We start from the raw sequence: 133,408 nt of genomic DNA on the forward strand, positions 1-133,408 counted from the left end.
CATCCATTCATTTATTCATTGATGCATGCATGCATTCATCCATCCATCCTTCCATCCATTAATTAATTAATTCATTCATTCATGCATTCATTCATTCATTCGTTTGTTCGTTCATTCGTTCGTTCGTTTGTTCATTCATCAATTCATCCATTCATTTGCACCCCCACCGCTTTCAAAAAGCCATGTCTTAATAACTTGTTTGTTTTGTTTTGTTTGTTTTCGTTTCGGATTTTTTTTGTATTGCTCATTTTGTGTACTTGTTTATCGCCAGTTGTAATGTCTAGTCATCCGTTAGTTAACAGCGTAATTCGACCGTAGATCAAAGCTATCATTGATCTCTCTTGAATCGGATGTTTTTTGTTCACGTGCCACAGGCGGCGCAAAAAAATAGACTTTTATTAAGTGGTTATTTTAGTAAACTTATATTTTCACGGAAGCGCGATGCTTTCATGTTAGGTTAGGGAACGGGGTTGTAGCTCAACAGCTGGAGGTGCGGGGGATCGGGGGGGGGGGGGGGGCGATCTCATCGTTCGATCCACTCCGCTATCACCCGTTCCAACCCGGTCACGACCAATTGTACTAGTTTATAAATAAATCGTGATCGTGGGACGAGTATCCTTCCCGTGGAGAGCGGTGTAGCGTTACCGTTTTGCAATAAAGTGCCGAATTGCAATAGCATTTAAAACTTTTGTTTATTATTTCCGATTCAAACCTATTCTAAAATTATCTCTCTAGAGGTAGCTCAGTGGTACAGCAATCGCTCGATGCGCGGTCGGTGTGGGATCGATCCCCATCGGTAGATCCATTGGGCTTTTTCTCGTTCCAGCCAGTGCACCACGACTGGTAAACAAAAGGCCGTGGTATGTATTAACCTGTCTGTAGGATGGTGCATATAAAAGATTCCTTGCTGCTAAGTGGCGACAGCGGGTTTCCTCTCTCAATATATGTGTGGTCCTTAACCATACGTCTGACGCCATATACATGTAACCGTCAATAAAATGTGTTGAGTGCGTCGTTAAATAAAACATTTCTTTCTTTCTGCGCCTGTATTGAACGTTGCGGACCGGCCTCGGCGTAGTCGTCGTTAAGCCAACGGACATAAGGCTGGTAGGTACCGGGTTCGTAGCCCGGGACCGGATCCCACCCAGAGCGAGTTTTAACGACTCAATGGGTAGGTGTAAGGCAGACAGCCCGGATAGCTGAGGTGTGTTCTCAGGACAGCGTGCTTGAACCTTAATTGGATGTAAGCACGAAAATAAGTTTAAGAAAGAAAAAAAGAGAACGTTGTGGTATGGAAAATTGATCACAACGTATTCCGATTTCTACCTTAGAATACCAACCGTTAAAGTACAAGCAATTAAATTTAATAAATACCCATTTTATCTTCTTCTTGTAACAAAAAAACTTTTGACCTGTGGAATAATGAGTTTTATTCAACATCTGCCGATCATCTTACCAATTAAGGAATGTTTGGGAGAAACACAATCTTTCCCCTTCTTAACTTGCTACGACTGATTTAGCATTACATTCATATTGACGTTTGAATAGAACAATACATTTAGTAGGGGTTTCTTTCTGGGTTTTCTTTTCTTTTTCTTTGTCACAGATTCTGTAGTCCTGTCATAGTGCTGCATAAATATCCCTTGAACTCTATCTTGTACACAGATACGATTTTGTATAATCCTACGACATTATCGTTGTGATTGGACTGTTCGTGCAGTGCACTGATCATATAATAATCTAGATGAAGTGGGTAACTTAGGTTGGGGGTGAGGTGGGGGTAGGGTGGGGGTGATCGTGGAGTGTGTGTGTGGGGGGGGGGGGTGGGGGGGGGGGGTGCGACGAGTTGCAACGCTCTCACTAATTTAATTACAAATTTGTCTCAGACTACGCATTCTTGTTTTTGGGGTGTATTTTTATCCGAAATATGTATGTTAATTAGCTTCATCTTCTGTATCAGTATATCCAGTTTGCTTATTCATACGACCGGCTGGGCCCTGCAACTCACAAACCCCGCGCTATCTACAGCCGACGACAGCCGCTAACAGTAAGAACTTTCAGACAGAACCAGACAACAGACAACATGGATGATACTCCGTTAAAGGGACTATGTTAAGTTTGATGCCTAATAAAACTTTGCTGACGCCATATAACCGTAAATAAAATGTGTTGAGTGTGTCGTTAAATAAAATATTTCTTTCTTTAATAAAAACTTTGAGAGGGCAAGACGTAGCCCTGTGGTAAATCACTCGCCTGATGCGCGGTCGTTCTGGGATCGATCCTCGTCGGTGGGCCCATTAGGTTATTTATCGTTTCAGCCAGTGCACCACGACTTGTATATCAAAGGTCGTTGTGTGCACTAACCTGTCTATGGGATGATGCATATTGTAAAAGATCCCTTGCTACTAATGGGGAAATATGGCGAATTTCCTCTCTAAGACTTTATGCGCGGTCAGTCTAGGATCGATCTCGGTCAGTCTAGGATCGATCTCGGTCAGTGTACCCATTGGGATATATTTTGTTCCAGCCAATGCACCACGACTTGGATATCAAAGGATGTGGTATGTACCATCCTGTCTGTGGGTTGATGCATATAAACGATCCCTTGGTACTAATTGGGAAATGTGGCGAGTTTCCTCTCTAAGACTCTGTGTAGGGAATTACCAAATGTTTGACATCCTATAGCCGATGCTTACTAAATCAATGTGTGCTGTAATGGTGTTAAAAAAAATAAACTTAAACACCTAACTTAATAACATTTTGTAACGACTACAGTTACATACTAAATACAGAAAGAAAGAAAGAAATGTTTTATTTAACGACGCACTCAACACATTTTATTTACGGTTATATGGCGTCAGACATATGGTTAAGGACCACACAGATTTTTGAGAGGAAAACCGCTGTCGCCATTACATGGGCTACTCTTCCGATTGGCAGCAAGGGATCTTTTATTTGCGCTTCCCACAGGCAGGATAGCACAAACCACGGCCTTTGTTGAACCAGTTATGGATCACTGGTCGGTGCAAGTGGTTTACACCTACCCATTAAGCCTTGCGGAGCACTCACTCAGGGTTTGGAGTCGGTATCTGGATTAAAAATCCCATGCCTCGACTGGGATCCGAACCCAGTACCTACCAGCCTGTAGACCGATGGCCTGCCACGACGCCACCGAGGCCGGTCTACTAAATACAGATTCTTGTTGAGAATATCAATGTTTCGATATCAAATGTGTTTCTTATTGTCTTACAGTTTGTAACTAGCCCAAACTGGATTTCGACTCTCAATAATTCCGTACATACGTACGTTCCGTATGTATATATATATATATATATATATATATGAAAGAAAATAACGTTTGACATAGTACAAATAATATAGTTTGACATAATACAGACACTAGGACGCGCAGAAACACATTTACAAGGGATTATTCTGAGTTTTCAACCTAGCAAGACTTCCGTTTGCCCCCATCCGAAATAAACACACATCCTACTTTTTCTTGATTCTTTTTAAAATATAAACACTATACGGATAAATACACTGGAATTACCTTTGACTGAATTATTTTAAATTTCGTTTGGCAGTTGGAAGAAATCATAAATTCGTACGAACGAAATTATTTTAGACAAAATTCAATATTGAAATTATATATTGAGAATCTTTTTTTATGATGTCCAGGAATGCATTGGTTATAAAGATATTCATATTCTAAATTTAAGAAAATTAAAGTAAACTGTTTTTGTCTTAATATTGTAAAACTATTTTCTTTGTCAAAAACCTTTTAAAGGCGCAGATCCTAGTCTTAACCCGTAAAAAAATGGACACTATGTTGAGTTAATTTATAAATATGTAACTTATTTCGTTAATGTTACATATTGAATAGAATGAAAGGAGAGTCTGTGACGTTACAATGGAATATATACTGAAAAATAGACTATAACTCGAATCAATAAACCGCTATTGCTCAGACGCACGTGCGTTTTCTACGGAAATGGATAATCTAAAAAATAAAATAAAAGTAATGATTGATTTCAGTGATCATAAACGGCTCTAATACTAGTAGTTAAACAAATATGCTATAGTGTTTAAAAACTAGGTTCTGTCTCTTTAAAATGGCTAACTCAGGACAGCTCCTTTAATATACAGACACTGCTGTTTTATGCAGGGCCAAAAATTTTGAAGCTATCTAAACGCTACGATATCGTAAAACCATCTTAAGCTATGTAATGGCATGCGTCATAGCTTACGACATTTTTACGATTTTGTAGCGCTAAGATATATTCGAAAAATCCGTAGCCGGATCAATATTATTTAATATGTAATTATATTCGTTAAAGGGCAGGACGTAGCCCAGTCGTAAAGCGTTCGCTTGATGAGCGGTCGGTCTGGGATCGATCCCCGTCGGTGAACCCATTGGGCTATTTCTCGCTCTAGCCAGTGCGCCACGACTGGTATATCAAAGGCCGTGGTATGTGCTATCATGTCTATGGGATAGTGCATATAAAAGATCCCTTGCTGCTAATCGAAAAGAGTAGTCCATGAAGTGGCGACAGCGGGTTTCCTCTCTCAATATCTGTGTGATCCTTAACCATATATCCGACGCCATATAACCGTAAATAAAGATGTGTTGAGTGCGTCGTTAAATAAAACATTTCCTACCTTCCTTTATATTCGTTAAAGTGTCTCTGATAGTCAGCAACATCGTAAACATGGGGGCAAACTCGGGACTGTCCCTTTAACTATCAGCGGTATATATCATGCTTTATGGTAGGGTTATGCACCACTTGGGGGTTCGTCTGGCGCCAACGCGGTCCTTTCAAATTGCGGAATCGCTATCGCTGGAATCGGATTTATGATATTTCTGCACTGGTCAGTAATTGTTACAGATTTGCCGGCAGACGTTTGGCCTATGAATATAAATCTGGAATCCCCTTAAATCTACTCTTATCTGACCGAGGCTTTCTTGTTAGCACAAAATCTGCCAGATTGTGGTCCAATTCTATCCTGAAGCAGTTTCATGTTGCACTCATTACTCAAAAACAGAACAAGAAAAGAAAGGGGAGAAATATGTTTGTTTGGAATAACCAATGATATGAACTGTACATATCGAATCAAAGTTTTGTTTTGTTTGACGACAGTACTAGAGCACATGAATTTATTAACCATCGACTATTGGATGTTAAATGTTAAAGTTTGTTTTGTTTGACGACACCACTAGAGCACATCGATTTTATTAACCATCGGCTATTGGATGTCAAACATTTAGTAATTTTGACATATATAGTCTTAGAGAGGAAACCCACTATTGTTTTTCCTGTAGTAGCAAGGGATCTTTTATATGCACCATCCCACAAACAGGATGGTACATACCACAGACTTTGATATACCAGTCGTGGTACACTGGCTGGAACTAGAAACAGCCCAGTGGATCCACCGACGGGGGTAAATCTAAGACCATCTATTGGATATAATATATTTGGTAATTTGTGACATATATGTCGTCTTAGAGAAGAAACTCGCTACATGTTTCCATTAGTAGCAAGGAATATTTTATATGCACCATCTTTCAGACAGGATAGCATATACCACAGATAATAGATCACTAATATAGGAGAACTTAGTTGAAGTTTGTTTTGTTTAACGACACCGCTAGAGCATATTGATTTATTTTAATCATCGGTTATTAGATGTCAAACATTTGGTACTTCTGGCATATAAAGTGTGTTTGTTTTGTTTAATGATACAGATAGAGCACATGGATTCATTTTAATTATTGGCTAATGGATGTCAAATATAATTCTGGGATATACATTTTCGATTGACAAGACAACATTACGATTTTATCGGTTACTATGCAATAGGCTATTCTCGTGCGATGCCCTTGTATCGTGTAGCGCCGCCTTTAGAATGGTCTCTTTAGGGCATTTAAGTACTATGTTTTGAGAGTTACATACTTGGACATGAAACATGGAAGCAATTTAATATGCCTTACCAGTTATAATTATGTTGTTTCTTTTTTCTTTTCGTTTTTTTTTTTTTGGGGGGGGGGGGGCAATCAGAAATAGTAAATTAATGGTTTAAACGACGAGTCATTAAACCTATCAAATTATAAACATGAAAGATGTCTCAGCCATTAACACAGCCGTACAGAAATAAATTTAAATTGAAAAGAAAATCATCTAAATATAATGGGTGAAAATAATTTTGTCTGGAAAAAAATGCCTATTAACTTTAATTTAACAGGGTATTGTTTTCCATGCAATCTTTGATTTTATCAACAATACTTAAGATGTACTAAGTGTACTACAAATGTTTTTTTTTTTAAAAGGAAAAAAAATTGGAGTGCTGAAAGTTAATAGCATTGATGTTGAATAGCATACTTTTATGCAAAATATCGCCAGTTCGGAAAACGTATCTCATCTTTCTATAATTTCTTTTCTTTTTAAGATTTTATTGATCTTAAGAAAGTTTTTTTCCCTCTTCTCTTACTCTCTAGTACTCTTTTTCCTAGTCTCATGTTCCCTTCAGTTATGTAAGGCTTTTGCTTGGCTAATATCCCGTTTTACAGTATCATGTTAAAGGGACACACCCTAGTTACGGCTATTTGTTAACAATTACGGCGTTGTTTTTCGCTATTAAACCCCATTTTTCACAAATAAAATTGCACCTTACTTACATTTTATTATTTAGAATACACATTTCCATTCACCTGAAGTGCTTTTTGGTAATTCTGATGTTTGTAAAACCACGAAATGCATTTTTTTGCATTTTTTCAAAAGACGTGCTGTCGAGAAAAAACCGTTAAGCAAGCGAGGTCCAATCTATTTTTAGAGGGAATCTTCCTGTGTAAACGTCACAGATGTTGGTATACCACGTGACCGTTATTATTTTGGTTCGGTTTGTTTTCTCGTGCACGGTTCGCGCAATCAACATCCGATTTGTTGTTGTTCATTTGTGAGATTTTTCTTCACAGTTTGTGAACATTTTCAGTAACAATAAAGTTCAGACAAGTAAGTGTCTCAATACAAAACGTTACAAACCCTTAAAACCAATAATTTTGCTAAGTCTTACGATATCTGGAGAGGGGATACAACCAGGACAGAACAGTTGGAACATGTCCAGGAGTGGTGAAAAGAACGCACCCCAAGTCTGTGCGCACTCTGTGAAATTTGTCGTGACGTAGGCATTGTTGTGCTTCGAGCGACATCTACCGGTGACATCAGAATACTAACTTTCAAAATTATTTCAAGCAATTGGGACATGGGGATTCCCATGGTATTTATCGATATAAAACCTGCTTTTTCACTCCATTTGATAAAAACGTGATCTAAGTGTGTTACAGGTTTGTAGATTAACCAAATTATAATTTATTTTCGCTGGATGGAACTAGGGTGTGCGGCTTTAAGCCTATCTGTTTCATCTTAATATTGAATACTATGCATGTGTGCATATGTCTCGCGCCCTTTGTGTTCCCTTTCGTCTATCTTTGGCTTCATCCCTGTTACTCCACACGTCCGTGTCTGTCTATGTGTCTCTCTCTGTGCGTCTCTCTGTGTGTCTCTGTCTCTGTGTCTCTGTCTCTCTCTCTGTGTGTGTCTCTCTCTCTCTCTCTCTCTCTCTCTCTCTCTCTCTCTCTCTCTCTCTCTCTCTCTCTCTCTCTCTCTCTCTCTAATCTATCTATTTATCTCCCTCCCCGTTTATATCCCAATCGCCTTTCTCTCTCCCCCTCCCCCATTTCTTTCTCCTCTTCTTTTTGGAACTAAAATACTAGGTTACTACAATTTCTCCCACGACCTGGCATAGCCAGAGGGGGCCATGGGTGTCATGTACCCTACTCCCCAACCTCACCTGTTTTTCCTCCCACCGAACAAAACAGAAAAGAACTTTATTACGCTCAAGCCGTTTCACAACGGCATTTGATGAACATACAATAACAAATATTTTACAGCCACGTTGTATGTTTCCCTATAACATGACTCATAGATTGTGTGGTTGCCCCCTCCCAATGTCAGTGTCCCCCATTGGACCCCCAATATAAAATCCTACCGGCCCTTTCCCCCACCACCCAGGTAGGACGTCAAGCCACTGGTCTACAAGTAGGACGAAACCAAATAATTTCCAGCTGGGTCAAAGTTCGAGGTGCACCGAACGTTTAATAGAGAAGTTAACACTACAAGTCCTGTGATTGGTTATAAATGTGAGTGTGTTGGTTGTAAAAGAACAATAGTTTCATCTGGGCTAAAAATGTAAGCATTTTATTTCATCTAATACCACTGTGTCAAGTATTCTTGTGCTTGGAACATGTATGGGGTACCTGTAAAAAAAAGTACTCCATTTTTGTGCGAAACTAAGGGTGTTGTAAAAACATCTGGTTATACCGAAAATAAGCCATGAAAGGTACCATTTTGTTCAGTTAATACCTTGAGGTAGAGGTTGCAGTACTGATATTTATGGGTCATAGTTTGGTTGATATATTGCATATAGTGTTTTAAAGCACAAACGTTAACATGGTCGCCTATTGGATTTTATTTGGTATAGTACAACCTACAGGAACCCCTTATTTAGGAATGACTAATTATTTAATACAAATGAAGTACATTCCAGCTGATTATAACGTGCCTTCTAGATCCTCCACAGACCCTATTTCCGTCAGTAAACTCTGGGAGGTAGCAATTTGTGCGACGAAAGACGACTAGAAAGCGGTCGTTAGTTACCAAACTGCGGCATGTTAGCGCGGAGTCGGTTTAAATGTCAAATTTCTATCCACTTCGTTTTGCATTAGCGGTACGCTTGAAGCAATGAAGTTATCAAATATCCTATATACGTGGGCTTATCGTGAAAAAATACACCCCATAATGACATTTACTAAAAAAAGGACACAATTTTTACAATATATGACCGTCAACGTGGAATTATTAATTTATAGACGCTTATTTAAAGTAACATGGCTGGGCCACTCCTGAATATATACTCTTCAAAAAAAGTAGAGGAACTCTAATAAGAATTTACAATTGCCAAAAGTGTAAGGTATATTAGCTGTGGGGAATGGTTATATGATAATAGTGAATTAATTGAGCAAACATTACAACAGGTAGTTCAGTATTACAGTAGGTTTTATGGCCACCAAAGATCAGGAAGGACGATTGGGGTCAGAAGAGAAATTTGAAAGTTGACGTTTTTTTTAATCAGTAAATCGCAAATTCAAACAATAAAAATGACAAAACAAAAACAAAAAACAATAACAACTGTATGATCAACAGAATGAAAAAGATTGACAGAAATAATAATGTTCCACAGTGATTAATCGACCTTCCTGGAAATTGTCCAAATCGAGAATGACACCCCACGCACGTGTACCGGGCAACTGCGTGATGCACGTGCAAACTATGGAATGTGTTGATATACAGACCTGAACGTTCTTTACTAGGATGTCTGTGGTCAAAACGTATGTTCGGTCTAATAATTGATATTAACATTAATATATCAGGTTCCCCTACTTTTTTTTGAAGAGTATATATACTCGCGAAACAAAGGTGCTGTTGACAAAATAAAACGAACCAATTGCAAAGTTTGTAAATGGTTTAAATCTGTGACTCGAGTGTGGACACGCCATTACATAACTTTGTAAAACGTCTCATAAAGTGTACGAAGTAATAGTTAGAGGACGAGTAACAATACTTTATCGGCGTATAAAGGTAGTGTCGCACGAGACAAAGGCGAGGCATTAGCCGAGCGTTTTCTCGTGCGACACTACCTTTATACGCCGATAAAGTATTGTTACTCGTCCTCTAACTGTCATAGAGCAGAGCCAAAATCTTGACTGCACGTGCAGCAATACCGCTTATAAAATGAATGTCTGAAGTACTTTATCGGGATATAAATGTACTTCACGTGACCAAATATGAAGCTCCCATTGGACTAGAAATTCAGGTGTGCTCTAATGGCCAATAAATACTTTCTGGAAAGTGATTTTTTTTCCCCATCATTATCGTAAACATGTACCTTGTGCTGCGGAACATTGTTTCCAAGAAAAATATACACCGAGAACAATCTGATTAAAATTAACTCTACTGGTTTCACCAGTAGATCTAACAGCATTGCATGGACTCCCATGTCCAGGTGACATTTCATCTATAAATAACAATTTAAATATCGACCAATTAAACTTCGCCTTTTATAACGTTATTCGGGAGCATACAAATTCTAAAAATATCGGTCGAGACTATTTATGCAATAGGCGAACTTGCTGGTCTACTTCAACATTGAAAAAACAGTGGGTAAAGTGCAGTAATAAACTCCGGATTGTATACTAGTATAAACAGATTTTATGGCTATATCATCACGTTTTTTTATCGTCTTGAAACGAAATGACGTTTTCTACTGGGATGTATGCGGCCATTGAAACTGATTGAACGCTGGAACGCTTCTCGTTTCGACAGCCTGCACCACCAGGTTGGATTCTTTTTTAGCAAGATACCTTGCCTCCACGTCATTTCTCCGTCTGACTGTCGACTTGTTTTTTTTTTCGTGACTCGTATGACGGCCATTCTGCAGAACGCCACGGTTGTTCGCGTTTAGTCTCTACATGTCCGAGCCTGTCCTAGCAGCACTGGAAGATTGACCGCCCCACTCTAAGAAGAAATAGGAAGCGGGGTCGGCCCTAACTACTCTTTTTCTAGACTTTACCTTGCTTTATAGTGATACCATCTCGTATCCTCCGGAGTCGGGCCCGTCCGCACCACTATATCAACCCATGACGACTGGACTATACCCTAGTCTGATACTCTCTCTCGTTCAGACGGATCCGGCTTCTCAAGATCTGTATTTCAGCACAGCACTACACCTTCAACGTCTATCGACTGTCAATCTAGGGGTTTTCTTGACAGGATGCAACCCATCTCGTTCCTTTAAGCTGTGCACCCAAACGGCCTTAACGAGGCCACTCGCGTGGACATATCGATCGAACTTTAAACTTTTAGATCTGCGTTCAAAATTTTATGTCGAAATTACAATTTTTTTAAATATTATTAAACAGTCTCTCATCTTTCTCTTATTTAATTTTTAATTTTGGACTGTCCTAAAATGCTCCAAATTATATAAATATTCGGCCGAGAAGTCAATTCTTTTTTAATTTTTTGGCTTGTAACCTTTTTCTTTTTTTAATTTATTCTGTTAACATTTTTACTAATTGCTATTTTCAAAATTCTGCCCATTTTCACCCCCCTCCATCCCAAGTCAGGCCACCGATCTTATCGGAGGTCGGACTCGGGATGGGCGTGTTCGAAACCCTAGTGGTATATGGGCACGTTAAACTAGTTATCATCATAATCATCATCGATACTATTTATGCAATAAAAGTGCAGTAATAAACTCTGGATTGTATACTAGTATAAACAGATTTTATGACTATACCATCACGGGTTTTTATGTTGAAATTAGTTTCCGGCATACTTCGTAATTCATCCGAATCATTTCGTATACCCTCGGCATAATCCCGAATGTTTTCAAATTCTTTTCAAATCACTGGCATGATTTTGCAAGTAAGGTTTTGATTGGTTGAATGAAAGGTCAATTGGACATGAGCTCCAACTGGCTGCTGTTAGATCCACATGTAATAGTAGAACTAATTGTAATTAGATTGCACTGAGCGTTTTCATCAATGTCAAAAATGAGTAACTGAATTGCTAAATATAATGGTTGACCGAGACCCAAATGTAATGACCATTTTAGCTGATTTTAAAGCTGCAGCTTCGACCACATTTAAAATAAGGATTTAGAATGACTCATCCAAATTATATATTGGGCGGGACGTGAATGAATAAATGAAACCCCATCACGAAAAATACATCGGCTGTTGGGTGTCAAACTGTGGTAATGCCAACAAATAAAGTGATGATCAACATCAATATAAAAATTCTAGATTTAAATAAAAACAGTGTAAAGAACTGTGCAAAAATAAAAATATCACAAATAGATACTGACTTTTAATCAAAAGGTGCCCCAAAAGGGGAATTGTGCTGTATTGGTAATCCTCAAAGAGAATGTTACACTCCTGCACCACGGTGAGGTTACTGCACGCACAGGGGGGTGCGGGACGCAGCCCAGTGGTAAAGCGTTCGCTTAATGCGCGATCAGTCTGGAATCGATCCCCGTCGGTGGGCCTATTGGGTTATTTCTCGTTCAAGCCAGTGCACCACGACTGATATATCAAACGCAGTGGTATGTGCTATCCTGTCTGTGAGATGGTGCATAATCGAAAAGAGTAGCCCATGAAGTGGCGACAGCGGGTTTCCTCTCTCAGTGGTCTTTAACCATGTGTCCGACGCCATATAACCGTAAATAGAATGTTTTGAGTGCGTCGTTAAATAAAACATTTCTTTCCTTCCTTCCATCCAATAGTCGATTAATTAACATCACACACGTTAACTTTAGTAACCGTTGTTATTGGATGGGAAAGCGATAGTGCAGTCTTACAATTACACTTTTATTGAGCATTATTCTGTCTCTCTCTCTCTCACACACACACACACACACACACACACACACACACACACACACACACACACACACACACACACACCTCCCACCAACCTCCAACAAATAAATAATAATAAATAAATAAACCCAAAACAACCCCCCAAAAAACAACCCCAAAAAAAACAACCCAAAAAACCCCCACCCACAACACAAAACCCCCACAAAAAACCACACGCACGTACGCACTCATGCACGTACACACAAACACAGACACACACACAGACACACACACATAGACACACATACACACACACATAGACACACACACAGACAGACACACACACAGACACACACACAGACAGGCAGACAGACGGATATATACACACACAAACACAGACACACACAGACACACACACAGACACACATACACACAGACAGACACACCCACATAGACACACACACACACACATAGACACACACACAGACAGACACACACACAGACACACAGACTCACACACAGACAGACAGACAGACAGACGGATATATACACACACAAACACAGACACACACAGACACACACACAGACACACAGACACACAGACAGACACACACACATACACACACACACACACACACACTTAAAAGAAAAAAAGAGAAGAAAAGTAAAAAAAAACCCAAATAAAATAAATATAGATCAAAATGAAAGAAAGACCAAGACATTATTAATGAGTCGATGAGAGATTACAGGAAACGGTCATTAACCTTAAAACACAAATCCAATCTACCCAGCAAAAGTACTAAATTTCCCTTTCGTTATCAGATTTTCATTCAATATCTGTGTTAATCGTTTCCACTACTTATAGACGTGTTATAATGTTTTGGGTTTTTTAAAGTAACTTACCACACTTTATTGAGAAATCAAACTGGATGCGTTTTAGATAACGAATGATATATATGGCTCCTGACCTTTTACTTAACACAAGTGTCAAATAATGGATTCATCACAGATTAAGACAGTGCAACGATACATCTACGTTGTGTACAAAAACAGATTTATTGAAAATGTCATCTATATATTCAGCCATCGATATATAACATAACTTGAAAGCAGACTTAAGTTGTTAAGATATTGTGTCTTGAAAGAAAAATCAGCGGTTTATAATGTCAAGTCATTCTAGTGGTTCTGATAATGGAGTTATTTTATGTAATTATATAAAACTGTAAATTATGACCAGTCCTTTTGTTAGTAAATGTATGTATTATTATTATATAGATATGTATAATTATATGTATGTGTGTGTGTGTGTGTGTGTGTGTATGTGTGTATGTATGTATGTATGTATGTATGTATGCAAGTATGTATGTATGTATTTATGTATGTATGTGTGTAAGTGTGTGTATTTGTGTGTATGTGCATGTGTGTATGTGTGTGTGTGTGTGTGTGTGTGTGTGTGTTGTGTATGTGTACCTGCGTACATGTATGTGTGTATATGTATGTACATGTGCGTGTGTATGTATATGTATAATATGTATGTATAATATGTATGTATGTATGTATGTACGTACGTGTGTATGTGCGTATATGAATATATGTGTATATATGTATGTATGTATGTATAATTTCACACGCACGTACATACACGCATGCACACGCACATACACACACACATATACACGCACGTATACACGCACACACCCACACACACACACACACACACACACATATATATGAAACAAATGTATAATATATAAAAACTCATTGCTGCTGCTACAAAATGGGGGTTGGGTGGAAAAATCCCCCCCCCCCCCCCCCCCCCCCCTTCCGCGTCCTACGCCAATGTTTGTTACCAAGCAATCACCACGATGTGACCCGACCCTCGTAAAATGTGGTTGAACATCGCTGACGAAGATACCGAGTCTCGGTCATCGATATTTTGTCGTTGTTTAACCGTTTACAAACGTAACCCCACACAAAGGCCAGAATTTCGACCATTAGTTAGCGTCGAGCTACAGGTAAATTGCTCTCAATTTAAACCCGTCTCAAATAGTAACACCGAGAATCTTGTTATAGATGAGGGGGCTAAATTTAGACTAATACTACTATCCGTTTTAGCTCTGGCTTTGCCACAGATAGGCGCAAGTACAATACGTTCGCGTGCGTTCGTTGTGTTAGGCCGACAACGCCGAGCCGGCAATGCTCGGTAATTCGCGATAGATCTGTCAGCGCACGAAGCCAAATTTGAACTTAATCTGTTAACTGAAGTAATTTGTCGTACCGCGCGAGGTTTGATAAGGACCGATCACAACATGATGGCAAATTGGAGAACGGAATTGTACAAGCTATTTGGGTATAGATATTTTTCAAACAGGGAGAGAAAAAAAAAGCGAGAAAAAAGAAAGAAAAAACCCCCCCCCATAAAACCTCTGGAATCTGAAGAAACAAATTGACGTATTATGAAGCTTTTTCTTCTTCTTTTCTTTAAAAAAAAAAAAAGGAAAAAAAAGTCTGTATTATTCCCATCTTATCTAGTTCCCAAAAGAAAGAAAGAAAAAAATGTTTTATTTAACGACGCACTGAACATATTTTATTTACGGTTATATGGCGTCAGACATATGGTTAAGGACCACACAGATATTGAAGGACGAAACCCGCTGTCGTCACTTCATGGGCTACTCTTTTCAACTGGCAGCAAGGGATCTTTTATATGCACCATCCCATAGACAGGATACCACGGTCTTTGATGTACCAGTCGTGGTGCACTGGCTGGAGCGAGAAATAGCCTAATGGGCCCACTGACGGGGATCGATCCTAAACCGACCGTGCATCAAGCGAGCGCTGTACCACTGGGCTACGCCTCGCCCCCAAAAGTAGAAAAACAACAATTTGCTAATTGTTTTCCTGTCAGAAGACAAGGTTCCCACATTATAGTTTTGCACGCCAAGAAGAAACTTATGTTGTTATCACAATATATACAAAATATGCACGTCTGTTCTGGGACATTTAGTATGACTTAATTTCGAAATATTACTCCCACCCCCATCACCCGCCTTCGCACCGCACCCCGAAGATGTTCGCGGCCCTCGGTTCCAAGGCATGATGGTCTGAGGAGACGCCGGGTGCAGAATAACCAATGTAAAATATTTCAGAATATATCTTCAAGCAACTGCAGTTTAAAAAGTAGATCTGACATGCCCCCCCCCCCCCCCCACCCCCGCCCCCAACCCTATCCTGAGTTAATCCCGGCTTTCTATTTCAGTATCGGGGCCGTACGTAGCCCAGTGGTAAAGCGCAAGCCTGATGTGCCGTTAGTTTAGAATCGATCCCCGTCGATCGGTCCATTGGGCTATTTCTCATTTCACCCAGTGCACCACGACTGGTATATTAAAGGCCGTGGTATATACTACCCTGTCTGTGGGATGGTGTTTATAAAAGATTATGTTTATAACTAATGGGAAAAAAAATGTAGCGGATTTCCTCTCTAAGACTATAGACGATGATTAATAAATAAATGTTCTCTAGTGGTGTCGTTAAACAAAACAAACTTAAACTTTCTATTTCTTGATCAGCCATTATTTCTGTTCATGCCACTCGTCTTCAAAATTCTGTCCGCCGGGCCTGCAATGGATTTATTAGCAGTTCCGAGTTTGTCACCGACAGTTTTTAGTTACATACACAATAGAAATAATTTCATTTCTCCGCTATTTGAAAGACGCGAAAACGGCGTGGGAGACACGAATTAAATTAAGACCACCCTACTTTGCATTTCAATCCCATCCTTCTCCCAACACCGACAATTTAATCTGACCAACTTGAATGGGATGCATAGAATATGTTCCTATGACTGATTGCATTTATAAAATTGCGCCTCTTGGAGTGAGGTCAATGAATCTAGCGACCCAGCGCTCCAGTGTCGGAATTCTTGACATGTTTCAGATTCTTGCTAAAACGTCGCCTCCGGTGACAGAGGTCCTAGGATCGATACTCGTTGTTAGCCACGTAGCAGGGGCAGTTCGAAAGGTTGAAAGTTTATTGGGAAGGTCTTAATAATTGCATTTTGTGATCAACGTAAACTAGGTATTGTGCGTGACAGGTTACTGGTCTTTGGGTTTTTTTGGTCTGTTTTAAAGAAATAATAACTAGATGATGCCAGTGAAAGCAAGTAAAAGGAATATTTGAGTAACGACACCTCATTAGCATATTTTTAACTAGGATTATTCTATTTGTAACTTATGGTTGGTTTTGAAACTTGGAAGAGAGAGAGAGAGAGAGAGAGAGAGAGAGAGAGAGAGAGAGAGAGAGAGAGAGAGAGAGAGAGAGAGAGAGAGAGAGAGAGAGAGAGAGAGAGAGAGAGAGAGAGAGAGAGAGAGAGAGAGAGAGAGAGAGAGCGAGAGAGAGAGAGAGAGAGCAGAGAGGGAGAGAGAGAGAGAGAGAGAGAGGGAGAGAGAGAGAGAGAGAGAGAGAGAGAGAGAGAGAGAGAGAGAGAGAGAGAGAACGAGACGTAAACATAAATAGTCTTATCTCTTCCCAGTAACCTCCCTGCACCCCCACCCCACCATTCCACGCGTCCTTCTCGGCCCTCGATCGCTACTCTCTACGATTTCTATATTACTACTGGAATTGACACTTGCAACAGAAAAATCAATACCCCACGACTGGTATAATTAAAGGCCGTGGTATGTTATGTCTGTGGAAAAGTGCGTGTAAAAGATACATTGCTATGGAAAAATATAGCGGGTTTTCTTCGGAACACTGTGTAAGAATTGTCAAATGTCTGGCAATTAATAACCGATGCTTAATTAATCAATGTGGTCTTACTGGTGTCATTGAAGAAAATAAACTTTAACTTGTTTTTTTTTTATCTAATTGGTGAAAATGTTTATATTCCTTCTGCTTGATAAGCTCATTCCGTATGAGTAGTTTTAACAAAATAGAAAACAAAAACCTCAAAACCTTGTCCACCAGATCAATTTTCTAGAGAGTAGTACAACAACTAGCGGGGGAGGAAAGCGGGAAAGATAAATGGAAACATAAGTGGTAGCCGACCTCCAGATCATTCTCCAAGTACAGTCCTTCAACATCAAAAGCAAATGTTGCCCATCAAAAAATATCATACATATAACGCCGAACCAGATCTGGCTTGTTAGACGTTTGTCGTGCTGGTGACGGATAAACTATATTTATCCTAGTAACAGAACAACCGTCTGAAGTATACATGGTCGTCAGTACCAAGCTGGGGCAAGTTCAGCCAGCCGTTTGTTAGACTGGCTTTTACGTTAAGCATTAAGTTGATCGATTGTTTGTTTTGATTAACGACATCACTAGATCACATTGATTTATTAATCATCGGCTATTGGATGTCAACCATTTGGTAATTTTGACGTATAGTCTTAGAAAGGAAACCCGCTATAATTTTTCATTAGTAGCAAGGGATCTTTTATATGCACCATCCCACAGACAGGATAGCACATACCACGGCCTTTGATATACCAGTCGAGATGCACTGGCTGGAACGAGAAATAACCCGATGGGCCCACAGACGCGGATCGATCACACACCGACCGCGAATCAAGCGAGCGCTTTGCCACTGGGTTACGTCCCGCCCCAACCCTCTTAAATAGATCGAATACGTCTATCGTTATGTATATATATTATGTTTTCAATATATATGATACGCGTTAAACCGAATGATCCCCAAGGGCACCGGTCAAAATAGTTCTCACCCGTTTAGCTGAAAACGACAGTTGAACTTGTGCTTGGTTTGAGTTCAGCCAGCCCTTTGTCGCTAACGTTTGATGGACTGGGTTTTTTTTCACGTTACGCGTTAAACCGAAATACCAATGTGGGTACCAGTCGTAACAGTTTGTTAACGTTTAGCGTATTTCGTTTCAACTTATTTTCGTGCTTATATCCAATTAAGGTTCAAGCACGCTTTCCTGGGCACACACCTAAGCTATCTGGGCTGTCTGTCCAGGACAGTGGGTTAGTTGTTAGTTGGTTAGTGAGAGATAAGAGGTGTAGTGGCATTACACCTATCCATTGAGCCTTTAAGAACTCGCTCTAGGTTGGTGCCAGTACCGGGCTGCGAACCCTGTACCTACCAGCCTGTAGTCCGATGGCTTAACCACTGCGCCATCGAGGCCGGTCGTTTAGTACAAAATGTAGGCAATTCCTTTAATCTCACATTCACCGGCCCTTAACATTCATTTTGTTTTTCTCTCACATAGTAACTCTATAAACCACGATACTGTGACTTGCCATATTTGCCTTATTTGTTTTTCCATTTCATTCATTTCAACTTATTTCCGTGCTTATATCTAATTAAGGTTCAAGGACGCTGTCCTGGACACACAACTCAGCTAGCTGGGCTGTCTGTCTAGGACAGTGGGTTAGTTGTTAGTGGTTAGTGGTCTGTTCTTCCGAAATAATTGCCGATTGAGAAAATAACCTGACTATTAATTGGCGCCCCACAAAAGGTGATGGACAGTTCCCCACACACCCGAAGGCATCTCGCAATGCTGTTGATATATAGCGACTGTGAGTAATCCATATTATTATCTATAGCCTCTGCCCCCCCCCCCCCCCCCCCATATCCAACCCACCTCAGCCCCATTCCTCTATCAATGGCCCTTGTCATGGGAGGTTACATTACCTACATTTATCAACAGGCGACTGACTAATGCAATTTTAATGACCATCTTTTCAGCCGGGTTCTTCAGGGAACTATTAATCTTTGCTCAGTGTCCATGCACGGGCTATTAGCCTAGTAATTACAGTCCACGTCCCTCTTGGTCATTCAGCAAGATGTCTCTTCTGGCAAACTGCCAAAATCCAGACATTATTGAAACGGTTACGGCAAAGCCTTACTCCCAGAGTAACGTCCCTTTAGTCAGAGGTCAAGGCTGGTTGGAAGCACGCCTGCAATTCCCGAACAGTCGCGTAGTTTAGCGGGGGCGGACTTGTGGGGGAAAGACAACAGCTGAAGCATTTCACCATTCACGATACTGTAACTTCGTTATAACGAAACAGCCAATTTAGCTTATTATATGGCAATCTACTTTTCTCACAGCATATTTTTTTCCCGTCACGCGTTTGTGTGAAGTGTATCAGTTGTTAGTTGTAGCCTTTAATTTCGAAATATGATATTGAGACCATTTGTTTTTTTGCTTTGAATACTAGAATAATAATAATAAAAAATAATGAAAGGAAAGAAATGAAAGAAATGTTTTATTTAACGACGCACTCAACACGTTTTAATTACGGTTACCTTGTTGCCTGTCTGCGTCTACCTTGTTGCCTGTCTGCGTCTACCTTGTTGCCTGTCTGCGTCTACCTCGCTGTCTGTCTGCGTCTACCGTGTTGCCTGGCTGCGTCTACCTCGGTGCCTGTCTGCGTCTACCGTGTTGCCTGTCTGCGTCTACCTCGGTGCCTGTCTGCGTCTACCTTGTTGCCTGTCTGTGTCTACCTTGTAGCCTGTCTGCGTCTACCGTGTTGCCTGTCTGCGTCTACCTTGCTGTCTGTCTACGTCTACCTTGTTATCGTTGCATATGTTTGTACGACCAGCTGTCCGTCTTTCACTCTCACTTCTTTCGTATTTTCATGTCAGCATTTTTCCCCCAGTTGTCATCACCCGGAACAGGTCAGGTCAGGTCAGAGAGTTTTACGTGCACATTCATAACAAGCTGTTGTAGCGCACGCCTGCCATGGGTAGGAATCCCGAACTGCGATCACAGCTGAAGTCTGCAAAGAGAAATAATAATAATAATAATGCCAATTAAAATAAAACGGCCTGATCGCACGACTCCACTACCTAACTTGGAGAAGCTTTGATGGCCCCTCCTCGGCGTTTGAAGTGGAGTTATGTGGGCAGCACAAGAGACCGTTAATCAGATTGTTCATTAAGCCTGTATTAAGACTAATTGCAAATGGTTCTTTGAAAGATGGAAAAATAACCCCCATTAGGCGCGCGCCAGTACTAGATGAAGCCCATGCAAAATCAATGCATGTTAAAAAAAAGACTAATAAGTTGTTTTATTAAAAAAAAAATATATATAAATGTTTCCTCTCTGTTTGAAAAAGACGAAGGGAAAAAGAAGATTTTACAGAACAATTATTTTGTTTACAAGACAATGTCATGTCACAATTTTGTTTATCAGTATATATACATTATTGCATTTATTGTACATGTATATTGCACCTAAATATTTCGCTCATGTGAAGTAGTTTTCAGCGATCATGCACCTTTCTAACAAAACTTGCTCCGGAGAGGGGGGGGGGCGAGAGAGAGAGAGAGAGAGAGGAGAGAGAGAGAGAGAGAGAGAGAGAGAGAGAGAGAGAGAGAGAGAGAGATTCAGAGAGAGACAGAGAGAGAGAGACAGAGAGAGACAGACAGAGAGAGACAGAGAGAGAGAGACAGAGAGAGACAGGAGATAGAGAGAGAGAGAGAGAGAGAGAGAGAGAGAGAGAGAGAGAGAGAGAGAGAGAGAGAGAGAGAGAGACAGACAGAGACAGAGGCAGAGACAGAGACAGAGAGACAGAAACTTAGCTCTTCCCAGTAACCTCCCTGATACACAAACACACCCTGGAATTGAGTCCTGAAAGTAATGAAATATTTGGTAATACGACTTTTGGTTTTATATAATATATTTTTATTTCCAGAGCCCAAAAGCCGCCAAACGGTGAAAAGGTTCGACCGCGCGTTCTCCACATTCACCCGCTTCCTGTCCCGCCAGAGTCCACGACACAGAGGCGACCAGGCGTTTGTGGAAAAAATGTTCAGACTGTTTGACATGGATGGTAATGTTTGTCTTAGTTTATAGAGAAAAGGAATGTTTGTTTAACGACACCTCAGCGCCTCTTAAACTACGGCCCTTTGTTATCTTGCATATGCATATTTCTAATGCTTGTTGTTGGCCGCGTATTGTATATATTAATGCTTTCATGCCTATAATACTAGTAGGTTGTAAAAGCTTACTCAGTAAAGAACAAATTTCGATATTTGGTCAACAGAGAAAGAGGAAACCCGCTGCCACCAGATAAGATACTCCTGACAATAAAGCATCAAGAGATGGTTTATATGCACTTTCCCATGACAGTACATACCATGGCGTTTGATGTACCAGTCGTGAGGCACTAGATGGGGCGGGGGGAAAAACATGAGTCCATTGATGGCGATCGATCCTACTACCCATCGCACGTCAGGCGAGCGCTCAATCACTGGGCTATATAGACAAAAGAAAAGTTTGTTAGAGTTCGTTTTGTTTAACGACACAACTAGAGCACATTTTTATATGCATCATCCCACCGACAGGGTGGTACATACAACGGCCTTTGATATGCCAATCGTGGTGCACTGGCTGGGACGAGAAACAGCCCAATGGGCCTACCGACGGGGATCGATCCCAGACCGACCGCGCATCGAGCGAGTCTTTTACCACTGTGCTAGGTCCCGCCCCTTAATCTTAGAGAGGAAACCCGGTACGTTTCCATCAGCAACAAAGATCTTTTATATGCATTTTTCCCCACAGACAGGACGAAACAGACCACGACTTTTGATGTCAAGCATTTGCTAATTTTGACATATAGTCTTAGAGAGGAAACCCGCTACATTGTTGTCCATTAGTAGCAAGGGATCATTTATATGCACCATCCCATAGACAGGATAGCACATACCACGACCTTTTGATATACCATTCGTGGTGCACTTGCTGGAAGGAGAAATAGCCCAATGGGCCCACCGACGGGGATCGATCCTAGACCGATATCGCGTCAAGCGAGTGCTTTACGACTGGCTACGTCCCGCCCCTACATAGACAAAAGCACCTGACGATGAGTCATAACTTTCAGGGAAGGATTTAGCTCAGTCGATTGAGTCTTCGCTTGAGGTGCTTATATTGCAGGATCGAACCACCTCGATGTATCCATCCAACTGATTGGGGGTTTCGCGTTCCAACCAGTGTACCACAGCTGGTCAAAGGCCGTGGTATGTGCTTTCCTGTCTGTGGGAAGGATTTAGCTCAGTCGATTGAGTCTTCGCTTGAGGTGCTTATATTGCAGGATCGAACCACCTCGATGTATCCATCCAACTGATTGGGGGTTTTCGCGTTCCAACCAGTGTACCACAGCTGGTCAAAGGCCGTGGTATGTGCTTTCCTGTCTGTGGGAAAGTGCCTATACAAGATCCCTTGCATAGTGAGAAAATGTAGCGGGTTTCCTCTGACTACGAGTGAGAATGGCCAAATGTTCGATATCCAATAGCCGATGGTTAATTAATCAATGTGTTCTAGTAGTGTCGTTAAACAAAACCAAATTTAACTTTTTACACATTTTAAATTTTTTATATTGTTTTGTTGCATCACAGGTCAGTAGATTAACGCAGATTGGTGTACATTTTCTGGGGGTAAAAAGATCTTCCTTTAAAAGCAAAATACCTCAACATTTATAATAACTAGGACTATGTTTCTTCTTTTATATTGTTTTTTCTTTGCTTTAAATAATGACAGATGACCGGTCTCGGTGGCGCAGTGGTTAAACCATCGGACTACAGACTGGTAGGTACAGGGTTCGTAGCCCGGTACCGGCTCCAACCCAGAGCGAGTTCTTAATGGCTCAGTGAGTAGGTGTAAGGCCACTACACCATCTTCTCTCTCAATAACCACTAACCAACTGTCATGGACAGACAGCACAGACAGCTGAGGTGTGTGCCCAGGACAGCGTGATTGAACCTTAATTGGATATAAACACGAAAATAAGTTGAAATGAAATGAAATTATAGATGACGTGTTTAGGGTATAATCAAGTAGGTCTACCAATTATTCCTTTGTGTTTACGATTTATTATTTTGTTTGTTTTTTCAGCGGATGACGTCATAGAACGAGATGAATTTCAAGCTATTTTGGGACTTTTAGGAATTATAAGTCACACGTTTTCTTAATAACTTCCAATTTGAATATCACGCATGCTTCCCGTACACCGAAAGAACGCCTCTGCTGATTGGATGATGGTGGGTCCAATGATTGCAATGAGACGCTTGTTGTGGTGAGATGACGAAATAACCAACGGCAACGCGGCAAGAAAGACAACTCCGCGGAACAGTGGTTGATGTAAAAAATGGCGAACTGTTCATCATCTACGTGACTGGACAGTTGGCTCCTTCAGCTTACACATGTACCTCGTGATATTGAACTATAACTTTACGTCCAAACCGAACTGTTACATCGGGTGTGATAATACTATAACAAAGAATCGTCTTGGATGGGGTTCCAGCCGACATGTTCTACATACAGTCACATACATGCAGTGACGATGGACTTACTTCGTGACATCCCAGGGGCAGGGTTAGAGGAAGGTTGGGAGGTGGGACCAGGCGCTAGCACTCCCTTTTTTTTGGTGCCGAACTGCAACATTATCCGTGTTGTTTTTCGCTTATATTTATAATACCATATTGCAGTTTAGCCCCCACTCCCGCCCACGTCATCACAAAATTATTGACCCGCCCCTAACATCTCCAAATAAATATAATTAAATCTGAATGAGGTTTTCAATAATATGTTGAGATGTTGTGGTGTAACAATAGGATTGGCTAATCGCGTTTACGACAGCATTTGTGTACATGCGTCACTTCTGATTTAGGAGAGGCAATCTATATTTCAAATTGTGTAGGCCTTCTTCCCAAACTGATTACAAATGATCGAGGGTTGTTGTGGGAGTATCTTTCTTGTATTACTTTTATTGTATGTGGGTATTGTTATCCATGGGTCTGTGTATTTCCAACAAAGAATGCTATGAAAATATTCCTTTAAAAGCAGTTCGGCTAATGGCTAATATTAATTGAATAACGACGGCTCTGTTTTACTGGTAACTGTGGTTTTATTCCATAAATGTAGCTATAGTGACAATCAACACAATCTAGTAAAATCACGATACGGTAAACACGGAATAAACAATTCACATAATTCATACACGTTCACGTTCAGTCATTTAGTCAAATAGCTAAAGTATTAGTTGCTTCTCTAAATTGTTTTTAGTAACACACGTAACATTTCCAATCTGTGCAATGCGAAACCACAATGACATAGAATACAGAACCAAAACGAATATGACTGTGGTTTCCACAAACAGGGTCTACATTTATATAGCCTAGATGTATAGAACAAAGTCTTGCTTTTTATTTTTCGTTTTACTGTTTGTTATTAAATTTAAATGTATATTTGTTGGAGAGTCATATTGATTCGAATTGAAAAAAACGGAAAAAAAACAAAGGTCGATATTATTGGGAGTGTCTAGGTTATGGAATGCAAACAGAACACATTTTAAGGTACAACTAAAATTATTGTGAACATACATTTCAATACAGATATTCGCTAGTTATTTTGTATTTAAACTTTATTAATGTTTGAAGCTGAATTTTATATATATTGTTGCTACGTAATATGTATACAGCTTACAATCAGAAAATAAAACTGACAGTATGAACTACCAGAACAGAACAGGACAGTACAGAACAGAACAGAACAGAACAGAACAGAACCAACAAAACAGTACAGAGTAAAACAGAACAGAACAGTACAGTACAGAATAAAACAGAACAGAACGGAACTTTATTACTCTCAAGGTCACCATTCGGTGATATAAGAGGAGAACAAAAATGTACCAAAATTGAGCAAACATGATGACATGACATTAAATATACTCTTCAAAAAAGTAGGGGAACCTGAAATATTAAAACATATGTTTTGACCACAGACATCCTAGTAAAGAACGTTCAGGTCTGTTTATTAACATACCGAAACACATTCCATAGTTTGCACGTGCATCACGCAGTTGTCCCGACACGTGCGTGGGGTGTCATTCTCGATTTTGACAATTTCCAGGAAGGTCCATTGTTCACTGTGGAACATTATTTCTGTCAATCGTTTTCATTATGTTGATCATACAGTTGTTATTGTTTTGTTTTTAGTCATTTTTATTGTTTGAATTTGCGATTTACTGATTAAAATTTCAGTTCTGACCCTATCGTCCTTCAAGGTCTTTGGTGTTCATAAAACCTACTGTAATACTGAACTACCGGTTGTAATGTTTGCCCAATTAATTCACTATTATCATATAACCATTCCCCACAGCTAATATACCTTACAGTTTTGGCAATTGTAAATTCTTATTAGAGTTCCCCTACTTTTTTTGAAGAGTATATAATAAATATATAACAATACCTAATAAAATACATAATGCATTCAAAGGGTTTTCCGGAGGAACACATTTTGTTTATTATATTGATAAATTAGCATAACTTTCTTAGAATGCCCGCATTTTTGCAATTACATAACTGTTCGCGTCTTATACCGTAACGTTTTAAAAGTCGAAAATGAACTCCACAGTCTCCTCCCCCCTCCCAGTAAACAAAACAAAACATAAAAACAAAATAGAGGCTTGGAAATGAATGTAGCATTTAATATAAATAGCAGTAAACAAATTTAATCACACGACGAAACAGAGAACATGTTGATAATGGGTTGCATGAGCTTATATTCCAATGATTTTATTTCCAATTTACCAGTCGACGAATCATAGGGTGCATGAATTCGAAACTCTGCTTTGGTGCAGGGAACATGTTGCTAAACGTTTCGAAGAGGCCATCTTGAAAGCGTCCGTGAACGTGTTACCGTTCTTCAAATCCCACACCACGTCACGAGAACGATTTATAGACCGTTCGCGAACGAACTTTCCAATATACGGTTAGGCGCACTGTCACATGATCTGTCATCTTCATAAATCAAGGCTAATATTCGCTCCTCGTATTCAGCCTTGATACATGTCGTCAAGAAATCGTGCCACAAAATGCTTAAATTTCATTGGATGCGATGAGATCTGATTGCAACGAATCGCAACGCTCCTATTTAGATTCCCTTGTTATTGTATACAAAGATGGCAGCGTCAGCGTCCGTGGAAACGTATCGTGTTTGTCAATATGTTAAAAAAAAGGTTTCGGCGGTTAATTTTTGATATTGCTTTCAAGATTGTCACATGTTACCGATGCTGTGATTGGTCAGCGATGTCATCGTGTAAGGGACATAATCGGTGTTATACATTTTCTTCCAATAGAGGGCGCTAGTAGTGGATATCAGTAATCTTGACTACATGTATCAAGGCTGAATACGAGGAACGAATATTAGCCTTGATTTATGAAGATGATGATCTGTATGACGTCATACTTCAGCCAATAGCAGTAAAGTATGTATCATCTTTTACATCACCAGTCGTGTAAATGGAAATGCGATGTTTTTACGATGTAATTGAAAACTAAAATGTAGACATGATGGATTTCAAGTTGAAATTTGATAATCAAAACTTATCAACACTACTGTGATGACAAAGAAATAATATATTTATTTAACTATAGACTGCGCAACATAATTTATCACGAACACCTCAAAAAACAGAATGATTTTCATTTCTTTTTGTTTTCGTTTTTTGTGTTTGTGCAATTTTACATATCGTTATGACTTGAAATAAATATGTGAATAAGAACAAATATATGTCTTGAGTTGTTTTTCATCATAGTTAAATTATATATGTATACATGGCTGTATCATTTTCATATTAGGTTAATTAAATTTGTTTTACAGTATGCATATGTGTAATTTACAAATTTGGCCTTACACAGATACACACAAAAATAGCTTTCAGGGCTGCAACTAGCTTAAAATGAATGGGGCGGTGGTGAAAAAGAGAGAGAGAAAAAAAAGGGGACACGAAAATGAACTTCTCCAGGTAGTCAAAAAATAAAATGTTCTAACTAAAACGTGCACTGTTTTTGTAATTTGCTTGTAACTGCGGCGACGACGATTTGTTGATTAGGGTGGCGGTGGTGGTGGTGATGATGGTGGTAATGGTGATGGTGGTGGTGGTGGTGGTGGTGGTGGTGGTGGTGGTGGTGATGGTGGTTATGGTTGTGGTGATGGTGGTGGTGATGGTGGTGGTGGTGGCGGTGGTGGTGGTGGTGGTAGTGGTGATGGTGGTGGTAGTGGTGATGGTGGTAGTGGTGATGGTGGCGGTGGTGGTGGTGATGATGGTGGTAATGGTGATGGTGGTGGTGGTGGTGGTGGTGGTGGTGGTGGTGATGGTGGTTATGGTTGTGGTGATGGTGGTGGTGATGGTGGTGGTGGTGGTTATGGTTGTGGTGATGGTGGTGGTGGTGGTGGTGATGGTGGTTATGGTTGTGGTGATGGTGGTGGTGATGGTGGTGGTGGTGGCGGTGGTGGTGGTGGTAGTGGTGATGGTGGTGATGGTGGTAGTGGTGATGGTGGTAGTGGTGATGGTGGCGGTGGTGGTGGTGATGATGGTGGTAATGGTGATGGTGGTGGTGGTGGTGGTGGTGGTGGTGATGGTGGTTATGGTTGTGGTGATGGTGGTGGTGATGGTGGTAGTGGTGGCGGTGGTGGTGGTGGTAGTGGTGATGGTGGTGATGGTGGTAGTGGTGATGGTGGTGGTGGTGATGGTGGTAGTGGTGATGGTGGTAGTGGTGATGGTGGTAGTGGTGATGGTGATGGTGGTGGTAGTGGTGATGGTGGTAGTGGTGATGGTGGTGATGGTGGTAGTGGTGATGGTGGTAGTGGTGGTGGTGGTGGTGGTGATGGTGGTGGTGGTGATGGTGGTGGTGGTGATGGTGGTAGTGGTGATGGTGATGGTGGTGATGGTGATGGTGGTTATGGTTGTGGTGATGGTGGTGGTGATGGTGGTAGTGGTGGCGGTGGTGGTAGTCGTGATGGTGGTAGTGGTGATGGTGGTGGTGGTGGTAGTGGTGATGGTGGTGGTAGTGGTGATGGTGATAGTGGTGATGGTGGTGATGGTGGTAGTGGTGATGGTGGTAGTGGTGATGGTGGTGGTGGTGATGGTGGTAGTAGTGGTGATGGTGGTGGTGGTGGTGATGGTGGTGGTGGTGGTGATGGTGGTGGTAGTGGTGATGGTGGTTATGGTTGTGGTGATGGTGGTGGTGATGGTGGTAGTGGTGGCGGTGGTGGTAGTCGTGATGGTGGTAGTGGTGATGGTGGTGGTGGTGGTAGTGGTGATGGTGGTGGTAGTGGTGATGGTGATAGTGGTGATGGTGGTGATGGTGGTAGTGGTGATGGTGGTAGTGGTGATGGTGGTGGTGGTGATGGTGGTAGTAGTGGTGATGGTGGTGGTGGTGGTGATGGTGGTGGTGGTGGTGATGGTGGTGGTAGTGGTGATGGTGGTTATGGTTGTGGTGATGGTGGTGGTGATGGTGGTAGTGGTGGCGGTGGTGGTAGTCGTGATGGTGGTAGTGGTGATGGTGGTGGTGGTGGTGGTAGTGGTGATGGTGGTGGTAGTGGTGATGGTGATAGTGGTGGTGGTGGTGGTGGTGGTGGTGGTGGTGGTGGTGGTGGTGGTGGTGGTGGTGGTGGTGGTGGTGGTGGTGGTGGTGGTGGTGGTGGTGGTGGTGGTGGTGGTGGTGGTGGTGGTGGTGGTGGTGGTGGTGGTGATGGTGGTGGTGGTGATGGTGGTGGTGGTGGTGATGGTGGTAGTGTTGATGGTGGTAGTGGTGGTGGTAGTGGTGATGGTGGTGGTGGTGATGGTGGTAGTGGTGATGGTGGTGGTGGTGGTGGTGATGGTGGTAGTGGTGGTAGTGGTGATGGTGGTGGTGGTGATGGTGGTAGTGGTGATGGTGGTGGTGGTGGTGGTGATGGTGATGGTGGTGGTGATGTAGTGGTGATAGTGATGGTGATGGTTGTGCTGGTGGTGGTGGTGGCCATGGTGGTGGTGGTGATGGTAATGGTGGTGGTGGTGGTGATGGTGGTAATGTAGTGGTGATAGTGATGGTTGTGGTGGTGGTGGTGGTGATGATGGTGGTGGTGGCGGTGGTCATGGTGGTGATGGTAATGGTGGTGGTGGTGGTGATGGTGGTAGTGGTGGTGGTAATGTAGTGGTCATAGTGATGGTGATGGTTGTGCTGGTGGTGGTGATGATTGTGGTCGTGGTGGTGATGGTGGTTATGGTTGTGGTGATGGTGGTAATGGTGGTGGTGATGGTGATAGTGGTAGTGGTGCTGGTGGTGATGGTTGTGATGCTGGTAGTAGTGATGATGTGGTGGTGATGGTGATGATGGTTGTGGTTGTGATGGTGATGGTTGTGGTGGTGGTGGTGGTGATGGTGATGGTTGTGGTGGTGATGGTGATGGTGATTATAATTGATGACACAGACAAGATAGTACACACTACACACTACACCCACCACGGCCTTTGGTCGTGAACCTGTGGAACTCCAGGCTCAAGTTCTGTTGTTCAACTACATCAAACCCCGGTGTTACATGCAAAATATATAATATGCTTAATTGCATCCAAATGTTTAAAACACGTTCGCTTTTTCCATGCTTCCATCAGAATCCTGTTCAAGCAAGCCTGTCGTGGACACAATCCTACCATCGCCAGTGAGTTCTGTCCAAGTTGGTTGATGTCGCATATTGCATTTAAAGTGAGAGGAGAGTGGCAGGGGAGAAGAAAGAAGCAATCGAAGGCGTCGGGAACGGAGAGTGCTGCCCCCCCCCCCCCCCACCGACTCTTAACATTGCTCCTCTCCTCCCTCCTGTTGGGATACCGGCCTCGGTGGCGTCGTGGTTAGGCCATCGGTCTACAGGCTGGTAGGTACTGGGTTCGGATCCCAGTCGAGGCATGGGATTTTTAATCCAGATACCGACTCCAAACCCTGAGTGAGTGCTCCGCAAGGCTCAATGGGTAGGTGTAAACCACTTGCACCGACCAGTGATCCATAACTGGTTCAACAAAGGCCATGGTTTGTGCTATCCTGCCTGTGGGAAAGAGTACCCCATGTAGTGGCGACAGCGGGTTTCCTCTCAAAATATGTGTTGTCCTTAACCATATGTCTGACGCCATATAACCTTAAATAAAATGTGTTGAGTGCGTCGTTATATAAAACATTTCTTTCTTTCTTTCCTTCCTGTTGGAAGACGAATCAATGTATTAATAACCCTTCCAGTTTCTAGAATCTTCCGACGCCTATGACAACGAAATTTCACAGTGCATAACATAAATGTTTGTTTTGGTTAACGGCACCACTGGAGCACATTGATTTATTAATCATCGGCTGTTGGATGTCAAACATTTACTGTTTCTGACATATAGGCTTAGAGAGGAAACCCACTATTTGTTTTCCTGTAGTAGCAAGGGATCTTTTATATGCACCATCCCACAGACAGGGTGGCACATACCACATACTTTGATATACCAGTCGTGGTGCACTGCCTGGAACGAGAAACAGCGATTTCGACATTTTTCCAATAGTAGCAATTAAGGGATCTTTTACATGCACCATCCCACAGACAGGATAGCATACACCACGGTTTTTGATTATACCAGTCGTGGTGCACTGGCTGGAAAGACAAATAGCCCAATGTGCCCACAGACGGGAATCGACCTCAGACCGATCACGCATCAAGCGAACCGCTTTACGTCTCGCCCTAAATGTGTCAGGTCAGGTCATAGGGCGTAACGTGCACATTCAGTGAAAGCTCAAAGTAAATGTGTAGAACAACAAACCATTATAAGTACACAATTAATTAAATATACTGCTCTGTTTACAACTAATCTTGTTTCTTCTGTGGGAGTTTGTTTTTCAACCACAATCTTTAAAAAAAAACAATAACAAAATCAAAAATCAAACTACATTAAAACAAAAGGCGATATTTTCTTTTACCCTTTGTTCCAGAAATAAATGAAAGGAATTCCTGGCTTTCCAGTCTTTGATTCCAGACGATAAAAGAGCTGCTTTGTCTTCGTTGCTGCTTGATTGCACCTTCAATTTACTGGGTCTTAGCATGTCCATTTGCAGTTATTGGTCGTTTCATTAGATATGGCATCTTTTGTCTGCATGCTCTATTAACGTTTATTGCTTTAGCAATTGCAGTTTCAACATATGATACCAGTTGCAACGCACAGCGCATCTTAAAGGTATATACATACAAATCAACTCGCATAGACGACAATAGTAACTTGTATGGCTAAAACTGCTATATATACGCACGGTTTCAGTCATGGTGATGGTGGTGGTGCTGATGGTGATGATGGTGATGGTGGTGATGATAATGATAATGATGATGATGATGGTGGTGCTGATGGTGACGGTGGTGCTGATGGTGATGGTGGTGATGATAATGATGATGATGGTGCTGATGGTGATGATGGTGGTGGTGGTGGTGGTGATGGTGGTGGTAGTGCTAATGGTGTTATGATGTTGTTGCTGTTGATGATGATGATGGTGGTGGTGGTGATGATAATGATGATGATGATGGTGGTGGTGGTGGTGGTGGTGATGATGATGATGGTGATGATGGTGGTGGTGGTGGTGGTGGTGATGGTGGTGGTGGTAGTGCTAATGGTGTTATTATGTTGTTGCTGTTGATGATGATGATGATGGTGGTGGTGGTGGTGGTGATGACGATAATGATGGTGGTGGTGGTGGTGCTGCTGCTGCTGTTGATGTTGATGATGATGATGGTGTTGTTGATGATGATGATGACAATAATTGTTGTGGTGGTGATGGTGATGGTGTTGATGATGATGGTGGTGATGATGATGATGATTTATGACAATGATGATGGTGGTTGTGATGGTGTTGTTGATGGTGGTTGTGGTGAGGATGATGATAATGGTGATGATTATGATAATGGTGATGATGATGATGGTGGTTGTGATGATGATGATGGTGGTGGTGGTGATGATGATGGTGGTGTTGTTGATGATGGTGGTGGTTGTGATCATGACGATGATGATTATGACGACGACGATGGTGATGATGGTGGTGGTGGTTGTGGTGGTGATGATGATGATGATGATGGTGGTGGTGGTTGTGGTGATGACAATGATTATGACGATGATGATGGTGGTGATGATGATGATGATGAAGGTGATGATGGTGTTGATTTTGATGGTGGTGTTGGTGATGATGATGATGATGACGACGATTTTCCTGTTTATATTTAACTATAACATTATAAGGTTCATGTACTCACAGAAAATAATGGATTGGTGAGACACAGAAAACCGGTCGAAATCGCATGGGCTTTATTTTAAAGGTCAATAGCCAAGCAGTTTTTATATATGCTACCACATACAAAAAAAAGATAGCAGATACTAGGGATAATGTTATATTATAGTTTCTATTTTCTGCTTCCATAAGTTTAAGAATTTTATATATCTCAAGCATTTATGAGCTATCTTTTGCGCTAAGACGTCTTAGACGAACATTTCGATCTAGTCATAAAGTTAATACTTAAGTCGAATTTACATAATATCCTTTACATATATACTGAACGACAAAAGAAACGCAGATACACATCACACGTACCCTGTATATATATATGGAATAACTGGTTACTGTCTTAACATATCGACTTTATCCTGCAGCATTCGCCATTCGTCCTGAGCAGGATAAAGCCGATATCTTAAGACAGTAACCATTTAATTCTTTTATCCTGCAGTCCTACAGGAATATTTTAAAAATCGTTATTTATTCCAGTTTTGTGTATGCAAATCGAGTATTGTCAACCTAGCAAGGCATTTGCCATATGACGTCATACAAGATACATGACGTCATTATTAGTCAGATGCTAGCTACATTCTGTCACATTAAAAAAGCGTTTCAAAACTCATTCATAAATAAATATACAATTTTTTTATTATTATCGCAAAACTAAAAGTTATTTGTATTTACTGTACTTCAACAAATGATTTAAAGAGTATCTTTATTGAAAATCTACTCTGAAATACTCGAGTAGAGTCGGGCTTATGTCACGTGACCTATACTTTCGGTCATTGACCGAAAATATAGAGATTTATCTAGTCATCATATCTTGCCAATGTCTACAGTGATTGCTGGATAAATATATATAATAGTTATTTTAGTGAGTCATTGTGACCTTGACATACACAACCGTTATAAAACTATTTGTTATTCCTGTGGACACTTATACACTGAGACTCGGTTGATATTCCATATTAATAAAACTCGTGACGAATCCTCTCTCTATAAATACACATATATACACACAAATTAATCATGGTGTATACTTTATATTTTATAGAAAATAACAAATAGTCAAATAATTTAACAGCAATCGTTTTCGCTTTGTATATAAAGCTCTTGAGGCATAATAAATGAAATAAATGTTATATGATATGTTAATTAAAACAGAAATGCTCCTTTTAAATATATGTCAGCTTGAAAACAGTCTTTCGCTTCACGGCCTAAAAAGGTCTCCTTTTATTATTATTGTTTTGTACCTGACGTTTCCTTTATTGCTAATTATATATATATACCAATATGCACATTCACGATATTCTGGCATTTCGTAGATTACGCATGAGCTATTTTTATTCCCAGTTCCCAGTGAGTTCGTGGAATTTATCAGTCTAGATCGCTATGTTTGGAACTCAGGCCAGGTAAATCTACGCGAAAACGAATACTGATTCTTAAACCCCGCTTCCTGAATCATGGCTCCGAATAACCGAGGTTAAACACTAAATCAATTTTATTCAATAACGTCGAATCTTAATGACGGTATAAGGAACTCACGAAGACAGCTATTTTTAAAGAACGGACTATATTTAATTCGCCCGTCTACAACGTGGAGGGACACGTATCCAATTAGAAGAGAGCTGAAACCTTTGATTAGATTTTTTTTCTGCCCTTGTAAATCTGATTTAATTTTAAAATTACACATACACGTATGTATAAATGGAAACTCGATCCCATTTTTATTCCACGAGGGAGAAATCACCCACGTCTATAAGGATCCGTTCAAATTTCAGAAGATGTGAAGGCATAAGTAATGATAATATTGTCTTTTGCTTAAAAAGAAATTGAATGAAGAAAGAATTTTTTTTAAAAAGATGTTTGGTTTGTTTAACGACACCACTAGAAAACATTGATTATTAATAATCGGTTATTGGATGTCACACATATGGTAATTTTGACATATAGTCTTAGAGAGGAAACCCGGTACATTTTTCCATTAGTAGAAAGGGATCTTTTATATACATCATCCCACAGACAAGACTGCCATACCACGGCCTTTTATATACCAGTCGTGGTACATTGGCTGGAACGAAAAATGGTCCATTAGGATCGATTCCAGACCGACCGCGCATCAAGCGAGCGTTTTGCCACTGGGCTACGTCCTCTCATAAGCTAACTTAAAAACAGTATAAAGAGATAAATATAAATATCACAAATAAGTAAAATTATCCCTAGAAATTTCAGCACAATTTCAAGATGCAATCAAAAGGAAGGAACGAAAGGAAGGAAATGTTTTATTTAACGACGCACTCAACACATTTTATTTGTTGAGTGCGTCGTTAAATAAAACATTTTCTTCCTTTTCGTCCTTCCTTTCGATTCCATTCCAAGACATTTCTTCTGCCAAATATTTCTTTTCTCGTTTGGACAGATAGCAACAAAGGCATAACACATTCCACATTTTACAAGTATAATTGTACAGCAAAGACGTAAGTGTTAGTAGTTTCAAATTAAACAATGCGATCTTCTCTCAATGACAAAACCGAAATACGTGATTATGGCCGTATTTGTGCACAATACAAAGTCGAAAAGGTATTTGGCAAAATAGTGGTTGATTCAATGAATCTCTGTCTAATGCCTCGTCTATAAGATGACAGCCACTCCTGAGATTTTTTACTGGAGATTTCATCCTTCTTGCATCGCCACAGAGGACTGCCACTCCCAGACTTTCCTCTTCTTTTTTGTGTGGTAAATCACAACTAGCACAGAGGTTCGACTATTACTAAACTGGAGCCACTTTCACAACACATCGTAAGTTTAGGTCTGCGACTAGCAGTTATATCGGGCATATGTGTGCATGTGTTTAGCATCAATTTCAGGGAAAAAATTACATCGTCACTGAAAATGGAGCATTTTAAGGACGAATGGAAATGAAATATGTATACTTCTAACTATAGTTGTACTATTAACAGTAATAAGAATTGTGGTTTAGTGGTAGATTTACGTTCACGTGCAAAACTAGGCTCACGATGTTCCACAAAGCGATCTTAGCACTAAGATCACCTTAAAGGGACATTCCTGAGTTTGCCGCATTATAAAATGTTTCCGATTAATAAAATATTTCTACGATTAAACTTACATATTAAATATATTTTCTTGTTTAGAATATCAGTGTCTGTATATTCAATGTGTTTCTTGTCGTCTTAATATTTGTAAGAAGCCCAAACTGGATTTTATCTTCAAATAATTTCGTACGTACGAAAAAAAAGTATTTTAGGAAATAAAATGAAATTTACGCTAGTACAAATATTAAAACGATGAGAAACACGTTTAATATACAGCCTCTAATATGTTGTGCAGGAAAATATATTTGATATGTAATTACAATCGTTAAAAAGTCTCTGTTAGTCGATAACATTTTAAAAATTGCAGCAAACTCGGGAATGTCCCTTTAAGTGTATATGTTAGCTGTGCAGTTGCGATGATCTTAGGGCTAAAATCGCTTCCTGGAACAGGGCACATTTTTTTTTTTTTTTTTAACATTTCCAAAATGCTTTCATTTTTCTTCTTTAGACACGCCAAACTAATTATTTACCAAAAACATTCTTGTTGGGATGATGAGACGGACTAAACGTATCTTTGTCATCACCCCCCCCCCCCCCCCCAAAAAAAAAAACACACACCCCAAATCAGTTGCCAAATGAATTTTTAAAGTTGGTAAAACAGCTATTACAAATTTGTTTAACGACACCACTAGAGTACATTAATTAATTATCGGCTATTGGATGTCAAACATTTAGTAATTCTGACAGTCATCAGAGAAAACCCGCTCATTTTCGCTAATGCATCAAGGCATCTTTTATATGCACCATCCCAGACAGGAAAAAACATACCAAGGCCTTGGGACCTTTTGTGGTGCACTGGTTGAAACGAAAAAACCCTCAATCAGTTGAATGGATCCATCGAGGTAAAACAGCGATTACATGCATATACAACCATCTGAACAGAATGTTAACGACTTCAATCCGTACGCCATATAACCGTAAATAAAATATGTCGAGTGCGTCGTTAAATAAAACATTTCCTTTCCTTTCAATCCATATGCCATATCCCGTTAATGCATATTAAGTGTATAAAAATCGGATTAAGTTTACTTGTTCTCTCAACGTATCAACTATACTGGTCTTCAATTTTCACAAAAGCATCTGTGCAGAATGAAATTTTACACTTTATATTTAATAACAGAAATCAAACGACTCCAATCGACCGTAATGACACTTGGCGGCACAAGACTGCAATAACGTATTTTGCACTAGAAAGGAAGTTAAATGCACATAAGCAAGAAACAAAAATAAATTTAAAAAACGCCATCTTACTGGTTAAGTGTACATTTATTGCTTGATTAATAAACTGTATATTTATATAACAAATACATACAATATTTCTATAACAACATATACATGTACCATGCGTGTATGGTAAAACAATATTAACATCACCTTGTTAACTTTGCCTCATTGCAAGCAGGCCATTGTGGGATAAATACTTTAATAAAATGAAGAAAAATAAAATAAACAACTTCTCTTATAATAAACCATTCTACACAAACTGTAGATAAAGGTCTTCGTTTTATATGGAAGAAAACGTTCCAGCTTGCTAACTTATTCTTAAACAATGACAACCAAAAACGTCAACAGCTGTTATCATTATTATAAACAGTTCTGATAATAGGGTGTATACATAGTAGTTTTGTCTAGTGATATATTAACCACAAATGGCTAATGCACACATTTTAAAATAGTTTTTAAATTTAGAATTTATTAAACAATTTATCTTTTTTAAATATAAAAATAAAACAGACAATAAAAAGTGATTTAAGTACAGAAATGAAACCTATTAAAATAGTTTTCAAAAAACCTAAAAAATAAAAAATAAATTAAAAAAAAACCTTACAAAAAACCCCAAAACAAATAAATTGCAATGTAAAGATCTTCCAAAACATGCTGTACTAAAGAACTGGCTTGTGACTCGATTTAAAAAAAAAAAAAAAAAAAAAAAAAAAAAAACACAGCCCCACCCACTAACTCTTGTCAAAACTCCCAAACACCTAAAATCCCACAGCAACCAGATGAGCAACCCCCCCCCCCCCACCCCTCATATCTATGACCCCATGAATAATGTTATCTTTCGAAATTCTTTCTTATATTGGTCGGTTGTTCAAACGTTAGAAAGTTTAACCAGTGGTTAGCAGAAATGTTCAAAACCAAGAACAGAATCAATACCAATAATAAACACATAATGCTAAAAACCTAATTTGTATTTGTGCAGAAATAATTAAAAGGAAAATATAAGACTAACCCAGAGTTAATTTAATTATGCTTTGAAAAAAATAGCACAAGCAGGTGTCTAAGCTTTGTGTGTGTGTGTGTGCGTGTGCGTGTGCACGCGCGCGCGCGCGTGTGTGTGTGTGTGTGTGTGTGTGTGTATGTGTGTATACACACCTGTACAAGATAAGAGGCTTTGTGAATCTGAATGACAAACATTATCCGTGATCAAAACTGTATCTGCACAATGCGGAGCACAATGCGTATTTGGCGACAGAGAGCTCGATTCCATGAATCTCTATCTACTACCTCGTCTATCTATAGGACATCCACTCCCGTCCAATCTTTATCTTCTTGTCAACCAAACATGAACTAAAATCTTACAAGCTGAAGTTGACATGGACACACTGGTAATGTGAGAAGCAGTATAAAGAGAGAGGAATGTGCTGAAAGATGAAGCAAGCAACAATATGATTAAAAAAGATTAAGAGTAATTTCCAATTTGTACTGTTTACCACAGGAAACCAGTATTTTCGTTGGTGTCATTGTCTAGTCCCAGTATTAATAACAACTAAGGCCATAATAAAATAAATGCTAAAATTTTCTCACCCAATTTTTGTTTTCCAGGACATACCACACATCGAGGCAAAGATTATTTATTTATGTTTTGCCAATAAAAAATATGGTTGGAACTTTATCCTTGGGGCAAGTGGCTATGAAAATGATGAATTTATTTGATTATGGCCTAAATATTTGTCCTTAATCATATTTACACTGTCATAATCTACAAGGAGATATCTGTAGTGGCGTAAAACAATCCACTTATTAAAAAACAAGAAGAAAAAAAGTACTAGGTAATATTAGGTGTCTAAAATATTTTGTTCACAACAAGTGGAAGTAATGTCAAGGTTCATATATAATGATTAACACACTGAAATGATAACAAAAAAATCTTTAACAGATCAAATTGGTTTTGACTGGGTGCAATTGCTTTATTAATTTATAAAAAAAAATAACAAAAAAATGGGAGGAAAAAAGAAAAGAAAAAAAAAGAGACAATGCATTGAAAAAGTTATATAGCCCTTGACAGACATACCCTTCAATCCCCACACTTTGTAACACATACCATGACCTGCATTTTAACACATTTTTAACACACATTGACCTCCACTTTCCCCAATTTTGAAACATATGCCATGACCCTCACATTTTGTAACACATGTTCCCCACTGCCCCCATTTTGTAACACATACCATGATCATCCAAATTTTATAACCCATTCCATGATACCCTACCTCCCCTCGACATCCCAAACCATTATGTAATTGTTGACACACCCCCCCCTCCCAAAAAAAACCCACAACCTTATGATACAGTCCAATTACACATAATCAATGAACTACCATAGACATTAAAATCTTGAATCTCTGCACTTGCTGGCTACACTGGGATGCACCAAGTTGTAAACGTGAGGAAAATATCTGCTTAGCCTTACTGTACCTCGCCAATTGGTTACTTTGATTATCTACATCACCATAACCACACGATCTAAAGTCACACACACACATACATACATGTAAAACAGGTGATGATAACATGACAGTAACATAAGACAATTCAAATCTCCATATGGTAACGTAAACCACAGCCTTATGTATAAACTAGTGAATCATTCAGTCGGTTTTAGAACAGAATCTCTGAGGTGGTCCCATGTCTATAAAACTTTTAGAGTCTAGGCTCAAGTGTTTAGTAAGTTCTTCAGATATCAAGATCAAAGCAATGCATACAAATTGCAAGTGTGACATCATTAAAGTTAAAAACTTTGTTTTGTTTAACGACACCACTAGATCACACTGATTTGTTAATCATCGGCTATTGGATGCCAAACATCCGATGATTTTGACATTTTAGTCTTAGAGAGGAAACCCGCTACTTTTTTCATTAGTAGCAAGGATCTCTTATATGCACCATCCCACAGACAAGAAATGGAAATGTTTTATTTAACGACGCACTCAACACATTTTATTTACGGTTATATGACGTCAGACATATGGTTAAGGATCACACAGACACTGAGAGAGGAAACCTGCTGTCGCCACTTCATGGGCTACTCTTTTTCAATTAGCAGCAAGGGATCTGTTATATGCACCATCCCACAGGACAGAATTGCACATACCACAGCCTTTGATATACCAGTCGTGGTGCACCAGCTGGAACACGAAATAGCCCATTTGAGGATCAATCCAGACTGACTGCGCATCAGGTGATCGCTTTACCACTGGGCTACGTCCCGCCCAGACATTATTGAAAGATTTGAGCCTAGTCTCCAAAATTTTACATGCATGAGCCATAGAGCTTTTGCCACCGACAAACATTTTTGTGATTCAATCATATTAAACCAATACAAATAAAATACATATACCACAAGTACTTGATTACTATCCAGGGGCTTTTTTTTTTTTTTAAATTCAGATACAATTCATAACCAGGATACTATCTGACATCCAAACTTCCACTTTTTGTTATGTGTTTGTGTAAAGAAAGCAAAAAGAGTAATGCTATAATGAGAATCTTCAAATTTATCAGTTAACAAAGTTGCATTTCAGAATGCAGCTTCTAGTTATATTCATGCCCGTCTGAGAAGTAGGTAGTATTCAAGAACTGGCAACTATTGGAAATCCATCTTCTACTATTCAGGACATTCTTATGCAATAAAAGCAAAAACAGTCAGGTGTATTGGCGTACAATGAAGGGATTCAAATACATCAGTGAACAGACTTCTATTCAAAACTGCGGCTTCAAAAAACAACTCCAGGTTTCTTCTTCTCCCCCCCCCCCCCCCCCTCCCCCACATGAATGTACTATTAAAAACTGAGCTACTGTTTGAGACTGGGTCAGTGATAAAGTATTTACGATAGTCAATCATTTATTACCTGACTGATACCTCCCTGTACTTACAGTCCAGGACCCATATTCACAAAAAGGTGTAAATTTACGTCTACGACTAGCACTTACGTCTGCCGGAGATTTACGTGCAAGAAGCACCTTATTCTCAAAGATGGTCGTAAATGTAAACGTAACTTAGTTGGACGTAAATCTACGATTTAACACTCTCACCGGAGAAATTGAAAAAAACCCATTCAAAACGATGGCTACCGGGTAAATAACAAATGTGCAAAACTCAATTTCGTTTGTTGTCTGCTAACAATAACATCGCGAACGGCGAACCATGACATATTGGTATTGGTGAGGATCCGCGTTTTGGTACGAACTTGAGGACATTTCTTAAAAAGGAAAAGATAACTCGGGAGAAATTGGCAGAGTCGAAAACATCCGTTGATCACCAACAAAAATATGTTAAATCCACGGGCGTTCGCCATCGCAAACTGCTTCAATTATTGGAAATGCTGCCAGTTTCCGTAAATAATAGTAAACAACGGCGATCGTCTTTGATTTATTATATGTATACGACTTACGTGCAGAGTTAGTTTTAACTGGAGGCACTCTTATATTTACGTCCAATTTTACACGTAACTTACATTTACGTTGTTTCGTGAATAGCTCTTCAGTCGTAGATTTACGTTTACTTGTAAAACTAGGCTTACGATGTTTTGTGAATATGGGTCCAGAACTGAACAGAGCAAATCAATCCCAGTGGCTGGAATGATGGAATGGTTATGGAAAATACAAAATTTATTTACCTTATTGTAACAAGAGCAGTCTCAGTGATACACGTATCTTAACTCTGTGTTTGGTATTGGAAGACTATACTTCTACTCTTTATTTCAAAAGTAGAAGATGTTATTCTTTGTTGCTTTTTTATGATCATAGTTTTGTTGAACTTATGGAACAATGTACAATGATTGTTAAATATTACACCACTATTTTGTACAAATGCTAATCAGCCATTGATTAAAGGCATATTGTCACAAACCACTGACCTATTTAATGGCCTAACAAAGTATTACCTGAACAAAAATAATTCAATTTGTCCCTAAATGTACTTTATTCAACCATCTTCATAACCACCATATTCCATTTATTAATGATATTTAGAAAAAATAATTGAATTTTTTTCTAAATATTCAGTGGTCCATAATTCAAAAAGTAAAATTGCAGAGAGTTGGCATGGATTTCACTCCATCATGGTTCAGTTAAGGTGATGCGATAGCTAGATTTGGTTTCCAACAATTAATGTAATTTTTATTTATTATCCATTTTTAGAGAAATAAGGTCCTTAAATCCGTGACAGTATACCTTTAAAATAAGAAATGAGAATAATGAGCGTACAGGATGATCAGTACTTGAACTCAAAACATGTTCACCCAACAGCCAATGAAAATTTCTTCAAATGTCAACCTTCAAGGCAAGCGCCCACTTGTCAACTGATGCTATGTAAATAAAACGTTTATGCAATGATTGAGAATGACTTAGTATACCACCCATCTTGTTCCGCAAATGTGATGGCAAGATTTTAAAAATAATAATAATAAACTAAAAACAGAAGAAAAAAAAAACCTATCAAAAATTAGGTTTTTTTTTTTTTTTACAACACTGGCCAATTAAATCAAAATGACATTATTATCAAATGAGCAAACCGCTCACAAATCAGTTTTGAGAGAATATAATCTTTTATCTGATTAACTTGTACCACTTACATGCATATTACTATTATTTATATTTGTTCATGGTGTGGATATATAAAATACATATTAAGATAACACCTATACAATTTTACTATTTACCTATACCATGATATACTAGTTATTAACCTACTCTAAATTCAGGGTCACAACAAGAGAACACACATTTGACATAACCCAAAGAAAAACTCATTGGGTTGAATTTACGAAGCAGAGTTTTCTTTAAAAAAAAACCTAGGGTGTTTAAGCATTTCACATACATGTAATTACATGCAGTAAGATAAAAACAAGCTTCGTAAATTCGGTCTATTATTTTTACAAGACAAGTCAATTGGTGTCACAGATGAAAATATGTCTAGTGAAACCCTTTTCCAGCCCTCGAATCAGTCCCTGAATGAACCTTGAGCTTTCCTTTCTTTGAGGTCCGTGTCATAGTTCAGACGTCCCTACATGTACGTGTACCTACATCTATAATAATTATATGATATATATACATGCAAAAATAGTACAGTGATTAACATTTTGATTATTTGAGTACATCATTTTACTTGTAAAACAATAATTAGAGTTTAAGTGCAAGTGATTTTTTGCCCAATATAACAGAGCCCTTGCTTATATTTTATAGTCTAGACACAAATCTCTAATGATGTCACATGCATACAATTTGTATGACATTGCCATGAAATTAAAAGTCTAGACTCTAAAAAACCCCAAGAAGAACTGGGCCTGGAGCCAAATGTATTTCATAACTCGCCCAAAAGCTAACAAATTAGCTTATTTAATAAGCTGCAGTTGTTGGTCTTTTTTTTTGCAAAGGCAAGAAACAATTTCAAATAAAATTACCTAATTGTCAACAAAACATCTTGCCCATCTTTCAGAATAACATTTATTCTTTTAGGCCTAGGCATACAAAAATCATCAGCCTCAGAGGTTATTATGGGAAATAACCAGTAAAAGCTCAACGTACACGGTTACTACCCTAGACTATCTTTTGGTGTGTATCACATATGAAGGTTAACAAAAACAAGAGCACCTTGGTGAAAAACAGTCTTCTCGAATGAACAAGAATTAACATCGTTCCAAGTTATTTTAGTGGTTAAAAAAATACTATTTTATTTTAACTAATTATAACTAATTATTTAGGTCTTGTTACTGTAACAGTAACTATTTTGTTTTAAAGACCAATCGTCAAATTCAAATCTGAAAACAATTTGTAAACTGAACTGTTGAAACATACACCTACTAAATGCATTCATGTAGTTCGCTCAGACAAGTTCATTTGTGGTTATAACAATATCATAATTTATGGTCCAGAAAACTAAAGACAAGCTATAAACTTAATCAATATATCAGTATATATATATATCAGTATACATACATCAGAAGCTTTAATTAATGTTTAATTTAAAACAAATGTGAAACGTTTCTTTATAGCAGTACTTTCCAAAATACCAAACATATAAGCAATATTATTTTTTTCCAGTTCTGAACAAAATGTTCTGATATCACTGCAAATCAAGCATAACATTTTACTGCCAGAAAATAAATAATAATAAAACCAGACCCACCTTATATACAAAGACTGATGTGAAACGATGGAAAATTAAGGAAGATCAAAATCTGGGCCCAGATCTTTGAAGCTATCTTCGCACTCCGATATCATAAAACTGTCATACGCATGAACTGTTTTACATCATAGCTTACAACCGTCATGGGCTATGGCATGCATTGTTGTGACGTCATAGTTTATAACAGTTGTAGGCTATGGCATGCATTGTTGCGAGGTCACAGCTTACAACCATCAAAGGCTATGGCATGCATTGTTGTGACGTCATAGCTTACAACCATCGTAGACTTTGGCATGCATTGTTGTTGTGTCACAGCTTACAACTGTTATAGGCTTTGGCATGCATTGTTGTGACGTCACAGCTTATGGAGATTTTATATCGGAGTGCTAAGGTAGCTTGGAAAATCTCTGGCCTGGGCAGTCACACAGGTTGTCATACAGCGAGAGAGGTAGCAATAGTTGATGCGTAACGTAATACTAAAAGTGAAAAGATGAACATGTTTAAATACCTCCATTCTACTGTAAGTTCAAATGGTACAAGCGCTCTTTGTTGTAAGCTTTTACAGGGCATGAACACTTTACAAATTATTCCTTGTGTCCATAGGTCATATATTACACTAGATTAAAAATAATAATATTAACACAAAGGTTACATTTAAAAAATTTTTTTTTTTTAACAATGCCCTTCATTTTTAGATTGAATATTATAATCTTACAAAGGACTTAAAACTATATTAAATATATCCCAATTATAAAGAGAACTTTATGTTACAAGTCCACAGCACTGGATTGTCTTTATTTATCCAGCTAAAGGGTTGGTATACTGAAATTAAAACTAAATGTCTTTTTTTGGTTTATATTTTTTTCAAAAGTTAAAAAAGAGAAATACACTAATGACTTAATACCATGCCTTATGATACAGAAAAACTAAACTTGGACATGACATGTTATAAACTCAAATAAATTAATGAATTAATGACTGTAATATTTTTATTTGGAAAAAAAAAAAGAGGAATTTATTCAAGTGAAATCAGTAGTGTTTTCGTTGTCCGATTCATAAGCTGTTGTCAAAGGGAACTAACTGTTTCATTAAATTTAGGTTTATGCAAAACATTTAAAACATTTAGTTCTTTCATACATCAATAAAAACAAGAAAACAGTTTAGTTTACATTATATGTAACCAAGAGACTTCAATGATGAATCTTAACAATCACTATGATATTACTAGACTTAAGACGACTAACTACACACAATGTTTGATGTGTAGTAGAGCATATAACGTTAATGCAAAAACATTTTGGAAGTCCTCTTTATATAATTTTCTTTTTTTAAGCAACGAATCCTACTACCAATAGACGAATCCATGCAAAATGACGTCCGATGAATGATAAGAGACCCACCCCCATCCAGCACCCCCCTCCACGAGCTATCAAACGATCCAGACACACACTGAGAGAATGCAGATGTTTAAAAACATCTTTACATGAACCTGAATCTCAATATATACAGATGGAATATATACATGAAATGTTTATTGATATACACTACACACAACAATGCACAGTGTTTTGTAAACTACACGGAACGTGATGAACGCGGTGTGTGTGTGATACAGACAATAATAACATTACTAAGTCCTCAGTCTGGAAGATGCGTGCCAACTCTTCTAATAGTAATACGGAGCATGTTGTAAGTATTGCTGGTAGACATATATATTTTTTTTTCTGTTTTAGTAAATCGTGGAATCTTCTACAACCGTTCGACGTAGTTCGCTGGATAAAGACCTTCGACACCGTTTTTTCTGCCTTTGCTCCAACCCATTTCGTCCTCGCCCCTGATTTCAACAAATACATCACCTAAAACAAAGCAAATTATGGGTTTTTTTAAAATAAAAAGTCTGTTTTGTTTAACACCACCACTAGAACACATTGATTGTTTAATCATCAGCTATTGGATGTTAAACATTTGGTAATTTTGACAGTCATAGAGAGGAAACCCGCTACATTTTTCCATTAGTAGCAAGGGATCTTTTATGTGCACCATCCCACAGACAGGCTAGCACATACCACAGCCTTTAATATACCAGTCATCGTGCACCAGCTGGAATAGATATAACCCAATGGGACCACTGATGGGGATCATTCCCAAACCGACCAAGCATCAAGCGAGCGCTTTACCACTGGGCTACATCCTGCCATTTAAAAAAAAGAAAAATGTTTTTGTCAATTTACAACACCCAAACAAACTGTTCCAATTAGAATTTTTATGTGTGAAGTACAATGTGCAATGTGCAGAAAATGTGATAGAAATTTCTCTTGATCTAATCAGTATAACCAGCACCATTTCAAACCTTTGTGGAATAGAAGTGGCTATTTTTTGTTTTTTAAATAAATTTATTTTTGTGCTTATAATCCTATTACGGTTGAAGAGGCAGGATGTAGCCCAGTGGTAAAGCGTTCACTCGATGCGCGGTTGGTTTGGGATCGATCCCCGTCAATTGGGCTATTTCTCGCTTCAGCTAGTGCACCACGACTGGTATATCAAAGGCCGTGTGTTATCCTGTCTGTGGGATGGTGCATATGAAAGATCCCTTGCTGCTAATTGAAAAGAATAGCCCATGAAGTGGCGACAGTGGGTTTCCTCTCTCAATATCTGTGTGGTCATTAACCATATGTCTGACGTCGTATAACCGTAAATAAAATGTGTTGAGTGCGTCGTTAAATAAAACATTTCCTTCCTTCCTATTATGGTTGAAGCAAGCTTTCTTGGACACAGCTCATCTATTTGGGCTTGCTATTCAGGATAGGGGTTTATACATGTACATATCGTTGTTAGTAAGAGGTAAATCAGTTTATTGGTTTTACACACACACACACACACACACACACACACACACACCACCGGTTAGTTCTGGATGAGAACAAAGAAGTTAGCTCTGGATGAGAACAAAGAAGTTTGTTCTGTTTAACAACACCACTAGAGCACTGATTTATTAATCATCGGCTAATGGATGTCAAACATTTGGTAATTTTGACATATAAGTTTTAGAGAGGAAACCCAGTACAATTTTCCATTAGTAGCAATGGATCTTTTACATACACCAATCTACAGACAGGACAGCACATACCACTGCCATTGATATACCAGTCATGGTGCATTGCCTGGACTGAGAAATATCCCAAATGGGCCCACCGACAGAGTGGATCACAAAACGTACTGGAATGACAACCCAGGTTCTTACATGTACTGATGGCTTTATCACTAAACCAAAGAAACGTATAAGCTTATAAGAGGGCTTTTCAAAATTATTCTGAATTATTCCATGACGATGTTCGCACCTGCTTTGAAATTGAGTTCGTCATCTTCGGATTTTTCGTAATCGTAGAGAGCCCGCACTGCGACTCCCTGCTCATTGGAGGGCGGTTCTTCTGGGTCAGAGTGGTCGTCCATGTCTGCGTCGCCGAACGGGTTCGAATTGTTTTCATCAGAGCGAGTCCGCGTGTGGCTGCGAAATACAATTTGTAAAAAACATTCATTAATTTTCATGGGGTTTTTTGTTTTCTGTTTTTGTTTTGTATAGTAATACAAATGGGGGAATAATATAACCTGAAAATACAACACCCTAGATCAGTAGATGTAAAAGAAATAATAATATATATATATATATTTTTTAATAATTCAAATCATTTACACATACAAGGAAAGCTTATAAATAAAATAAATAAAAGTACAACAGACATGTACATATATCATTGTATGTACCACAAAGTACAATGAAGTACACACATAAAATAAGCTATGTAGACAAGTGATTGTTATAAAGGCTCCCATTATATAAATATACAGTACAATTCTGGGTAGAAATTGGCAACTCAAGCACTCTTTAAATACAGGTGGTTGTTGTACAAGGTGCCATTTATATAATATGTTTGGCTGTGCATTCGCATGAGCAGTGCCAATATGATAATTAGTAGTTTTGAAAGCCAATGAAAAATTTGTTTCCAGGGCATTAATAATGACATGTTTATCATGAAAAAAGAGAGATGCTTTTGTATTTAAACTTGCATTATGTTTTATTTGATGGTGTCATTTTTGCTATTTTTACCAGATATTACAGCTTATCAAATAACAGTAACGATAAAGTAATCCGTAAAAAATATTTTGGGCATGCAACAACAGCAAAACGTTGAAGGATCTCCTAAATTGTTTCCAACGAACAACAACTAATAACTGCTAGTAATTAACTACATTTAGAACTACACAAAAACAGCTCAAACCAAACATATGCAGATCAATTACGTTTTTTAGGTAAGTACTGGGTAACAACAATCCAATATATGTAGTATTAAAATTTAACATACATCTTAAAATAAACTTCTAATGCAGATCTTTCCACAAGTTCTAAAAATGAAGGAAGGAAGGAAATGGTTTATCTAACAACGTACTCAACATTTTATTTACGGTTATATGGTGTTGGACATGTGGTTGAGGACCACACAGATAGAGAGAGAGAGAGGAAACCCACTGTCACCACTTCATGGGCTACTCTTTTTGATTAGCAGCAAGGGATCTTTTATATGCACCATCCCACAGACAGGACAGTACATACAATGGCCTTTGTTACACCAGTTGTGGAGCATTGGCTGGAATGGGAAAGTCAAATGGGGCCACCAACGGGGATCGATCCTAAACTGACCACACATCAAGCGAGCACTTTTACCACTGGGCTATGTCTCACCCATTTCTAAAAGGGAGTCTTAATTCCACAAAATTAAAATGACTTGTGACCAATATACATTGTGTATTCCAGTGACTGATCATAAGTGAAAATTGATCACATGGACTTTACTGATCTGAAGATTGATTATAAAAATGTACAACCAATTGTAAGGGAAAATATCACAATGTACTTATAATTGCTATTGTTCCCTCGTTTAGATGATGGAATCAATGTCGCAGAGCTTAGTTTGTTGCAACTTTTAAGGTGTTATCGACTAACCGAGCCTTTTTAACGATTGTAATTACATGTTAAATATATTTTTCTGCAAAAAATATTAATGACTGTATATTAAACGTGTATCTGGTCGTTCCAATATTTTTACAAGGTTAAATTTAATTTAATTTCTTAAAATATAATGTTTTCGTACGTACGAAATTATTTGAAAACAGAATCCAGTTTGGGCTCCTTACAAATATTAAGACGACCAGAAACACATTGAATGTACAGACACTGATATTCTAAACAAAAAATATATTTAATATGTAAGTTTAATCATAGAAATATTTTATTAGTGGGAAACATATTACAATGCAGCAAACTCAGGAATGTCCCTTTAAAAGGCACAAAAAATACCCTTGAAAAATTGATTAGAGCTCTCATCTCCATAACCCATTATTTCTCAGGGATACATGCATTTTTCAAAAAAAAAAAAAAAAATCATTTCATGGGAATTACAAACACCAGGATGACCAAAAACATTTAGGATGTATGGAAATGGATAATTTAAACAATAACCACAGTTACATGTACCAGTGTCAATGAAAATGTATCTCACCCCACAAAAAAACAACAACTAGGGAATGGGAATACAAAAACTTGATCTACTTCATAATTTTGTTTCTTATACGACCTAAAATTAACTTCATGTAACAAGAACACAATTTCTCAGAAAGAAAGAAAGAAATGTTTTATTTAACGATGCACTCAACACATTTTATTTACGGTTATATGGCATCAGACATATGGTTAAGGACCACACAGATTTTGAGAGGAAACCCGCTGTCGCCACTACATGGGCTACTCTTCCGATTAGAAGCAAGGAATCTTTTATATGCACCATCCCATAGACAGGATAGCACGTACTAGCTGGAGTGAGAAATAGCCCAATGGTCCCACTGACAAGGATTGATCCCAAACCAACAGTGCATCAAGCGAGAGCTTTACCACTGGGGTACATCTCGCCCACATTTGAGAAAGTTACTAGCACTTACAGAAGCTTTGTTTTTGCCGTTATTATAGTAACACAGCTGAGTGTTGCCACTAAACAAGACCAAAACATTCACTAGCCAGGACTGACGGTTAGTGGATTGGTCAAACCCCGATAGAAAAGCATTCCAATTTGTTTAAGGTGTCAAAATATTTCCAGAACAGAATTTGTATTTAAAACAGAAAATTGTTGTGAACAGAATAGCATTCTTAAAGTTTAATATGTGGTAGAAAATGTGCCTTAACAAGAGGCTGGCAATGCAGTCTGTAGGACAATCCATCACAGGAAACTTTGCAATATATATTTGAAGAAAGTGACAAGTATGAAGTTATGAAGGGTGAGGTAATTTATCGGAAGATTAACATGTTAATTTCAGAAGAAGAAAATAAATAAACAACATATTACATATACTTGCACTATGTCACTAATCAGAGAGAGAGAGAGAAAGAGAGAGTGTGTGTGTGAGAGAGAGAGAGAGAGAGAGAGAGAGAGGGAGAGAGAGAGAGAGAGGGAGGGAGGGAGGGAGGGAGGGAGGGAGGGAGAGGGAGAGGGAGAAAGAGAGATTAGATGTAATTTACTACCAATTTGTTAACTTCATCGGAAGATTTAATTGTTTAAAATTTAATTACCCCCCACCCTCTAAAAAACCCAAACCTAACCCAACAACAATATATTTCATGTATCTGAGCTTGCAGGTCACCACAAAGATAATGTATAGTACAATGAACACATGCTAATCTTAAGAACTATATTCCAGATATACATGTCCAATGTCCATTACACATACATGTATACATCTTTACATGCAGTAACAAACCCACACAGTTTGTTAATTGTCAAACACCAAAGTACGCAAAAAAGGTTTATTACTAAACTACAAGTAATTATATACTACTTAATGTATGACACTAGGTGCACACTGTCATGAATTTGATGAAAATATGTCACTAATTAAAATGATTATAAAGTGGCTGTTTATATACATTGTATTATCTTAGAAAAAACATTTAATATATATATTTTTTAAAACCCTTGTCTCAGAGTTGTAAAGGAAATTTAAGATGAACGATTGCTCATCTAAAATTAAATACTCGACATTATTAATTGAAATATTTTTTGTCTCAGACTGGAACTACATTTACAGGTACAATGTACATGTACGTACTGAAATGGAATCACTAAAAATTGTATTTAACCATTTAACTCAAATTATAATTATAAATCAATAGTACATCAATGCACTTTTCAGAAAAGTAAATCATTAAAAGGTATATTGCATATATCTGTACCCCCCCCCCCCAACATACACATAACCACCCCCTCAAAAAAACTAAACAAACTCTGACCCAATCAAATAAAATAAAAAAAACATATGCAGATTAAAATGGGATTTAAAAAAAGAACCCCCCCCCCCAACTACAGTTTTCATATAGGTACAACTTACTTCTTAACTTTTAGTGCAAACAATGTTTGTCAAGAAATCTGCCAACATGGCCATACCAGAAGAAAACAATGTCTCAAATCCATATGAGTGATCACAAGCCTAGTGTCAAATCCAAACTTAAGTCTCAAATCCATGCAAGTGATCACAAGTCTAGTCTCAAAACTAGTCTCAGCCTTTTCATCAAAAGAAATAAAATTAAACCAAATACTGGTCTTTTCCCCATCCATATTAACTGTACATCCTAACATCCATGTAAAACCCATTTCACACACAAAACTAACAACCCAAACCAATACTGGTCTTTTCCCCATCCAGATCAACTGTACATCCCTCCTAACATCCATATCAACTGTACATCCTAACATCCATGTAAAACCCATTTCACACACAAAACTAACAACCCAAACCAATACTGGTCTTTTCCCCATCCATATCAACTGTACATCCATCCTAACATCCATGTAAAACCCATTTCACACACAAAACTAACAACCCAAACCAATACTGGTCTTTTCCCCATCCATATCAACTGTACATCCTAACATCCATGTAAAACCCATTTCACACACAAAACTAACAACCCAAACCAATAGTGGTCTTTTCCCCATCCATATCAACTGTACATCCATCCTAACATCCATGTAAAACCCATTTCACACACAAAACTAACAACCCAAACCAATACTGGTCTTTTCCCCATCCATATCAACTGTACATCCATCCTAACATCCATGTAAAACCCATTTCACACACAAAAACTAACAACCCAAACCAATAGTGGTCTTTTCCCCATCCATATCAACTGTACATCCATCCTAACATCCATGTAAAACCCATTTCACACACAAAACTAACAACCCAAACCAATACTGGTCTTTTCCCCATCCATATCAACTGTACATCCATCCTAACATCCATGTAAAACCCATTTCACACACAAAACTAACAACCCAAACCAATAGTGGTCTTTTCCCCATCCATATCAACTGTACATCCATCCTAACATCCATGTAAAACCCATTTCACACACAAAACTAACAACCCAAACCAATAGTGGTCTTTTCCCCATCCATATCAACTGTACATCCATCCTAACATCCATGTAAAACCCATTTCACACACAAAACTAACAACCCAAACCAATACTGGTCTTTTCCCCATCCATATCAACTGTACATCCATCCTAACATCCATGTAAAACCCATTTCACACACAAAACTAACAACCCAAAACCAATACTGGTCTTTTCCCCATCCATATCAACTGTACATCCATCCTAACATCCATGTAAAACCCATTTCACACACAAAACTAACAACCCAAACCAATACTGGTCTTTTCCCCATCCATATCAACTGTACATCCATCCTAACATCCATGTAAAACCCATTTCACACACAAAACTAACAACCCAAACCAATAGTGGTCTTTTCCCCATCCATATCAACTGTACATCCATCCTAACATCCATGTAAAACCCATTTCACACACAAAACTAACAACCCAAACCAATACTGGTCTCTTCCCCATCCATATCAACTGTACATCCATCCTAACATCCATGTAAAACCCATTTCACACACAAAACTAACAACCCAAACCAATACTGGTCTTTTCCCCATCCATATCAACTGTACATCCATCCTAACATCCATGTAAAACCCATTTCACACACAAAACTAACAACCCAAACCAATAGTGGTCTTTTCCCCATCCATATCAACTGTACATCCATCCTAACATCCATGTAAAACCCATTTCACACACAAAACTAACAACCCAAACCAATACTGGTCTTTCCCCCATCCATATCAACTGTACATCCATCCTAACATCCATGTAAAACCCATTTCACACACAAAACTAACAACCCAAACCAATACTGGTCTCTTTTTTGTTTTGTTATCCTCATCAAATGTAACTTTAAAAGATCGAACCCATTTTCACCTACAAAATGTACATGTACATGTACAACCCAAAATAAAGCTTTCTTCATATACAATACTATAAATGTACAAACCAACAAATTATCAACCTGCCTCCACCTACAACAATGTATAGGTATTACTAAACCAAATAACTTCCGGCTGGGTCAAAGTTCGAGGTGCACCAAACTTTTGATAGAGAAGTGAACACCACAAGTCCTGTGACTGGTGATAAATGTGAGTGTGTTGGTTGTAAAAAAAAAATAGTTTCATCTGGGCAAAAAATGTATGCAATTTTATTTCATCTACTAAGTACCACTGTATCAAGTAGCCTTGTGCTTGAAACATGTATGGGGTACCTGTAAAAAAAAAAGTATTCTAATTTTGTGCGTAACTAGGATAGTCATAGATGCTACCTGTTATCTCAGAAATGAGCAGCTTGACCTCCAATTTTTTTCTGATTCACTTTAAGGGTGAGAGGTGGTAGTATTTATATCCGTGGCGTTTATGTCGACTGATAGGCTGCAGGTAGGAGTTTTAGCCACATATGTTACTATTGTCGTCAATGGGATTTGATAGTATACACCCTAAAACCCAACTAACATCAACCTCTTTCCACCAATAATACATACAACAAATGTAGATGTACACACAGACACACGCACACACACACACACAGACACACACAGACACAGACACAGACACACACACACACACACATATATATATATATATATCAAAGGTATGTACTAATATCGATATGAAGGTTAAAAACAGGGGTCTGGAATGAAAGAATACACGAGGGAAGTTTAAATGTAATGTTAGTGGAACATTTGATTTTACATAATCATGAAATTTAAAAATCAGATCTTCTGACCATATGCAGGTAAAAAAAAAAATCACTAATCAAATGCCTATTATTAATCTACTGCTAATAACTTAAATGATGTACAGCATGGCTTTATAACAGGGAAAATGTGAATGATGTAAAACTGATCTCAAAGCAGTTTAAATAAAGAAAATTGACTAATACGAAATGTATCGGTACACCAACCCCTGCCCCCCTCCCCACCCCTAAAAGAATCATAAATTTGTTTAATTTTTTTTTACGATATTTAACAAACAAAAGTTCTAATAATAAATGAAGTTCTAATAATAAATAATAAAATAAAGAAAAAACAAAAAACACAGAACGTCATGTTTACAATATTTAAGAAACAAAAAGGCCCACTTTTCATTAACACGATTTCGTGCGCAAGTTTATCAATACAATGCATTTACATGTACATAGGACCTTTTCTATATATGCGATTCCACGGACGGGCATTCAGTGTGCTGAGAAAGAAAGTTGATCAATAAGTGATTTTTAACGCATGCCGAGCCGATAAATGTTTAGTGCACATATACCATGAAGGTTTTGTGCACGTCTTTTATGAATGCATATTTTTTTCTTCAGTGTGGTAACATCATAATGTGAAGCATTAACTTTCAGCTTAAAGTACACTCCGATAACATAAAATTTTGTATAGTAATCGGCTTGAAAAAACCCTGCAGATATGGAAAAACACAATTTCGTGTGCTGAAACAAACAATTAATATACAGAACTTCACATACACTGTTTATGCTTCCTATTTATTGCACGTTTATTTTGCGCAAGAATATATACCACGAGACCGTGTAGTGGTCAAGTGGTATGTTCTTTCGCAAAATAAATGAGTGCAATAAATAGAAAGCGAAAACAACGTAAGTGAAGTTCTGTATTTATTACATACCTTCTTATATGTTTTACAAAAACTGTTTTTAATTTAACATCATAAAAACACTTTGTTAAATAGATGATAAAAAAACTCCTTTCAGGGATTTATTTAACATTAGGAATCATACTCTGCAGCAGTCTTGTGTAATGTTTCAAATACGATGTGACATATTTTGTAAATCATATATGACATCAGTAAATAACAGGCACTAACTGCAGTGAAAATAAACGGAATTCTCCATTTAAAAGTTCCGGTCTTGATCGCACATTATATGTGCGTGACAAAATAAATTTATCACATGGTTTCAAAATATCTTGATCACTATAGTAAGCTTGAATAGGTATGTAATAAAACATGTTAATGGAAAGTCGGCTTACACTGAATAACTGCTGAATTAATCTGAACTCGGTTTAAATGAAAACATTATGTAGGTGAGTGAAAAGTAATTAGGTGCTGTCCTTGATGTCAGAAGATCTGAAAATGTTAGTGCTAGAAGCCAAAAATTGCTGGAGATCCTCAAAATGCATAACAAGATGCTGCAAAGGAAAGGCAAAAAAATTATAAAATAAAAAATGCTGTTGTTTTGCAGAATGATATACTTTTCTTCACACAAACTGAGGCAAAAATTGCTTGTCACTTTAGGAGTTATTTCTTCTGTTATCTCAGGGGTGTTGCTGCTGTCATCAACATTATCACTGTTTTCGTTTTCGTTGACATTTACTTCTTCATCATTGTCGTCATCATCATCATCATCATCATCCGCAAATGGATTCAATGATGAGTCATAGCTCTCCTGCCTGAACAAATACCTTTACATAAATACCTGGCCAAAATGTTCACAATCAGTAGTTAAAACTGCTTTGTCGGAAAAAAACCAACCCTCTATATAAATACCTAGTTAAAATGTTCATAATCAGTATCCTCTATATAAATACCTAGTCAAAATGATAATAATTAGCATTTACTACGGCTCCATGTCTAAGTAGAAACTGCTATATAAATACCTAGTTAAAATGTTCAAAATCAGTGTGTAACATTGCCCTATGTCTGAACATACAGCTACACACAAATACTACTGTGAAATCACTTTTGTTCGTGATGGTGCAATTCGTGGTAATCAATGCAGTATTCTCGCTGCTCCATTTATTGGGTTTTTCGGCCCCACTTTGCACTGCATTTCATGTTCTGCTGACCCCCATTATTTTGCTGCACCATTAATTATTTTCCCGCATCCTACTATTTTACAGCACACAGCTCTGCTATTTCAAAATGCACACGTTTTAAACACATTTTAATCTGCTTCTTTTTGTTAGTCTAAAGCTGAAACCTTGAGGGTTTTTAAAATTATTATTTATTAACCAATTAGCATATATCATCCACATTAATTTCTTACCAGATCGCACACCATTCTTCTTCATCTTTTACCTATACTCTCTAATATAGGTCATACAGAAATGTATTATTCTCAATTTCAACTCCCAGAAGGGGGGTGCTTTTCCACTCTGGTAGTTTGATGTAATACAAATGCATGTAATAGAATATAGATTATATGAGCTTGTGTGTTGTACTGATTTTACGAAACGAGTGTTAGGATTATTGTATTACCTGTACGGCAGCGAGGGTAATACATGAATCCTGACACGAGTTTTGTAAAATCAGTATGATTCATACACGAGTATAATAATTTCTTTATTATCCACATTATCCAAAATATTATTTTCACGAATAACAAGCTAGGGCTATGTCAAAACGTTTCACGATAACTAATTAATCATTAATTCAGATATTGACAGGGCAGTGACCCCAGCATTCAACCAGTACCCATTATTCGACCAGTGTAATTAATTAATTACCATACTCGTTTAAACTGAATAGTATATAGAAAGTGGTCGAATACTGGGTCATCTGGTCGAATACTGCATACTGTTCATTGTGGCACTCTAATGTACTCTAGTTGGCGTATACTGCATGAACAAAACTTGGGACTATTTCATGAATAAGATTGCCAGTAAGTATGTACGAAGAAAAACAAATATTAGCAAATGCCAATAAAATTAACATGTTATAGTCCTTTCTTTCTTAAGTGATCGAATATTGGGGCCACTGCCCTACTAATAAATAACTATTCTTACACACCCGTTGGTGAGAACAGCACTTGTTATTTTTGATAACACATATAGTGTTAACACACATACATGCAAAAATATTTGCCATACCATCCATTGCAAAATAAAGCATGGTGGAATGGATCACTCTGATCTGAAATTGACTTGTCTTTGACACACAAGTTAACTATATGGTTTCAGTTGGAAAAGGTGCTTAAATTTATTTTAAAACTGTTTTCTGAAGAAATGCAAGAAACAGAATACTATTTATGTCCGTTAGATACCATTTATCTTACAACTCGTTGCTTAAAAACATATCCAACTCGCTTTCGCTTGTTTTTAAACAATTCATAAGATAAACAGTATCTAACGGTCACTCATGTAATATTCTCTATTTATTTGGATACTAAAATTATTACTCTAATAGATGCTGCCTGAACACTGAATTAAATTTGTTGTTGTTTTGTTAAAAGATTCAAGTTACTGGAATCTAATTTGATTTGCCAAATTTTCAGAATCCCAACTAAAAAGACATACATGTGTAATCTGTTTCCATTGCCACAATGATTTAAAATATACTTTGAGAAGTGATATAGCCTGAAGAACAAATCAAATCACCTTGGTTTCTTCTTCACCATAGGTCTAAGGGAAACAACTTTTAAAGTTTTAAAAAAAACGTTTGTATATAACACACTGAGATTTTTAATCATCAGCTATTATATTAAACATTTGATAATTCTGATCCATTTTCTTCAGTGAAAACCTGCTATATCTTTTATATGCACTTTTCCACAAACATTACATCACATGCCATGATGTTTAATATACCAGGGTGGGATGAAAAGTAGCCGATGATTAATTAATCAATGTGCTCTAGTGGTATCATTAAACAAACCACACTAACTATCACTGTGTGCCCATTTCTTTGAACACCCTCTCATACCTCAAAATATTTTCGTCCAAATACGGCTCCGGAAGAAGCATAACGACAAGCAGAATATCAGACAAATATAAAATACAATTTTACTTTGTATCAGATTGTTTTCTTTCCACTACATCACCCAACCCACATCCCCCAGTTAGGCTAAGTATAGCCATGGATTGAGCATAATTAAGAATTGTCTGCCATTCTTTTACCTTCATCAGGGTATGAACAAAAAAAAATTAAACGCAAACTGTGAATCGGCGAACCCATTTACACAAGTTTGCAGGTGATTTTTTTGGTTCATACCGCGATAATTAAAAAACAAAACCACCAGACAATTCTTATAATTAAATCTAAATCATTCCTACTAATAAAAACACTAAAAGTTCATATTTTGTTCTGAATAAAATGTTGTGTTTTTAAACTATAATGCTCAATAAGACAATAAGTACCAATTATAAAGTGACATCGACAGATACGTTCCCTGACCGTATGTCTGCGATGATTATTAAACGAATAATACTTGCATTGCAGCAACTGACGTTAAATTGTAATAAATGTAATAGAAATTTAATTACTGACAAATAAATACACAAGTAGAGACATAAATATTACGCTGTGACAGTGCAGCACAAACCCACTTGCATTGCTACGACTGGAGCAATAGGATGACGTGAAATCGGAATGAATTTAACGGAAATTTAATTACTGACAAGTAGCTACACAACTAGAGATATAAAAAGAATACGTTGACACAGTGTAGCACAAACCCACCTGATAGGCTGAGATATCTGAGCTGGGTTGGTGAACGACTGTCTCTCCGGGGGCTTGCTCTCCCAGCTCTCCTCGCGGTTGTGTTTGATCCCAGTTATTGTAATTCCGTCATTGGCTCCTATGTGAGATTTACCTCTCCGCGAAATTGACTGCAACTCTGGTGAATACTCCTGTTCAGGGAGAGATTAATAGTAAAAGTAATGTGATAGTAGTATGGCACAGCTTTCATTCCATTTATTCCAAAACAAAAGACAAGATTTGATTACTGAATTTTTATTTATTTATTTATTTTTAAAACCCCACCCCCCTTCAAAACCCCACCTACATGAACAAAATGATTATACATGCTAGTTCCTGCCCCAATTAAAACTAACATATCCATCCAAGAATGAAAAATAAAAAAATAACAAGAATTCAGTGAACTTGTAATACCTCAAAAAGTTGTTACGATTTTTGTGTACACATGTAACGATTTGAGTCCACTTCAAATCATTACTTTAGAAATGTTGACGTCAGAATATCCTTTAATGAAGATTCAGAAATCTCAATGAAGTACCAAATTTATTAATAATACAACAAACAAGATTTCTGTGGAATTAAATGTCTCGCCTACAATAAACTTGTTCAGTGCACTGTGATGAACATCCAACGGTGCAACTACAAACCAAGTTTCAGTGACCTAGGACTTTTTACATTTTGTGAGAAACTGATCAAAACACAAAACTTTAAATGTTAAAGTGACAGACCCAAGTTTTTACACACTATGACATATTTTTCACTATTACAGAGATTTCTGAACACTGAAATTAGCCACTACTTAGATTTTATTGTTTAGATTATGCATTTCCACATATCTGAAGTGCTTCTGGTCATCCTGGGTTTGATAATAACACGAAATGTATTTTTGATATTTTTAAAAGCGCACATGCATCTGAGAAGTATTTACCCGTTTCAACATCACAGACTATCACTATATTGTAGCTTCATCCAAATGCGTTACATCTTTGTAGGTTAACCAAACTTAGTTTTAATTTTCTCTGGTTGAAACTAGGGTCTGTGACTTTTAAGATTTACGGCAAACGTTGACGCCATCGACACCACAAGGTATCTATATCTATAGCTGTATCTCGCCTTTTTCCTGTGTGAAGGCGAGACAACAAGAATACGTATTACCTCAAAAACTGGCCAGTTCATTTGCATGTCAACCCCGTGACATTTTGACCAGAACTTGAGGTCTTTATCTGCATCTGTCAGTCCAATTATAGAGTGAAAGTCTGTGTAGACTTTTGCAAATCTATGGAGGAACAAAATATATCAAAATAACATATATCAGATAGTCTTAACAATTTGTTAAAACAAAAGTAACTACCTTATTAGTGCATGGAGTGCGTATGGCTACCTCTCCATGTTGACACAGCTGTTGTAGAAGAAAGGAATATAATGGAGATTTTTTTTAATGACACCTCAGCACATTTTAAAATAAGATTATTTGGTGTCTAACATGATAATTGTAACACTAGGTCTAGAACGAAGGGATCACATGACTATCACAGCCAATCTGTAGTATGGAGGTGATGAATATTTACTTCCTCTAAAAAAATTGCTGGAGTCAGAACTGATTTGACAGTTGGATTATGTAATGTTGAAAAGAGGAGCACCTCTCATAATTTAGATGTAAAAACATGATTGATTCCTGCATCTAAAATGCAAAGCCAAGGTCTAAACAAGATGTTAAATAACATCACAACTTACATTGGCTGAACACCAAGTTCTAAACAAAGATGTTAAATAACATCACAACTTACATTGGCTGAACATTGAGGTCTAAAAAAGATGTCAAATAACGTCACAAGTTACATTGGCTGAACACCGAGTTCTAAACAAAGATGTCAAATAACGTCACAACTTACATTGGCTGAACACCGAGTTCTAAACAAAGATGTTAAATAACATCACAACTTACATTGGCTGAACACCGAGTTCTAAACAAGATGTTAAATAACGTCACAACTTACATTGGCTGAACACCGAGTTCTAAACAAAGATGTTAAATAACGTCACAACTTACTTTGGCTGAACACCGAGTTCTAAACAAGATGTTAAATAACATCACAACTTACATTGGCTGAACACCGAGTTCTAAACAAAGATGTTAAATAACGTCACAACTTACATTGGCTGAACACCGAGTTTTAAACAAGATGTTAAATAACGTCACAACTTACATTGGCTGAACACTGTGTTCTAAACAAAGATGTTAAATAACATCACAACTTACTAGTTCTAAACAAGATGTTAAATAACATCACAACTTACATTGGCTGAACACCGAGTTCTAAACAAGATGTTAAATAACATCACAACTTACATTGGCTGAACACCGAGTTCTAAACAAAAATGTTAAATAACGTCACAACTTACATTGGCTGAACATTGAGGTCTAAACAAAGATGTTAAATAACATCACAACTTACATTGGCTGAACACCGAGTTCTAAACAAGATGTTAAATAATGTCACAACTTACAATGGCTGAACACCGAGTTCTAAACAAGATTTTAAATAACATCACAACTTACTTGGCTGAACACCGAGTTCTAAACAAGATGTTAAATAATGTCACAACTTACAATGGCTGAACACTGAGGTCTAAACAAGATGTTAAATAACATCACAACTTACATTGGCTGAACACCGAGTTCTAAACAAAGATGTTAAATAATGTCACAACTTACTAGTTCTAAACAAGATGTTAAATAACATCACAATTTAAATTGGCTGAACACCGAGTTCTAAACAAAGATGTTAAATAACGTCACAACTTACATTGGCTGAACACCGAGTTCTAAATAAAGATGTTAAATAACGTCACAACTTACTAGTTCTAAACAAGATGTTAAATAACGTCACAACTTACATTGGCTGAACACCGAGTTCTAAACAAGATGTTAAATAATGTCACAACTTACAATGGCTGAACACCGAGGTCTAAACAAGATTTTAAATAACATCACAACTTACTTTGGCTGAACACGAGTTCTAAACAAGATGTTAAATAATGTCACAACTTACAATGGCTGAACACTGAGGTCTAAACAAGATGTTAAATAACATCACAACTTACATTGGCTGAACACCGAGTTCTAAACAAAGATGTTAAATAACGTCACAACTTACTAGTTCTAAACAAGATGTTAAATAACATCACAACTTACATTGGCTGAACACCGAGTTCTAAACAAAGATGTTAAATAACGTCACAACTTACATTGGCTGAACACCGAGTTCTAAACAAAGATGTTAAATAACATCACAACTTACTTTGGTTGAACACTGAGGTGTAAACAAGATATTAAATAACGTCATAACTTACTAGTTCTAAACAAGATGTTAAATAATGTCACAACTTACATTGGCTGAACACTGAGGTCTAAACAGGATGTTAAATAATGTCACAACTTACTTTGGCTGAACACTGAGGTCTAAACAAGAATGTATCTCATATAGAGTCTTTTTCACAAAGTCTATTCTTTTTCTTTCATAATCTTGAGATTTGTCATAAACCTGGAAAAAAAAACAATGAAGAAACCAACATGAATGATGACATGGAAGTGCATATGAAAACAAGAATTTTGAAGAATTAAATTAAATATCTTGTCTGCCATAAACCTATTTGGTGTTGATCATAGTTAAAAATTAAAGCACATAAAAATAAAACAAATTAATTAAATTTATACATTCATTGAGATGAACATTCATAGATGCTGTTTGTTTTGTTTAATGACACCACTAGGGTACATTAATTAATTAATCATCGGCTACTGGATGTCAAACATTTGATAATTCTGACATTTAGTCATCAGAGGAAAACCTGCTACATTTTCCCTAATGCAGCCAGGGATCTTTTATATGCACCACCCCCACAGCCTTCGATATACCAGTCATGGTGCACTGGCTGGAATGAGAAATAGCCCAATGGGCCCACCAACAGGGATCGATCCCCAACCGACTGCGCATAAAGCAAGTGCTTTACCACTGGGCTATGTCCCGCCCGAGATGAAATTATAAATGCAACTACAAACAAATGTCTCAATGATCTAGAATTATAGTTTGTTAATCCTTTCCTTTTTTCAAACTATCGATAGTTGGGAGAACCAATAAAAACTAAAAGATTGATATTCCATACTAATAACATAGTTTTATGGAAATTACTGAGTGTAAAGGCACAGTATATTGGTATACACGTAATATAAGTCTTCGTCAAGAGCGAACTTAAGGAGAACCGAAGATTACTCTCCTTAACCTGCTGCTGACTAATGGAGGCAAGATATTATCTCTTCCGACATCACGCAAGTCAACACATTGTACACTGTATACAGTGCATTCTCCAATTCATATTTACTGATGTTTTGCACACAGCACTCACTGAAAACAATTTATTAACAGGAAACAGAAGACAACTCTGTCTCCTGTATCTTTAAATTTTGTTTTTCACTTGACAACAATGGCAGATTGTCACCGTCATTTACAGGGATCAATAGTTGATTATGACAGCCAATTTGATAATAAATCTGATCATTTTACCAATGAAAATCACCAAAAATTGGAATATAAATCGCAGTTTGTTTTTAAAAACAAATTTGGGTCAGAAAACCAGTTATTGGGAATAATGGACATAAATACTGGAAAGCTGGCTACAAATGCCTGTAAGTAAATGAGACTCTTTCGATTTTTTGCCTAATTTTAAACAACAATATCTGATCTAAAATATAAAAATCCAAAAAAATAATACTTACTGATTCAATTATGAACTTTACTTTATGTATTTATAAAACATTTAAGTGAATATATGTGAGAAAAAATGTATAAACTTGTACCCACTCAACATGGTTTTTGTCAAAAATTAAACCAGTAGTCCAAAGGTTAAATAGTGTGCGGCAAGCAATCACATGAACTTACAAATACAATTTACTTAACATATGTATTGCAAGGTGATCAATTTGCCACTCCCCTAAATATGGTGGGGAGAGTGGGAGGGATAACTCGCCTTTTCTGGTGATGACTAATACTGCACATTCTTTTTTATTACAGGGCTCGAACTTAATAACTTATTACTTACGGCAATTTTTAAATGTTTTTGCCACAAGCAAAATGCTCACAGGCAGCAATTTAGAGCATGCCTACGGCAATTTTTCATTGGTAACTTTTGCAACAAATATAAAAAACAAAAATAGTCCCTTCAACAGTCTGCAATAATTTTTATTCATCGGCAAAAGACTGCCACTGGTGAAGGCCCTGACTGATGGCAATTGATATTGCAACTACGACAACTGCCGTCGGTGCCGTTGTTAAGTTCAAGCCCTGCGTTATGAGCCTCCCGTTTACACCTACTGCTCACCTCCGTCATGTCTTCTATGTACTTGGCATTGTAACTATTGAGGTCATTCAGAGCCGCTTCGTATTTCTCTTTAGTCGAATCCACTTCCGTCTGGAGTTTGCGTAATTTCTCCTGTAGCTTTGTTAACTGTCAAAAAATCAAGTTAACATTGTCAGATCTTTGTCAGAATATTGATAATGTCAACTGTTGCACTAATTTTTAGAAAAGAAAAGCATACAGTGTATGTACATGTGTGCGCTACCCACTTCAAACTTGAAATGAGTTAATACAAGTTTAATCAGTTAACTACGTACAGATAAATAAATGCAAATTTTAGCTTGTAATTCAATATGGAGACTATATTTCTATATGAAGGCTAATATGAGAATTAACTTGTTTTAATGGGTGGCCCCGTATGCTGTAGTGAATTATTTTGCTAAATAGATGACTAACATTGATTATATACATGTACATGTATTTTTACAAAACTGGTCAAGTTGCTAACACCTTCTTGTGACTAGCTTCATCTCTAAAAAATACTATGAACTTTTTAACAATTTTAATTAAAAAAGTCAGAGATCTCAAATAAGAGTGAATTAAACAGAGGTGTTGTCTGCAGTGGGCTTTACATGTTGAAATAAACAGAGGTGAGGTCTGAAATGGGCTTTACATGTTGAAATAAACAGAGGTGAGGTCTGCTGTGGGCTTTACATGTTGAATTAAACAGAGGTGAGGTCTGAGGTGGGTTTTACATGTTGAAATAAACAGAGGTGAGGTCTGCTGTGGGCTTTACATGTTGAATTAAACAGAGGTGAAGTCCGAGGTGAGCTTTACATGTTGAATTAAACAGAGGTGAGGTCTGAGGTGGGCTTTACATGTTGAATTAAACAGAGGTGAGGTCTGAGGTGGGTTTTACATGTTGAAATAAACAGAGGTGAGGTCTGCTGTGGGCTTTACATGTTGAATTAAACAGAGGTGAAGTCCGAGGTGGGCTTTACATGTTGAATTAAACAGAGGTGAGGTCTGAGGTGGGCTTTACATGTTGAATTAAACAGAGGTGAGGTCTGAGGTGGGCTTTACATGTTGAATTAAACAGAGGTGAGGTCTGCTGTGGGCTTTACATGTTGAATTAAACAGAGGTGAGGTCTGAGGTGGGCTTTACATGTTGAATTAAACAGAGGTGAGGTCTGCTGTGGGCTTTACATGTTGAATTAAACAGAGGTGAGGTCTGCTGTGGGCTTTACATGTTGAATTAAACAGAGGTGAGGTCTGCTGTGGGCTTTACATGTTGAATTAAACAGAGGTGGATGGTCTTTGACCCTGATTATACTACAATAAACAAGTCGACTGTTCACCTGATCGGGAGAGAGTGTGGAATCGCCCCTGGCATTGTTCTCTTGGTTTGCTGTACTCTTCTCCTGTTTACATACACTGTGGTAGTCGGACTTCGCTTTCATCACCTTCTGTAACCGTTTCCCCCACGGTTTCTGAGCCTGAAGTAAACAACAATACATTCCATGTATTTTTCATTTTCATTGCAACTGCGCATCAAGCAAATGCTTTACCACTGGGCTACATCCCGCCCCTACTGTAAAGTGTTTGTGTGTTGTCAAATAAATCCCTCAGAATCCGTTCAGTGGGCAGTTCATTTCATTTCAACTTATTTTCGTACTTATAATCCAATTAAGGTTCAAGCACGCTGTCCTGGGCACACAATTAGCTATCTGGGCTGTCTGTCCAGGACAGTGAGTTAGTTGTTAGTGGTTAGGTGTCGGTGAGAGAGAAGAGAGTGTAGTGGTCTTACACCTACTCATTGAGTCGTTTAAACTTGCTCTGGGAACGAGCCGGTTCCAATCTGCGAACCCTGTACCTACCAGCCGTATGCCACGACACCACCGAGGCTCTATGTATTAATACCCTTCCTGTCAGGTTATGGTTTGTTTTGTTTAACCACACCACTAGAGCACATTGATTATTACTCACAGACTATTGGATGAGAGGAAACCCATCATTTTTGCCATTAGTAGTAAGGGATATTTTATATGCACCATGCCAAAGACAGGATAGCACATACCACAGCCTTTGATATATCAGTCATGGTGTACTGGCTGCAATGAGAAATAGCCCAATGGGCTCAACGATGGCGATCCAACTTAGACCTATCGTGCATCAAGTGAGTGCTTTACCACGGCTACGTCCAGCCTCCATGCTTCTTGTTAGCCTAGTTACCATCCAAATTAAATGAAAGCTGATATTTACCAATGATTCAGGTCTAGCTCTGCCAATTGCAAATTTTAGGACCAATTGGCAAATTTTATTTTAATTTGGCAAAAACAATTCATGTAATAATTGATATTGGCTGGAAAATAACAGAGTTTCGCATTTTTGGACATAACTTGGTGAAATGTTTTGCACACACAGAGCTAAATGTGTAGAAGTAAATTATCATCATGTTGTATTGTTCAGTTCCATACAAAGCTCCTTGACTGGTGGAGATCAAAAGCCATGGTATTTGCTACATGTGTGGTGGAAGGAAATGTTTTATTTAACGAAGCACTCAACACATTTTATTTGCGATTATATGGCATCAGACATATGGTTAAGAATCACACAGATATTGAGAGAGGAAACCCGCTGTCGCAACTTCATGGGCTACTCTTTTTGATTAGCAGCAAGGGATCTTTTATATGCACCATCCCACAGACAGGATAGTACATACCACAGCCTTTGTTACACCAGTTGTGGAGCACTGGCTGGAATGAGAAATAGCCTAATGGGTCCAACGACAGGGATCGATCCTAAACTGACCGTGCATCAAGCGAATGCTTTACCACTGGGCTACGTCCCCACCTCTTTTTGTTGGAAGGCACATGTATACATGTATAATTTAAGACCTTTTTTTGCAGATCAATAATTAATAAAGAGTGAACTTTTTTGTGTAACAATGCCACTAGAGCACAGTGATTAATTAATAATTGGCTATCTGATGTCATACATGTCTTCAAAGACAACTCGCTTTTTTTTGCTTTTTTTTTAGAAACAGCAAGGAATAACAGGAGGATTTTTCTCCTATCCATTAGTCCAAATGTCATATGCAAGACATCAAACAGCCACTGATGACACAATGCATTAGCCTTTCATTAGTTTACACAAACACTTAATAAAACAGACCAGGCCTGGTGCTTATAAAACTTTTTAAAGTCTACACTCGAGATTCTAATAGTCTAAGACACTCATGTCATGACAACACCATACAAATTGTATGCATGTGACAACATTAGAGATGGGAGTCTGCCTAATGTTGTCATTAAAGGGAGTCATTATTCTACCAATATGTAGGCCTAATTGACAATTTAAATAACACAAGTTGTGACAATTAACATAACAGGCAGACAATGCTGTTTACTTTTTACTTTTTCACAATTATTGACAAAATATTAATTTTTTAAGTTTTAAAAGATGAAAAAAAATAAAAAGTACCTTTTTTGTCAAATATATCATATAATTTTTTTTACTGTTGGGTCTGTTTTATTTACTTTGTATGAAACCAAAACAAGGGTCCGAAAATTGACTGACGTCGACATGTGTCACTATTTGTTGTTAAATCAAAGTAGGCCTTCATATTAGTAGCAAAAAATCGCAGCGAAGGTTACAATCATAACAACTACATAAAGCATAACTGTCCAACAATTGAGTGCACTGTTTTATTCAACGGTGCTTAGTGTTAACAAAACGTAAACATTTATTTTTATCACTGCTTTGACAGTCTAACGTCGTCTGCAATGTGAAGTATGCACATGACACAGCGGAAATAAAGTAACATTGCAACATTCAGCCAGCAGTATTTTGCTAAACGTTTGCCAACATATTGACTCGTTCCCGAAGTGGTCATTCGGTTTACTGTGTTGCGTAAAAATCAGTCTTCCAAGACAAGCGTTAGCAACAAACATCTGGCTGAACTTACTCCTGAAAAAAAAAAAACCTGTCCAGACTAAGCAGTAAACCAGTCCCAAGTTCAGCCAGCAAACGTTTTGCTAATGTTCGCGAAGTATTTGGTTCCCAACATGGCCATTCGGTTTACCGTGAAGCGTATAATCCAGTCAAGTGGACGTTTTTCCGCTCGGTTTGGCTGAATGGAGCCTCGGTAAATATGACACTACGCATCCTTTTCACAATGGGAATTCCGTCCGTTTTCTGCGATCGCGGAAAATCACTGGGTCTAAATTAGTAACATACAAAATAGCAGTATAGACGTGAGAACTGTTTATTTTTCAGGGCACTGGTACATATTATTAGCCTAGGGCACTACGTCGATTTAATTTGAGACCTGCTTCACGGACCCCCAACCCTTTTTTTTAAAACCAATATAGATCTATATACGACAAACCTTCCTAAAGCCATCCTCCAATTCCTTTGTTTCTTTGAAGTGCATCATAGACTTGTGGTAGTTCTCTTTCTGCCACGCTTTGATGGACTGGTAGACTTCGTTCATGAGCTGGTCTGCTATATCCAAGTGGATGGAGTTCAGGCTGTCTGCCTCAATTAGGGCACTCTTCCAGCCACCGAGACACGTGCCATACTCAGGACCTACAGTAAAACATGTAACATGTATAACATGAATCTGTCTCTTCCAGTCACCGAGACACGTGACATACTCAGGACCTACAGTAAAACATGTAACATGTATATCATGAATCTGTTTCTTCCAGCCACCGAGACGTGCCATACTCAGGACCTACAGTAAAACATGTAACATGTATATCATGAATCTGTCTCGTCCAGTCACCGAGAAATGTGCCATACTCAGGACCTACAGTGAAACAAGTAACATGTATATCATGAATCTGTCTCACTCTTCCAGCCACCGAGACACATGCCATACTCAGGACCTACAGTCAAACAAGTAACATGTATACCATGAATCTGTCTCTTCCAGCCACCGAGACATGCGACATACTCAGGACCTACAGTCAAACAAGTAACATGTATACCATGAATCTGTCTCTTCCAGCCACCGAGACATGCGACATACTCAGGACCTACAGTCAAACAAGTAACATGTATACCATGAATCTGTCTCTTCCAGCCACAGAGACACACGCCATACTCAGGACCTACAGTGAAACAAGTAACATGTATATCATGAATCTGTCTCACTCTTCCAGCCACCAAGACATGTGACATACTCAGGACCTACAGTCAAACAAGTAACATGTATACCATGAATCTGTCTCACTCTTCCAGCCACCGAGACACGTGACATACTCAGGACATACAGTCAAACAAGTAACATGTATACCATGAATCTGTCTCTTCCAGTCACCGAGACACGTGACATACTCAGGACATACAGTAAAACAAGTAACATGTATATCATGAATCGGTCTCTTCCAACCACCAAGACACGTGACATACTCAGGACCTAGAGTCAAACAAGTAACATGTATACCATGAATCTGTTTCTTCCAGCCACCGAGACACGCGCCATACTCAGGACCTACAGTCAAACAAGTAACATGTATACCATGAATCTGTCTCTTCCAGCCACCGAGACACGTGACATACTCAGGACCTACAGTCAAACAAGTAACGTGTATACCATGAATCTGTCTCTTCCAGCCACCGAGACACGTGACATACTCAGGACCTACAGTCAAACAAGTAACGTGTATACCATGAATCTGTCTCTTCCAGCCACCGAGACACGTGACATACTCAGGACCTACAGTCAAACAAGTAACGTGTATACCATGAATCTGTCTCTTCCAGCCACCGAGACACGTGACATACTCAGGACATACAGTCAAACAAGTAACGTGTATACCATGAATCTGTCTCTTCCAGCCACCGAGACACGTGACATACTCAGGACCTACAGTCAAACAAGTAACGTGTATACCATGAATCTGTCTCTTCCAGCCACCGAGACACGTGACATACTCCGGACCTACAGTCAAACAAGTAACGTGTATACCATGAATCTGTCTCTTCCAGCCACCGAGACACGCGACATACTCAGGACCTACAGTCAAACAAGTAACATGTATACCATGAATCTGTCTCTTCCAGCCACCGAGACACTTGACATACTCAGGACCTACAGTCAAACAAGTAACATGTATACCATGAATCTGTCTCACTCTTCCAGCCACCAAGACACACGCCATACTCAGGACCTACAGTCAAACAAGTAACATGTATACCATGAATCTGTCTCACTCTTCCAGCCACCAAGACATGTGACATACTCAGGACCTACAGTCAAACAAGTAACATGTATACCATGAATCTGTCTCTTCCAACCACCGAGATATGTGACATACTCAGGACCTACAGTCAAACAAGTAACATGTATACCATGAATCTGTCTCTTCCAGCCACCGAGACACGTGACATACTCAGGACCTACAGTCAAACAAGTAACATGTATAACATGAATCTGTCTCTTCCAGCCACCGAGACACAAACCATACTCAGGACCTACAGTCAAACAAGTAACATGTATACCATGAATCTGTCTCTTCCAGCCACCGAGACACGTGACATACTCAGGACCTACAGTCAAACAAGTAACATGTATACCATGAATCTGTCTCACTCTTCCAGCGACCGAGACACGTGCGATACTCAGGACCTACAGTCAAACAAGTAACATGTATACCATGAATCTGTCTCACTCTTCCAGCCACCAAGACATGTGACATACTCAGGACATACAGTCAAACAAGTAACATGTATACCATGAATCTGTCTCTTCCAGTCACGGAGACACGTGACATACTCAGGACCTACAGTAAAACAAGTAACATGTATATCATGAATCTGTCTCTTCCAACCACCGAGACACGTGACATACTCAGGACCTACAGTCAAACAAGTAACATGTATACCATGAATCTGTTTCTTCCAGCCACCGAGACACGTGACATACTCAGGACCTACAGTCAAACAAGTAACATGTATACCATGAATCTGTCTCAACTCTTCCAGCCACCGAGACACGTGCCATACTCAGGACCTACAGTCAAACAAGTAACATGTATACCATGAATCTGTCTCTTCCAGCCACCGAGACATGTGACATACTCAGGACCTACAGTCAAACAAGTAACATGTATACCATGAATCTGTCTCTTCCAGCCACCGAGACATGCGACATACTCAGGACCTACAGTCAAACAAGTAACATGTATACCATGAATCTGTCTCTTCCAGCCACAGAGACACACGCCATACTCAGGACCTACAGTGAAACAAGTAACATGTATATCATGAATCTGTCTCACTCTTCCAGCCACCAAGACATGTGACATACTCAGGACCTACAGTCAAACAAGTAACATGTATACCATGAATCTGTCTCTTCCAACCACCGAGATATGTGACATACTCAGGACCTACAGCCAAACAAGTAACGTGTATACCATGAATCTGTCTCTTCCAGCCACCGAGACACGTGACATACTCAGGACCTACAGTCAAACAAGTAACGTGTATACCATGAATCTGTCTCTTCCAGCCACCGAGACATGCGACATACTCAGGACCTACAGTCAAACAAGTAACATGTATACCATGAATCTGTCTCTTCCAGCCACCGAGACACTTGACATACTCAGGACCTACAGTCAAACAAGTAACATGTATACCATGAATCTGTCTCACTCTTCCAGCCACCAAGACACACGCCATACTCAGGACCTACAGTCAAACAAGTAACATGTATACCATGAATCTGTCTCACTCTTCCAGCCACCAAGACATGTGACATACTCAGGACCTACAGTCAAACAAGTAACATGTATACCATGAATCTGTCTCTTCCAACCACCGAGATATGTGACATACTCAGGACCTACAGTCAAACAAGTAACATGTATACCATGAATCTGTCTCTTCCAGCCACCGAGACACGTGACATACTCAGGACCTACAGTCAAACAAGTAACATGTATACCATGAATCTGTCTCTTCCAGCCACCGAGACACAAACCATACTCAGGACCTACAGTCAAACAAGTAACATGTATACCATGAATCTGTCTCTTCCAGCCACCGAGACACGTGACATACTCAGGACCTACAGTCAAACAAGTAACATGTATACCATGAATCTGTCTCACTCTTCCAGCCACCAAGACATGTGACATACTCAGGACATACAGTCAAACAAGTAACATGTATACCATGAATCTGTCTCTTCCAGTCACCGAGACACGTGACATACTCAGGACCTACAGTAAAACAAGTAACATGTATATCATGAATCTGTCTCTTCCAACCACCGAGACACGTGACATACTCAGGACCTACAGTCAAACAAGTAACATGTACACCATGAATCTGTTTCTTCCAGCCACCGAGACACGTGACATACTCAGGACCTACAGTCAAACAAGTAACATGTATACCATGAATCTGTTTCTTCCAGTCACCGAGACACGTGACATACTCAGGACCGACAGTCAAACAAGTAACATGTATACCATGAATCTGTCTCACTCTTCCAGCCACCGAGACACATGCCATACTCAGGACCTACAGTCAAACAAGTAACATGTATACCATGAATCTGTCTCTTCCAGCCACCGAGACATGTGACATACTCAGGACCTACAGTCAAACAAGTAACATGTATACCATGAATCTGTTTCTTCCAGCCACCGAGACACGTGCCATACTCAGGACCTACAGTCAAACAAGTAACATGTATACCATGAATCTGTCTCTTCCAGCCACCGAGACAGGTGACATACTCAGGACCTACAGTCAAACAAGTAACATGTATACCATGAATCTGTCTCACTCTTCCAGCCACCAAGACACACACCATACTCAGGACCTACAGTCAAACAAGTAACATGTATACCATGAATCTGTCTCACTCTTCCAGCCACCAAGACATGTGACATACTCAGGACCTACAGTCAAACAAGTAACATGTATACCATGAATCTGTCTCTTCCAACCACCGAGACATGCGCCATACTCAGGACCTACAGTAAAACATGTAACATGAATTGATCTCTTTCAGCCATTGAGACACATTCCATACTAATAATCTCAGACCTGTCAACCCTCCCGGATTCCGCGGGAGTCTCCCGGTATTTGATCAAATCTCCTTTCACCTGTGCGGGAGACAGTTTCTCCTTTTAAATGACATTTTTGTAAGCATTAAAAAAAATCGATCCTCTTTTGTCAAAATAACAGAAGGGAAGTAACTCTGCCTTTTTTTCTCATTCGGAAAATGTCGACTACTTTCGGTTTCCGAGAATGTAACAGGCCGAATTGTCCCGACTGTTTAACCTTTGCCGAAGTGAGAATTGTGGGATAGCCTATTTATATTGTTAAAAAAGCACATGGAGTTTATAAAATGACGTGTTATTATAATGTTTGTTGTCATCGTAATGGCTACGAAGCATGTTGCCGCTAATTCAACAGGCTGTGTGTTGACATTCAGTGTTGCCATATAAAAAAACAAAACTATCCAATTTAGTTCTAATAACACCTCTGAATAGTAAAATGTCTTCCCACTGGATTACATAATGCAACTATGACAAATTTGAACTGCCAGACTCCCGAGTTGACAGCGATACACACGATGCATGTTAAAATCACATGTCACAGCAAGACAACGAAAAGACCAATTAGCTGTATAAACATACTTGTGTCAGTTAATTTTGTATGTTTGTGCGGTAAAATGTTGGTTATAAGGGTACACTTCAAGAAATTATTTTTGTACAATTAAAAAATGTTGTGTTTGACATTGACATAAAGTTACTCACGGAAATGGGTATAATTCCGATATATTTCACACGATGTCCGTAATGAGGTTTTACTTATGATTAATGAAAATACAATGTTTATTGCATCATTATAATGATTTTAAATAAGTACCACGCCACCGTTCCTCATTATAGTAAAAACTGAATATTAATTTATAAGATTTATATAAATTTGTCTTTGGTACTAGGTACACTAACCACAAATGATAATGTAACGCAACCTGTAAGGCTGTAAGTGTAATACCGTAAATGTACTAATTAATTTTCTTATTTCTTGTTCATGTTCTTAACATTTTTGGATAAAATATTTTTTTTTTTTAAATATGTATTAAATCATAATAATATTTAAACTTTAAAAAAAAAAAAATATATATATATATTTTTTTTTTTTTTCAATGCCAGATCTAAGGTTAAGAAGTATATATGACATTATAAAATATTCATATAACTTATTGTAATAATGTTTTTCTTAAATCTTGCGATTTTGGGTTAAATTGTGTGAATTTAAAAAATCTCCTGCTTTTTCAACACACATCTCCTGCTTTCTCTTGACTAAAGGTTGACAGGTCTGAATAATCTACAGTAGAATAAGTAACTGTATTGTGAATCGTTTTACTTCTTCCATGCACCCAGACATGCCATACGTAGGATCTACTATTTAAAATAAGTAACATGTATCATGGATCTGTTTCTCTTCCAGGCACCCAGTGTGTCATGCTCAGGATCTTAAAAGGTAAATAACATTATAGACTACATGCAATATGAGTTGGTCGGTGTGCTCTTTCACACACCCAGACACTTTAATAAACAAAAGATGAAAAACAATCTAGAATTCTGTTAAAAATCCATAAAACTTTTATCTCTGTAATATTCTCGTCATTCACCTTTATCCAGGAAGTCGTTCCACTTCTTGGACCAGTTGGATAAACTCTTGGCATAATTCTTTTCAATCTCGCTCCGCGATTCCACCAAGGACCGCAGCTGGTCGCAGAGTTTGTAGCCGTTCTCGTGGCGCTTCACTGTCTTCATAAACTTGCCCGGCTCCCAGAAACTATCTGAACTGGGCGTGTCGAACTCGTCATGGACAGACATGATGGGAAGTTAGTGCTGGGCAGACAGAGACTTGGTCTGAAAGGAAAGAGGAAACATAATATATACACGGCTTTAGACTGCATCAAAGTTTAAAGTTTGTTTTGTTTAACGACACCACTAGAGCACATTGATTAATTAATCATCGGCTATTGGATGTCAAACATTTAGTAATTCTGACTCACAGTCATCAAAGGAAACCCACTACATTTTTCTTAACACAGCAAGGGATATTTTATATGCACTTTCCCACAGACAGGAAAGCACATACCATGGCCTCTGACCAGTTGTGGTGCACAAGACAAAAAAAAAACCTAATCAGTTGAATGGATTCACTTATGAAAGAGCTATGTCCCATCCCCAACATACTGAGAATATTATATATATACATTCTATCAATATATCAGTATGTCCGTGAATGACTTTAATTGTAAAAATAATGAGATCTGTCACTTTGATCAATTTAATGGTTTCCAGTTCCATACATATAGCTGTATTTTGTGCCAACAGAGCACAAGGTACCAAACTCTTTATTTGGATGGCAGCGTTTTATATACATTACCTCATCATCAATTTTGACCAACATATCTATACAGATCTATAACTATGCTGACCGAAGAAACCTGCATCAAGCTACACCGTGAGAAAGCGCACTGCTAAGTGAATGCCTGTTTGCCCAAGGCAGACCCTGCATTTTAAACATGGGTCAGCAGATAGGACATTATTAAAACCATTGACGGAAGCCTCGAGGTATTACTTGGTTACAAGAAAATAAAAAAAATTGATGCGTCATCATTTTTTTTCCCTTAGTCAGGCATTTTTTGGTCAGATATGTTGAGCAATAAAGTGTTTTTGGTTCAATCCAACAGTACAAGGTACATGGCCACATACTTATACCCTGGGTAAACTGAAATACTAGCGATATGTGCTTGAAACAACCTAGATTTGTAGCCATGATTCATCCCACTAGAAAGTAATTAATACATGTACATGTATGTTTCACCTCAGCTGACATTACATATCGATGGGGTGTGACGTAGTCCAGTGGTAAAAGTGCTCGCTTGATATGCGTGGTCGTTTGGGATTGATCCTCGTCAGTGGGCCCATTGGGCTATTTATCGCTCCAGCCAGTGCACCACAACTGGTACATCAAAGGCCGTGGTATGTGCTATCCTGTCTATGGGATGGTGCATATAAAAGATCCCTTGCTGGTAATCGAAAAGAGTAGCCCATGAAGTGGCGACAGTGGGTTTCCTCTCTCAATATCTGCATGGTCCTTAACCGTATGTCTGACGCCATATAACCGTAAATAAAATGTGTTGAGTACGTCGTTAAATAAAACATTTCCTTCCTTCCTTTACATAGCGGTACTACTGTACACGTGATATAATTATGTAATCATCAAAAAACATATTTGTTTTCAATTTCTGTATCTAATAATCATTTGCTAGAGCCATATTGTTAAAAACATGAGTAGCAGGTAATAAACTTACTTACCATGTTGTGTCAAATTATTGTCTTGTGAAATAATCCACATTAATTCATTGGGTATATAAACATGATATGATACAAAATACAGATATAACATGTACAGATGTATGTATGTATGTATGTATGTGTATGTGTATATATATGTATATATGTATACAGATATATGTATGTATATATATATATATTTATCATATAATATCTTACATTTTCAGTGCAATCAAAGTATGTGATATTTTTCAGATCACATACTTTAAGAATTTGATAACTTTGCAAATTAGATGTAAATTAGTCGAGGTCTCAGCACTAGGTTTATTGACATTTAAGCAAACGTACTTGGGTGACACTCCATGATTGATGTATGCATTCATAGTCATCAAATAAAAACATTTCAATGGCAATTTGAGACTGAAAGCTGTCCAGCGTTCAGAAAACAAAAAACATTAGGCATAACTTTATTTTGATGTAAGGACATCCAAAATGAAGTCATTCGAGTTTGACATCATTTCCATTCAAAAATACACCGCGCCATATATTCTTACGTCATTTGAATATCTAGTAATGGCGGACTGGAATTAAAGTTGCATGTAGAGTTTACAAAAACACGTTGTATTAAGCTTGAGGCTCACATAATACAATTTTTATTCCTAATATATATTGACGATACCGAAAAACACTGGTAATAACCTCTCTCTCTATATATATATATATAAAAATTAAAATACGTATATATATAAAACAGTGTTCTCGCTGCTCCATTTAAGCGGGGCGGCCCACCCTGCTATTGCATTTTGCTGCCCTTCTTTCACGTTCTCCACCCCTCTTTATTTTCCAGCACCATACTATATTTCCCAGCACCTATCTCCGCTATTTCCAAATGCATACTTTTCCACACATAAAAACCCCACAACGATCAGTCTGCACACTGGCCATTAAAGGAAACAAGCCGCGTTGTGTACGAAAAGGCAACTGACGAAACATTGACGACAGTTACCGCAACGTAATTTAATTGTATTTTTAACAGCCTCTATTTCGTCCCATTCGTCTCTATTTCGTTTTATTTTTTATGGATTCGGCAATCTCCGACTGAAAACCCCACTTATTTGGCGCCAAATTTGTCACGTGATCAGAACGGTCACTCTATCTTTTGTTTCCACTAGCTGTCGTGTGATATTTTGTCCTCAGTTACAGATATAATTGATTGTAACTGACGATTTTTACTTTCTGTCATTTCTGTCATTCTGTTTATTCAGCAGTTCTTATAACATATTGTAAACTTTTCATTTTGGGGGGATATCACCACTTATAAAATCAAGGGAAGTGGTAGTGTTTAGCATTAAAATCACTCATCTTGGGTGCCAAATAATATATACACCACCACTACAAAAACGAAACAACTTTTTATCAGTTGGCGATAATATTTTATCACAGCGATCGATTCATTCGATGAAGATGGGAATAGCAAATCCAAATTTCGACATTGTTCTTCGTGTATCTTGAAATCTTTATTAAAATAATATTAAAACTTTGATGGTTCAGCAAAACCGGAACTGCCAGTGAATATCAGACCGATAATCATAACATCTTCGGTTCAATTAAAAGACGAGCCTGCGTACATTTCGTACAAATGTTTTGTAATCAAAATAAGGAATATGTCTTTCCACAAAGTCTATCAACACACAACAACATGGTAACCACCAAGCTTTCCCCCACCCCCACCCCCATTTTTTTTTTTTTTGCTTTTCGTTTTTTTCGAAGAGTGTGGTGCTGTGCGGCCGCCCTCCTTTAATTTTCACCCAGCGAGAACACTAAAAATATATAGATATATATACACACACACACACATACACACATATATATACAGGCATTCTAGATCTTGATAATTTTTCAGCAGTCTGAACGAGTTTCAATTTCTAAATTACATTATATGGCCTCTTATATGTTGACAAATGTCAAGTTAATGCAGGTATATGTACAAATGTATATAATAATGTACAAATGTACGGTATATATATGCATATTCATATCAAACATGTACACTAAAATAACATATAAAGGTATGCCACATCAGTTTTAAGAATCAGCAGTCCACTGCATGTCCTTGCAATAAAGATCTTTTATGGTTTAGGTATGCACATTACATGTAAGTGTACATGTGCCTATTAATGTTTGTACACACATTCGAACGTCATCACCAACAGCTACTGATCTATCAAGTACATGTTATATACATGTAACATTTGACAGCGCGATACGAACATCTGACAGTACTATTATTGTTGTAGGCAGCCACATACTGTGTACACCACATTCCTACAGGTACACTTGGCAAGCATCAGTACAATACACATTGTATATATATTGTAAGGGGTCGCTCATTATCGTCATCATTTTCACCAGCACACACATACATGTACAAAGAGAGAGCTTCTTCTTCTCCCCTCCCACATCTTAAAAATGTACATTAAAATTCAGGGCTTCTAGATTGTGGTAGCCCCACTGCCATGGCTAGTGATATTCTATGTTGGGCTAGTAAATAAGTACTATTGCCATGCCCGACTGGTAGTTTGGGGTTTTTTTTTGGTCAAATGTTGCATTTTTTCCCCAAAGATACAAACATACAGGGCATCAACAGCTTGTCCTAGTATACTATTAATACACAAGTTTTGTATAAATTTTGACATTTATGAACGAGTCTTAAATGTTCAGGTGGAAAAAAAAAAAAATGTGTGTGGTTCTGGTTACAAATTAGGATAGGAACGTAGACTATACATTTTCTGTTTTACACATTTTTTTAATTCCTAAAATCTGGTCTTGGTCAGCTGCATCCTCTCACTGTTTTGAAGATCAGTAGGCAAAAAAATAAAGACTTAGGGTCAGTCAAAATGTAGAAAAAAAATTAGGGTTGTTTGGGTAACCAGAACCACACAATGTGGGTTTTTTTATTTGGCCTCATGTAAGAAAGACTTTTACACTGTACTATGCGTGATATACATACATACATGCATATTTACTGTAAAATGTATGTGGTGTGTGTGTGTGTGTGTGTGAGTGCATGTGTGTTTGTGTCTGTGTCTGTGTCACATATAACAGAAAAGAATAGAATTGATGTTTAATGACACCCCAGCACAAAAAATAAATTGGCTATGTGTCACACGTAACATACAAATACAGCTTCTGTGAATCCCAGATTTTTAGTTGGAAGCATAAGATTATGAGATGGAAGATTTTCCAAAACATCTACATCACATAATTTTTACAATTCTGGCAGTATTCTAAACATATACCCAAATTCAATGTCCTGTCTGTGTGTGTGTGTGTGTGTGTGTGTGTGTGTGTGTGTGTGTGTGTGTGTGTGTGTGTGTGTGTGTGTGTGTGTGTGTGTGTGTGTGTGTGTGTGTGTGTGTGTGTGTGTGTGTGTGTGTCTGTGTGTCTGTGTGTGTCTGTGTGTGTGTGTGTGTGTGTGTGTGTGTGTACATGTATATATAAAATACATACATGTGTAACATACCTACCCATATCTACATGTATATGGCAAAAGGTATATATATATATATATCACCTTACACACACCACACCCACACCACAGAGACTGAGACAGGTAAGAGGCTTGTAACCGAGTCACGGGCACATGAACACCATCTTTATGCCAGTAGCCATAGCAACCCATAAATGTCTGGGTGTTCCTTTACATGTAAACACACACACACACACACTGTATGCTGCAAGAATAAAAGAAGAAAATTTGACAGCAGCAAACATATTGTTGACAATAGCCATGTGGCTTGTCAGCTACACAAACCACAGAGTGAAGACCAGCTGGTGACAAGACCTTCAGAGATTACATCACATACATAGACAATGATTTACTACACAGTATATAGTTATACTCCTCGCCCCAAATATATATAGGCCTGCTGTACTGCATGTACATTGCCTTCTTGGCTTCCATTGATATTGTCTCTACATGCGAAGCGATCCATCACAGAGCGGACTTAAAAAGAAAGCCAGTGTCAAGGAATGTGGCTCCACGCTTTATTCTGGGACATAATATTTGTGTGTGTCTGTGTGTACAGGCAGACTTAATAAGCGACACAGAGGGTTTTTTGTTGTGTTTTAAATGATTGTTTAAGTTTAGATTGGCAATCGACCAGAAATTTTTGACAATACATGTATTTGTGTTAGAAATACAAATGCTGGCCAGGTCATGCTGGATAAACACAGTCCAAAAATGCAGTGTTCATATTTCTGAATACTAGAAATATGCTCATATCTGTTATAGTGTACAACAAGATCACCGCTCAATCCCATTCTAGTCAAATCACATAATTTAGGTATTGGAGTTGGAAGTGGGGTGGGTGGGGGTGAAAGGTTGGGTTGAGACTACCGAGTACTGCGCCCCCCCCCCCCCCCCCCCCCAAACTCAGAAGATATGCATTGCCACTAGTTGAAAATCAATTTATTAACATAGTGATATCCCAAAAAGCAAACGCAAGCTGGTGTATACATTGTGAATGTACAAGTACCCAAACACATGGAACGTTAACTTTTTTTTTTTACACTGGTTTTACATAATTTTTATTTTTAAAATAAATAATCATTTTCATGTACTTACCTTTGTTTGACACCCAATATCCAATGTGTATTTTTGTGCTGGGGTGTCGTTAAACATTAATTCATTCATTCATATCTAGAGCATTTCCATGTATAGAACTTTACAATTAAATATACTACTTCATTTACGAACCTTCTAGTCAGAACTACGAACATTAAAGAATTTCAAAACAGCTGTGCTCAATAGTTATTGACAATCACATAAACATTGACAGTTGCTTTGTGAATACATAGATTGCAATGACAAATATTTTCAATTGAAATTACCAGTGGTGTATGAAGTCATGTGAAACAAAATATTAGCTCACATTTTAATGGCACAATATAAATATCAATAAATGCTTGTACGTACTTACATATAATATAGAATCATAGTGAATTAACATGGACTGGTACACACATTTACCAGAGAAATTCAGTAACATGTTTTAGCCATAATTCAGGGTTTCTGCCACAGGGTAAAATGGGCATGGCGTTATACCAATTTTTTTTTAGCAGATTTTATTTTTTAATTAGACCTTTTGACAAAATTAATGACTCTTTATCATTACTGTATGATTTTCTTAACCCTAACCCTAAACCTAACCCATTTTCTTTCGGGGGAAGAACCCTCCCATAAACCATATCGATTGTAGTTGCATTCAGCCCACATTCAATTCCATAGTGCCACACCCAAAAATTTCTTTCTGGCAGAAACAGACTTGGTTGAAATAATTCTAAAGTTTTTAAAACACTGACTTCTACACTGTGGTTTTACATACATATATATAAATAATATTTTCATATACTTACCATTTGTGACACCCAATAGCCGTGTATTTTTGTGCTGGGGTGTCGTTAAACATTCATTCATTCTATTCATTCTAAATAAAATTTATTTTGTGCGTAGTGTGAAATAAATAAATAAAAAATTAATTTCGGCGAGATTAACTCTAGACAAGCCTGTATGTCTTCAAAAGAAGATCTATATATGTATACATGTACATGTATGTACTTCATCTGTATTTTACTATAATATACATTGTATTTTCATTATCACTAGCATGAATCTATTAAAAATGAGAACCACACATTTGTTATAGACATAGATATGACACCCTCTAATGTACTGGTTAAAAGTGACCGGTACATATATTATATTACATATATATATATGCATACATGAATATTACATCATTAAGGCCATAATAAAATAAATATTAGATTTTTATCCAAATTTGTTTGTTTTCAAAATTGATGTGAGAAGTAAATTTTATGATCTTATTTTCCACACTGATAAAAAAAAAAAAAAAAAAAGAGAAGGTTTTCAGTCAATAAAAAAACTAGTCGAGTCTTCATTCTCAGGATAGGCGGGCATGAAAATATAGGATTTATTTTTATAAATTATAATGGCTATAAGATTGGTACACAATGTTTCGTTTAAGAAGTATTAGTACATGTAAATATAACAGAAATATGGTAGACATACAAGAACAAACTGTATATTACACTCACACACTCTCTTTTCAGTGTAGCCTACGGGCAGTCCTTGCTTAAGGTTGCCAGACCATCAAGTATCACTTTATATGCTAACACTTGTCTGTACAATGGCAGTTTATGTCCATCAAGGCAACCCAGATTGTATTCTCTATACAGTGTATACAACATTATAACCTACATAAATGTGTAATTTATGACACTGCCAAGAATGCTAGTCACTGGGGAACTGGGTATTAGCATGCTAATATTACTTGTATATATACATAAGACTATGTAGTAGTGAAATCTGTTATACAGGACACCTGAATATGAAGCACTTGCCTATGAAGGACTTGATGTTCATTATGTATACATACAAACACCTATTTTACATCCAAATAAAATGCTCCCCCTTCAGATATAAAAGCCACACTTACATGTAACTTGTAAGAGTTTCTGCCAGAGTATATGGAGGGTATAAAAGTACATTAACTGAAATCTTGGACATTATATGGATTTATTTTATAATTTTTCAATAAATTATAGTAACAGCACTGCTGTTTAAAATTTGTCACTAATTAGCACATGAAATGCACCGTCTAATTTCAAAACATTTCAAACCCATAACCACCTATAGTCCGTCCCATCCTCATACAAAATTGTTTTGGTTTTTAAAAAATAATTTCAGTTTTGTTTGACGTAGGAAGAAAAGTAAGAGAGTTTTGAAAAAAACACAAAAAAACCCATCAATTGTTGTGTCCAATTTAGAAAACGATCAGCGCAGAAATAAATAAATTCCATAGAATGAAAAAAGGTGTTCCTTGTGGGATGGACTGTAATAGAGGCACTTATGGTTTTATTTTTAATATGCAAGTTCAAATACTTTTCTAGCAGAAAACATAATACATGTACATGTATATACATGTGTACAATTACAATTACCTGTGAATTACAGCCAAGTATGTGTTATAGCCCCTTGGCCATTTATAAACAGATTTGACCAAGATACAGATAATAAATAAATGCATTAATTATTGTGTACCTGCACAAACAGGGTGTACATTGTACCTACCTAGATGTACATGCACCCTAAACATACATACATACATACACATATATGATTACAAAATACCACCATCACATACATGCAGCCCACAATGTCAATCAGTGTTGTGAATGTGGGTGAATCAATGAATGCATTCTTGTGCGTGACACGCGATCCGTACACCAAACAAGAGACAGGTAATTGTGTCATTCAGGCTTCAGTGGCCATGCACAGGCCTTGATGTTTCCCACACGCCCAGCAGTGGCAGCTATGTGAAGAATGGGCTCAAACGAGTTTACGGCTCCACTGTGTAACCTGGGGATCAACCCCTATTGTGATACACCTACCCTTCTGGACATCCCGGGTGAAAGGCAAACTTTAATTGGAGGTCAGTAGAACCTGGCTGACCAGACAGACACACACGACAGTCACCAATGTAGGTTTAATACGAAGATAACATTTCGAGTTTTATCTGCAGTAAAACATGCAAGGTATTTCGAAAACAGTGAACAGATGGTTTGATAGTATCAAACCTGATACTGGAGATAACATAACTCTACAACATACATACTCTATTCTATGTATGTATGTATCAAGTAATATCCTTTTGTATTATTCTCACCTGAGGCATAATAATTGTTTTAATTCCAATGTATAATATTGATGATACCAAAACACACACTGGTAATAACCTCTATTAATTTAAATCGTATATAATAGGTAGCATATAGAGTGTAATCAATGTATGAGAAACATGTACAAATGTATGCACAATGTACATTTTACATTTAAGAACATATGGAACATACATTTACCAGCACAAACCATATATCCAACCCACTACTGAAATTGGAGAAAGACTAAATGTTGAAACACCTGCGTTCAGGAATGCATACATGTATGTATGTATATGTATGTACATGTATGTATGTATGTATGTATGTATGATGTATGTATGTATGTACATGTACAGATCTTATGTAACACACTCCATGCCAATGGCTCTCTCTCAACACACTGAATTTCTCAGTTCACAGCAAACCCTCTCAGTCCACCAATCAGTATAGCTACCTAGCCCCGACACACATGGGATGTTAAACCCAAACACGAGCTCATGCATGAGTACTACTGGTTTCATTTCATGTATCTAAACAACACGAGCGCGTGCACGAGTACTACTGGTTTCATTTCATATATTTAAACAGGGGTTTATCCAAGATTACTTTGCCATGGTCCCATTAGCGCGAGTAACTAATTTTGGGGAAAATTTTTCCCAGGCCACTGAATGATGCAGTACGCCACTGTTACATTAATTTATTTGAACATATATACAGAGGATTTGTCACAAGTGTTTTTTTAATATAGAAAATATTAACAGTCTACATTGTCATTATAATCAGTATTTGTCGAGGCTCTGCCGAGACAAATAGCGATTAACTAGAAAATATTGATATTTTAAATACTAAAAAACTGAGTAGCAAATGCTATTTATGACATAAACCTTTCTTTGGTTCTTGAATTTGCATCCGAAGAACAAAGTTAAGTTACAGGAAGAGGGTGTAGTGGCCTTACACCTACCCATTGAGCCTTTAAAACTCACTCTGGGTGGGAGCCAGTATCTGGCTGTGAACCCTGTACCTACCAGCCTGATGTCCGATGGCATAACCACGATGCCACCAAGGCCAGTTGTCCGTTACCCATTATCATGTAACCTAATCCACCATTACCACGGTTTCACAGGCAATAAAACTTAAAAAACATAAAAAACTCTATCATGCGACTTGCCAATGTATTTAAAGAAAATATGCGCATCCAAAATATTTATTTTTTTAAAATAAAGAAAGAATTGTTTTATTTAACGACGCACTCAACACATTTTATTTATGGTTATATCACATCAGGCATATGGTTAAGGACCACACAGATTTTGAGAGGAAACCCGATGTCGCCACTACATGGACTATTCTTTCAGATTAGCAGCAAGGGATCTTTTATTTGCACTTCCCACGGGCAGGATAGCACAAGCCTTTGTTGAACCAGTTATGGATCACTGGTTGGTGCAAGTGGTTTACACCTACCCATTGAGCCTTGCGGAGCACTCACTCGGGGTTTGGAGTCGGTATCTGGATTAAAAATCCCATGTCTCGACTGGAATCCGAACCCATCACCTACCAGCCTGTAGACCGATGGCCTAACCATGCCGCCGTTTTTTAAAAAATAAGAAATATATTATATAACACATCAGACAGCCCTGAATAAATAATACTTACAGTGCCCCCAGCCTTGCTCAAGTCATATATTCTAAATGTACTAATGCACATTGCTCAGCTACTATGGCATGTAAATTTTAAATGTAAAATATAATAAGCTAACCCATACAAGTCATAACAGATCCAATGTTTATAAATAAATACCATATTGTTCCTATTTGTAGCGCCCGGGCGCGATGCAAAACACAAAGGGGGCGCGCTAATTAGAGTACTAGAACACATTTCGTAATACGTGTGAAAAATCCTCGTATCAAACTGTCAATGCGTCTGGCTCGCTGAGACATCAAAAGCTTTGCCGCCGAGTCTCTGCACCAGTGACGTTTTCTTGTTGAAATGACGTAGCGTACCGTACATTGTCAGCTGATTTATCGAAATACATGGTACTGTGCACGTAGGCATATAGGGCCTGCGGAGTGTATTTGATTGTCACTGTGTACACAAATTCTTGTTATTTGACTCCAGTTTTAAGTTTAGTTAAAGTTAAATTGTTGACATTTGACTCCAGTTTGCTTAAAGTTATCATTTACCTGTTTTTTGAACGGTGTTACGGTGTCGGTGTAAATACCTACCAGTATGTTTGTACTTCCGGTTTTGAACAGCGTTAACGGAGTGTCGTGCGTTCATTCTGCGTGGAGATAACAGCGACATACATTTGATAAACGACATGTGTGACATACTGTTCGCCCATATTAGTGTCGTAGTGCTTCACCTGTTTGGATTTTATTTGTTTACCTATTATAATCATTGCAAGTCGGCAGTCAGGTAAGCCAGTTTTACCATTTTACGGGTACCGTTTCATGATACATTTCTCGTGATAATAGGGGGCGCTTATATTAGAGGGGGCGCTACAAATAGGAACAATACGGTATATACATGTGAAATGTATACATAAAATACTAATAGTAATAACAATATCAATACTAGTCCTGTCCTTAAAACAGTCATAAAAGCAGTATTCAAAATACAGAAAAAAAAGTCCACCCACACAATATATGAACATTATAAATTAAAAAGATCTATACAGTCTGACCTCGTTATTTCGATCTCTGTAAACTCATTATCCCAGGAAATGGTTCCATGACATCATTTTCATAAAAAGATTTCTGGCAAACGTTTTTGGCTTAAAAATAATTTTAAAACTGCAAAATCTTAATTTCGAGCCCTGGAACAATGATAAATATTTTATACTTGGTGGGTCTGCTACCTCTCTTTCTTTCTTTCTCCGTCTCCCTCCCCCTCCCTTGTGGGTATATAAAATGTCATCTTCCTCTCAAGTGATAAAAATTAAGTCTGTTTTGTTTTAAATGACACCACTAGAGCACAGTTAATCATTCACTATTAGATATTTGACATACAAGTAACTATACTACATATATATAGTCTTAGAGAGAAAACCTGCTATATTTTTTCATTAGAAGCAAGGAATCTTTTATATATATGCACCAACCTACAGACTGGATAGCACATTCCACAGCCTTTGATATACCAGTCATGGTGCACTGGCTTTCTGAAATAGCCCATTGGGTCCACCGACAGGGATTAATCCTAGACTGACTGTACATCAAGCAAGCACTTTACCACTGGGTTACGTCCCGCTGTCCTTCTCAAGTAATAAAATCTGTAACAACCTTTGAACTTCTGTTTGGTGCATCATGAACACTGAGTAAACTTCAGACTAAGCTGTGATGTAAGACGGGTGAGAAGCCCAGCACTGGTATACTACATGTGTGTGTGCATGCATAGGAGAAACCAGATCCGCAGGTGAGGCCTCCTAGAACTGAACATTTGCATAACCCATCTCAGGGCTTCTAGAATTTCTACAAAATGTACTAGCCATGATTAAAAATTCACTAGCCCTAGCTTACTTCAGGGCTCGAACGTAAGAATTTGTCTCCCACCGCAATTTTTAAACGAATTGCCATGGGTGAAACGGCCCACTGACAGCAATTTTGAGCCTGCCTATGGCAAGATTTTTTTTTTAAAGTAATATTTGCAGCAAATAAACATGACTGAAAGGTTATTTTGTTGTATGTAGACATTTCAAATGTGCAACTGTTAAATATTGGCAGTTAACATACACCAGATTTACATTTTGTCTTTGTTGAAGAGCTTTACCAATGGTACAAAAATGCCGTCGGTGATGCTCTCTACCTTCAGCAATTTATATCTCAAAGACGGCAATTGCCGTCAGTGCCGTCGTTAAGTTCAAGCCCTGTTACTTAATACAATTTTACTAATAGTAATAATTGAACATGTTACCCAAAGAGATTAAACATACATTACTGGGGGACTTAAATGCAGCATTTGACAAAAACAAATTTCACTAGCTATCGGGCATGGCAATATTAGTTATTTACTAGCCCAACACTGAATATCACTAGCCATGGGAGTGGGGCTACCATAATCTGGAAGCCCTACCCATCTACAGATTACACTAAGTATTTTCATTTTCAAGTTAACCAATACCATCTTATAAAACAAATATGTCTTAAATTTCATATTCAAATGAGAAATGGATGAATATGTAAAAACCAGTACAATTTCACGAGGCCTACATGTATAATATTAATATACACACACATAATATACAAGGTATATACATCTATGGTACCTATAAATGAACAACATATTTGTTATATATATATATATATATATATATTTATTTATTTATATGCAAGTTTGTGGTTCATCAAACCATATTTACAGCTATACATATATTTATGAACATTTATACATGTAGTAATCACTCACTCACATGTAGACATACAATAACATTACAGAACATATGTCGCTTGTACATATATACATGTTATTAAACACCGATTAATGTTTTGCTTTATAGATACATACATCATATACATACGTGTGTACAGTGTACATCCACAGGTACATGCAATTGTACATGTACAATGTATGATGACACATCATAAAAATAATTATAACCAGGCAGTTTAATTCTTTTGATCAGTTGGTTTTTTTATGCACTCTTCCTTAAACATGCGAACAGGAAGAGAACCAAGCCTAGCACAATGACATCATACAGGCACTTGAATACATACATGTATTAATAACATATTAGTAACTATTCAGGAAGATATATATAAATTAATGAAGCACTACATGGTCAGGGTTTCTGTCCGAGGATAAAACACCATATCCAATTTATTTTTGCAGATTTTATTTTTTTAAAGGTAACCTTTTGACAAAATTAATTACTTTTATCATTACTGTATGATATTCTAACCATAACCTATTTTCACTCTTGGCGAGGCCTATATTGCATTCAGCACACATATTGTAAATTTATATTCAATTTCATAGCACCATACCCCAAAATTTCTTTCCGGTGATGGTTTCCTGTACATGTACATGTATGGCTAGCTCTGGGAAAGCAAAACATTTTGCCAGATGATCTATTAAACTTCCAAAATTGCAGAAATTGACAGTTACTTTCTAAAAAAGGTTAATTATTACATGAAATTATTCGACTAAAGTAAAATAAAATTTGCCAATTGGCGAGTGCCAGAGCTAGCTCTGGTATGTGGGTGTCCCACCCCACTTTTTGGAACCTTCCTACGCCCCTGTAGAGTATTATGAAAAAATATATAACAGAATCATGAACTATATAATAACAGATGAGATAATCGTACACACATCTCTCTTGAAAAAACTACACAGGATTTTTTTTAATGGTTTTAACAGCTGAATTTCTACACATAAACCTCACCTGCTACATGTACTGTACATGTACAGGGCTTCTAGATTATGGTAGCCTCACTCCCATGGCTAATGATATTCAATGTTGGGCTAGTAAATAACTACTATTGCCATGACCAACGGCTAGTGAAAAAAAAAGAAAAAAGAAGTCAAATGTGGCAGTTGTCTATTTTGTAAATATGTAAGTATCCTTACTAGTACCCCACCCCAACATCTTAGTGTTTTTAATCTCTATCTCCATCTTTAGGTAACATATCTGATTATTACTATTAGTAAAATTGTATTAAATAAAATAGGGCTGGTGAATTTTTAATCGTGGCTAGTAAATGTTTTATATCACTGACCCCATGGCTAGTGGATTTGTAAAAATTGTAGAAGCGCTGATGTAGCTTGTGAACATTCATAAAAATGGACTACTTTTTGGAGGTTAACATTTCGAGCCCTGCCATACCTGTACAGGTCTACAGTCAGTGACTCACGACTAACAAGTGACATGCATGTATGTCAACAGTAGCGCCATGCACTGTAAAAACTGAATTCATGAGTGACAAGCCTGCATTAGTCATTATCTGATATTCTCTGGGAGCACTAGGTTTTTTTTTATATGGACAGCTGTGTGTACTGTAGTAACAGTTCATGGAGGTAAAATTTACTAGGTAGGATACTCCCGAAGGACTACATACATGCATACCTGTATCCGTCACAACCTAGTTACACTTCTAGGATGAAGTTACATGTACCTACCTGTACTCTAATGTACTTTTTAATTTGTAATTATTTATTCATTCTTTCATAATTTTGTTTTCAAAATCTTAATTAGCGATATTTCTAGTCAATGAAAAGTGATTAGCAACTACTGCTTTAAAATGTTTTAAAATTGTGTATCGATCTCTTGAACTTGCGTAGTGAATCGCAATGCAATAATGAACAAAATATTTCACAAAGCTAGCTCTGGGTTAGTAGAAAATTTCGCCAAATTATCTTTTGAACTTAAAAAAAATCACAGAAAGCCAGTTCTTTTCTAACAAAATGTCAATTAACGTAGGGTTTCTAGATTATGGTAGCCCCACTCCCATGGCTAGTGATATTCAGTGTTGAGCTAGTAAATAACTACTATTTCCATGCCCGACGGCTAGTGAATGTTTTTGGGGTCAAATGTTATAGTCACGTTTATTTTGTAAATATGAATGCCCTGCCCTCACCCCAAGTCCCCAATGTTAGTGTTTTAAGCTCTATCTTCCTCTTTAGGTGACATCTGATTATTAGTTATTTAGTAAAATTGTATTAACTTAAAGTAAAGTAGGGCTAGTGATTTTTTAATTATGGCTAGTAAATTAAAAAAATCACTGATCCTACGGCAACTGGATTTTATAAAAATTCTAGAAGCCCTGACTAATGTATGAAATTAATTCGCCAAATTTAAATTGGCAAATTTGATGAGAGCCAGAGCTAGCCCCGTTTCACCAAGTTAATTACATTTTTATCCCATCATCATCATCATCATGCACATGTATGTATATAAATATTTGGTGGGTGTGGGGAGTATCCAGAAAACTGCACAGCACACCTCACCATTGAGGGGAGCTATCACTCTTGCTCCCCACCTCTTAAATCCATTAGCCAGTGATTTTTAAAACTGACTAGCTACGATTAAAAATTCACTAGCCCTACTTCAAATAAATACAACTTTACTAATAGTAATAACTTAATACGTCACCTAAAGAGGGAGATAGAGCTTAAAAACCCTTAAGATTTGGGGGGGGGGGGGGGGGATGGGGACAGGACATTCATATATTTTCAAAATAGTCTTAAACACAGCATTTGACAACTTTTTTTTACATTTTTTCCTGTAATGCGTGTATTAGTGATTATTATGTAAAATAACTGTTCTAAATTATTATTATTGGTGAACTCGAAAATGATCCATCTAGCTTTCAAACGGTAGAGTACTCGGTTTTTTGTGCTAATTTTGATGTCTGGAAATAGTGGATATACAGCAGGCATCCAAATTACTAATTAATTTGGAATTCTTAACTTCAAACTGATCTGACATTGTAGGGGAAAGACTTCCGACCGTTCCAGCATGTATTGGATAGCGATATCAAGTGGACATAGCATTAAACACTACAAACGATGCAGCGCTAGGGTCTGGGATTCAAACTTTAGACCATCGGGGCTTTAGCCGAGCACTGTATCCATTCGGCCACAGTGGATCAACAAGTGAGACTGTATTTTAAAGGGACACGCCCTAGTTACGGCTATTTGTTAACCATTACGGCGTTGTTTTTCGCTATTAAACCCATTTTTTCACAAATAAAATTGCACTATACTGACATTTTATTATTTAGAATACACATTTCCATTCACCTAAAGTGCTTTTTGGTAATCCTGATGTTTGTAAAACCACGAAATGCATTTTTTGTATTTCTTAAAAAGCCACGTGCACTCGAGAAAAAACCGTTAAGCAAGCGAGGTCCAATCTATTTTTAGAGGGAATCTTCCTGTGTAAACGTCACAGACGTCGGTATATCACGTGACCGTTATCATTTTGGTTCGGTTTGTTTTCTCGTGCACGGTTCGCGCAATCAACATCCGATTTGTTGTTATTTGCTTGTTGTTCATTTGTGAGATTTTTCTTCACAATTCGTGAACATTTTCAGTAACAATAAAGTTCAGACCAGTAAGTGTCTCAATACAAAACATTACAAACCCGTAAAACCAATAATTTTGCTAAGTCTTACGATATCTGGAGAGGGGATACAACCAGGACAGAACAGTTGGAACATGTCCAGGAGAGGTGAAAGGAACGCACCCCAAGTCTGTGCGTACTCTGTGAAATTTGTCGTGACGTAGGCATTGTTGTGCTTCGAGCGACATCAGAATACTAACTTTCAAAATTATTTCAAGCAATTGGGACATGGGGATTCCCATGGTATTTATCGATATAAAACCTGCTTTTTCACTCCATTTGATAAAAACGTGATCCAAGTGTGTTACAGGTTTGTAGATTCACCAAATTATAATTTATTTTCGCTGGATGGAACTAGGGCGTGTGGCTTTAATACTTATAAATCTCACAGGGGACAATATTTCGAAATCTGAGGGAACCGGAAGTCAGTTCACGTGGCTTTTACCTAGGTAACCAATTGTTCGGTTACGTGAATTATATTTGCGTAACCCGAGGGTTACCTCAAAATTACGTTGAAATTATATTTTAAATACATAGTTTTTAGCTGAAACGTAAAGTTAAAACAAATACAAAAGAAAACATTTTAGGAAAAAAAAATTCTTTAATGCTTGCTGAAGTTAACAATATTATAACAGAACTGAATATCGGCTCCAGTACTAAAACAAAATACAGGGGCGTAGCCTGAAATTTTCTTAGCATTACGCATACCAAAGGCGTGCCCGAGCTGGGATATTCTGGGGGCCTCCCTCTGTGAAAAGTTTGAAACAGGACGCCTATAGATGCAATCTGAGCTTTTTCTGAGGCTTTTTTTTTTTTTTTTTAAATCTTTTTTTTTCGAGTCAATTTTAAGAGGATATTTTATAGAACAATTACAGACAGCCTTGACCTATTCCCGGATTTTGTTTTTGCATTACGCACATGCGTACTGTGCGTTATGCCTTTGAAATATATACATAATCATTTGGAGGGAGTCCGTTTTGCGGTGGCTATGCTACTTTCACTTTATCGATGGTACTTCTATACTACAGTGACGTTCCAAATGTTGTTGTTTTTTAAAGCTCATTATGCGATGTTAGTATTTTTCAATTTTTGTGACACTTTTGGATTCCTGTTTACGTTAAAATTGTTTTTAACATATATGTAAAATTATAGGCAATCCAATATTATGTCTACATAATATATTATTTTAGAGAGATAAAATAGCAGCAGATAATTTAGCCGTCTCCAGCGGTCTGAGCACATTTCTTTAAAACTTTTGGCTCGACTCTATACTGAACATTTCCTTTAGACTGGTTGCAAATTACAACTGTTGAAATATAACGTTGTTTATTGAGTTGCTGCGCATCAAGTATCTAAAATTCAGCCTTTAGAAAACATTTGTCGAAATACTAGTAGTATGTCTGCGTGAATAAAAGTTTGCAAGTTTTAATTTCTGAACGTTTACAGGTCATTACGTAACCAGTTTGCGGTTCGCGTAAATTTAAGTTTGCGTAACCGACACGCAAACAGAACGGTGGTTCAAGTGAAATATTGTGCCCTGATCTCATAGGGTGTAGTTTGACGGAATGAACCAAGTGTCTACAAAATAAAACGAACCTTTAGTCCCATAATGCCTCATTATGTCTTCTGTGCTATATTTCTATCAAAAGCACCAACAAAAGCGTGTAGTTTGACGGAATGAACCAAGTGTCTACGAAATAAAACGAACCTTTAGTCCCATAATGCCTCATTATGTCTTCTGTGCTATATTTCTATCAAAAGCACCAACAAAAGCACCCTTGTGGAGGAAAGTTTACACAGAATAGTCAAAATGCCTAATTTTTCAAAGGCAAAACGTAGTGATACTGGATTACAAAATATAAACATTATGTTGCTTTTATAGAACAAAATGTTTAAAAAGGTATTGTAATTTATATATAACTAACCCTAAACTTACATTAATTCTAACAAATATTAATTATACTGTCAGTAGGACTTTCCTTTGGCACTGACACGTATAAAGAACATTATAAATACTTAAAATAAATAGAGTTAGGGTTAGTGACAGTGCCAAAGGAAAATCCTTCCATATCGTCTGAATGAACTGAATGCTGGAACGGTTGGAAGTCTCACCGAGGAAATAACTGCTGTACCTGTTGCCAGTGCCTTAAACAAAACAAAACCAAACAAGAAGCACATGCATGCATGTGCATGGTGTTCAATCATGTTGGGTGTATTCTGACTGCACGATAATGTGACTCAGCGTTTTGACATTTTGGTAAAACACACGTGACATAATGTAGGTAAAATTCTCCTTAACTCCACTCCTAAGAAATTCAGGAAACTGTTTTTCTAATATTACAGACGTATGGAGATTAGGAATTGAAAGGTACGACAAAAATATAGGTCAAGATGACTAATAGATGCCACCAGGTGATTACCCGAACTGTCAAGTCGTTCCTCTTTTGTTTTCGCAAGTTTCGCCAATTCTAACAAGTCGTGCGTACCCAGATGCGATTCTGCTCAGCTAGAGCATAAGTAATTAAATACTTTGAGTATGTTGTTAAAACAACAATTGATTTGACGCATGCAGACGACAATCTATGCTTGTTATTTACACTCGTCCTCACCTGACAGCAGAAATACCTCCGACGAAAATCCAATATGGCAGAGATAGCTTCACTGAGAAATGGATTATAGTTACTAGGCTCCAGTCCATATACACTGACTGATTCAAGGCCCGCTCAAAATGGCTCATAACAGATCCGCATATCTCAAAGACTCCCGGAGACGATTGACCTCTTGTAACTTTTACTTAATTCCTTAAGTTTATTCTCATTAAAGGCTGTTAATGTATCTTAAAACATCCCTTTAGAATAATTTTTTTCAGTGAAAAAAAAACAAAGCACCACGCAACTCTCTGCTTTTGGCAGTTCAATAAAAGAAAATAACGACAGGGTTAAATAAATAAGGAAGAAGGAAATGTTTTATTTAACGACGCACTCAACACATTTTATTTTACGGTTACATGGCATCCGACATATGGTTAAGGACCACACAGATATTGAGAGAGAAAACCCGCTGTCGCCACTTCATGGGCTACTCTTTTTGATTAGCAGCAAGGGCATGATCTTTTATATGCACCATCCGATAGACAGGGTAGTACATATCACGGCCTTTGATATACCACTCGTGTAGCACTGGCTGGAACGAGAAATAGCCCAATGGGCCCACCAACGGGGATCGATCCCAGACCGACCGCGCATCGAGCGGGCGTTTTACCACTGGGCTAAGTCCCGCCCCAAATAAATAAATAAATAATATATATATATATATATATACATCGTTAAAAAGTGTATGTTTATCTCTACATGACAGGCTTGTTTCGTGAAAGAGTTGAATTGCTCTCACTCATCAGATGTAGATTTAATTACACCGTCAACGGAAAGCTGATTGAGCATTCTATAAAATAGCGTCTTTCAACTCGAAAACGACTACTACTATATATATATATATATATACATACATACATACATACATACATACATACACACACACACACACACACACACACACACACACACAAACGCACGCACGTACGTGTGAGAGTAAAAAGGTCTTTGTAAATTCAGCCCATTGTCTTATAGTACTAGTCTAAAACGTGTTTTGGACAAGTGGTTAGACGGTTCACAAGGAAGGATCCACCGGAGAGGCCCAGGGGAACTGTCTTCACCACCCCCACCTCACACAAAATAATTATTAAGTGCCCCTTTTAAACAATTTGTTTACAATTTTCATTTAACGAACATCAAACTTTTATTGAACTACCCTTTTCAGGAGTAGGCCAAGGTGCCGCTTCCCCCTAGGTCCTCCCCTAAAATGTTTCATGGGTCTACCCTTGGTTTATCTAAGGTGTGGTAGGAAGAAAGTAAATGTTTTATTTAACGACGCACTCAACACATGTTATTTACTGTTATATGGCGTCGGACATGGTTAAGGACCAAACAGATATTGAGAAAGGAAACCTGCTGTCGCCACTTATGGGCTACTGTTTTCGATTAGCAGCAAGGGATCTTTATTATGCACCATCCCACAGACAGGATATCATATGTTATGGCCTTTAATATACCAGTCGTGATGCACTGGCTGGAACGAGAAATAGCCCAATGGGCCCACCGACGGGGATCAATCCCACACCGACCGCGCAATCTATTTATAATTGAGACAGTCTAGTATGGATGACATTTTTTTCATTTTGTTTTAAAATGTGCAATTCTGACAAGATCGTTTTATATATACTACTCAAAAGAACTTAAGGGTCAGACGATATTTTCGACATTATTTTCTGAATGTCAATTATATTAGCTAGACCATAATGTCACGCATGGCATTGTTCCATTTTGACGAAAGTGGGTCTAAGCAACCCATAAATGAATTAAAATCCACTGTCATTGACACTGTCGACTAGTTCTAATGGCGAAAACATGCTTACATTTGCACGTAAATTAGGGCGAAAGCGAAAGGTCTGCTAAGTGCCTATAACTTGCTTTTTCAAAAAGCGCTTCATTTGCACGCTTTGCACGTGTATTCCATGTTCCCAATGCTGAATTTCCGTATAATTGGAGCTTGCGTTCGTGTACGGTGCACACTCCAAATTCGACAATGGTATGACTTCAACTGACTATCGAAGATCGAGGAAGGGCTATTGCTTGGCTTCAGGATGGCAATACGCAAAGAAATGTTGCTCTGAGACTTGGTGTCAGTCAGTGTCCTTGGCCGACTGTGGCAACGGTACCAAGCAACGAATTCTGTTCGAAATCGTCCACGTTCGGGAAGACCCCGAAGCACTACAAATAGAGAGGACCGCTACATCACCAATATGGCTCTACGTCAACGCACAACCACTGCACGCCGATTACGTGACAATCTGTGGACTGCGACTGGAACTCGAGTGTCTGATCAAACCATACGCAATCGTCTGAGAGCCAATAATCTACGCTGCCGTCGCCAGGCTGTTCGACCACCACTCCTACCACGTCACAGAACGGCCAGACGTCACTGGTGCACGCTTCATCTGCGGTGGCAACGTGTTCAGTGGGGTCGAGTGATGTTCACTGATGAGTCCAGGTTTAGTCTCCAGTTCAACGACGGTCGGGTTCGTGTCTACAGACGTCCTGGGGAGCGCTTCGCTGACGTTAACGGTTCGGTGGTGGCAGCGTCATGGTGTGGGGCGGCATCTCTATCCACCACAGGACCCCCCTCTATGTGGTGGATGGCAATCTGAATGGAATCCGCTATTTGAATGAGATTATCCGGCCGTTGGTTCTCCCAGGCCTTCAGAAGATTGGCGGCGGGGCAGTTCTGCAGGATGACAATGCCAGACCCCACCGCGCCAGGGTGGTAACGGACTTTCTCAGACAACAAGGTATCGCCAGGATGGATTGGCCAGCATATTCGCCTGACTTGGCCCCAATAGAGACGCCTGGGACGAATTAGGCAGGAGAGTTCGGGATAACCATGCCCCTCCGGCCAACCTTCATGATCTGGGTCAACTTCTTATGGCAGAGTGGCAGGCCATTCCCCAAAAGTTCTTCAGACGTCTGATCAACAGCATGAGGCAACGATCTGTCGAGTGTATTCGCGCCAGGGGTGGATTCACACACTATTAAACGAATGTTCTAATGTGTAAAATCCATGTTTGACAACCTTCAACTTTGACTTTGTCATGTGACTTTCTTGTATACAGTGACGTTTATTTGTTTTTTTTTGTAAATATGGAACAATAAATAAATTTTTTGGTGTAGTTTACATCATCAATCTAATACATTCTACCGGCCTCGGTGGCGTCGTGGCAGGCCATCGGTCTACAGGCTGGTAGGTACTGGGTTCGGATCCCAGTCGAGGCATGGGATTTTTAATCCAGATACCGACTCCAAACCCCGAGTGAGTGCTCCGCAAGGCTCAGTGGGTAGGTGTAAACCACTTGCACCGACCAGTGATCCATAACTGGTTCAACAAAGGCCATGGTTTGTGCTATCCTGCCTGTGGGAAGCGCAAATAAAAGATCCCTTGCTGCCTGTCGTAAAAAAGAGTAGCCTATGTGGCGACAGCGGGTTTCCTTTAAAAACAGTGTCAGAATGACCATATGTTTGACGTCCAATAGCCGATTATAAGATTAAAAATCAATGTGCTCTAGTGGCGTCGTTAAATAAAACAAACTTTCCTTTTTACTAATACACTCTGAAACTTATTTGGTTATAAATGTTTGACCCTTAAATTCTTTTGAGTAGTATATATATCGGGGTTCTGTGGGTTATGGGTGGATACAAATGCGAGCGGCCTTTTCGCTGAAACTATTTGTTTTGGTTTTAACAGATATTTCCTATCTAATACTACTGCCTTTTCGATACTATCTGATATTAGCTGTTTTGGATATCCCCGCATTTTAAGATACATGTTGAGTTCCCGAAGACGTTAATCACGTGTTTGTATATTTGACACAATCATACAGATACGCCGTGTTAGGTTATATGGCATACTTCTTCTCGTATGACTCGGATAACAGGATGAGAAAGAAATAACTGTTTGCTATCAGTTGGTTTGTAAAATATACTCTTCAAAAGAAGAAACGCAAAACCACATTGTCGTAACATTTGGAGAATTGATTTAATTATTGAATGGTGAGTCCGATAATTACCAAATGTTGCAGGATTGTTCACAATTCACTCTAGTCCATTGTGAGTAAGTGATAGGACACACCACACCACCAAGGTCAAGGTCATCTGGAGTCAATACCTGGTGTGGCCTCCGCGTGTGTTGACAACTGCCTGGCACCGCCTGCCCATTGAAGCAACCAGAGTACGGATGACGTCCCGGGGGATGGTGGCCCACTCGGCCTGCAAGGCTGCTGCCAGCTCGGGCAGGGTCTGGGGCTGTGGTTGTCGCTGTCGGAGGCGTCGGTCCAACTCGTCCCATAGATGCTCAATTGGGTTCAAATCCGGTGATATCGATGGCCAAGGAAGGACATTAATGTTGTTGTTCTGTAGGAAAGCCGTTGTGAGACGTGCTGTGTGAGGCCTGGCGTTGTCATGTTGGAACACTGCGTTGGCGTTGGCCATAACTGGAACGATGTGTGGCCGGAGGATCTGGTCAATGTAGCCCTGTGCATTCAGGTTGCCCTGCCAGTGTGTGAGATGGCTGCCCATACCATGACACTACCCCCGCCGAATCTGTCCACTTCCTGCACGCAGTTTGCCGCATAACGTTCACCACGACGCCTATACACGCGACATCTTCCATCATGACGTCGGAGCAGAAATTGGGACTCGTCACTGAACCACACCTGTCTCCATCGCAGTTGAGGCCATTGTCGATGAATCTGGCACCACTGCAGTCGGAGTCGACGGTGTTGTGGTGTTAAGATGACACCTCGAACTGGACGTCTGGCACGAATTCCTATCTCACGTAGGCGGTTCCGTACGGTCTGGTCGGATATCCTGCGCAAACCTGGTATTGCTGCGGCTGTGGAGGTGGCAGTAGTCAATCGTTCCCGAAGGTGGCGTACCCGGATGTAGCGGTCCTGCTCGGGGGTAGTGACCCGTGGTCGACCGGATCTAGGGAGGTCACGTGTTGATCCATGTTGCTGGTAACGGTCCCACAGTCTGGAGATGGTGCTTGGGGACACATGGAATTCCCTGGCAACGGCCGTTCTGGATTCGCCTGCGTCTAGTCGGCCGATGGCATTGTTTTTCTGCGGTTCACTGAGACGTGGCATGTCCTGGATTGTCAACTGTCGGCCAGATACAGAGGCCAGGCAAGCGAACACCCTGCACTTTTATACTGTCGGTGTTCATGTTGCACGTGCAGACAACGCACGTGCAGTGGTGACATGGTTTGCACGTGGCTGCGTTTTTGCGAATATTCACATTTTGGAACTTTATTGTACAGTAGGTGCGTTTTATCGAATGTAACCGTGGGAATGTGTTTGGGACATGCAATGACCTTATATTCACAAAGCATGAACCGGTAGGAAACATAAAATCGGAGTTATAACCCATTTGTACCCTTTTGCGTTTCTTTTTTTGAAGAGTATATATTTAAATAAACAAGCAGAACCGTTGAAGAAAGGAAATATTTTAATTAACGACGCACTCAACACATTTTATTTACGGTTATATGGCGTCGGACATATGGTTAAGGATCACACAGATATTGAGGGAGGAAACCCGCTGTCGCTACTTCATGGGCTACTCTTTTCGATTAGCAGCAAGGGGTCTTTTAATATGCACCATCCCATAGACAGGATAGTACATACCACGGCCTTAGATATACCAGTCGTGGTGCACTGGCTGGAGCGAAAAATAGCATAATGAGCCAGAACAGTTGAACTAGCAGATCCTATTTGTAGTTAACAATATTAGTCAATGCTAAATTGGGGTGGTATTTGATGTGCTTTGTTGGTCGTTGGATCGAATCTCTCTGTGGACCCATTCTCTAGTTTTCTCCGTCCCGCGACTGGTATATCAAACGCCATGATATATGCTGTCCTATCTGTGAGGAAAGGGGGTGGACGTAGCCCCGTGGTTAGGCGCTCGGCTGATGCGCGGTCGGTCTAGGGTCGACACCCGTCGGTGGACCCATTGGGATATTTCTCGTTCCAGTCTGTCCACCACGACTGCTATATCAAAGGTCGTGGTATGTGCTATCCTGCCTGTGGGATGGTGTATATAAAATATCCCTTGCTGTTAACAGAAACATGTAGCGGGTTTCCTCTTTAAGACTATATGTCAAAATGACCAAATGTTTGACATCCAATAGCTGATGATTAATAAATCAATGTGCACTAGTTGTGTCGTTAAACAAAACAAACTTTACTTCATCGCTGAGAAAATGAAAACAATGTAGCGGGTTTCCCATAAGACTACATATGTCAAAATAACCAAATGCTTGACATTCAATAGCCTGTGATTAATAACTCAATGTGCTTTAAAAAAAAATTAAAAATTATTTTAGTCAATACTAAATCAGTACTAAGCCATCCATAATGAACACTAAGTCAATACTAAGTCATTTCTAACTCTGGGATAAATCAGTGCCAGCCTGGATATATATCGTAGACCAATGTAACGATATCATGCGTTTTGATGACACGTTGCTGCAGCAAAAGAATAAATGAATGAAGGAAATAGTTTATTTAACGACGCACTCAACATATTTTATTTTACGGTTATATGGCGTCGGACCACACAGATATTGAGGGAGGAAACCCGCTGTCGCCATTTCATGGGCTACTCTTTTCGATTAGCAGCAAGGGATCTTTTATATGCACCATCCCATAGACAGGATAGCACATACCACGGCCTTTGATGTACCAGTCGTGGTACGAGAAATAGCCCAACGGGCCCACTGACGGGGATCGATCCCAAACCGACCGCGCATCGAGAGAGCGGTTTACGACTGGGCTACGTCCCGCCCCATGAATTAATGAATGAATGAATGTTTAACGACATCCCAGCACTAAAAATACATAGGCTATTGGGTGTTAAATAAGGTAAATGCATTAACGATGTCATGTTGCTGCAAAAAAAAAAAAAAAATAAAAAAAAATATATATATATAAATATTACTACTAATAATAATAAAATAAAATAATTTTGTTTTTGTTTTTAATAAACTAAATAAAAAACATAAATAAATAAATAAATAAAATAATAATAAATAATAATAATAATAAAATAAAAACAATTACTGAATGACCTGTTATAGACACAAACAGGGCCATATTGCGTTACCTTTCAACTTGTTTATTTATTCATAATGACCTTAAAAAACCCCCAACTAATCATCAAGGTGGCGTGCAGCGGCAGTTAATTAATAATGTTCACAAAGGCCTCCCGAGATATATCACTATGTGGTTCAACATAACATTTCTAAATGCTCTTTGTAGATTTTTTTTTTTTTACTATAGAAATTACTATAATTTTTAGCAACATTTGAAAGTTATGGCTTCCGGTGTAATTAAATATTTACTAACTCAGATAAAAGGTGTAGAAAGTGCACGCCCACTCGCCAAATGTGAGAACAAATTCTGACGGACGAGTTAAAAAAATATAACTACTAGTCCGAAGGACCATCTGTCTTTTTATGATGAATGTAATTTTTTTTTTTAAATCAGACATGCCAGAATTCCAAACCGTTCAAACAAACTGTTCAGAATTATGATGAAATACACAACATGCATATACCGCATTGTCAATAGACGACTCCAAATATATTTATCAAATCTATAATTTGAAGTGTATATTATAATATTGTTAAAAAATAATATATTGTTCTATGGGCTAGTAGAAATACTGTCGGGCTAGTAAATTTTAGTTGGTTTTTGTCTGGCGGGCTAGTGAACTATTTTCCATTTCTGCACCTCTAATACTGGATGTCATTTCTGATGAAGTAGTACCAAACCAAATAACTACCGGATGGGTCAAAGTTCGAGGTGCACCCAACGTTTGATAGAGAAGTGAACACCGCGAGTCATGTGGTTGGTGATAAATGTGAGTGTGTTGGTTGTAAAAAAAAGAAAAAGAAGCTTAATCTGGGCAAATTTTTTTATGCAATTTTATTTCATCTGGTACCACTGTGTCAAGTAGCCTTGTACTTGAAACATGTATGGGGTACCTGTAAAAAAAAGTAGTCATAGACGCTACCCGTTGTCTCAGAAATGAGCAGCTTGACCCCCATTGTTTTCTGATTCACTTTAAAGGTGAGGGGTTGTAGTATTTATATCCGTGGCGTTTATGTCGATTGATACACCGCAGGTAGGAATTTTAGCCACATACGTTACTATTGTCGTCTGTGGGATTTGATTTGGTAGTATACACCCTTGAAAGACCGTTTATATGATGATACATGAATTAGAGAGGTTTAGCGTCCACACGTTGACTGTTACGGATATTGATAGGTCACCACATTGAGTGTCGTTGGTGAAGGACATGTTTTATTTAACGACGCACTTAACACAATTTATTTACGGTTATATGGCGTCGGACATTTGGTTAAGGACCATACAGATATTGAAAGAAGAAACTCGCTGTCGCCACTTCAAGGGCTACTCTTTTCGATTGTCAGCAAGGGACCTTTTATATGCACCATCCCACAAATTACATACAAACTACAAATACTGGGATGGATTTAAACATCCAGTACACATATTTGAATCAAAGAAAGAAAGAAAGACATGTTTTATTTAACGACGCATTCAACACATTTTATTTACGGTTATATGGCGTCAGACATATGGTTAAGGACCATACAGATTTTGAGAGGAAACCCGCTGTCGCCACTACATGGGCTACTCTTTCCGATTAGCAGCAAGGGATCTTTTATTTGCGCTTCCCACAGGCAGGATAGCACAAGCCATGGCCTTTGTTGAACCAGTTATGGATCACTGGTCGGTGCAAGTGGTTTACACCTACCCACTGAGCCTTGCGGAGCACTCGCTCAGGGTTTGGAGTCGGTATCTGGATTAAAAAACCCATGCCTCGACTGGGATCCGAACCCAGTACCTACCAGCCTGTAGACCGATGGCAAACCACGACGCCACTGAGGCCGGTCGCAAATAAAAGATCCCTTGCTGCTAATCGGAAAGAGTAGCCCATGTAGTGGCGACAGCGAGTTTCCTCTCAAAATCTGTGTGGACCGTAACCATATGTCTTACGCCATATAACCGTAAATAAAATGTGTTGAGTGCGTCGTTAAATAAAAGATTTCTTTCTTTCGTTGTAAATATACGTAATTACACGCTTGTAAGTCATAAACAGGCTTTGTAAATATACGTAATTACACGCTTGTAAATCATAAACAGGCTTTGTAAATATACGTAATTACACGCTTGTAAATCATAAACAGGCTTTGTAAATATACGTAATTACACGCTTGTAAGTCATAAACAGGCTATGTAAATTCGGCCCATTGTGATTATCCGTAACAGTATTTTTTCTCGTTCCAACTAGTGCACCACAACTGGACAAAGGCCGTGGTATGTGCTTTCCTGTCTGTGGGAAAGTGCATATAAAAGATCCGTTTCTGCATTAGGAAAATGTAGCGGGTTTCCTCTGATGACTACGAGTCAGAATTACCAAATGTTTGACATCCAATAGCCGATGATTAATTAATCAATCAATGTGCTCCTGTGGTGTCGTTAAACAAAACAAACAAACCGTTAACAGGGCCGCCGGAATGATTGTGACATTGGGGCAGCGGACTAGCGATGTTGAGAACCACGAAGTTACCCGAAATTGCTAAGGGGTCCGGTTGCATCCATCTCCGGGAACATTTTGAAATGTAGATACTGGAAAAAACGGTTTTAACGGCTTCTGGACATCAAATATAATATTTGATTGTGATAAAATGTCTTGCTGTTTTATTTAAACAGAAATGAAAATTATTTAGTAAAACCTTAAGGAGCGTTTAGTTACATTTTAAAAACGTTTTTGAAAGTTTATAAATGCATTCAGGCCACAGCACTAGAAGGCGCTTCACCCATGTTGTTTTTTGTTTTTGTGTTTGTTTGTTTGGGTTTTTTTATTATTTTTTTTAATGAGGGTGTGTCTCCGATGATGTCTCAGATATGCCATTTGTGTTGTCTTTTCTGCATTACCGGTACTCAAAATTTGAACACTTTCTTTTGTTGTGACCACTGCAAAATGCACTGCCTACAGATTTCATATCCAAGCTGTCCAATCTGTCCTTATGTTCATCACTTCATGCAAAAGCATCAGATGATTTAACCTTTTCTGCGACATACTGGTACGTAGGTATGTTTTTACTCTTCGCAAGGCGGAAAACGCGGGCATCAACAGAAGTATGTTGATCAGTGTCATGATTTCAGGGAAATACCAAATATAAAGTTATTTCCGTAGAAAAACGATTCAGTTTACAATGGACATCACCATAATGATTTTTAAATTTGCGGGTGTTATTGTCTATTTAATGCCCGCAAATGTTTCATTTTTCACCTCAGGCTAACGCCTTCGGTAAAAAATTACATTTGCGGGATCAAATAGACAATAACACCCGCAAATCTAAAAACTCCATATGGTTATCTCCTAAATGTCTATTTAGCATATCATGGAAGGCGTATCGGATAGGGATATTAATTATTTAGATCTATATACAAATCTAATATTAATCTATAATGACAAAACTGATTTGGACCAGGACCATTTTGCAATACAAATAAAATTTTGTAAAGTGTTAAAATTCTTTGGACGGCGATCTCAACTGGTCAAATTATTGGAGCGACGGCCACCGCCCCTGCCGCCCCTACCGCCCCAGTTCCGGCGGCCATGCCGTAACAGTAATTCTTCATCACTTGAGAGCACTCCACACTGCTTGGATCCGACTTAGGTTACGGCTGCCATCTCGCTTCAAAGTATTAATATAATATCATTTACTAATGCAAAATACAAACACAACTACAGTTTTAATAAACTTGTGTGTTGTCGCTACCAACAGTTATTGTCAACTATTTTCATACAACATTCAAGGCTGTTGCGGTGGGTGGGGTTTTGTTTGTTTGAAAAAATCCCCAAAAACACAACTCACAAAAAAACCCCCAAAACAACAAAAAACAACAAAAACAAAAACAAACAAAGGAAGGAATAATGAATGGATGAATGTTTAACGACACCCCTACAAAGGAAGGAAGAAAGAAAGAAAAAAAAAGAAGAAGAAAGAAAAATGAAGGAATTAATATTTTATTTAAAGACGCACTCAACTCATTTTACTTACAGTTATAAGCGCGTGTCGTATTGTTGTAAGGACCACAGCTAATGAGAGTGGAAACCCGTTGTCGCCACCCCATGGGCTACTCTTTCCATATAACAAAACCCATTATATATATAAAAAAAAAAAAAATGCTTTGTTTAACGACGCACTCAACACATTTTATTTACGGTTATATGGCGTCAGACATATGGTTAAGGATCACACAGATTTTGAGAGGAAACCCGCTGTCGCCACTTCATGGGCTACTCTTTGCGATTAGCAGCAAGGGATCTTTTATTTGCGCTTCCCACAGGCAGGATAGCACAAACCATGGCCTTTGTTGAACCAGTTATGGATCACTGGTCGGTGCAAATGGTTTACACCTACCCATTGAGCCTTGCGGAGCACTCACTCAAAGTTTGGAGTCGGTATCTGGATTAAAAATCCCATGCCTCGACTGGGATCCGAACCCAGTACCTACCAGCCTGCAGACCAATGGCCTAAACACGACGCCACCGAGGCCGGTCCATTATATATATAAAGACACCCCTATAATATATGATCTTCGTGTCTTTGTCGACGGTTATCTCTTCGTAAGAAATGGAAAATGCTTACCCCACGTTAATCATCTGCGGAGAGTATGATTATTGTAAGATTATCATGTTTCCTTTATTTCAACTTATTTTCGTGCTTATATCCAATTAAGGTTCAAGCACGCTGTCCTGGGCAAACACACCTCAGCTATCTGGAATGTCTGTCCAGAACAGTGGGTTAGTGGTTAGTAAGAGAGAAGTCGGTGTAGTGGCCTTAAAACTTACTCTGGATGGGAACCGGTACCTTACGTGCATATTATGTTAGCTGTACAGTTACGGTGATCTTAGGGCTAAGATCGCTTCGTGGAACGGGGTCCATGCCTGAACCCGTGCTTATAAAACTTTTAGAGTCCAGACTCAATCTCCAACGACGTCACACTCATACAATTTGTATGGTGTCGTCATGACATTAGGTCTCACTACACAGATCACTTCCGGGTGAGAGTTCATTCATCACTATAGTTCTTAATTGTGACACATATTATGGTTCACATATTCACTTCTAGGAAATGGTGAAGAATTAAAACAATATGTTTAATGGTAAGCCTTCTGGCTGTATTTTGCCCATGTTATTTTGTAATATTGTGCATCGACCTTTTGGGACATGGGTATATAGCGCAAGTGATAGCCGGAGTGAATCGGTTAATGAACCACCTGTTCGGACCGGTACTACAGCCAGATGCGGTCATATAGCAAAAAACCTGAAACGGAAATGTTCTCAATTTTGGAGTGAAAATAAATGCTTATATAATGTATGTTCGCAATGGTGTATGTTGTTAGTGCCAACGAGAACCCGTTATATTGGCAATCTTCGTTTGAAGCTGGGCAATTTAACATGGGTTTCAATGGCAGATGACATCTGTGTAGTGAGACCTTAGTGGCTCAGACTCTATTAGAGTTTCGAGTCTAGACGCAAAACGTTTTATAAGCACCAGGCCTGAAGTAAGTTCTCATCGCGTTATCGGACATATAGCCCGAGTACTTTGACTGTAAGAGAGCTAGGCGGACATTTGGACAGTTATACGCTCTCATTACATGTCCGTCTAGCTCTCTGACAGAGTACTAGGGCTATCGGACATATAGCCACGCGAAGTAAATCGTCAACCACAACTGTTATCAACCGCATGAAACCGTCCAAATCAATCCACAGGAAACTGTAGTAGCTTACATATACTGTGACTATGAGCTAACATCTATACTGTTTTTACACCGTGCTGTTTACTGCACCCCGGGCGACAGCTTAATCACCGTGATACACAGCTTCTTTAATTACACCATTGAAAGAATGACGGCAAGCAGGTTTCCGTTCGTGCGAACACGGACAGATAAAAATGCTGTGCGAACTGCACGACTATCCGCGTAGAGGGTTAGACAAAAGTGTGCACAGCATTTTGTATTTTTGTTCATAGGTTAAAAAACAGGTTAAAGTTTGTTTTGTTTTAACGACACCGCAAGAGCACATTGATTTTAATTAATCATCGGCTATTGGATGTCAAACATTTGGTAATTTTGACATATAGTCTTAGAGAGGAAACCTGCTACATTTTCCCATGAGTCAGGTCAGGTCATAGGGCTTTACGTGTACATTCAGAGCAAGCTGTTGTAGCGCACGCCTATCCTGGGCACAAAAGCCTCCTCCGTCCAGGACAGGAAAGGTGGGGGAGGGGGAGGGGAGGGACCGCAGGCGGAGGCGGGGTGGGGGGTGGTGGGGGTGTCTCCCTAGGTTGCCCATATGGCCCTTAAAAAGGGCCTGACCGCTTCTGGTCGTGGCATGACAACCCAAGGGAGGCTCGTGCACTTGTGTACACACCGGTAGGCAAGGCGCTGTTGTTCCGAGGTTTTCCACGATCTTCTTCTTGTTGCAGCCTCAACGACGTCCTCCTCTTCAGTGTCACCAAGTACCAAGTAGACCACCAGCAGCAAGTATTTGGGGTGGGATAGGGTAGGCCGGTATTCTTTTGTCCGGCTTCCCCAAGGTGCCGTGCAATTGTGTACTCGGAGCCGGTATTCTTTTGTCCGGCTCCTTATTATAGTACGTGTTGGGCCATTAAATGGAGGCGGGTGCATTGTTATCATTAGTCAATGCACCCTATGTACTGTTGCGGTGGTGCATGCTGTCTGTTTGTAAACCCTAGTTTGGTGTTGAGGTTGTTCCTATTGTCCTAAGTCCCTATTCTAGTGTACTCAACGGTTATCCAAGACATCCCCCCCCCCCCTGTCTTTGGATTATAATGAAATACAATGACGGGGGGGGGGGGGGGGGTTATACTAGCTATCTAATTTGAAGGTTTTTGGGGTTTTTTTCCCCTTATAGTGTAAGTATTGGTTAAAAAGCCTAGTGCTTAGCATATTTTATTTGGCTACCAAAAACAATGCGTTTATTAAGTTGGTCGTCAACTGTCGGTAGGAAGAATATGTCAATAACTGTATACATGCATAAAAAGTTAAATTTCATTTCCCACCCCTTCAAAAATCGTATCTAAGTTTGCACTTATGAGTAGCAAGGGATCTTTTATATACACCATCCCACAGGCAGGATAGGACATGCCACGGCCTTTGATATACCAGTCGTGGTACACTGGCTAGGACGAGAAATGGCCCAAATGTCCCCACCGACGGCACCCAACTGAAAATTTACGTTTTATGTTTGTTCTACTTAATCAAAATAAATATTAAAAAAACATCTGGCTTGTGCCTCTCCCACGAGATTGTGCCCCATCTCCCCACTTCCAACCCCCCCCCCCCCCACTTCAAATACTAAATACTATTGATTAACAATTACTCTAAATATAACATACACACACACACGCGTACACGCACACGCACATACACGCACACACACACACACACACACACACTTCTATTGGCCTGCGTCATAAAACCATCAAGTCAATTGGTTTTACCTATTAATAAAATCATGCCTTATTTTGACCAAAATGCCAAATTAACGACTTATTACTGAATCAACGAGCTCAAAATAATGAATAAGAACTTGTGCGTTATTATCTTTTTTAACTTAAAGTTTCGCTGTCCCCAATTGTTTTGTATAATTGCTTAATAAAACCAGAACAGACATCTTCTACTCTAGTTCACTATAACAAACCTCGGCCGCCGAGATTTATTTTAATGAACTACTTCTACTCCTATACTGTTTTTTCAGTTTGTGATAAAAAGTAATATCTCTCGGTTACACACAACTAAATGAAGACAAAAAATCGGTTCCTACAAAAAAGATTCAATATCAATCAGCAAACGAAGGGGTGCACTCCATAAACATTTAACATCAAGCAAAGGATGGAGCGCGTCAAAAAATAATCCAACATTAACAATCAAAGGATGGTGTGCACCCCAAAAACACTCAACATCAACACTCGAAGGATGGAGTGCATCCACAAAAATATTCAAGATCAATAATTAATGGATGGTGTGCACCCCCAAAACACTCAACATCAACTCTCGAAGGATGGGGTGCATCCACAAAAATATTCAAGATCAATAATTAATGGATGGTGTGCACCCCAAAAACACTCAACATCAACACTCGAAGGATGGGGTGCATCCACAAAAATATTCAAGATCAGTAATTAATGGATGGTGTGCACCCCAAAAACACTCAACATCAACACTCGAAGGATGGGGTGCATCCACAAAAATATTCAAGATCAATAATTAATGGATGGTGTGCACCCCCAAAACACCAAAATATTCAATAATAAGTTACCCACGTTAAATGACCCTATATCTAATGTCTCAACATATATACTGAATAACAAAGTAAACGCAAATATTAATTTAGATTTTTAAAATTTATTTTTAAAATATACAGTTTGAATCCCATTAATTTTAAAAATTATATATATATAATTATCGACCGTCATTGTGGGCAATATCAGGTTGTATTACGCTCGCCGAGGCTCGCATAATATAAATTTTATTCCAAATATATGACATTGACAATACCGAAAAACTCTCTTATTTATTTATGGATCCAGCATTCGGTGTATTTTGTATTTTGCATGTGTAAAACTGCAGCGCTTGGCAAACAATATCAGTTGGTGGCCTGCCAGGGGCCAACCTCACTAAACATCGTAAGTTTACGTCTGCGACTAGCAGTTATACCGGACATACGTTTACACGTGTTTGGCATCTATTTCACACAGAACATTACATCATTACAGGAGATGGAGCATTTTAATGACCAAAGAAAATTAAATATGTGTACTTAAAACTATATTTGTTGTACTATAATGATAAGAAGAAGAACTGTGTTTTAGTCGTAGATTTACGTTTACGTGCCAAACTAGGCTTACGATGTTTTGTGAAATTGGGTCCTGATTTGTCTGGTAAAGAAATGCCATCAAGCTATTTATTCAGTTCTGCCTTTGTGATTTTAGATTTTGCTCTTGTATGTGCAAATCACAATAATACTGTTCAATCTTTTATGATAGCCAACCTAAGCAAATAATGGAATTGAAAGTAAAATAAGAAATAGTACAAAAGAAATGAAAGTAATTTACTTTTTGCTCAGACGGCCTAATATTGATGATAATTAATTGATGATACAAGAGTGAAAGAGATTTCGAATATCGCCAAAAAGCATAGATTACTTAAGCTAAATATGTTTTTTTGTGTGACATATTTCAATATTAAAGTTAAAAGTTTGGTTTATTTAACGACACGACTAGAGCACATTGATTAATTAAGATGTCAAACATTTTTTTAAAAGAATTATATTGATTCGATTTAGACTATGTAACCATAGACTACCAATTCAAACACTAATGAAACATTATGTAAAATGATCTATTGAGGACGACCGGCCTCGGTGGCGTAGTAGTTAGGCCATCGGTAAACAGGTTGGTAGGTACTGGGTTCGGATCCCAGTCGAGGCATGGGATTTTTAATCCAGATACCGACTCCAAAACCCTGAGTGAGTGCTCCGCAAGGCTATGGGTAGGTGTAAACCACTTGCACTGACCAGTGATCCATAACTGGTTCAACAAAGGCCATGGTTTGTGCTATCCTGCCTGTGGGAAGCGCAAATAAAAGATCCCTTGCTGCTAATCGGAAAGAGTAGCCCATGTAGTGGCGACAGCGGGTTTCCTCTCAAAAATCTGTGTGGTCCTTAACCATACGTCTGACGCCATATAACCGTAAATAAAATGTGTTGAGTGCGTCGTTAAATAAAACATTTCTTTCTTTCTGTCTTTCTATTGACGACGAATTCCATTTCATGTTTGAATAATAAAATAGAATATAATAGATGTTTAAATAAACCAAAACCAGGCAACTTCAGGGCCGTAGCTGGCGGGGGGTGGGGGGGGGGGATTATAGAAACTTAAAGAAAATTCTCTTCTTAACTGTTTAAGGAGTTTTAGACTATTAAGTACTCAGTTCCCCCCCACCCCCCCCACCCCCAAACAAAAAATCCTAGCTACGGCCCTGAACTTGTACACTATTATCCTGTTCATTTATTTAGACCCAAAGTTTTTTGTAAATGTTACGTTTATTTCCTATTCGATATTTGTTTTCTTTGCATTTACATGAAAACAAACCCAAACCCCGACAGGTTTTATATACAAATCATCATATAAAATGCACGAAGTTGACTTAATTCCACTTTTTAAAAATCTCTGTGTGTTCGGAATGCACGTTATTCCTCCTATAAATAACTAAGGTCATTTGCATATCAAAAGCATCATTCTATAGTGCGTTTCAAACTAATGTTCGGTTCTATCGTCCTATCCGCACAAATCGTAGTATGACCTATATTTAAGAAAATATCTGTAAACATGAAGCAGGCGCGGATTCAGGTGGGGAGTTCAAGTGACAAAACCTCAGTTTGAAAAAAAAATATGTATCAAATATTATAATTATATTGTGGAATACACAAGCGCGCGTGCCGAAGGGGGAGAGAGAGAGAGAGAGAGAGAGAGAGAGAGAGAGAGAGAGAGAGAGAGAGAGAGAGAGAGAGAGAGAGAGAGAGAGACGTCATTTATGTAACGACGCACTCAACATATTTTAATCTCTGGTTATATGGTTATAGGGAAAGAGAGAGAAGAATATGGTATGCATGCGATTGGTAGAGGTGTGACCCTCTGCACAACCCCAACCCCACTTTAGGCTTCTTTTGTATATGGAGCGGGACGTAGCTCAGAGGTAAAGCGTTCGCTCATGGTAGGTCGACTGATCGATCCCACGTGGTGGACTCATTGGGTTGTATCTAGTTCCAGCCTGTGAACCACAACTGATGTATAAAAGCTGTGGTATGTGCTATCCTGTCTATGGGATGGTGCATATAAAACGTCCCTTATTGCTTATCAAAATTGCTTATCGGAAACAGTGGGCCATGTGGCGGTAGCGAGTTTCTTTCTCATTGTCATAATGGCCCTTAACCGTTTTTTTAGCCTCAAAGATCAATTCACAGCCATCTATCAATCCATATTTATCACAGCCAGCATGACAAATAATAAGTCTTTTTCCCTTCCCAGTCACCGAACAGAGTTTAGGAACTCGATCAGCAGCGTCTGATTTCGGCAGGTGATTGGCGGTACTTGTGCCCGGGTGGATATTTGTCCAGTGGTGGGATGTTGTGTGGTTGACATTCACCCAGGTCTCATCTTGATACACTATTAAATACCCCTGTTCTCGTAAACTGGATATTTCATGGAGATAGGACAGTCTCCTGTGTGATATATTGGCGTCCTCAAAAATCACTTTTCCGGTTGTAGACATATGTTGGTATTTAAAATCGAGGTCATGGAGTGTTCTTCGTAAAGTTGATATGGATATGTTGATTCCACACCTTTAAAGCCACGTTAATCTTATGTAATGTAGGTAATTCGCCCTCTCTGTAAAATCTGTATACTCGTCGTCTAATAACATCTTTATCAAATAAATCGATGAGTTTTCGGTCGCGTTTTTTAACAGTGATTTCTGTGCTCGGATTCGTAGAGCTTAGATTTTTCACAGTTCTTTTTACTGTTGAAACCGAAAGTTTAAGTGCAGCGGCAACTCGATCGACAATTCGATAAGAAGCATACCTAGGTCTACCGCGCTGATATTCATCTTCAAAATAATCGAAAACGTTCTTAATACACGATTTTACATCAACTGAAGTGTTTCTCGATGTACCCATATTTTTCCTCAAATAACAATAACAAGAATGTCGACTATTACATTTTCAATGAATTTATATACCCTACCTAACTTGTATTTTACGTAGTTTACACATTGCTACAATAGCACGTGCAGTCACAGATCGAAATAATGATGTTATTGACAAAGCAATGCTATCGTATTTTGGACATTCAGGGCTGTGTATGCGGGATGAAAAAGTGGTTGAACCCATACGAGTCCGAACAATAGCCCTTTGGTTTTTCGCATTACAAATGTAATACCCCACCCCCAAACCCCAGCCCCTAGCACCACCATAAATACTATATATATATATATATATATATATATATATATATATATATATATATATATATATATATATATATATATATACGTATGACTTCCCAATTTAGAGGCAAATTAAATAAAAAAATTATTATTATTTGATGTTGGTGGCCTTTGACATTTTATCCCCCCCCCCCCCCCCGGTCTTCTGGGTCCGGCCCTGCATTAAATTTATTTTTAAATTTGGAAAGCACATTCCTGCGGTGTGTGAGGTGATTTGTGTTTATTACTGTGCTACACCTCAGTTGTGTTAGGCTATAATGGCCTTCACGTAGCCTCAGATCCCAATCTTTTGATATGCAAATGACCTTATTTATTTATAGGAGAAATAACGTGCATTCCGAACACACAGAGATTTTTAAAAAGTGGAATTAAGTCAACTTCGTGCATTTTATATGATGATTTGTATATAAAACCTGTCGGGGTTTGGGTTTGTTTTCATGTAAATGCAAAGAAAACAAATATCGAATAGGAAATAAACGTAACATTTGCAAAAAACTTTGGGTCTAAATAATTGAACAGGATAATAGTTCATTCGGCTGCCGAGATTTATTTTTAATGAACTATTTCTACTCCTATACTGGTTTTATGACAAAAAAACAAACAAAACGAAACCAACCCCAGTCTATTTTTTTAACCCCCTCCCCCATTTTGAGGACTTGGATTTATGGGAAGGTTTGGCATTGTGACGTCATAGACAATTTACGGACTGTTAGCCCATCGTCAGGGTTAGTTTTAAATCTATATAGTTATTGTTTTTTGATGTCATTGTTTTATTATTTAATATATGTATACATCTTAAAAGCTTTCTTCTTTTTATAGTGTTTCAAAGTACTGTTTAAAATAGTTTATTCGTTTTGTGTTTCAGAGACAAGACAACGTTTTGATGTATCATTCAGCAAAAGAAGTCAACTGACGGTATGCACTCAAAACTATTTTTAAAATGCCAAATGATGGTGCGCACACCTAAACAAAAATTCGAAGGATTGTGCGCACTCCAAAAACATCAACATCAACAAAGGCTGGTGCGCACCCACAACAAAAGTTCAGTATCAATAAGCAAACTATGGGGTGCACTCCATAAACATTCTACATCAACAATCAGGGGATGGGTGCGCAACCCAAACACGTTCAGCATCATTAACCAAAGGATGGTGCGCACCCACAAAAAATATTTAATATCGAAAAGAAAAAGATGGGGTGCACTCCATAAACATTCAACATCAACCAAAAACATTGAACGTCAACAATCAAAGGATATGTGCGCACCTCAAACATATTCACTATTAAAAATCAAAGGAAGGTGCGGACCCTAAAAATATTCAATATCAAGAAGCAAACGATGGGGTGCACTCCATAAACATTCAACATTAACCAAAGGATGGTGCGCACCAAAAACGTTAACATTAACAATCAAACGATGGTGCGTACCAAAAAAGTTAACATTAACAATCAAAGGATGGTGCGCAGTCAAAAAATATACTCAGTATAAATAACCAAACGATGGGGTGAGCTCCATAAACAATCAACATCAACAATCAAAGGATGTGTGCGCACCCAACAAACATTCAACATCAACAATTAAAAGATGGTGTACACCCAAACACATTCAACATTAACAATCAAAGGATGGGTGCGCACCCCAAACACATTCAACATCAACAATCAAAGGATGGGTGCGCACCCCAAACACATTCAACATCAACAATCAAAGGATGGGTGCGCACCCCAAACACATTCAACATTAACAATCAAAGGATAGGGTACACCCAGAAAAATATTCAATATCAAGAAGTAAACGATGGGGTGCACTCCTTAAACATTCTGTGCGCACCCAAAAATCATCTAACATTAACAATCAAAGGATGGGTGCGTACCCCAAAAATATTCAACATAAAAAATCAAACGATGGATGTGCACCCCAAAAACTTTCAAAATCAACACAAGAAATATTCAATATAAATAACCAAACGAGGTGCATACCAAAAACATTTCAACATCAGTAATACAAGAATGGTGGCACCCTCAAATGTATGCAATATCAATTAATTTAAAAACGAATGGTGCGCACCCACAAATGTATGCAATATCAATTAATTTAAAAACGAATGGTGCGCACCCACAAATGTATGCAATATCAATTAATTTAAAAACGAATGGTGCGCACCCTCAAATGTATGCAATATCAATTAATTTAAAAACGAATGGTGCGCACCCACAAAAAAAAAAATCAAGATCAAACCTATTCAACATCAATAATCAAAGATGGAAGGAAGGAAATGTTTTATTTAACCACGCACTCAACACATTTTATTTACGGTTATATGGCTAAGGACATATGGCTAAGGACCACACAGATATTGAGGGAGGTAATCCGCTGTCGCCATTTCATGGACTACTCTTTTTGATTAGCAGCAAAGGATCTTTTATATGCACCATCCCATAGACAGGATAGCATATACCACGGCCGTTGATGTACCAGTCGCGGTGCATTGGCTGGAGCGAGAAATAGTAACCAGAGGATGAGTGCGCACCCCTAAAAACATTAAACATTAACATTTAATATCAATAAGCAAATGATGAGAGAGCACTCAAAAACACATTCAAATCAACAATAAAAGCACTGTACGCACCCACAATTAAAAAAATAATAATGTAAATAACAAAAGGATTGGGTACACTCCATAAACATTCAACATCTACAATCCAAAGAAGGGTGTTCAACAAAAAACATTCAACATCAATAATTAAAGGACGTTGCGCACCCATAAAATATATTCAGTATAAAACATTTCAACTAAATAAATTGTGTTGTTTGTAATGATAAAAATTGTTTGTCATTTTGTTGTGAATTTTTCGATATAAGCAGTCACAAATTTAGTATAAAATCATTAGCGATTTTATACAATTTGTGACTTTTATACATCGATAAATTCACACACACACACACACACACACACACACACACACACACACGCGCGCGCACGCACGCACACGCACACGCACACGCACAAAAGACGAACAATTCTTATATACATTAAACATATTATTCGCGCTACTGTTTATGTTTTTTACCATACTTTTTGCGCAGATAAAAATTGATTGGTTTCTATATTATCTGAAACCCATTTTATAAATGCATTACCTTTTATTATCAACATGACTTTCAGCATTATCAAAATGATAAAAGGAATATCAATTATTTACTTTAAATTTCAGTCATGAAACAGTAGGCCAAGAATAGTTATTCGATACAATATTAAGAAATTTTATCCGTTAAATTTTTAATAGGTCATTCAAAATTTAAATAAAAACAATTTCCTCCTTTTACTAGAAGAAACACAAAAGATTTTAATTCTTGTGAGCATAACAGGTTATAGTTTTTAATTGAAGGAACTATTCTGACGTAGCTCAGTGGTACAGCGCTCGTCTGATTCCTGTAGGTGGACCCATTGGGCTATTTCTGGTTCCAGCCAGTGCTACACAACTGGTGTAACAAAGGCCGTGGTATGTACTATCCTGTCTGTGAGATGGTGCATATAAAAGATCCCTTGCTGCCAATCGAAAAGAGTAGCCCGTGAAGTGGTGACAGCGGCTTTCCTCTCTCAATATCTATGTGGTCCTTAACTATATGTCCGACGCCATATAACCGTAAATAAAATGTGTTGAGTGCTTCGTTAAATAAAACATTTCCTTCCTTCCTGATGTTTTCGAATAATAACATTTTCGATCGACTGGTATTACATATGAAATATATATATATATATATAATAGAATCTCATTGGCTCGAACGCCCAACGGTCGAACCTACCGGTATTCTCGAACCAAGAACAATGTCCCGAATTATTTTTGTATATATATTTATTCACAATATCAGACAGTGTCTGTATACTAATATTCAGCGTTTTTATTGATCGTCGTAATATTTGTAACTAATCCAAACAGGATTTGGTATCTCAATAATTTCGTATATACCTGTATATAAAAGGTCCACGGGAATAGCCTATAATTCCCCTCTTTATTTTTCGGCGGACCGTTAAAATTTTTTCCCAATTTCCTTCATTCAAACTACGCACTTTTTCCCTTTGGAATCAATCCTACGAAACATTCCAAATTCCATTGCATCACACCCCCCCCCCCCCCCCCCCCCCCAAATCGAAAAGATGTATTAGTTACTATAAGATGTTTAAAATCACTGAAGGTGATAATAACGAAGCAGATTTGGCATCAGAATTTTCCCTTTCATTGCACTTAATGCCAACAGGGCTGGGTACCCAACAAAATATTATATATACATGTACATGCTTATTGGCAATTGATTAAAATACACATGCACATACATACGCACACACTTTCGTATCACCACCCTAACCAAGGGAAGCTCCAGTTTTATGTATTGTAAAGCTTGAAGTGTGATATAGATTAATTTGTGATTACTTATCACAAAATTTAATGTATGTTAAAATAACGGTATATTATACAAGTAATTGCAACTTGGAGGATACATGTTTAAGTTATCAACTCCATGACTGTTATGGGGAGGGGGGGATGTACCCTAGTGGTAAGGCGCTCGCTCGATGCGCGGTCGGTGTGGGATCGATCCCCGTCGGTGGGCTCATTGGGCTATTTCTCGTTTCAGCCAGTGCACCACGACTGGCATATCAACGGCCGTGGTATGTGTTATCCTGTCTGTAGGATAATGCATATAAAAGATCCTTTACTGCTAATCGAAAAGAGTAGCCCATGAAGTGGCGACAGCGAGATTCCTCTGTCAATATCTGTGTGGTCCATAACCATATGTGTGATGTCATATAACCGTAAATAAAATGTGTTGAGTGCGTCGTTGAATAAAACATTTCTTTCCATGACTGTTATGGTGGCGGGATCTAGCTCAGTCGGTAGAACGCTCGCCCTAGACGTTTTGGTTGCAGGATCGAAACCCCTTAGTGGATCCATTCTCTAATTGGATTCCCCACCACCACCCATCCACCCCCGTCTCAGCCAGAGACCCACGACTGGTATACCAAAGGCCTTTGTAGGCTATATCTTATCGTGGCTGTGGGAAAGTCCATAATATGTTATAAAAGATCCTTTGCTGCTAATACAAAATGTGGCGATTTTACTCTAAAGACTATTTATAATAATAACCCAATGTTTGACATTCAATAGACAATTAATAAATCAACGTGCTCTGGAGGTGTCGTTAAATAAAACAAACGTGTAAGCTTTCGTCGCTGTTAGGCAGCCGTATTGTAGTGCCAGCTCCAATCGCAATTTAACGGTTAAATAGCCATTGCGCCAACATCTCTCTTACTAACAACTAACTATAAAAGGGACAGACCCTAGTTTTTAAACACTACAGTATAGAGCCGTTCATGATCACTGAAATCAAAAATTACTTATATTTTATTGTTTAGATTATCCATTTCCATAGAACAGAAGTGTTTCTGGTCATCCTGTTGTTTCTAATACCACAAAATGCATCCCCCCCCCCATATTTTTAAAAACGAATGTGCGTTTGAGAAGTAGCGGTTATTGATTCGAGTTCTAGGTTTTTTCTAAAGGATATTACCCTGTTATAACGTCACAGACTCTTCTTTCACTCTGCTGTAACTTTATCCAAATGTGTTAGAGGTTTATATATTAACTAAACTTTGAGTCCTTTTTTACGAGTTTAAACTAGGGTCTGCGTCTTTCATATCAAAGAAAACAATTTAACCAGGGCTTTACAATATTTCTCGTTGCAATACAAATTTGAATCTTGGATCAAAATCTTCTTGAACCAGGTTCAAGTTAAACCTCCAAATCGGGCGTTTAAGGCCTTGATCCATAGAATTATGGCCGACTCGGATATTGACGATCTTGAAATTCTGCAACAAAATCGCCATATCGTTAACGTCCCACGTGTTTTTAGGATACAGTTTGACCCATTTGACGCATACAGTGGAGATGAATTCCTGCAACGATTCCGTTTTTCAAAGAAAGGTGTGCATAATTTAGAAACTTTGTTACACGATGAATTACAACTTGTAAACAGAAGCCATAACATTACAGCCATGCAGCAAATACTACTGACATTGAGGTTTCTTGCAACAGGTTCATTTCAAATAGTTTGTGCAGATTTAACGTCAGTGAGTTTGGCAAGTGCAAACCGTGCAATATGGCGCACTACATTGGCTATTGCAGCACGACATAGGCAATACATAAAATTTCCCTCTGGTGATGAGATAGATCGTACCAAACAAAATTTCTTCATATATAGTGAATTCCCAGGGGTTGTAGGTGCCATAGACTGTACGCATGTTGCAATAATAAATCCAGGTGGTTACAACGCTGAAATATACAGAAATAGGAAAGGGTATCATTCAATCAATGTACAAATGGTGTGCGATGTGAACCTCAACATTACCAATATGGTAATTCGTTGGCCAGGTAGCACTCACGATAGTCGGATTTTTGACAACAGTAGACTACGAACCAAGTTTGAAGATGGCCATGTAACGGGACTATTGTTGGATGATGGTGGTTATGCTTGCAGATACTACCTAATGACACCATTTACTGATCCTCAGACACCAGCAGAGAGACGATACAATTTCTGTCATAAACGAGGCCGGTCGAGTATCGAACGCATGTTTGGGGTTTGGAAAAGAAGATTTCCTTGTCTACATTTCGGAATACGAATGAAACTGCAGCGAACACTTGTGGTAATTTCCGCAGCAGCTGTTCTATACCAGCTATTAAAATTGTGGAATGTACCTGAACCAGAATACGAGGGGGACAACGAAGACGACAACAACGACGACAACGATGACGACGCTCCTAATCTTTACCTACCACCGCTGGGTGAAGCTGTAAATAGACGGGCAGACATTCGTGGACAAACAAGAAAACGTGCTATTGTGGAGGATTGCTTTACTAATTGACAAGGTATTTAAACAGTTGTTTTATTTTTAATCTTTTCAAGTTTTAATCGCAGTATTTCCATTTTTAAATTATGTTCGGTTTCCATTATTTCAAGTTCTCTTTGATATATTTTCATTTTTGCACGGTGTTCAATTCTTCGATATTTTAGTATGATATCTGTGTCTTTAATTGTAAATTTAAAAAAACATTTAACGGCTGAACAAGAATTGTCACGAGAAACACACCTCACGGTTGATGTAGATGGTTGTGGTTGTTGTTTTGCAGTGGTTTCTGACGTACTTGATGTATTGGTTTCGACATTTTCGGTGATTTCCGAGTGCACAAAGGTTGATGCAGGTGTTTCATGAGTGATGGCCATCTGAACATCTGCAGTGACATCTACAACATACATGTACATTTATTACTGTATAATTAGTTTGTAAATATTGTATTATTTGTTTAATTTTATATGTTAATGGTAAAAATAAATGTGTGTATTATTGTGAAGTTGTATTGCTAGTTACCTTTTTTCATATATTGTGGGCTGTAAGGATTAAAATGCGTAAATTCATTTGTTTGCAAGGGATGAATGTTACAATATATGACTTTTAAATCACAATGTGGCCGGGATGTGGCTCCGTGTTAGAGTGCTCGACTTAGTTGCGATGGGTTGTATGATAGATTGCTCTTGCTGGATCGGGGTTTTCCCCATCACAACCAGTGTCCTTTAGCTAGTTCTTCGAAGGAAGTGATATGCGTTGTCGTCTTTGGGAATGTGTAAAAAATTTTTTTTAGTATTTTTGGCAAGAGTAGCATCAGCAGAGGGATTGATTTAAATATGAAAAAAAACCCGCAATTCACGCTAAGGTGTTAAAGTAATTAAAAACATTACTTCAGGAGAATGTTAATTGACTTATTTTTAATTACAATATACACGTACCATTTTCATTCGGTGTGGCATCATCATCAACATTATTGGGTAGAGGGTCATATACATCTTGAATAATTCCCTCCACCGCCTTTTCTTCGCCAGTTGGACTCGGTACCGGAGCTCCACCGCCGGTGCTGAAGGTTTCCTGCCTGACATTTGGGTTTTTTGTTTTCTTAGCCCGTGTTTTTAGATTTTTCCAACAGGCCTTTAATTGTTTGGCTGTTCGGTTGTGGGTATTTTCATCTGCGTTGTATTTACTGGTTATAGACGACCAGGCACTTTCTTTCTTCTTGCTGCTTCTGCTATCTGTTTTTTTTATTCTCTACTAAATTCCGATGTTCGTTAATTACAGCAATAAGTATTTCCCGTTCATACGAGCTGTAATTGGTAGAACGTGTTGCCATAACTGATTGAAACAAGACACAATAAAGGGGTACATGAAATGTACGCAACATGGAACAGCCAGGTTTTGCTGAGCGAGATACTGATTTCGCACGTGAAATGGGATCTTTAATCATTGATGGTTTATTGTGAACTAGGTTCAAGTGATCGTGAGCGAGGGTTTAAACTTTGCATATTTGAGCGGTCGACGAGAAATCGGCCCTAAGACTAAACACCCCCTGTCCTGGACTTAGTCATTGGCGAAGACCGGCCTCGGTGGCGTCGTGGCAGGCCATCGGTCTACAGGCTGGTAGGTACTGGGTTCGGATCCCAGTCGAGGCATGGGATTTTTAATCCAGATACCGACTCCAAACCCTGAGTGAGTGCTCCGTAAGGCTCAATGGGTAGGTGTAAACCACTTGCACCGACCAGTGATCCATAACTGGTTCAACAAAGGCCATGGTTTGTGCTATCCTGCCTGTGGGAAGCGCAAATAAAAGATCCCTTGCTGCCAATCGGAAGAGTAGCCCATGTAGTGGCGACAGCGGGTTTCCTCTCAAAATCTGTGTGGTCCTTAACCATATGTCTGACGCCATATAACCGTAGATAAAATGTGTTGAGTGCGTCGTTAAATAAAACACTTCTTTCTAGTCATTGGCGAAAGTCAGAGATTAAGCGCATGATAGGCGTGCGTGAAACCTTCGTGGTATATATGCACGTAAATGCGTTTACTCACTCACCCTAAGGTTGATTCATACTTCACTCGCCGATTCCATACGGAACGGAAATTTAGGTCGCCGCAAGGTTGCCGACAACAAAAATCCGTCGAACAAACTCGCGCGGAAGGCGCACGCAAGATGACGTAGCGAAGCGAGTGAAACTGACATGTTTTCAGCGTTCGCACGGGTGATCCGTTTCCAATCCGCCCGAGATGAATTTTATTTATCTTTTTGCGCATTGCGTTTCTGCTTTGTTGAGGTAAAAATAAAGATGGCTGGCGTTAAAAAAGTTCCCCTTTCTTAAATAGAAGACGAACTTCTCATTAACGAAGTGTGTAAGAATCCAAACCTGTATGATACCAGTTTACTAGAATACAGGGACCATGGACGGACAGAACAATCGTAGATTGCTGTAGACAATATTGTTGAAAATAAAGATCGTGGAGGGAAAGTATTTGCGGGATCAATGCGACCTACTGAGTTTTCTATTCGACCATGTAAAACATAGAGAAACAGATGGGAACCTATCCAGGTATATCAAATCTAAATTCTATTCTACAGTTCAGTTAAGAATTATAACTTAAGCCCCTTTCGTATGAAACTACATTGTAATTAGTGACAATTCTACTGTTGACGCCCCAATCACACCTTATTTTCCTGCATAAATAATTATTTTTGTATACAATTATGTAATACTGCTTACTTAAAACCCTTTGAAATGACAAACTTTGCACATCTAGGTCATTAAGCATACATGTTAAATTGTTTAGGTATGTAAAAGTATATTAAAATGTCGGTAAGCATTCACATGTCTTACAAATATTACATGTAGGTTAAAACATAATAATTCAATTAAACGAATCCGATATGGAAATGTTTGTAGAGGGTGGCATTCGTCACAACTCGGTCGATTCCGTTGATACCGGAATCGACCGAGGTTTGTCGAATAAAGAGTGTGCGTTTGCTAAATTTAGTGCGCATAGATCTATGTTGTAAATACTATAAGCGAAAACAGTATTATTGTTTCTGCTTGATATTTTGGTACATTCCCCCCCCCCCCCCCCCCCCCCCCCCAATAAATCGAATAATGTAATATAAATGCAAAACATACAATAGTGTACGTTCTTTTCGGGGTTTTCAAATATACGACAATTGATTTCGTTTTCGAATTATTTACATGTGGTTACGGTCGTATTCGAGCAGACAAAAAATGGACCTGTTTAAATACGGGTTTTCATCTGACAAAGACCCGTCTGAAACTGACTTGTCCAAGAAAAGAAAGAGTAAGGCAAAATCTAAAGAACAATATGAAAAGGAATTAGCCCTGCTTAGGTATATTTTGTCATTCAGCAGTTTGGTCTAGTTGACATTAGGTCAGGTCTAGTAAATTTTAAGACATACAAGTCCACTGGTCTAGTAATAAATCAAGTTAACGTCGAACCCTGTATATATATATATATATATATATATATATATATATATATATATATATATATATATATATATATATATATATATATATATATATATATACTCTTCAAAAGAAGAAACGCAAAACCACACTGTCGTAACATTTGGAGAATTGATTTAATTATTGAATGGTGAGTCCGATAATTACCAAATGTTGCAGGATTGTTCACAATTCACTCTAGTCCATTGTGAGTAAGTGATAGGACACACCACCAAGGTCAAGGTCATCTGGAGTCAATACCGGGTGTGGCCTCCGCGTGTGTTGACAACTGCCTGGCACCGCCTGCACATTGAAGCAACCAGAGTACGGATGACGTCCCGGGGGATGGTGGCCCACTCGGCCTGCAAGGCTGCTGCCAGCTCGGGCAGGGTCTGGGGCTGTGGTTGTCGCTGTCGGAGGCGTCGGTCCAACTCGTCCCATAGATGCTCAATTGGGTTCAAATCCGGTGATATCGATGGCCAAGGAAGGACATTAATGTTGTTGTTCTGTAGGAAAGCCGTTGTGAGACGTGCTGTGTGAGGCCTGGCGTTGTCATGTTGGAACACTGCGTTGGCGTTGGCCATAACTGGAACGATGTGTGGCCGGAGGATCTGGTCAATGTAGCCCTGTGCATTCAGGTTGCCCTGCACGTGGACCAGGTCAGTTCTGCCAGTGTGTGAGATGGCTGCCCACACCATGACACTACCCCCGCCGAATCTGTCCACTTCCTGCACGCAGTTTGCCGCATAACGTTCACCACGACGCCTATACACGCGACATCTTCCATCATGACGTCGGAGCAGAAATCGGGACTCGTCACTGAACCACACCTGTCTCCATCGCAGTTGAGGCCATTGTCGATGAATCTGGCACCACTGCAGTCGGAGTCGATGGTGTTGTGGTGTTAAGATGACACCTCGAACTGGACTTCTGGCACGAATTCCTACCTCACGTAGGCGGTTCCGTACGGTCTGGTCGGATATCCTGCGCAAACCTGGTATTGCTGCGGCTGTGGAGGTGGCAGTAGTCAATCGTTCCCGAAGGTGGCGTACCCGGATGTAGCGGTCCTGCCCGGGGGTAGTGACCCGTGGTCGACCGGATCTAGGGAGGTCACGTGTTGATCCATGTTGCTGGTAACGGTCCCACAGTCTGGAGATGGTGCTTGGGGACACATGGAATGCCCTGGCAACGGCCGTTCTGGATTCGCCTGCGTCTAGTCGGCCGATGGCATTGTTTCTCTGCGGTTCACTGAGACGTGGCATGTCCTGGATTGTCAACTGTCGGCCAGATACAGAGGCCAGGCAAGCGAACACCCTGCACTTTTATACTGTCGGTGTTCATGTTGCACGTGCAGACAACGCACGTGCAGTGGTGACATGGTTTGCACGTGGCTGCGTTTTTGCGAATATTCACATTTTGGAACTTTATTGTACAGAAGCTGCGTTTTATCGAATGTAACCGTGGGAATGTGTTTGGGACATGCAATGGCCTTATATTCACAAAGCATGAACCGGTAGGAAACATAAAATCGGAGTTATAACCCATTTGTACCCTTTTGCGTTTCTATATATTACCCATATGGGCTGTGAGATGCGGGTGAATATATGTTCTATCTTTCCCTAGGGAAAGAAGACATAGTTCCCTGCTGACGCCATGCCGTTAGTTTGGTGACGTCATCGGTTTCCTGACTGTCGTCTCTCGTTGATGAGATTTCACAAAGGATTTAGTTCCACCAGTGTTCAGTTTTTGTTGAAATGGTTTAAGCAATTTGTTCTTGTTAACAATTAAACATGCTCTAAACTAATTTCATTCACTTCCCACTAGAAACATCAGTTCATTAGGAATGTGACCTCTCTTGCTTACATTTGATTTGTGTACCTTTTGAAGTCATTGCTTTGCATTCATGACGTCATCAGTTTCCTCAGACTTTCTCGTCTTGTATATTATATAGTTTGTGTCATGTAAGAAGTTTAAAGTTTATGTTTTTAAACTCTTTACACTATGGGTAATAAATACAATAACCCACTCGATACTCGGAATTAGGATTATCTGTCCTCGTGATATTAATGTTGTGACAGATAATCCGTAATACCTCGTAACTCGTACGTTATTGTCTCTCTCTCTCTCTCTCTCTCTATATATATATATATATGAATCCATTTATAACACGGATCACGACAACATGCAAAGTATGAATTGTCAGCCGTAAAAAAACGCACGTGAAAATTCCGAAATGCACTCGTTTGTTGAACGGCGAGGTTTAGGAAAGCGGACTGAGTATGAACACAATCACGACGGAGTGTAACGAGTACCCGCCGACCAGTGTCGGCAGAGAAGTATGAACCTAGCTAATTGTGTATGTGCGCGCGCGTTTTTTTAGCTCAGTCCTAATCGTTGATCCGATTATAGCAAACGGCAGGAAATGAAACCGGTTTTAATAAAATACTAACAGTTTTATTATATTGATGTCTTTGTAAATGTTCATAACGTCTAACACCTGAATGTAAAGTTTATTAAAATGAAAGGAACCCGTGATGTTGACGTCAGTATTAAATGTTGTTCTAGGTAGAAGGAAACCAAATAGCATTTCACAGGATCAAGGTTTGACATGCACTTTAAAACATTTCGATTCCATCCAGAACTTATAATTTTATTATTACAGTTTCTACGTGATATTGACTTTTATTCAACATTTTAATATTATCTATCTGTGAAGGAAGGAAACATTTTATTTAACGACGCACTCAGCACATTTTATTTACGGTTATATGGCGTCGGACATAGGTTAAGGACCACACAGATATTGAGAGAGGAAACCCGCTGTCACCACTAATCTTTTCGATTAGCAGCAAGGGATCTTTTATATGCACCACCCCACAGACAGGGTAGTACATACCACGGCCTTTGATATATCAGTCGTGGAGCACTGGCTTGAACGAGAAATAGCCCAATGGCTCCACCGACGGGGATCGATCCTTGACCGACCGCGCATCAAGCGAATGTTTTACCATCCCACAGACAGGACAGCACATACCACAGCCTTTGATATGCCAGTCATGGTGCACTGGCTGGGTAGTAATTACAAAGGCGAAACCATGTTACAATGGCAAGAAAAACTGGAATTGGTTGCACACCATATCATTTTATGGTCCATAAAACGTTTGATTCTGCGTGTTTCTTTCTTTGTTTTGATGGGTTTTTTCGTTCATTTATATTTATTTTCATGCTTATATACAATTACAGTTCTAGCACGCTGTCCTGGGCACACACACCTCAGCTATCTGATCTGCCTGTCCAGAATAGTGAGTTAGTGGTTAGTTGGTTAGTGAGAGAGAAGTCAGTCTAGTGGTCTAATACCTACCCATTGATTCGTTAAACTCATCTGTCTGGGTGGGTATCAGGATACGAACTCAGTACCTATCAGCCTTATGTCCGATGGCTTAATCACTACACCACCAAGGCCGGTTTTGATGCTCTAGTGCAATACTATTTAATTAGTGTACCGGTACCACGGACGATTGGTATTTAGTGGCATCAGATTCAAACCAAGAAACACGCAGACAACTGAAGACACGGCCATGTTTCTTGAGCGTTAGTCCTTTGGTTAGAATATTTGCCACTTACACTCTAGCGAGCGACAATATTTTATATCCTAACCAGACTCGTCCATAACGACAGTCTTCTTTTTAAAATTGTTATCAACAGTTGAAACCACCAAGTAAAGCTCTGAAACTGATACCAATAACATCTTTGCTAAATATATCTTAAACCTACGCCGAGTTCAGCCAGACCAAGCTCAAAATTTTATGAGCACACTGATTTATTAATCACTGCATATTTGGTAATTCTGACGTATAGTCTTAAAGAAAACTCTCTTCATTTTTCAAATTAGCAGCAAGAGATATTTTAAGCACTTACAGAACAGACAGACAGAACAGCACATACAATGGCCTTTGATATGCCAGTCGTGTGGCACTGAGTGGAACGGAAAGAACCCTATCACAGAATGGATCCACCAAGGGGATTCGATCCTTTGACACAAGCACCTCAGGTGAGCGCTCTACCGATTGAACTATATATCTTTCCCTACCTTTAAAACAGCCCTACCCATGTGTACTGGTGTACGTTTTTGCAATGTGTACTATTTTATGCATTTGTAACTATGTAGGGGCGGAATGTAGCTCAGTAATAAAGCGCTCGACTGAAGCGCGGTCAGTCTGGGATCGATCTCCGTCGGTAGACCCATGAGGTTATTTCTCATTCAACCAGTGCACCGTGACTGGTATATCAAAGGATGTGGTATGTGCTATCGTGTCTGTGGGATGGTGCATATAAAAGATCCCTTACTACTAATGGAAAACTGTAGCAGGTTTCCTCTCTTAGGCTATACGTCAAAATTACCAAATGTTTGAATACCCAATACCCGATGATTAGTAAATCAATGTGCTCTAGTGGTGTCGGTTAAAGCTGTATACTAACCTGCCGCGAGAGATGCGAGCGATTATTTTAGAAATCATTGATTTGAATCGCCGTATCCTAACCGCACGCGTATGGCGCGACGGATAAATGTGTCGCGTCGCACGCGTTCAGTTAGGATACGGCAATTGAAATCAATGCTTTCTAAAATAATCGCTCGCTGCCGGTTAGGATACAGCTTTTGGATACAGCTTTAAGATACAGCTTTAAGTTAGAGCTTAAACAAAAGAAACTTCAACTTTGTAACTACGTACGCTGATAACAGAGCGTGGAACTTCTTTTCTTTTTTTCTGTCCCAACTACCTCGTAATGAGCTCATTTATAAACATGACATTGTCCCGTGTCAGGAACTGTCTTCAAAGACTCCAAGACCCCAAGACTCGAGGCATACTGCCAGATTATCGATTTATATGTGCGACGAAATATTCCAGGTAACACGTGGCCAGCCTAGCAAAATGAAAACTTAAATGTTCACGTGACTTCCGGTGATGTCGTACATAAAACGCGTTGCTATAAGAAACACACCGCAATGTGTTGTCGTCTGTAGACTGTGGACGTTTTTAATATTCCGCTGACTGTGAAATGTCGTTGCAGCAAAACCAGATGCATGGACAAGAAGTGATTCAAATTTGAAATCATCTTTAAGATTTTATACTTCATGCTAAATGATAAATAATTGTGAATACCTGAAGAATCTTTTGTGATCAGATTCCCACATATTTGTTTTTAAAAATACGACATTACATATATATTTGTTTAATTTAAAAAAGTATACTTATGACAATATAATATATATTATAGTATATAATATTTAACTGAAATTAGATAGTTGGAAATTGTTTTTCTTTTGATCTAAGGTTTTATATTTTCCAGTTAATAAACAAACAGTAATTTTGTTTTTCACTTTCCTAAGACAGTTAACATACGAAAACAAAAAAGTGTATACTAATTTTCACACACGCACTCTCACCAACGTTGTTGATATCACTAGAGTGTAAGTGGTAACTATTCTAACCAAAGGACTAACGCTCAAGAAACATGACCGTGTCTTCAGTTGTCTGCGTGTTTCTTGGTTTGAATCTGATCGGCATTACAGGTGAGTAACTTTTGGGCACTAAAGAGACGGTGTAAAACTTGCATTAAAGGGACATTCCTGAGTTAGCTGCAATTTTTAAGATGTTATCGACTAACAGAGACTTTTTGACGACTGTAATTACATATCAAATATATTTTTCTGCATAAACTATTAGTGGCTGTATATCAAACGTGTTTCTGATCGTTGTAATATTTTTACTAGGTTAAATTCCACTTTATTTCCTAAAACAGATTTTTACGTACGTACGAAATTATTTGAAGACAAAATCCAGTTTGGGCTTATTACAAATATTAACACGACCAGAAACACCCTTAATATACAGAAACTGATATTCTAAACAAGAAAATATATTTAATATGTAAGTTTAATCGTAGAAACATCTTACAATGCAGCAAACTCAGGAATGTCCCTTTAATATTGGCCGAAATTATGTATCAATTGTTTTTGTTACCTGGCGGAACGTAGGGTCGATTCGATTATTTCTCGGTTCGGGCAGTGCACCATGACTGGTGTATTAAAGATTGTGATACATGATATCCTGCCTTTGGCATGGTGCATATAAAAGATCCTTTGCTACTAATGGAAAAATGTAAAAAATAAATGCAGAACACGGTCGATTAGGTATTTGTTTTAAAGGGACATTCCCGAGTTTGCTTCACTTTTTAATGTGTTATCGACTAACAGAGACTTTTTAACGATTGTAATTACGTATCAAAGATATTTGTCTGATTACAATATCAGTGGCTGTATATTAAACGTGTTTCTGATCGATCTAATATTTGTACTAGGTTAAATTTCATTTTAGTTCCTAAAATATTTTATTTTCGTACGTACGAAATTATTTGAAGACAAAATCCAGTTTGGGCTTCTTACAAATATTAAGACGACCAGAAACACATTGGATATACAGACACTGATAATCTAAACAAGAAAATATATTTAATATGTAAGTTTAATCGTAGAACTATTTTATTAGTCGGAAACATCTTACAATGCAGCAAACTCAGGAATGTCCCTTTAAGAATTATTTGAACATCGAAACAAGATTATCTATATTCGATACAAAGGCAGTGTTTTAAAGGGACATTACTGAGTTTGCTGCAATTTTAAAGATGTTATCGACTAACAGAGACTTTTTAACGATTGTAATTACATATCAAACATATTTTTGTACATAACATATTAGTGACTGGCTATTAAACGTGTTTTTGATCGTTCTAATATTTATGCTAGGTTAAATTTCATTTTATTTCCTAAAATATTATTTTTTCATTTGTTATTAGAAGACAAAATCCAATTCGGGTTTCTTTCAAATATTAAGACGACCAGAAACAAATTGAATATACGGACACTGATATTCTAAACAAAAAATATATTTAATATGTAACTTTAATCGTAGAAATATTTTACTAGTCGGAAACATCTTACAATGTAGCAAACTCGGGAATGTCCCTTTAAATTATGGTTGTGAAATATGTTTTTTTTTAATATAGCTAAAGATATAGAAACATTGCATGTACAGTTCTGTAAAACAATATTAAGGATACGTAAAGGCACGTGTAACGATTTTATATATAGTGAAATAGGGCGCTATCCATGGCAAACAATGAGGAAATTAAAGACGCTGACACTAAGTTTAGTTAAGTTACAAACCTGTAACTCATTTTGATAAAGTTACAATAGAGTGAAAGAAGAGTCTGTGACGTTAAAATAGGAAATATCCTTAAAAATAGGCTACAACTCGAATCAATATACTTCTCAGGCACACATGCGTTTTTAAAAACATGAAAAATAAAATGTTTGGTACTACAAACACCAGGATGACAGAAACACTTCGGTTCTACAAAAATGGATAATCTAAAGAATAAAATATAAGTAATGTTTGATTGCAATGATCATAAATGGCTCTAATAGTGAAACATATGCTGTAGTGTTTAAAAACTAGGGTCTGTCCCTTTAAGAATTGTTTAACAAATGGTATTTTACTGGTTCTTTATATAGAAATGCAGCATTATGAAGATAGTTGGTTAACGAATATCAGACAGGAGCTCAGCAGGGTTGGCTTAAATTCTATATGGAATTTAAAAAAGTTAGATAATGTTTGGGTTCTTTAGCATAATACAAGAAAGATTACGGGATGTATTCATGCACCCCGTCAGTGGGCCCATTGGGCTATTTCTCGTTCCAGCCAGTGCACCACGACTGGTATATTAAAGGCTCTCTTTGCTGCATTAGAAAAGATGTAGCGGGTTTCCTCTGATGACTACGAGTCAGAATTACCAGATGTTTGACATCCAACAGCCGATGAATGATTAATCAATGTGCTCTAGTGGTGTCGTTAAACAAAACAAACTTTCTTTTTCATATTCATGCAGGAATCCTATAGCAGAATAAAAACATCAAAAGGAATTCTTTATGAATATTTATTAAACGAACTTAAGTTACAAAGCTATTTGAAAAAACCCTATAGCAATGTTTTAATTAAAAGAGCTAGCAAAGATTAGAATATGTGCTCATAAGTTAAATACATAATTTGGTAGATGTAAAGATGTTGAAAAAAACACAAAGACTGTGACATTTGTAATTCCAATCAAACAGAAGATGAATTCCATTTTATACTGCAATGCCACCGAAATAATGATCTAAGAATTTGTTTTATTAAAGCGTATTATTACAGACGACCTAGTGTTTTTAAGCTAATCCAACTACTAACTACTGAAACTATTAAAAAGAGGTAAATAACCTTGGGACATATTTAATTCGGGCAAATCAATTAAGAAATAACTTGATTTAATCTAGTTTTATATTGTATAGTTATATTTGTATTGTGTTTTTGTCATTTACAATTTTATGTGAAAATCACGCCCAATCATTATATTGTACATATATGTATTTATTATCTACGGTAATGACTTTGCCCTAGAAACGAACGGGTTCTTATTCCGAGAAGATTGCCGTCAATTTTTTAATAGCGTAAACCTAGGCGATACGAACTTTAAATATTATATATAAACATGTATTTATTATCTATGCTAATGAGGTGTATTTTTTAAGACAAAAAATACACATGTAAACTTGTTTCTCACGGCTTTAAAATAGGGTCTGCGACTTTAAATACGAATTATTATTTATAATGTACTT

The 133,408-nt window shown here is 38.3% G+C and overlaps 2 protein-coding genes across 5 annotated transcripts; one reads left to right on the forward strand and one right to left on the reverse strand.

Moving 5' to 3' along the window:
- Positions 1 to 42,002: 42,002 nt before the first annotated feature.
- Positions 42,003 to 95,168, reverse strand: LOC121381117 (protein kinase C and casein kinase substrate in neurons protein 2-like). 4 transcript variants are annotated; one of them, XM_041510235.1, is made up of 11 exons: positions 95,118 to 95,168; positions 75,023 to 75,266; positions 68,741 to 68,940; positions 65,709 to 65,846; positions 64,375 to 64,500; positions 62,440 to 62,540; positions 60,151 to 60,271; positions 58,978 to 59,147; positions 55,773 to 55,970; positions 47,398 to 47,564; positions 42,003 to 45,915 (listed from the first exon to the last, which is right to left on the reverse strand). In XM_041510235.1, exons 2-11 carry the CDS (start codon positions 75,228 to 75,230, stop codon positions 45,809 to 45,811), a joined length of 1,536 nt encoding a protein of 511 aa, XP_041366169.1. In that variant the 5' UTR covers positions 75,231 to 75,266; positions 95,118 to 95,168; the 3' UTR covers positions 42,003 to 45,808. The 4 variants fall into 4 exon arrangements, with proteins under 4 accessions (XP_041366169.1, XP_041366170.1, XP_041366171.1 ...); XM_041510236.1 differs by lacking the exon at positions 95,118 to 95,168 and adding an exon at positions 94,929 to 95,104; XM_041510237.1 differs by lacking the exon at positions 55,773 to 55,970.
- Positions 95,169 to 119,858: 24,690 nt separating this feature from the next.
- LOC121382344 (putative nuclease HARBI1) lies at positions 119,859 to 121,637 on the forward strand. Its single transcript, XM_041511930.1, has 2 exons — positions 119,859 to 121,238; positions 121,500 to 121,637. The coding sequence occupies exon 1, from the start codon at positions 120,146 to 120,148 to the stop codon at positions 121,232 to 121,234; it is 1,089 nt and encodes a 362-aa protein (XP_041367864.1). The 5' UTR covers positions 119,859 to 120,145; the 3' UTR covers positions 121,235 to 121,238; positions 121,500 to 121,637.
- Positions 121,638 to 133,408: the final 11,771 nt, after the last annotated feature.

This window comes from Gigantopelta aegis, chromosome 9 (genome assembly GCF_016097555.1).
Source record: "Gigantopelta aegis isolate Gae_Host chromosome 9, Gae_host_genome, whole genome shotgun sequence".
In the NCBI taxonomy this organism is placed as follows: Eukaryota; Metazoa; Mollusca; class Gastropoda; order Neomphalida; family Peltospiridae; genus Gigantopelta; species Gigantopelta aegis.

What these genes read in the sequence shown, in the direction of transcription:
- LOC121382344 (XM_041511930.1), top strand. Translation starts at nt 120,146, where the DNA reads ATGGCCGACTCGGATATTGACGATCTTGAAATTCTGCAACAAAATCGC.
- LOC121381117 (XM_041510235.1), bottom strand. Translation starts at nt 75,230, where the DNA reads ATGTCTGTCCATGACGAGTTCGACACGCCCAGTTCAGATAGTTTCTGG. An exon ending in GAACGACTTCCTGGATAAAG is followed by an intron (nt 68,941 to 75,022) that starts GTGAATGACGAG and finishes GTTTTACTGTAG; the next exon opens with GTCCTGAGTATGGCACGTGT. An exon ending in CCACACTCTCTCCCGATCAG is followed by an intron (nt 64,501 to 65,708) that starts GTGAACAGTCGA and finishes ATTTTTTGACAG; the next exon opens with TTAACAAAGCTACAGGAGAA.